The sequence below is a fragment of the Mustelus asterias genome, unplaced genomic scaffold (assembly GCF_964213995.1).
Source record: "Mustelus asterias unplaced genomic scaffold, sMusAst1.hap1.1 HAP1_SCAFFOLD_50, whole genome shotgun sequence".
NCBI classification, from domain to species: Eukaryota; Metazoa; Chordata; class Chondrichthyes; order Carcharhiniformes; family Triakidae; genus Mustelus; species Mustelus asterias.
The window spans coordinates 2,337,493-2,481,671 of NW_027590123.1; the positions used below are offsets into that span (position 1 = coordinate 2,337,493).

At 42.2% G+C, this 144,179-nt stretch overlaps 1 protein-coding gene, 5 non-coding genes and 2 gene segments (V, D, J or C); 5 read left to right on the forward strand and 3 right to left on the reverse strand.

Moving 5' to 3' along the window:
* The first annotated feature begins 12,094 nt into the window (after positions 1-12,094).
* trnad-auc (transfer RNA aspartic acid (anticodon AUC)) lies at positions 12,095-12,167 on the forward strand. The gene has a single exon. It is a non-coding gene; the product is annotated as a tRNA-Asp (tRNA).
* A 1,140-nt stretch (positions 12,168-13,307) lies between these two features.
* Positions 13,308-13,380, forward strand: trnad-guc (transfer RNA aspartic acid (anticodon GUC)). Its single transcript has one exon. It is a non-coding gene; the product is annotated as a tRNA-Asp (tRNA).
* Positions 13,381-14,519: 1,139 nt separating this feature from the next.
* On the forward strand, positions 14,520-14,592 carry trnav-aac (transfer RNA valine (anticodon AAC)). The gene has a single exon. It is a non-coding gene; the product is annotated as a tRNA-Val (tRNA).
* Positions 14,593-18,161: 3,569 nt separating this feature from the next.
* trnav-aac (transfer RNA valine (anticodon AAC)) lies at positions 18,162-18,234 on the forward strand. Its single transcript has one exon. It is a non-coding gene; the product is annotated as a tRNA-Val (tRNA).
* A 9,933-nt stretch (positions 18,235-28,167) lies between these two features.
* Positions 28,168-28,257, reverse strand: trnap-agg (transfer RNA proline (anticodon AGG)). The gene is given in 2 exon segments: positions 28,168-28,203; positions 28,222-28,257. It is a non-coding gene; the product is annotated as a tRNA-Pro (tRNA).
* Positions 28,258-70,948: 42,691 nt separating this feature from the next.
* Positions 70,949-72,504, forward strand: LOC144483248 (Ig heavy chain V region-like). The segment is given in 3 exon segments: positions 70,949-71,043; positions 71,178-71,489; positions 71,885-72,504. Coding segments are annotated over 3 exon segments (435 nt in total).
* A 1,174-nt stretch (positions 72,505-73,678) lies between these two features.
* LOC144483227 (uncharacterized) lies at positions 73,679-92,240 on the reverse strand. Its single transcript, XM_078201998.1, has 7 exons — positions 92,162-92,240; positions 90,564-91,049; positions 90,197-90,395; positions 83,337-83,465; positions 79,475-79,887; positions 79,118-79,402; positions 73,679-73,767 (listed from the first exon to the last, which is right to left on the reverse strand). Exons 2-7 carry the CDS (start codon positions 90,940-90,942, stop codon positions 73,679-73,681), a joined length of 1,494 nt encoding a protein of 497 aa, XP_078058124.1. The 5' UTR covers positions 90,943-91,049; positions 92,162-92,240.
* An 11,558-nt stretch (positions 92,241-103,798) lies between these two features.
* LOC144483246 (Ig heavy chain C region, membrane-bound form-like) lies at positions 103,799-120,673 on the reverse strand. The segment is given in 8 exon segments: positions 103,799-104,282; positions 104,423-104,550; positions 107,739-108,068; positions 108,570-108,878; positions 109,796-110,085; positions 111,062-111,377; positions 119,847-119,938; positions 120,659-120,673. Coding segments are annotated over 7 exon segments (1,461 nt in total).
* Between the last annotated feature and the right edge of the window lie 23,506 nt (positions 120,674-144,179).

A 144,179-nucleotide genomic window follows, 5' to 3' on the forward strand; every position in this document is an offset into this window, starting at 1 on the left:
ACCAGCTCAATGTTGCCTTGTCCATCATTCCTTGTATCAAATAATACATCCTCCTTTGTTTTCTGTGCCGATCCTTACCGTCTGTCCTTTTTAAGGAGTGACCCCTGACTTCACAATGAGAAAATGCAAGGAAAACCCATCAGACTAATTAAAATGTGCAAATATATAAATAAAATAACTTTTCCCTCAGTCTGCAATGAAAATGATTTGGAAAACAAAATCTGCCCAGTTTCATACCGTGGGAGGCGGACGCGATAAGTGTGGAATTATTCTTGTAATTGGCTGAACACTACTCTGGTGTTGAAACACAAGGTGCCATTTTGCAGGAGAAGTTTGTGGTGCAAGTGGTCTGGCGTGGAAATTAAAATAACAAAAGGATCGTGGGCAGAGCAAATTGTAAAACACGCTGTAATCTGTTGGTCTGGTGGTTAGAGTTGAAACTGTCACCGTTGTTTTGATTGCAGGTCAGGAAATGAAGATTTATTGCTCTCCTCCAATCCGTGAAAACAAATATCAGTTATTTCCCGGCAGAACGCACAAATCTCAGTCTCGCCTTGTGTCCTGTCCTTTCTCAAGTGAAGACCCTGAGCAAATTCAACAGGAAGCCATATTGTCCTTTCTGGGAGCCAGACGAAGTTAAAGACAGTTTAAATGGAGCCGGCCCTTCGCTGCAGCTCATTGTGTTTCTGACTGGAGATGATTTTTGTTTGCTGTACATTTCAGGATCATCTGATTCGGTTACGATTTCGTCATGGCCTATTCCAACTCCACGGATTTTGATATATTTCAGTATTAATGCAATGGAACGACATGATTAGCACGCCTTTCTGTGTGGTAGCGTGGCCGAGCGGTCTAAGGCGCTGGATTTAGGCTCCAGTCTCTCTCGAGGCGTGGGTTCGAATCCCAGAGTTGGCGCAAGTTTTTGTCCTTGGAGCTGAAGTCCAACAGCTCGGGTTGAACGTAGGAATCTGTGCGGTGTCGTTTTTGACAGACCCCCTTGTGAGAACAGGATATTGCGCTTGACTCATGGATGGACAGTTCCGACACGCCACAGCAAAAACACGCACCGACCTCCTCAGAAGACAAGTACGGGACACGGCCCTCAGAGTGCCCTTCCTCCTCCATTACGTCCCCAGAGTGCAGAAGCCAAGACATCTTCGGAGTAGAGAAGCACTGATATCTTCTTCGGAGCGTTCGGCGTACAATCGATGAAGACGAATATCACGCGAAGGCCATCTCCACGCCCCCACTACTTGCCTTCAAAAAACAGCGCAACCTCAAACAGACCATTGTTCGCAGAAAACTCCCCGGCCTTCAAGAGAACAGCGACCACGACACCACGCAACCCTGCCAGGGCAACCTCTGTAAGATGTGTTGGATCATCGACACGGATGCCATCATCACACGTGGGATCAGAATCCACCAGGTAGACGATACATACACATGCAACTCGGCCAACGTTGTCTACCTCATACGCTGCAGGAAAGGATATCCCGAAGCATGGTACATCGCCGAGACTATGCAGACGCTACGACAACAGAAGAATGGCAACCGCTCGACAATCACCCGGCAAGAGTATTCCCTTCCTGTCGGGGAACGCTTAAGCAGTCAAGGGCATTCAACCACCGATCTTCGGGTAAGCGTTCTTCAAGGCGGCCTGCAAGACGCACGACAACGCAGAATCGCTGAGCAGAAACTGACAGCCAAATTCCATACACGAGAACGGCCTCAACCGGGACCTTGGGTCCATGTCACACGACTTGTCACCCTCACCATTTGTCCTGGGCTTGCAAAATCCTACTAACTGGCTTGGCTTGAGACAATTCACACTGCTTTAACGTGTCATTGTCCCCCTCTCCACTCGCATTGTCTGTACCTGTAAAGACTTGATTCGCTGTTAAGACACGCATTCCAACCATTATCTTGCAATTGAGTCTGTGTCTTTCTATGCCCTGTTTCTAAACCCAACTCTCCACTCACCTGATGAAGGAGCAGTATTCCCAAAGCTCGTGCGACCAAGTAAACTGATTGGACTTTAACCTAGTGTTGCGAGACTTCTTACTGTGATGGAGATCAACAATGATTTTACTGAATGGCGGAACAGGCCCTAATGAAGGAGCAAATGGTCCATTTCAACAGCTCTTCCCTATTCTCTGATGTTCTTCTGTGCAGCTCGTTGTTCTGAGAACAGATTCAAATTGTTCCTGCTCCTCTCTCTGACGTCATGAATTGGAGAATGAAGACACTCGGAGCTGATTGGATGAAATGTAGGATAAAGGAGCTGTGAGCTGATTGGGTGTTTCCTGCTGGAAAGGAATGAACCTGTCACCATTGGGGCCGGATATTACTCAACATCGTCTGAACTCTGAACTGAAACAATTGCGCTTCAACTCATTGAGTTCCCTCAGACATTTGCTGGAGGAACGCTTTTTAATTTGGAATTACAAGATACGTTGATGCAACAGGTTGAAAGTAACGAGTGTGTTCTTGTATTAAGTGGCATGGGTTCTCAATCTAACCGTGCGAACCTGCAGCAACACAGTGGAGTTGAGCATTGTAGTCAGGCCGATTCAGGGCGATATGCTGTCATTTGTTTCTGTAGTGCAGTGCTTGTAAAGGATCCCGGTCCGAAACCGGGCAGAAGAATACATTAAGATTTTTCATGTCGGGTGAGAGAAATCTGAATGATTTCAGTTTGTTGCTGAACATTATCCGAATCTCGATTCATGTTATCTTTGCTTGACGTCGGCTTCAAATGCTTCCTGTAAAATAAATGCTGAATATTTTGGCGCATTGACAGGAAAGAAATGTTTCTGTTTTGACAACATGCGCACATTAGCATTTCGTTCAGTCCACAACAGAATTTAATGGGTTAATAGGTGCAGACTAACATAGTTAATCACTATCTGAAACATGTCTAATGGTAGTGTGTGCTCAAAAAGACAGACACAAGTGAAACTGCACGTGGGCATCGTCAGCTGAAGTGTAGTTATTCTCACATTCGCCTCACACGCGAAAAGTCCCCGGTTCGAAACCAGGCAGAAACACTGTTGGATCGTTGTCATTAAGCATGAGCGAAGTCTGCATGATGTAAGTTCATAGCTCAACCTCATGCGAATCCCATGTCACGGTCATGTTATATTGGCTTTGATCTCGGCCTCAAAAGCATTTCGGAAAGTCAGAAATGCTGTCTTTGAGGACGCAGGGAATAAAGAACTCCATCGTTCGTACACATATTCGCAACTCGTGCAGTCCACAAATGAATTTAATGCGTTTAGAGGTGCAGACTGGCGTAGTTAATCACCATCTGAAATATATCGAATAGTATTGTGTGCTCATAAAGACAGACACAATTGAAAGCCAAACTGAACTGGAGGAAATAGGCGCATTTCACAGAAGCACCTTTTTTAAAATTGCTCTTCACATTAAATAAATAGTTAAAACCACTCAGACAAATGTGGAAATCGAGATTCAGTGCGGACCTCCTGGACTTCCGATAGATGGACGAGATTTAGGCGCCAGAATACTTCACGCACAGAATAAAGAGGATTCAAGTACATTTTATTTTCTTTAAAGGATGAATGTGGTCAATCTCAAATAAACATCATGGCATTGGCATTACCCAGTGACTCTATTTCTTTTGTTGGTCAGACATGTTTGCAAGACAATGTTGTATATACAGAAATATTCAATTCAGAATGAGGACATCTGTGTTAAATAAACGTATTGAAATTAAATGTTGAATTACAAATATTTGATATAACGGTTTGAAATTATTTGACGGAAGATGAGAATGATGTATTAATGATTGAACAGAAGTCATTGCCGCCTGAGACATTTGCCAGACGAACGCTTTTTAATTTTGAAGTTCAAGACAAGTTGAGATATCAGGTTGAAACTAACGGATTTGTTCTTCTATTAAGTGACATGGACCCTCAATGTGACCATGAGAACCTGCAGCAACACAATGTAGTTCAACATTGTAGTCAGGCCAATTGGCGGCGTGGCGCATTCTCTTGTTTCTGTCGTGTTGTGGTTATCACATTGGCCCAACACGTGAAAGATCACCGCTTCAGAACCGGGCAGAACATTCATCAGCTTTCCCATGTAGGGTGAGGGAAATCTGTATGATTTCAGATCGTTGCTGAACATCAACCAAATCTCGATGTTACAGCCATCTTATCTTTGCTCTGAACTCTGCCTCAAATGATTTCTGTAAAATAAGAAATGCTGATTCCTTTGACGCACTGACAGGAAATTTTCGATTTTGACAGTGTGCACACATCAGCATCTCTTTCAGCCTACAACAGAATGTAATGGGTTTAAAGGTGCAGACGAACATAGTTAATCACCATCTGTAATATGTATAATTGCAGTGTGTGCTCAAAAATACAGACACAAGTGGTAGTGTAAGCGATGAGAGGAAATGGCGCATATTTCCTACGACATTTTCTTTTGGAAATCGTTCTTCATAACAAAGAAATAGGAAACAGCACCCAGTCAGATGAGGAATTCGAGACTCAGTGCGGATCTATTGGACTTTCCTAAAGATGGCCGAAATTTATGCCCATAATTAAAAGGCTTAAGTGCAACGAACAGATGTCTTTTCAATTTCTTCCATTTAAATGGAGTTGATTTTGTTTAACAGCAGACTATGATCAATGTCAAAATTGTGATCTGCATTACCCGGTGACTCGCTTCCTTCTGTTGGTCAGTTATGTTTGCAATTCAGTGAAATTCAATTTCAGGGATATTCAATTCATAATGAAGACATGTGTGTTAAATAATGCATTGATACTAAATATTGAAACAAATACTGAGTACAATTGTAAAATGAGTTTCACGAATGCTATCTGAACACGAAACGTCAGCCCTTTTCACTCCTTACAGATGCTGCCAGACCTTGTGAGATTTCCCAGCACTTTCTCTGTTGGTTTCAGATTCCAGCATCCACGGTAAATTGTTTTTATTACTGAGTACAATTGGTTGAGATTATTCGAAGGAAGATGAGAATGATGCATTAATGAATGAGCAGAAATCATTGCTCCCTCAGATATTTGCCAGGCGAACGCTTCTAAGTTTTGAAGTTCAAGATAAGTTGAGCAATCAGATTGAAAGCAGCGGTTATCTTCTTGAAACAAGTCACATGGGTGGGGGGCGGGTGGGGGTGGGGGGGTTGCGAGGGTGGGGGAGGCGAGGAGAGGGGGCTCTCAGTCTAACCATTTGAATGTGCGGCGTCACAGCGCAGTTGAACATTGCAGGCAGGCCGATTTGCGACCGGCGGCGAGACTCAGCGCGGATCTATTGGAATTTCCTATTAATGGCCGGAATTTCTGCGCCTGAATGTTTCACGCCCAGAATAAAGAAGGTTCAAGTGTCACAACAAATAATTCTTGATTCACCTCCATTTAAATGGAGTTGACTTTGTTTAAAAGCTGACGATAGTCAATCTCAAATTTGCGATCTGTATTACCCCGTGACTCGCTTCATTCTGTTGGTCAGTTATGTTTGCAATTCAGTGATGTTCAATTCCAGAGATATTCAATTCATAATGAAGACATATGTGTTAAATAATGCATTGAGACTAAATAGTGAAACAAATACTGAGTACAATGAGCTTTGATAAAGTGTCATCTGGACTCGAAACGTCTGCCCTTTTCACTCCTTGCAGGAATCATAGAAACCCGACAGCACAGAAAGAGGCCATTCGGCCCATCGAGTCTGCACCGACCACAACCCTACCCAGGCCCGACCCCCATACATTTTACCCACTAATCCCTCTAACCTATGCATCTCAGGACACTAAGGGCAATTTTAGCATGGCCAATCAACCGAACCCGCACACCTTTGGACTGTGGGGGGAAACCGGGCCACCCGGAGGAAACCCACACAGACACGAGGAGAATGTGCAAACTCTACACAGACAGTGACCCAAGCCGGGATTCGAACCCAGGTCCCTGGATCAGTGAAGTAGCAGTGCAACCACTGTGCTACCGTGCCGCCCTAAAGGTGCTTTCAGACACTATGAGATTTTGCAGCATTTTCTCTTTTCTCATCCGCAGTAATTTGCTTTTATTACTGAGTACAATTGATTGAGATTGTTCGAAAAAAGATGAAAATTATGCATTAATGAATGGGCAGAAATAATTTCCTCCTTAGATATTTGCGAGACGAACGATTTTAAATTTTGATGTTCGGGATAAGTCGTACAATCAGATTGAAAGTAACGGTTACCTTCCTGAATTCAGTGACATCGGCTCTCAGTCTCACCATCGGAACTTGCAGCAACACAGCGTAGTTGAACATTGCAGACAGGCAGATTTGCTTTCCTGTGCTTACAGCTGTTTCTGTAATGTAGTGGTTATCACGTTCGCCTAACACGCCGAAAATCCTCGGTTCAAAGCCAGGCAGAAACTTTCATTCAGCTTTCTCAGATTGGGTACGGGAAAGTTGCTTGATTTCAGTTTGTTCCTCAAACTTCGATGTGAAAGGCATGTTATCATTGCTCTGGCATCACCCTCAAATGCTTTCTGTGAAATAACGAACGGTTTTTCTTTGACGCACTGACAAGAAAGTTCGGTGTTGACACCGAGCACATATTCGCATCTCGCTCAGTCGACAACCGAATTTAATGGGTTTCGAGGTGCACCCTAATATGGTTCATCATCATCTGAAATATCTGATAGTCGTGTGTGCTCAAAGAGACAGATACATGTGATACTGTCAGTGAACGAGAGGAAATGGCGCACATTTCACAAAAGAATATTTTTTTAAAAATCTTTTTTCATCACTAAGAAACAGGAAAAACCACTCAGACAGATAAGGGAATCGAGACTCAGTGTGGATCGAAAAGACTTTCTTGTAAAGGGCCGGAATTTATGCGCCTGAATGTTTCACGCCCATAATAAAAAAGGCTCAAGTGTCACGAACAGATAATTCTTGATTCTCCTCCATTTAAATGTAGTTGACTTTGTTTAAAAGCTGACGATAGTCAATCTCAAAATTGCGATCTGTATTAGCCGGTGATTCGCTTCGTTCTGTTGGTCAGTTATGTTTGCAATTCAGTGATGTTCAATTTCAGAGATATTCAATTCATAATGAAGACCTATGTGTTAAATAATGCATTGACACTAAATATTGAAACAAATACTGAGTACAATTGCACAATGAGCTTTGATAAAGTGTCATCTGGATTCGAAACGTCCGCCCTTTTCACTCCTTACAGGTGCTGCCAGACATTGTGAGATTTTGCACCATTTTCTCTTTTCTCATCCGCAGTAATTTGCTTTTATTACTGAGTACATTTGATTGAGACTATTGGAACAAAGCTGAAAATGATGCATTAACGAGTGGGCAGAAATCATTGCTCCCTTAGATATTTGCGAGACGATCGATTTTGAATTTTGATGTTCGGGATAAGTCGCAGAATCAGATTGAAAGTGACGGTTATCTTCCTGAATTCAGTGACATGGGCTCTCAGTCTCACCATCGGAACCTGCAGCAACACAGCGTAGTTGAACATTGCAGACAGGCCGATTTGCTCCAGTGCGGTTCAAGCTTTTTCTGCAGTGTAGTACTTACAACGTTCACCTAAAACGCGAAGGCTCCCCGTTTCAAAACCAAGCAGAAACATTCGTTAAGCTTCCTCATGTCGTGTAAGGGAAAATTATTTGATTTCAGTTGGTTGGTCATCATGAGACGAGCCTGGATGTTAAACGCATGTTATCATTGCTCTGACATCACCCTCAAATGCTTTCGGTGAAATAAGAAACGCTTTTTTTATGACGCACTGATAGGAAATTTCGATTTTGACACCGAGCACTTATTCGCATCTCGTTCAGTCTACAACAGAATTTAATGGGTTTATAGGTGCAGACTAATATGGTTATTCACCATCTGAAATATCTGATAATAGTGTGTGCTCAAAAAGACAGATACAATTGATACTGTAAGTGAACGAGAGGAAATGGCGCACATTTCACAGAAGATCTATTTTTAAATCGTTTTTCATCACTGAGAAACAGGAAAAGCCATTCAGACAGATGAGGGAATCGGGACTCAGTGCGGATCTACTGGACTTTCCGGTAAACGTCCTGAAGTTATGCGCATGAATGATTCACGGCCATAATAAAAAAGGCGCAAGTGTCACGAACAGATAATTCTTGATTCTCCTCCATTTAAATGCAGCTGACTTTGTTTAAAAGCTGACGATAGTCAATCTCAAAATTGCGATCTGTATTACCCGGTGATTCGCTTCGTTCTGTTGGGCAGTTATGTTTGCAATTCAGTGATGTTCAATTTCAGAGATATTCAATTCATAATCAAGACATATGTGTTAAATAATGCATTGATACTAAATATTAAAACAAATACTGAGTACAATTGTACAATGAGCTTTGATAAATTGTCATCTGGACTCGAAACGTCCGCCCTTTTCACTCCTTACAGGTGCTGCCAGACATTGCGAGATTTTGCAGCATTTTCTCTTTTCTCATGTGCAGTAATTTGCTTTTATTACTGAGGGCAATTGATTGAGATTGTTCGAAGAAAGATGAAAATTATGCATTAATGAATGGGCAAAAATAATTGCTCCCTTAGATATTTGCGAGACGAACGCTTTTAAATTTTGATTTACGGGAGAAGTCGTACAATCAGATTGAAAATAATGGTTATCTTCCTGAATTCAGTGACATGGGCTCTCAGTCTCACCATCGGAACCTGCAGCATCACAGCGTAATTCAACGTTGCAGACAGGCAGATTTGCTGCGGTTGCGTTCAAGCTGTTATCAGGTTCGCTTAACACGCAAAAAGTCCCCCGTTCAAAACCAAGCAGAAGCATTCATTAAGCTTCCTCATGTCGTGTAAGGGAAAACTACTCGATTCCAGTTTGATGCTCATCATTGTCCGAGCCTCGATGTTAAAGACATCTTGTCATTGCTCTGACATCACCCTCAAATGCTTTCTGTGAAATAAGAAACTTTTTGTTTTGACGCACTTACAGGAAATTGCGATTTTGACACCGAGCACTTATTCGCATCTCGTTCAGTCTACAACAGAATTTAATGGGTTTATAGGTGCAGACTAATATGTTTAATCACCATCTGAAATATCTGACAGCAGTGTGTGCTCAGAAAGACAGATACAAGTGATACTGTAAGTGAATTAGAGGAAATGGCGCACATTTCACAGAATATCTATTTTAAAGTCGTTTTTCATCACTGAGAAACAGGAAAAGCCACTCAGACAGATGAGGGAATCGAGAGTCAGCGCGGATCGACTGGACTTTCCGGTAAAGGTCTGGAAGTTATGCGCATGAATGTTTCACGCCCATAGTAAAAAAGGCTCAAGTGTCACGAACAGATAATGCTTGATTTTCCTCCTTTTAAATGGAGTTGACTTTGTTTAAAAGTTGACGATAGTCAATCTCAAATTTGCGATCTGTATTACCCGGTGAATCGATTCGTTCTGTTGGTCAGTTATGTTTGCAATTCAGTGATGTTCAATTTCAGAGATATTCAATTCATAATCAAGACATATGTGTTAAATAATGCATTGATACTAAATAGTGAAACAGATACTGAGTACAATTGTACAATGAGCTTTCATAAAGTTTCATCTGGACTCGAAACGACCGCCCTTTTCACTCCTTACAGGTGCTGCCAGACATTGGGAGATTTTGCAGCATTTTCTCTTTTCTCATTCACGGTAATTTGCTTTTATTAGAAACATAGAAAAACTACAGCACAAACAGGCCCTTCGGCCCACAAGTTGTGCCGAACACATCCCTACCTTCTAGACCATAGAAACATAGAAAAACTACTACTGAGGACAATTGATTGAGATTGGTTTCTTTATATAGAACAGTACAGCACAGAACAAGCTCTTCGGCCCACGATGTTGTGCCGAGCTTTATCTGAAACCAAGATCAAGCTATCCCACTCCCTATCATCCTGGTGTGCTCCATGTGCCTATCCAATAACCGCTTAAATGTTCCTAAAGTGTCTGACTTCACCATCACTGCAGGCAGTCCATTCCACACCCCAACCACTCTCTGCGTAAAGAACCTACCTCTGATATCCTTCCTATATCTCCCACCATGAACCCTATAGTTATGCCCCCTTGTAATAGCTCCATCCACGCGAGGAAATAGTCTTTGAACGTTCACTCTATCTACCCCCTTCATCATTTTATAAACCTCTATTAAGTCTCCCCTCAGCCTCCTCCGCTCCAGAGAGAACAGCCCTAGCTCCCTCACACTTTCCTCATAAGATCTACCCTCCAAACCAGGCAGCATCCTGGTAAATATCCTCTGCATTCTTTCCAGCGCTTCCACATCCTTCTTATAGTGAGGTGACCAGAACTGCACTCAATATTCCAAATCTGGTCTCACCAAGGTCCTGTACAGTTGCAGCATCCCCCCACGGCTCTTTAACTTCAACCCCCTGTTAATAAAAGCTAACACACTACAGATCTTCTTCACAGCTCTATCAACTTGAGTGGCAAGCTTCAGAGATCTGTGGATATGGACCCCAAGATCTCTCTGTTCCTCCACAGTCTTCAGAACCCTACCTTTGACCCTGTAATCCACATTTAAATTAGTCCCACCAAAATAAATCACCTCACATTTATCAGGGTTAAACTCGATTTGCCATGAGTCAAAGATTGTTCGAAGAAAGATGAAAATTATGCACTAATGAATGAGCAGAAATCATTGCTCCCTCAGATATTTGCGAGACGAACGCTTTTAAATATTGATGTATGGGATAAGTCTACAATCAGATTGAAAGTGACGGTCATCTTCCTGAATTCAGTAACATGGGCTCTCAGTCTCACCATTGGAACCTGCAGCAACACAGCGTAGTTGAACATTGCAGACAGGCAGATTTGCTGCGGATGCGTTCCAGCTGTTTCTGTAGTGTAGCGGTTGTCACGTTCGCTTAACACGCGGAAGGTCCCCGGTTCGAAACCAGGCCAAAGCATTTTTAAGCTTCCTCATGTCGTGTAAGGGAAGGTTGCTTGATTCCAGTTTCATGTTCATCGTTATCCGAGCCTCGATGTGAAAGGCATGTTGTCATTGCTCTGACATCGCCCTCAAATGCTTTCTGTGAAATAAAAACTTTTTGTTTTGACGCACTGACAGGAAATTTCGATTTTGACACCGAGCACTTATTCGCATCTCGTTCAGTCTACAACAGAATTTAATGGCTTTATAGGTGCAGACTAATATGGTTAATCACCATCTGAAATATCCGATCGGAGTGTGTGCTCAAAAAGACAGATACATGCGATTTTGTTAGTGAACGAGAAGATCTATTTTTAAATCGTTTTTCATCACTGAGAAATAGGAAAAGCCACTCAGACAGATGAGGGAATCGAGACTCAGTGCGGATCGAATGCACTTTCCGGTAACGTTCCGGATTTATGCTCATGAATGTTTCACGCCCATAATAAACAAAAGCTCAAGCGTCACGTACAGATAATTTTTGATTTTTCTCCATTTACATGGAGTTGACTTTATTTACAAGCTGACGATAGTCAATCTCAAATTTGCGATCTGTATTACCCGGTGATTCACTTCGTTCTGTTGGTCAGTTATGTTTGCAATTCAGTGATGTTCAATTTCAGAGACATTCAATTCATAATCAAGACATATGTGTTAAATAATGCATTGATACTAAATAGTGAAACAAATACAGAGTACAATTATACAATGAGCTTTAATAAAGTTTCATCTGGACTCGAAACGTCCGCCCTTTTCACTCCTGACAGGTGCTGTCAGACATTGTGAGATTTTGCAGCATTTTCTCTTTTCTCATCCGCAGTAATTTGCTTTTATTACTGAGGGCAATTGATTGAGACTGTTCGAAAAAAGATGAAAATTATGCATTAATGAATGGGCAGAAATCATTGCTCCCTCAGCTATTTGCGAGACGAGCGCTTTTAAATGTTAATGTTCGGGATAACTCGGACAATCAGATTGAAAGTAACGGTTATTTTCCTGAATTCAGTGACATGGGCTCTCAGTCTCACCATCGGGACCTGCAGCAACACAGCGTAATTCAACATTGCAGACAGGCAGATTTGCGACCAAGCTGTTTCTGTAGTGTAGTGGTTATCACGTTCGCCTATCACGCGAAAAGTCACCGGTTCGAAACCAGGCAGAAACTTTCGCTAAGCTTCCTCATGCCGTGTAAGGAAAAATTGCTTCATTCCAGTTTGATGCCCATCATTGTCCGAGCCTCGATGTTAAAGGCATGTTATCATTGCTCTGACATCACCCTCAAATCCTTTCTGTGAAATAAGCAACTTTTTGTTTTGACGCACTGAAAGGAAGTTTCGATTTTGACACCGAGCACTTATTCGCATCTCGTTCAGTCTACAACAGAATTTAATGGGTTTATAGATGCAGACTAATATGGTTATTCACCATCTGAAATATCTGACAGTAGTGTGTGCTCAAAAAGACAGATACAAGTGATACTGTAAGTGAACGAGAGGGAATGGCGCACATTTCACAGAAGATCTATTTTTAAATCGTTTTTCATTACTGAGAAACAGGAAACGCCACTCAGACAGATGAGGGAATCGAGTCTCAGCGCGGATCGACTGGACTTTCCGGTAAAGGTCCGGAAGTTATGCGCATGAATGTTTCACGCCCATAGTAAAAAAGGCTCAAGTGTCAGGAACAGATAATTCTTGATTTTTGACCACTTCAATGTAGTTGACTTTGTTTAAAAGTTGACCTTAGTCAATCTCAAAATTGCGATCTGTATTACCCGGTGATTCGCTTCGTTCTGTTGGGCAGTTATGTTTGCAATTCAGTGATGTTCAATTTCAGAGACATTCAATTCATAATGAAGATATATGTGTTCAATAATGCATTGATACTAAATAGCGAAACAGATTCTGAGCACAATTGTACAATGAGCTTTAATAAAGTTTCATCTGGACTCGAAACGTCCGCCTTTCTCTCTCCTGACAGGTGCTGTCAGACATTGTGAGATTTTGCAGCATTTTCTCTTTTCTCATCCGCGGTAATTTGCTTTTATTACTGAGTACAATTGATTGAGATTGTTCGAAAAAATAGGAAAATTATGCATTAATGAATGGGCAGAAATCATTGCTCCCTCAGCTATTTGCGAGACGAGCGCTTTTAAATGTTAATGTTCGGGATAACTCGTACAATCAGATTGAAAGTAACGGTTATCTTCCTGAATTCAGTGACATGGGCTCGCAGTCTCACCATCGGAACCAACGTCAACACAGCGTAATTCAACATTGCAGATAGGCAGCCTGTCGGCCAAGCTGTTTCTGTAGTGTAGTGGTTATCACGTTCGCCTGTCACGCGAAAGGTTACCGGTTCGAAACCAGGCTGAAACTTTCGTTAAGCTTCCTCATGTCGTGTAAGGGAAAATTGCTTGATTGCTGTTTGATGCTCATCGTTGTCCGAGCCTCGATGTTAAAGGCATGTTATCATTGCTCTGACATCACCCTCAAATCCTTTCTGTGAAATAAGCAACTTTTTGTTTTGACGCACTGACAGGAAATGTCGATTTCGACACCGGGCACGTATTCGCATCTCGTTCAGTCTACAACAGAATTTAATGGGTTTATAGGTGCAGACTAATATGGTTAATCACCATCTGAAATATCTGATCGGAGTGTGTGCTCAAAAAGACAGATACAAGTGATACTGTAAGTGAACGAGAGGAAATGGCGCACATTTCACGGAAGATCTATTTTAAATCGTTTTTCATCACTGAGAAACAGGAAAAGCCTCTCAGACAGATGAGGGAATCGAGACTCAGCGCGGATCTCCTGGGCTTCCCTGGAAAGGGCCGGAATTTATGCGCATGACTGTTTCACGCAAATAATTAGAAAGGCTCAAGTGTCACGAACAGATAATTCTTGATTCTCCTCCATTTAAATGTAGTTGACTTTGTTTAAAAGCTGACGATAGTTAATCTCAAAATTGCGATCTGTATTACCCGGTGATTCGCTTCGTTCTGTTGGGCAGTTATGTTTGCAATTCAGTGATGTTCAATTTCAGAGACATTCAATTCATAATCAAGACATATATGTTAAATAATGCATTGATACTAAATAGTGAAACAGATCCTGAGTACAATTGTACAATGAGCTTTGACAAAATGTCATCTCGACTCCAAACAGCAGCCCTTTTCACTCCTTACAGGTGCTGTCAGACATTGTGAGATTTTGCAGCATTTTCTCTTTTCTCATCCGCAGTAATTTGCTTTTATTACTGAGTACAATTGATTGAGACTGTTCGAAAAAAGATGAAAATTATGCATTAATGAATGGGCAGAAATCATTGCTCCCTCAGCTATTTGCGAGACGAGCGCTTTTAAATGTTAATGTTCGGGATAACTCGGACAATCAGATTGAAAGTGACGGTTATCTTCCTCAATTCAGTGACATGGTCTCTCAGTCTCACCATCGGAACCAACATCAACACAGCGTAATTCAACGTTGCAGACAGGCAGACTTGCGGCCAAGCTGTTTCTGTAGTGTAGTGGTTATCACGTTCGCCTAACGCGCGAAAAGGCCCTGGTTCGAAACCAGGCAGAAACTTTCGCTAAGCTTCCTCATGTCGTGTAAGGGAAAATTGCTTGATTCCAGTTTGATGCCAATCATTGTCTGAGCCTCGATGTTAAAGGCATGTTATCATTGCTCTGACATCACCCTCAAATCCTTTCTGTGAAATAAGCAACTTTTTGTTTTGACGCACTGACAGGAAATGTCGATTTTGACACGAGCACTTATTCGCATCTCGTTCAGTCTACAACAGAATTTAATGGGTTTATAGGTGCAGACTAATATGGTTAATCACCATCTGAAATATCTGATCGGAGTTTGTGCTCAAAAAGACAGATACAAGTCATACTGTAAGTGAACGAGAGGAAATGGCGCACATTTCACGGAAGATCTATTTTAAATCGTTTTTCATCACTGAGAAACAGGAAAAGCCACTCAGACAGATGAGGGAATCGAGACTCAGCGGGGATCTCCTGGGCTTCCCTGGAAAGGGCCGGAATTTATGCGCATGACTGTTTCGCGCAAATAATTAGAAAGGCTCAAGTGTCACGAACAGATAATTCTTGATTCTCCTCCATTTAAATGTAGTTGACTTTGTTTAAAAGCTGACGATAGTTAATCTCAAAATTGCGATCTGTATTACCCGGTGATTCGCTTCGTTCTGTTGGGCAGTTATGTTTGCAATTCAGTGATGTTCAATTTCAGAGACATTCAATTCATAATCAAGACATATGTGTTAAATAATGCATTGATACTAAATAGTGAAACAAATACAGAGTACAATTGTACAATGAGCTTTGATAAAGTTTCATCTGGACTCGAAACGTCCGCCCTTTTCACTCCTGACAGGTGCTGTCAGACATTGTGAGATTTTGCAGCATTTTCTCTTTTCTCATCCGCAGTAATTTGCTTTTATTACTGAGTACAATTGATTGAGATTGTTCGAAGAAAGATGAAAATGATGCACTAATGAATGAGCAGAAATCATTGCTCCCTTAGATATTTGCGAGACGAACGCTTTTAAATTTTGATGTACGGGATAAGTCTACAATCAGATTGAAAGTAACGGTTATCTTCCTGAATTAAGTGCCATGGGCTCTCAGTCTCACCATCGGAACCTGCAGCAACACAGCGTAATTCAACATTGCAGAGAGGCAGATTTGCTGTAGTCATGTTCAAGCTGTTTCTGTCGTGTAGTGGTTCTCACGATCGCCTAACACGCGAAAGGTCCCTGGTTCAAAACCAGGCAGAAACCTTCATTAAGCTTCCTCATGTCATGCAAGGGAAAATTGCTGGATTCTAGTTTGATGCTCATCATTATCCGAGCCTCGATGTGAAAGGCATGTTGTCATTGCTCGGACATCACCCTCAAATGCTTTCTGTGAAATTAAAAAACTTTTGTTTTGACGCACTGACAGGAAATTTCGATTTTGACACCGAGGACTTATTCGCATCTCGTTCAGTTTAAAGCAGAATTTAGTGGGTTGATAGGTGCAGACTAATATGGTTAATCACCATCTGAAATATCTGACAGTAGTGTGTGCTCAAAAAGACAGATACAATTGATACTGTAAGTGAACGAGAGGAAATGGCGCACATTTCACAGAAGATCTATTTTTAAATCGTTTTTCATCACTGAGAAACAGGAAAAGCCACTCAGACAGATGAGGGAATCGAGACTCAGTGCGGATCGACTGGACTTTCCGGTAAAGGTCAGGAAGTTATGCGCATGAATGTTTCACGCCCATAATAAAAAAGGCTCAAGTGTCACGAACAGATAATTCTTGATTCTTCTCCATTTAAATGGAGTTGACTTTGTTTAAAAGCTGATCATAGTCTATCTCAAAATTGCGATCTGTATTACCCGGTGATTCGATTCGTTCTGTTGGGCAGTTATGTTTGCAATTCAGTGATGTTCAATTTCAGAGATATTCAATTCATAATCAAGACATATGTGTTAAATAATGCATTGATACTAAATAGTGAGACAAATACTGAGTACAATTGTACAATGAGCTTTGATAAAGTGTCATCTGGACTCGAAACGTCCGCCCTTTTCACTCCTTACAGGTGCTGTCAGACATTGTGAGATTTTGCAGCATTTTCTCTTTTCTCATCCGCAGTAATTTGCTTTTCTTACTGAGTACAATTGATTGAGATTGTTCGAAGAAAGATGAAAAATTATGCATTAATGAATGGGCAGAAATCATTGCGCCCTCAGATATTTGCCAGACGAACGTTTTTAAATTTTGATGTACGGGAGAAGTCGTGCAATCAGATTGAAAGTGACGGTTATCTTCCTGAATTCAGTGACATGGGCTCTCAGTCTCACCATCGGAACCTGCAGCAACACAGCGTAATTCAACATTGCAGACAGGCAGATTTGCTGCTATTGCGTTAAAGCTGTTTCTGTAGTATCGTGGTTATAACGTTCGCCTCCCACGCGAAAAGTCCCCGGTTCGAAACCAGGCAGAAGCATTTATTAAGCTTCCACATTTCGTGTAAGGGAAGGTTGCTTGATTCCAGTTTGATGCTCATCATTATCCGAGCCTCGATGTTGAAGGCATGTTGTCATTGCTCTGACATCACCCTCAAATCCTTTCTGTGAAATAAGAAACTTTTTGTTTTGACGCACTGACAGGAAATGTCGATTTTGACACCGAGCACTTATTAGCATCTCGTTCAGTCTTCAACAGAATTTAATGGGTTTATAGGTGCAGACTAATATGGTTAATCACCATCTGAAATATCTGATCGGAGTGTGTGCTCAAAAAGACAGATACATGTGATTTTGTTAGTGAACGAGAAGATCTATTTTTAAATCGTTTTTCATCACTGAGAAACAGGAAAAGCCACTCAGACAGATGAGGGAATCGAGACTCAGTGCGGATCGACTGGACTTTCCGGTAAAGTTCCGGAATTTATGCTCATGAATGTTTCACGCCCATAATAAACAAAAGCTCAAGCGTCACGAACAGATAATTTTTGATTTTTTTCCATTTAAATGGAGTTGACTTTGTTTAAAAGCTGACGATAGTCAATCTCAAAATTGCGGTCTGTATTACCCGGTGATTCGATTCGTTCTGTTGGTCAGTTATGTTTGCAATTCAGTGATGTTCAATTTCAGAGATATTCAATTAATGATGAAGACATATATGTTAAATAATGCATTGATACTAAATAGTGAAACAAATACTGAGTACAATTGTACAATGAGCTTTGATAAAGTGTCATCCGGACTCGAAACGTCCGCCCTTTTCACTCCTTACAGGTGCTGCCAGACATTGGGAGATTTTGCAGCATTTTCTCTTTTCTCATCCGCAGTAATTTGCTTTTATTACTGAGTACAATTGATTGAGATTGTTCGAAGAAAGATGAAAATTATGCATCAATGAATGGGCAGAAATCATTGCTCCCTCAGATATTTGCGAGACGAACGCTTTTAACTTTTGATGTTCGGGATACGTCGTGCAATCGGATTGAAAGTAACGGTTATCTTCCTGAATTCGGTGACATGGGCTCTCAGTCTCACTATCGGAACCTGCAGCAATACAGCGTTATTCAACATTGCAGACAGACAGATTTGCTAAACTGCCCTGCAAGCTGTTTCTGTAGTGTAGTGGTTATCACGTTGGCTTAACACGCGAAAGGTCCCCGGTTCGAAACCGGGCGGAAATACCCATTAAGCTTTCCCATGTCGTGTAAGGGACAATTGCTTGATTCCAGTTCATTGTTCATCATTATACGAGCCTCGATGTTAAAGGCATGTTTTGATTGCGCTGACTTCACCCACAAATGCTTTCTGTGAATTAAGAAACGTCTTTTTTGACGCACTGACAGGTACGTTCGATTTTGACACCGAGCCCTTATTCCCATCTCGTTCAGTCTACAACAGAACTTTATGGATTTATAGTGCAGACTAATATGGTTAATCACCATCTGAAATATCTGACAGTAATGTGTGCTCAAAAAGAAAGTTACAACTGATAATGTAAGTGAACTAAAGGAAATGGCGCACATTTCACAGAAGATTCTTTTTAAAAAATGTTTATGCGCCTGAATGTTTCACGCCCCTCAGACCGATGAGGGAATCGATACTCAGTGCGGATCTTCTGGACTTCCCTGTAAAGGGCCGGAATTTATGCCCCTGAATGTTTCACGTCCATAATAAAAAGGCTCAAGTGTCGCGAGCAGATAATTCTGGACTCTTCTCCGTTTAAATGTAGTTGACTTTATTTAAATGCTGACGATAATCAATCCCAAATTTGCGATCTGTATTACCCGGTGATTCGATTCGTTCTGTTGGTCAGTTATGTTTGCAATTCAGTGATGTTCAATTTCAGAGATATTCAATTAATAATGAAGACATATGTGTTAAATAATGCATCGATACTAAATAGTGAAACAAATACTGAGTACAATTGTACAATGAGCTTTGATAAAGTGTCATCGGGACTCGAAGCGTCCACCCGTTTCACTCCTTACAGGTGCTGTCAGACATTGGGAGATTTTGGAGCATTTGGTCTTTTCTCATCCGCAATAATTTGCTTCAATTACTGAGTACAATTGATTGAGACTATTCGATGAAAGATGAGAATGATGCATTAATGAAGGGGCAGAAATTATTGCTCCCTTAGATATTTGCGAGACGAACTCTTTTATTTTTTGATCTTCTCGATAAGTCGTACAATCAGATTGAAAGTAACGGTTATCTTCCTCAATTAAGTCATACGGGCTCTCAGTCGAACCATCGGAAACTGCAGCAACACAGCGTAGTTGAACATTGCAGACAGGCAGATTTGCTTCAGTGCCTTTTAAGCTGTTGTTTTCGTGCAGTGGTTATCAGGTTCGCATAACACTCCAAAAATCCCCAGATCGAAACCAGGCAGAAACGTTCATTAAGCTTTCTCAGAAGAACATAAACAATAGGAGCAGTAGGCCATCTGGCCCCTCGAGCCTGCCCCGCCATTCAATAAGATCATGGCTGACGTGAAGTGGATCAATTCCACTTAACACCTGATCCCCATAATCCCTAATTCTCTTACCGATCAGGAACCCATCTATCCGTGATTTAAACATATTCAACGATGTAGCCTCCACCACTTCAGTGGGCAGAGAATTCCAGAGATTCACCACCCTCTGAGAGAAAAAGTTCCTCCTCAACTCTGTCCTAAACTGACCCCCCTTTATTTTGAGGCTGTGCCCTCTAGTTCTCGCTTCCTTTCTAAGTGGAAAGAATCTCTCCACCTCTACCCTGTCCAGCCCCTTCATTATCTTATAGGCCTCTATAAGATCCCCCCTCAGCCTTCTAAATTCCAACGAGTACAAACCCAATCTGCTCAATCTCTCCTCATAATCAACACCCCTCATCTGGTGTCAACCTTGTGAACCTTCTCTGCACTCCCTCCAAGGCCAATATATCCTTCCGCAAATAAGGGGACCAATACTGCACACAGTATTCCAGCTGCGGCCTCACCAATGCCCTGTACAGACGCAGCAAGACATCTCTGCTTTTATATTCTATCCCCCTTGCGATATAGGGCAACATCCCACTTGCCTTCTTGATCACTTGTTGCACCTGCAGACTGAGTTTTTGCGTCTCAGGCACAAGGACCCCCAGGTCCCTCGGCACAGTAGCATGTTGTAATATTTTCCATTTAGATAATAATCCAATTTGCTATTATTTCCTCCAAAGTGAATAACCTCGCATTTGTCAACGTTATACTCCATCTGCCAGATCCTCGCCCACTCACTCAGCCTGTCCAAATCTCTCTGCAGACCTTCTACGCCCTCCACACGATTCACTTTTCCACTTACCTTTGTGACGTCTGCAAACTTTGTTACCCTACACTCAGTCCCCTCCTCCAGAGCGTCTATATAAATGGCAAATAGTTGAGGCCCCAGTAACGATCCCTGCAGCACGCCACTAGTTACCATCCGCCAACCAGAAAAGCACCCATTTATTCCGACTCCCTGCTTCCTGTCGGATAGCCAATCCCCGATCCACGCTAACACCCTATCCCCAACTCCGTGTGACCCAATCTTCTTCAGCAACCTTTTGTGAGGCACGTTATCAAACGCCTTTTGGAAATCCAAAAACACCGCATCCACCGGTTCCCCTCCGTCAACCGCACGAGTCACATCTTCATAAAAATCCAACAAGTTCTTCAAGCACGACATTCCCCTCATGAATCCATGCTGCGTCTGCTTAATCGAACCATTCTTATCCAGATGGCCTGCTATTTCTTCTTTAATGATGGATTCATATCGGGTAAGGGAAAATTGCTTGATTTCAGTTGGTTGTTCAACGTTAGTCGAACCCCGGTGTTAAAGGCATGTTATCATTGATCTGGCATCACCCTCAAATGCTTTTTCTGAAATAAGAAACCCTTTGTTTTTGACGCACTGACAGGACAGTTCGATTTTGACACCGAGCCCATATTCGCATCTCGTTCAGACTCCAACAAAATTTAAAAGGTTAAAAATTGCCCCTTAGAGTCCTGAGATGCGTAGGTTAGCGGGATTTGGTGGGGGTAGGGCCTGGGTGGGATTGTGGTCGGTGCAGACTCGATGGGCCGAATGGCCTCCTTCTGCACTGTAGGGTTTCTGTGTTTCAAACATCTCAACAGTGGGTGGGGGCGGGGCCGGGGAGGGGTGGCCTGCTACAGGTTGATCTTCAGATTCAATGTTACCGAGGAGATCCATCTATCTGACTTAGAATGTTCCTGGAGACGCATCTCCTTTCTCAGGAGGTACATGTCCACCTCAACCTCAGAATTTCTATTACCTAAATTGACCGCATCCAACACTCTCGGAGGCAATGAGTTCCAGGTCCTGAGCACTCGCTGTGGAAAAAATGTTGCTTCCAAATCTTCTTCGCCCCCGGCTTGCCCAATATCTTAAAACTTGCCCCTCCCCCTCTAAGCTTGCCCTAATCTACTCCACCTCGATTAAGTCGCTCCTCAATCTCCTTCGCTCCATTAGACAACAATCCCAGCATCACAAACCAGAAAATTCTGGCTAATTTGAACTTTTAAAAACTAAACTTACTCCAAAGAAATTCCTCCATCTGATTGAACTGAAATTTGTCAACTTTTAAAAAACATTTCTGTGTATTTTGCTTCTTAAAATTAAACATGTTTAAAAGAAATTCTTCCGCAGAGTTCATCAATCTTTTAGAAAATGTTTTCACCATTTTGAAAAATGTAATGTTTCCACGTATTTTTCGAGAAATTTCCAACTTTTTAAAAGGTAGCTTAAACTTGCTAACATATTTTTCCCAAATACTTTAACGAGAATTCGTCATTTAAAGAAACTATTTTTTTTTAAAATTAATTGAAGTTTATCAGTAATTTCTTTCTTAAAATTGTCAACATTGTTTTGAAAAATAATTAGCTAAGATAAATTTCTTCAGAGAAGCTGACTGCATTTGGTCAACATTTCTCTGAACTGGTCCAAAATTTGTGAAAACACATTTTTCATCCACACGAATATGGAGTTTTCGAACTACTGTTAAACTATCACAGTGAACCTGAAATCTTCGGATCCGTCGTCAGACGCGTAATCCATTGCGCCACTGGCCCACAACCAAACGCCGTGCAGCAATGTTTTACATATCGGTTCGAGACTTCAAAATCGGCAGAGCCATGGTCAAAACATATTCGTTTTAGTGAGGAAATGTTGCATCATTAAATTTTTCTCGACTCACTTACAGTAATTGTACTTTGCCTTGAATTGAGTTAACTTGCTGTGTTGGAATTCGAACCCTGGTTCCCAAAGCGTCAAATCCAGCGTCAACAACATGACTCGAAACCGTACCCCTCCCGCCAGTGATTCCACTATTGAATATTACCTGAATATAGTATCTTACAATCATATGACATTGGCTCTTACTTGAGCCTCAAAATACATTCAGGAAAAGACAAAAGTGCTGAAAATTCACGACAAACTGAGCAGGAAAGAAGACACGCCTATTTTGACTCAGCACACATGTTATCAGTTTATTCAGTGGCTAAAAGAGCAGGGCAGAGGATGGGAATCCAGCGGGAGTAACTCACCTCCTGACTCCTAAAAAACAGTCCACGATCGGCATAACTATAGGCATCATGGTGGGAGATATAGGAAGGATATCAGAGGTAGGTTCTTTACGCAGAGAGTGGTTGGGGTGTGGACTGGACTGCCTGCAGTGATAGTGGAGGTAGACACTTTAGGAACATTTAAGCGGTTATTGGATGGGCACATGGAGCACACCAGGATGATAGGGAGTGGGATAGTTTGATCTTGGTTTCACTTAAAGCTCGGCACAACATCGTGAGCCGAAGGGCCTGTTCTGTGCTGTACTGTTCTATATTCTATGTTCCATGATCGACGTGGCACAAGTCAGGAATGCGATAGAATATTCACCACTTGTCTGCATGATGCAGGAATCCACCAAAGGCACTTCAGACAGCATCTTCCAAACCCATGACCGCTTCCACCTGGCAGCTCCCCCGCCCCCCCCCCCCCCGCCCCCCTCCAACGCCTACAGCCAACACCAGCCTCAAGTCCCTCAGCATTCTGATTTGGAAATATATCGCCGTTCCTTCACTGTCATTGGGACAAATTCGTGGAATTCCCTCCCTAACAGCACTGTAAGTGTACCTGTACAAATGGATGCAACGTTTCAAGAAGGCAGCTCAGCACTACTTTCTCAAGGCTAAATACTGATGGGCAGTGCATGCTGATCTAGCCAGCGACACCCACATGAACAAAAAGAAACATCCAGGCAGCTCTCTGAACCCATAATCATGCGGCCAGCTGAAGAGGTGAATGGAGATAAAATGAATGTCAAGTTACATAGCCAACCCTGTTGATCATATATTTATTTTCGAGCGAGTGTGTTGTGCTGTTAGATTCCTCACGGTTTGTGCTCAGGTTCTCAAACGAAACCCCATGTGAACCAATCCCAAAGTCTGCAATGCAAAGAAAAAAAACAAAATCTGCAGCTCATAAAATCTGATGAAATCTTCGTGGGAGAGGGCGGCACAGTGGTTAGTTCTGCTGGCTCACAATGCCAGGGACCTGGTTTCGATTATGGGGTTAGTCACAGTCTATGTGGATGGAGATAGAGAGCTTTTTAAAGCTGCAGCAGTAGCTCACCTATAGTTCCAGTGACCTAATGCGTAAGGCACTGGCTACCTAAACCAGGGAGAGTGTGTTCGCGTCCCTTCTGGGATGCGGCTTATTTTAACACTTAGGTGTCCAACATTGGCAAATGCATTTCTTGCCAACTAATCCTGGCTATTTCTGGGCAGATATGTTTTGGGTGGCACACTGGTGAGCATTGCTGCCTCAAAACGCCAGGGTCCGAGGTTCAAATCTGGCATCGGGTCACTGTCTGTGTGGAGTTTGCACATTCTCCCCGTATCTGCATGGGTTTCCTCCGGGTGTTCCGGTTTCCTCCCATTGTCCAAAGATGTGCGGCTAATGTTGATTGGCCGTGTTATATTGGCCCTCGTGTCAGGGGGATTAGCACGGTGAATGCATGGAGTTACAGGAGAGGGGCCTGTATGGGACTGTGGTCCGTACAGATTTGATGGGCCGAATTGGCCTCGTTCTGTACTGCAGGGATTCTATGATTCTAATGGAACCTTATAACATTCTGAACGGATGAAACAGGGTAGATTCAGAAAGAATGTTCTCGTTAGTGGGAGTCCAGAACTAGGGATTATAGTTTGAGGATAATGGCTGAGACGAAGAGACTTCCTTCAGCCAGAGAGTGGTGAATCTGCAGAGTTCACTCCCACAGAAAGTAGTTGAGGCCAAACACTATGATTTCAAGAGAAGTTTAATATAGCTCTTGGGGCTAAATGGCGGGTCAGGGTATTGAATTTGATTATCAGGCATGACAACAATGAATGGTAGATGATGTTCCAATGACCTACTCCTGCTTTCGATGTTTTGATGTAACAGGGATAAGAAGAAACAGTAGGGCGAGTCTCGGATTTCAACTCGGGATCTCGGTGGTTAAGGCATACCAAAATGCGATTCATACCCCTACACCAATAAGCCTCTAAGCAGCCACTGATTGAAAGAAAAGAACAAAGAACAAAGAACAGTACAGCACAGGAAACAGGCGCTTCGGCCCTCCAAGCCTGTGCCGCTCCTTGGTCCAACTAGACCAATCGTTTGTATCCCTCCATTCCCAGGCTGCTCATGTGACTATCCAGGTAAGTCTTAAACGATGTCAGCGTGCCTGCCTCCACCACCCTATTTGGCAGCGCATTCCAGGCCCCCACCACCCTCTGTGTAAAAAACGTCCCTCTGATATCTGAGTTATACTTCGCCCCTCTCACCTTGAGCCCGTGACCCCTCGTGATCGTCACCTCCGACCTGGGAAAAAGCTTCCCACTGTTCACCCTATCTATACCCTTCATAATCTTGTACACCTCTATTAGATCTCCCCTCATTCTCCGTCTTTCCAGGGAGAACAACCCCAGTCTACCCAATCTCTCCTCATTGCTAAGACCCTCCATACCAGGCAACATCCTGGTAAACCTTCTCTACACTCTCTCTAACGCCTCCACGTCCTTCTGGTAGTGCGGCGACCAGAACTGGACGCAGTACTCCAAATGTGGCCTAACCAGCGTTCTATACAGCTGCATCATCAGACTCCAGCTTTTATACTCTATACCCCGTCCTATAAAGGCAAGCATACCATATGCCTTCTTCACCACCTTCTCCACCTGTGTTGCCACCTTCAAGGATTTGTGGACTTGCATACCTAGGTCCCTCTGTGTTTCTATACTCCTGATGACTCTGCCATTTATTGTATAACTCCTCCCTACATTATTTCTTCCAAAATGCATCACTTCAGATTCATCCGGATTAAACTCCATCTGCCACCTCTCCGCCCAATTTTGCAGCCTATCTATGTCCTGCTGTATTGCCCGACAATGCTCTTCGCTATCCGCAAGTCCAGCCATCTTCGTGTCATCCGCAAACTTGCTGATTACACCAGTTACACCTTCTTCCAAATCATTTATATATATCACAAATAGCAGAGGTCCCAGTACAGAGCCCTGCGGAACACCACTGGTCACAGACCTCCAGCCGGAAAAAGACCCTTCGACCACTACCCTCTGTCTCCTATGGCCAAGCCAGTTCTCCACCCATCTAGCCACTTCTCCTTGTATCCCATGAGCCTTAACCTTCTTAACCAACCTGCCATGTGGGACTTTGTCAAATGCCTTACTGAAATCCATATAGACGACATCCACGGCCCTTCCTTCATCAACCATTTTTGTCACTTCCTCAAAAAACTCCACCAAATTTGTAAGACACGACCTCCCTCTTACAAAACGATGCTGTCTGTCACTAATGAGATTGTTCCGTTCTAAATGCACATACATCCTGTCTCTAAGAATCCTGTCCAAAAACCTCCCTACCACGGACGTCAAGCTCACCGTCCTATAATTTCCTGGGTTATCCCTGCTACCCTTCTTAAACAACGGGACCACATTCGCTATCCTCAAATCCTCAGGGACCTCACCCGTGTCCAAAGAAGCGACAAAGATTTCCGTCAGAGGCCCAGCAAAAGATGCTCTCTTGGCCATTCAAAGCCGATCAGATAACTGCAGCGAAGGCGGAAGATGCTGCAGAAACTTAGGAATTCAGGCAGAATTTGTGGACAGGGAAACAAAGCTCATCTTTTACGTCCATGGCCTTTCATTACAACAGGAAAAGGTGAAAAATGTAGGAATTTGAAACGACTGAATCTCAGGAGGGAGAAAATGTAACAACTGGAATAGTCTGGAAGTCAGGAGAAATGCAACGATTTGATTTGGTTTTATTTATTATTGTCAAATCTATTAGTATACAGTGAAAAGCATTTTATCTTGCGCGCTATACAGACAAAGCGTACTGTTCATAGAGAAGGAAACGGGAGAGTGCAGAATGTGGTATTACGTTCACTGTTAGGGTGTAGAGAAAGATCAACTTAATGCAAGGTAATGTCCATTCAAAAGTATGATGGCAGCAGGGAAAAAGCTGTTCTTGAGTCGGCTAGTACGTGACCTCAGACTTCTGTATCTTTCTCTCGAAGGAAGAAGGTGGAAGAGAGAATGTCCGCGGTGCGTGGGATCCTTAAGTATGCTGGCTGCTTTGCCGATGCAGCAGGAAGCGTCGACAGAATCAATGGATGGGAGGCTGGTTTGAGTGACGGATTGGGCTACATTCACAGCCCTTTGTAGTTTATTGCGGTCTTGGGCAGAGCAGGAGCCATATCAAGCTGTGATACAACTAGAAATAATGTTTTCTATGGTGCACCTGTAAACCTTGGTGACAGTCGTAGCTGACCTGCCAAATTTCCTAAGTCTTCTGAGAAAGTAGAGGCGTTGATGGGCTTTCTTCACTATAGTGTCGGCATGGGAGGCCAGGACAGGTTGGTGGTGATCTGGAGACCTAAAAACCTGAAGCTCTCGACCCTTTCTACTTCGTCCCCTTTGATGGAGACAGGGGCATGTTCTCCTCTACGCTTTCTGAAGTCAATGACAATCTCCGTTTTGTTGACATTGAGGAAGAGATGACAGAAATGAGAAATGAGAAAATACTTTGCGGTTCACGGCCTCAGGGTGAGGTACGCACTAAATCAGAAAATGAGTACACCACAGAATAAGGCCATGCTAAGGAATGGCAATATAATTCCAAGTCAGGATGGTGAGTGACTTGTAGGAGAACTTGCAGGTGGTGATGTTCCCATGTGTCTACTACCCTTTTCCTTCTGGATGGAAGTGGTCGTGGGTTTCGGAGGTGCTGTCTAAGGATCTTTGGTGAATTGCTACTGTGTATCTTTTAGATACACATCGCTGCTACTGAGCATCGGCTGTGGTGGGATTGAATGCTTGTGGATGTGGTGCCAATCAAGCGGGCTGCTTTGTCCTGGATAATGTCAATCTTCTTGAGTGTTGTTGGAGCTGCACCCATCCAGGCGAGGTGGGAATGTTCCATCACGCTCCTGACCTGTGCCTTGTAGATGGTGGACAGGCTCTGGGGAGTCAGGAGGTGAGTTTTTCGCCGCAGTATTCCTGGCCTCTGATCTGCTCTTGTAGCCATTGTGCTTATGTGCCGAGTCCAATTGAGTATCTGGTCAATGGTAACCGTAAGGATGTTAACAATGGGGGATTCAGTGATGGAACAACCATTGACTGTCAAGAGGCGATGGTTAGATTTTCTCTTATTGGTGATGGACATTGTCTTGCATTTGTGTGGCGCGAATGTTACTTGCCACTTGTCAGCCCAAAGTCTAATATAATGCAGCACACTGCGGACTTTCAAAATCGGAAATAAAAACAGAAAATACTGGGTTATGTCAGTACTTCTGGAAGTATCTGTGGAGCGAGAATCAGAACGAACGCTTCCCGCCCAGCTGTCACGTGGCAGGCGCAGACATGATGGGTGTCCGCGCCTGCCATGTGGGTGACCAAGTGGGCACTATCCGTGCTGTAAAATTCTGTGCCTTTCTGACTCTTTTTCGGAGCCAGTCAGCAGAAAGCCATCCCGCCGTTTGCACCTGAAACAAATCACAATATCGCCTTTTGAACACAATATTTTGGTCAAAACGGAACAAATGAGGGGCTCATCCGGGATTTGAACCCGGGACCTCTCGCATGCTAATGGGGTGAGATACCCTAAGCGAGAATCATACCCCTAGACCAACGAGCCTGCACGTTAGTACAGAGCAAAATAAAAATTGTTTAACTTTCTGCAAAGCAGTTCTGACACCTCGAGTGAAAGCCGAAGTTGTTTAAATAACTCAACGCATCAGCATTTGTGGACTTTAAGCACCAGCAAAATATCCGTCCAATGTTGTTACCTCGACTGTTTGCAACTAGGGGCTTTTGTTTGTAAAGTACACATGTTACAGTCAACAAATATAACCCAGCGACTTCAACATGTGTCAACTCTGAACCTGCCTTTGATATTTGATCAGAGAACAAAGAACAAAGAACAATACAGCACAGGAACAGGCCCTTCGGCCCTCCAAGCCCGCGCCGCTCCCCGGTCCAGGATTGAATCCTGAATCCAGGATCCCCGCCCAATTTTCCAGCCTATCTACATACTAATATCCTATCCCCGAGCTGTCCCTCACAGCTATGATGCTTTGTTCATCACAACCTATTAACTCACCCCTACCCCCCCATTCCAGACCATGTGATCTCCTGGGAGAGGCGAAAACCTAGAGTGAAAACCCCAGGGCCAATTTTGAAAGGTGTGGTCTGTCACACAGTTAACTGCTCTGGAACATTTAAAGTACAGATTGATGACATCGTTCACCTGGGAGATCTGCGGGTTTGTGTGAATGGAATCGGGGAACGATTGGACTTGATCTGATAGTAATATGAGTAAACATATGTCAGATTTCCCAACAGTGACAATCATTAACTTCAGTGAGGGAAAACCCTCAGACGTCGCTGTCTTGTCACGCTCACTATGAGTAATTATTCTCTGATCTTTAACCCCACGTGTTGTCCTGACAATGAATCATTGATTATCGACCTGTGCCAGATGTTGTATGAGGCCCGCGGGAGCCTCCTTTACTTTAGCTCTCAGTGCACAGTAATACACGGCGCTGTCTGTCACCTTCAAATCTTTCATGGGCAAGTGAAAAGAACTTTGTTTCAGGTTGAGATTCCCGTTGAAGTGTTCAAAACTTGGAGCCGTATCGGTAAATTAGCGGCTCTGAGCAATTAATGAGGAGTTCGGTGTGTATACCGGCGATACCAGAACAGGTAATGTTGTATAGTTGAACTCGGTACCGAGTAACTGCAGGGTATTGCTGAATCTTCACCCTGTGATGCTTCAGCTGCTGGTTCTGACTGGGACACTGAGTCACCGTTACTCATGTCTGAAAATAGACAACAGACGCGCAGCGGGTTAGGAGTAACAACAACGGAATAATCGCCTCGAGATGGAAATGGGGAATGAATATGGTGACTGGCGGATTTCAAGCAGAAGTTCAAAATGACAGACCAAAATCAGGAAAATAACCAGAGTGAGACAGAGTTTCACCCCCATGAGTTTGAACACCAGGAACAGAGCGACTGATCACTGTTTGCATCAGATCTGCAATTGGCGAAGTTGAAACAGTCAGGGGGATGTTATGAGATCGAAGGTGACTCCATCTCTCCGCCCATTTTTTCATCTTCAAACAGGCGCTTCCATTCGAAGGTGATCGTGATCTTTCATAAGTGATCAGAGATCGCCCTCCCGTGGACAGCACAGCCGCATATTGGAAACAGGTACACACACGGCAACCTGCAAAGACTGATACATCTGGAGATCATAGAATCATAGAACTCCTACAGTAGAGAAGGAGGCCATTCGGCCCAGAGAGTCTGTACCGACCACAATTCCACCGAGGCCCTATTCCCGTAACCGCACACAGAATCTCCCTGACACTAAGGGTCAATTTATCATGGCCAATCCACCTAATCCGCACATCTTTGGACTGTTGGAGGAAACCACAGCACCCGATTTAGGACTGAGTTGAGGAGGAACTTCTTCATACAAAGGGTTGTGAATCTGTAGAACTCCCTGCCCAGTGAAGCAGTTGAGGCTACCTCATTGATGGTTTGTACGGCAAGGATAGATCAATTTTTGAACAGTAAAAGAATTAAGGATTATGGTGAGCGGGCGGGTAAGTGGAGCTGAGTCCACGAAAATATCTTATTGAATGGCGGAGCAGGCTCGAGGGGACAGATGACCTACTCCTGCTCCTAGTTCTTATGTTCTTATTATGTTCTGATTGAGGCATTCAAAATCCTGAGTTGTCTGGAGAGAGTCGATAGAGAGGAACCGTTAACTGGTAGAAGGATCTTGTACAGAGGGTGTGGGTCGAAGTTAATTGGCAAAAGAAGCATAGAGACATAACAGAAAACATTTCAAACAGTGAGTGACTCAGATTTGGAATGTGCTGTTTGAGAGTCTGGTGCAGGCAGCGCCAATTGATGGTTTCTAAATGGGATTGAATTATTGTCTGAAAATGAACAAAATGCTGGACTGTGGGGTAGAGAGTGTTATTGGTTGAATTGCTCCTTTAGAGGGCAAACAGATACACGATGGGTCAAAAGGCCTTCTTCACTGTTGTAAGTGCTCTATGAATCTTGAAAGGGGAGACAGTGGCATAGTGGTAATATCACTGGGCTAGTAATTCGGAGTGGAGGCAATTCAAATACAACTACAACAGAACGTGAGATTTAAAATGCAATTGCAATTTTGAATTTAAAGTTCGTTTCCTTAATTGTGGCTGTTACAGAAAACACATCAGATTCGCTAATGCCCTGTAGAAAAGGAAAGCTTCCATCCTTCCCCAGTTTGACCCATGGGTGACTCCAGGCCTCCAAGTGGTTGGCGCTACCTGCCTTCTGTGGTGGTCTAGAAGACCAATAAATTCAGAGAATTAGCGATTACCAACAATTGCTGGCCTTGCCAGCTGATTATACAGCCAATGAAAGAATAAGAAACAGCAACTAAAATCAGCTTTTCACAACATCTGCAATAGCAAAGGTTGTCCAGTAGATGGCAGTGAAACCGTGACTTTTGGCACGACACAAAACTGAGATTGTCTCAATTATTGCTGCCATGGACTTTGCCCATCGTAAACTCGACCCAGTTTATATGACACGAAACCCTATTTCTGATAATACGACAATAATTCTGAGTTGATCCGTCCTCATCAAAATCCCAGTTGTTATTATACTGAACAAAGCCTTAGCTGATATCACACCGTGCATTCTGGCAGTTGCGGCAGCACGGAATTAATTCTCGGCTGATGTCATGATTCTCCATGTCTCTGTTGTTACGTCACTTGACCCTCTCTCTTCTGACGCTGCACCAGAACACGTTACTGTTTTTATTACACGAGGCTCTGTCTCAGTTATTGCATTGCTGGAACCTGCATAAAAACCTATATAAAAAATCGACAATGTCTCAATCACTCCTGCACCAGTTCACCCCCCTGTTTATAGCGAACAGCATCCTGTCTCTGTAATTCTTGTTTTATTTCAAGTTTCATTTATTGATGCACTTGCCCCGTCAAAGCTTATATCAATCTAAGGCCTTGGTCTGAAATTACACAAGCTTTCGAGGCTCTGAGCCCCTTCTTCAGGTGAGTGATACGTCCACTCACCTGAAGAAGGGGCTCAGAGCCTCGAAAGCTTGTGTGGCTTTTGCTACCAAATAAACCTGTTGGACTTTAACCTGGTATTGTTAAACTTCTTACTGTGTTTACCCCAGTCCAACGCCGGCATCTCCACATCCTGAAATTACTGTGTCAGGCTTTGTCTCATTTTATGTTATACAATGCCCAGAATCAGACAAAATTATTCTCGGCCCGGTGTCAGTTTTATTACGTTTGATGTTCTGTCCTTTATTATGCGCTAAACCATACCGCTGGTCATTTTGCACATCACCCTCTCTCAATTATTACTTTACTCTGCATTGCCTCACTTTTTATTCCACTGGGCCACATCTCTGTTTATATCACGCGAGATCATGTCCCTATATTCTGATAGCACCTATACGAGTTTACATTACACTAGAACCTGCCTCAGTTGAAATTATTGTGCACATTGTCTCCGCCTATAATAGAATAAATCCTGTCGTTATTACAGCTGCATGTCTCTGTTTATATTAGAAAGCACCACGCTAGTTACTAATACACGAGATCCTCCCTCAGTAATTACTGAACTGAACCCAGCCTCCATTCATATTAGTGCAGGTACTGCATAAATAATTTTTGCACTCGGAAATTGCCCCTTAGTGTCCAAAGATGTGTAGGTTACGTGGATCAGCCATGGTAAATGTGCGGGGCTATCGGGGATAGGGTAGAAGGAAGGGTAGAATGGGATAGGGTAGAAGGAAATTTGGGCCGAATGACTTGATTCTCCTTCTATATCTCATGAACTGAGGAAGGCCTGGGTGGGATGCAGACTCGATGGACCAGGTGACCTTTTTCTGCACAATAGGGATCATATGGCTCTATGTCTAAGAAATACCACATCATTTCCCTCCTTAAATATTTGTCTGCTTATTTAAAATAATCTATTTTCTAAAAACCCCCTTTGGAGAAATGAACTTTCATTTAGCAAATTCCCTTCAATTTTCCCAGTGATAACCTTCAATCTATTTCCGCCTTCCATGAGTGTATGAAAACCCTAAACAGTTCATGTATTTCAATTGAAGAATAGTTAATACTGTAATTATTTATTGGCAACCATTCTGTTTTGTGCTCTTGTTTACAAAATGATTTCAGACTGACTATTTTGTTCCCAGCGTTGACTTATTTGTCTTTAGAGATCAGTTGGAAAATGAATAACTCACATGTCAAATGGCGAGGAGATTACTGGAAAATGATCTTCTCATTGTCTCACTGAAATTCCTGATATAAGACTCGAATATGTGCTGATTTGTGAAAATGATGCCGAAGATGAACCAGGATATATAGCCGACAGGAGATAATTATAACTGCAATTCTCAGACCTCTTATTCCTATTGATGCAAAGGATTGAAACATCTGCTCCTCTCCAGAGAAGTTTCAATATTTGTGTTTAAAAGTTACATTCACCAATTCCATGGTAACAACCTTAAACATGTTCTACTGTCTATAAGTTGTATAGTCGAGATAATAAGATGAATCAGGGTCAGGTGTATCAGAAGGGTGGCCAGACCTTGCGTGGTATAAACAGTGATACGGGCTGGTGAACATGGAGTGCAGCGGTTCAACATGGCAGCTCATCACCACTTTGTCGGGACAATTACAGAAGGGCACCGGATGCCAGTAATGCCCACATCCCATTAATGATTAAAAATTAATAACAGAAAGAATCTAATCTAATATAGACAGATATGCCAGCGCAATGACAACATAAACTGGCCGGGATATTCATATAATCCAATGTATGAGACATATAGAATACGAGACAGAACTTGATATAACACTTAAGTAAACATTTTTTGTGCGTGTGATCATTCGAGAAAAAATAATTTGTCCAAAAATAACTGGCGGATGTCAAATGTAACAAAACTAGATATAGGTTCTAATTCACAACTGATTGGGTAAAGGTTTTCAAAAATAATGATCGAGAATTAGAACATTATAATTTGAATGACTGGCTCGAGGATATCACAATCCGATTCAGCTGGGCCTTGAGTCAGACTGGGACCTGATATGTGGAAAGAATCATTTCTAGAGCCTCAGCGCAGGTTTCTTTGCAATGGTGAGTGATGCAGGGATGTGTGTGGTAAACACGGATTGGAAACCTGATGACAAACGCAGGGATGACTGACTTCACCTGACTAAGAGCTGGTATTCCGAAGGGGGGACAATCATGGCGGACTCCATAAATTTCTGTAATCTGAGGTAACAATAGTGCACTTGTCAGAGGAACAAAAAATAATCCGTTTCTTCGCATTCTTACCAACAGTTCCACAGTTACAGCAGAATTAGGACATGTGATGACCGAAAAGACTAAATATGAAAACCTCATCGGAGGAAAAAAGCAGTGCAACAAATGTTAAGGGTAAATGTACTGGTCCGAGACAAGTGCGATCCAATGCCAATTTGCTCAAAGTGATGGTTTGTAAATAGCAATGAATTTTGGAATGGTTCCCGGCAATCATGGATCCAGATACACAAACCGAAGTGTTGTCAAAAGATAAGATTAGCACAATACAACACATGTATAAATATTGCATTTTATTCAGTTTCAATCAAGGACAGGAATAGATACAAAAGGAATGCCAGGGCAATGATATAGGTGAACCATTCAAATGGTCTCATTCTCAAAAATCCTTCAAATTTTAACCGCATCAAGGATTTATCTAATTTGTTTTCCAACGTTACTGTGAAATCTGATTCCATCACATTTTCCAGCTGTTCATTCCTGCTCATGCAAACTCCCGCGTAAAAATAAACAATCATATTTCTGTCTCCCCGTTCAATTAAATAACTCTGTGCCCCCTGGTTACCGACCCTTCTCCCAGTTGAAATATTCTCTCTTAATTACCCCACTCACAACCTCATGATTTTGAACACTAATAAAAGTGTTGAAAAGACTCACAAAGAAATGGAGCGAGATGTCGGGAGAATTAGGAGAAAGAAAAATGGGGGGCTGACAGATAAAAGCTGAGGAACAAAAAAGAGATAAGGCATTGAGAGAAAATGATAAAATAATGAAAGATAACAGCTATCATTTCCTTCCTTCATAGAACCTGGGAGACTCAGTGACTGATCCACGGACCATCCGGTTATGTCCGGGAATGGAAACTCTAAACAGATCACAACAGACTCATTTGTAAATGTCACCGCAATGTGATCTGTGTGACTCTGCCGCGACTCTGTGGACAGATATAGGCCACACTGACAGATGTTCTCAACAGATTGTGGCTCCTGGATTTATTTTCTGCTCAGAAGTGAGATGTGCGGTTTGGAACCGGCAGCAGAGAAACAGGAAGTTGTGTTACCTGAGAATGAAACAACTGGGGCCACTTTGGTGTTATCATCGAGAACAGTCTTCCTGCCTGTGAGGGTGAATTCATTGTGAAAGCATCAAGAGCAACCAAACAGATTGCTGCCCGTCTCAAAGTTACATTCACCTCCATTCCCATTTTAATGAATCAATAAATTAGGGAATCAGATCTTACATCAACTCAAACGCTTTTGGGGTGGCACGGTGATACAGTTGTTAACATTGCTGCCTCACAGCGCCTGGGACCTGCGTTCGATTCCCGCTTCCTTGGGTCACGGTCTGTGTGGAGTTTGCACATTCTCCCTGTGTTTGCGTGGGTTTCCTCCGGGCGCTCCAGTTTCCTGCCACACTCCAAAGATGTGCGGTTTAGTTGGATTGGCCATGCTAAATTGCCCCTTAGTGTCAGGGGGACTAGATAGGGGAAACGCATGGGGTTATGCGGATAAGGTCTGGATGGGATTGTGGTCGGTTCAGACTCGATGGGCCAAATGGCCTCCTTCTGCACTGTAGGTTTCTATAAACAAATGATTATGTTTGTGGTTTGAACAGATTAATTAACGAGCAGATGGACAGAGGGCTATTATTGATGGAAAATTAAAGCAACATTTTCCCCCCAGAGGTCTTCTAAAATAGAAAGTTTAAATGTATTACGTGTTATGTGAGAGAAATCGAGGAGAGAGGTTATGTGAGTGAACTGGGCTGTTCCGAATTTTCCTCTGATGAGATTTTATGCTGCATCTTTTCAGTCACAAGGTGCATTAAGCAAAAAAAAACATTTTTTTAAACTGGCAGCCAGACGCGGCTCCTGAGTACCTGAGTAATATGAGTTAAAGGAGACTGAGAGAGAGAAGGTAGGTTATCTGATTTAGGTGCAGTCTGAGACAGAGAAAGAGAGGAGAGAAGTTCAGTGAATCATTTGAAAGATGCATTGCCTTGGCAGCGGAATGGCCAGCTGTACATCACATTCAAGAGCGTCCAGGATAATTCATTAACTTTAGGTATTGACTGAGGCATAGAATACGCAAGTAAATACTGAATAAATTACCATAAGATGTTTAAAGGTAATTGCAATTATTTATACAGTGGTTAGGACTGTTACCTGAGTATTACGGACACGGGTTCCATTTCGGCCTTGGGTAACTGTTTGTGTGGAGTTTGCACATTCACTCCATGTGTGCCTGCGTTTCCTCCAGGTTCAACGCTTTCTTACCATAGTCCAAAGATGTAGAGGTTCGGTGGAGTGGCCTTGCTAAGTTGCGCCTCAGTGCCCATTTGCAGTGCAATGTGGCATTCGTTTATTATGTTCCTCAATCTCTTTTCAACAAGAGGATGTTGCAAGATTCATCCCATGCTTTCAACAAAGTATTACACACAACGAGAGCAATTAGATATTATACGCAACGCCGGATAGTTATTAACAGGGCGAAACGCATTCTTCCAACCCCTTTCATCCACACAAATATAATACATTTTTAAAGGTAGTATCTACCTATTCGTTTAAAGTTGAATTATCAGTCACAGCGGCTTGCATTAACACTGTAATGAAGTTACCGTGAAAATCCCCAAGTCGCCACACTCCGGCGCCTGTTCGAGTACACTGATGGAGAATTTAGCATGTACAATGCACCTAACCAGCACATCCTTGGACTGTGGGAGGAAACTGGAGCACCCGGAGGAAGATGACACAAATACAGGGAGAACGTGCAAAGTTCACATGGGACAGTGACCCAAGACGGGAATTGAACTCAGATCACTGGTGCCGTGAAGCAGCAGTGCTAACGACTGTGCCACAGTGCGGCCCTGCTAACTCGTTCTTTATCCCTTTCTCCCTTTCTATCTATCAGAGGCATTTTATAGAAAAGTAATAACTGAGAGAGTGTCTGCTTTATTATTAGAATCCAATGTAACACAAAGTAAGGCACGGATGCTTTCAGTATTGCATGACATAGAACCTAACACAATAACATCTGAGATGGAGCCGATTTTAACATCAGTGGGCTCTTTCCTAAGCAACAGCTGCTCAAAAATGATGATTTGTAGCATATATCAAGGTATGTCTTCGTGCATTAATAAGGGAAGTGGTATATAATATAATGTAAACAGATACAAAGTCTATTGCAATAATAATTCAAATGAGTCAAATGCAGATAGAGTGAACGTTCAAAGACTATTTCCTCGGGTGGATGGAGCATAGGGGGCATAACTATAGGGTTCATGGTGGGAGATATAGGAAGGATATCAGAGGTAGGTTCTTTACGCAGAGAGTGGTTGGGGTGTGGAATGGACTGCCTGCAGTGATAGTGGAGTCAGACACTTTAGGGACATTTAAGCGGTTATTGGATAGGCACATGGAGCACACCAGGATGATAGGGAGTGGGATAGCTTGATCTTGGTTTCAGATAAAGCTCGGCACAACATCGTGGGCCGAAGGGCCTGTTCTGTGCTGTACTGTTCTATGTTCTATATTAAGCGGCATGGCCTACTGCATTACTGTACAAGAGTGTGTTATTGCAGTGAACACTGTCAAGTACAGTAATAACTGAGACAGGGTTAATTGTAGCCCTTATAGAAGCAAGATCCAGTGCATTAATAAATTAAACTTCAGATTGCGTTATATACACAGATACAGTGCTGAAAGAAAGACAAAATGAGACATGGTCTAGAAGAGCCATAACTGAGACAACTCCTGTGCAGCAAAAATATTACATTGCTCAATGCAGTAATAACTGAAGGAGGGACAGCGTAATGAAATTAAACTGAATATAAAGTGAAATATAAGCATATACATGGTCGTACTATAGTGAGAAAAAAATGGTCAACCGTAGGTTCTACGGAATCATAGCCTAATTCAGTAATAACGATATCTGATCTAATGTTACGAATCCGATAGGATGAACTGCAATGTTGACTGATTTGACTTGATTTGATTTACTATTGTCACATGTATTAACATACAGTGAAATATATTGTTTCTTGCGCGCTATACAGACAAAACATACAGTTCAAAGAGAAGGCCACGAGAGAGTGCCGAATGTAGTGATACAGTTAGAGCTAGGGTGTAGAGAAAAATCAACTTAATGCAAGATAAATCCATTCATAAGTCTGACAGCAGCAGGGAAGAAGCTGTTCTTGAGTCGGTTCATACGTGACTTCAGACATTTGTATCATTTTCCCGAAGGAAGAAGGTGGAAGAGAGAAAGACAGGTGTGCGTGGGGTCCTTAATTATGCTGGCTACATTGCCGAGACAGCGGGAAGTGTAGACAGAGTCAAAGGATGGGAGGCTGGTTTGCGAGATGTATTGGGCTACATTCACGACCTTTTGTAGTTCCTTGCGGTCTTGGGCAGAGCAGGAGTCATTAATCTGTGATACAACCAGAAAGAATGCTTCCTGTGGCGCATCTGTAAAAAGTTGGTGAGAGTCGTAGCTGACATGCCAAATTTCCTTCGTCTGCTGAGAAATTTGGTGGGCGTTCTTATCTATAGTGTCGGCACGGGGGGACCAGGACATGTTGTTGGTGATCTGGACACTGAGAAACTTGAAGCTCTCGGCCCTTTCTACTTCGTCCCCGTTAATGTAGACACGGGCATGTTCTCCTTTATGCTTCCTGAAGTCGATGACAATCTCGTTTGTTTTGTTGACATTGAGGGAGAGATTATTGTTGCCGCGCCAGTTCACCAGATTCTCTATCTCATTCCTGTACTCTGTCTCGTCATTACTTGAGATCCGACCAATTACCATGGTGTCGTCAGCAAACTTGAAAATCGAATTGGAGGGGAATTTGCCCGCACAAACACATGTGTATAAGGAGCATAGTAGGGGGCCGAGAACACAGCCTTGTGGGCCACCGGATTTGAGGATGATCGTGGAGGAGGTGTTGTTGCCTATCCTTACTGCTTGAGGAAGGAGAGAGAGAGAGAGATGGACAAGTACACTGAGACCACGCCCCTTAAGATGAATGATCTGTTGAGTGTTTCTGGCATTTCTTTTTTTCAGGTCCCATGCATCCGCAGTATCTTGTTTTTGTGCAACGAAATATTTGAACAGATTACTAAAAGGATGGTCAATAAAGAGACAGTTTTATGGATTGATTAAGATGAGGAAATTGAGATAAGGAGATTTAGTGAGGGAATGCCAGAGCTTAGGGACTAGGCAGATGAACACATTCCAAACTGAAAAATAATTTTGAAGATCACAATACAAATTGAAGAATATATATATATTTTAAATTCTATTCAAACATAACGTAACTGTCAACACTTGTCTGTGGCCATTTCGTTTTTTTCTCTCCCTGAAACAGATGAGCAATTAATTATTGGATAGATATTTAGACTGTGGGAGCCCATCTGGCGGTACTGCGAGTACATAATTCTGTGTCACACTGTCAGTGTATCATAGAGTCATAGAATCATAGAGTCATAGAGGTTTACAGCATGGAAACAATGCCCTTCGGCCCAACTTGTCCATGCCGCCCTCTTTTTTAAAACTCCGAAGCTAGTCCCAATTGCGAGCATTTGGGCGGTGTCCCTCTATACCTATGTTACCCATGAAACTGTCTAAATGCTTTTTAAAAGACAAAATTGTACCCGCATCGACTACTACCTCTAGCAGCTTGTTCCAGACACTCACCCACCGTCTGTGTGAAAAATTGCCCCTCCAGACCCTTTGTATCTCTCCCCTCTCAGATTAAACCTATGCCCTCTAGTTTTAGACACCCCTGCCTTTGGGTAAAGATATTGATTTTCTAGCTGACCTATGCCCCTCATTATTTTATAGACCTCTATAAGATCGCCCCTCAGTCTTCTACGCTCCAGAGAAAAAAAGTCCCAGTCTATCCAGCCTCTCCTTATAACTCAAACCATCAAATCCCGGCAGCATCCTGGTAAATATTTTCTGCACTCTTTCTAGTATAATGATATCCTTTCTATAATAAGGTGACCAGAACTGTACACGGTATTCCAAGTGTGGCCTTACCGATGCCTTGTAAAACTTCAACAAGACGTCCCAACGTCTGTATTCAATGTTCTGACCAATGAAACCAAGCATGCTGAATACCTTCTTCCAAACTTTCCACTTTCAAGGAGCTATGAACATGCACCGCCAGACCTCTTTGTTCTGTAACTTTCCCCAACGCCCTGACAGTTGAATGCTTTTAATGAAATGAAACAGGTGAAAATCTTCTTCGCTAAAATCTGTGGCAAATTGACACAGTACAACACAATATCCAATTTATAAATTGTATCAGAACAGAGGTTACCTGAAGGTATTGCAAAGAGCACTGCACCATTGTTCAGATATTGACCTGTCCCTCAATGCCAGTTCGTCACTGAGAAATTGTTATAACGTTCACGCTAAATATTATCCACACAATAACAGAACAATTAGACGTTTCTCACAGCTACTTATAGATATTATCAAAACATAAAACTACTTTTTCAAACAAGTATACTTGGTGTTGGACAGCCATGCCCATGTATATCGTGATTGATAATATCTCAGCAGACAAACACATTCATGGTCGTATGTTGGATTAACAGAAACAGACTTTGATGTAACGTAAAGAGACAAATCCTATGTAACAGAAAAAATTGATGGGATCCGATGTAATATAATCAGATCCGTGGTCTACTCTAGTACTAATTGAGAGGACCTAATGTAGCATACATAGGGAAATGGCCTAGAAGAAATCATAGAAACCCTACAGTGCAGAAGGAGGCCATTCGGCCCATCGAGTCTGCACCGACCACAATCCCACCCAGGCCCTACCCCCACATATTTACCCGCTAAACCCTCTAACATACACATCCCAGGACACTAAGGGGCAATTTTTAACCTAGCCAATCAACCTAACCCGCACATCTTTGGACTGTGGGAGGAAACCGGAGCACCCGGAGGAAACCCACGCAGACACGAGGAGAATGTGCAAACTCCACACAGACAGTGACCCGAGCCGGGAATCGAAACCGGGACCCTGGAGCTGTGAAGCAGCAGTGCGAACCACTGTGCTACCGTGCCGCCCGGAGTGTAGCATAACGAGAAAAACAACTGGATGCAGTATACAGAGAGACAGGGTCCACTGTCGTATCATTAAAAACTGGGTCCGGTACAATATTAATAGAAGTATTGACTGGTGTAATGTAATCAGAGGGATGATTCAGTTAATTAATAACTAATAAAGTAGTGTCTTCTATATACTGACCCTCTTGCCATTGGATAACAATTTCTTCCTAATGAGTAAAACATTTCCATTCATAACTTTGACCTTCTATACTAAGTTTCCCATAAACTGCTCAGCTCTAAGAGAAACAAACTCAGCGTTCAGCTGTTCTGATAATGCAGCTCATACAGGATGAACGTCAAGCTCCATACGACCTTCTGCCTCGCGTGTTTCCCGATGTCATTTTAGGAATTGATGGAACTTTTACATGGATTCCCATTAATCAATGTCATCGTGTCAGAATAAGATTCAAGGCTAGGAGAAGACTTTATCTGACAATTAAATGCATTAGTGTAATATTGGACATAGATCTCAGAGTTTAGACACACTGAGCTGAATGTCATAATGTGAAAACACAATCAGTGATCTGTTAACAGTCTTATCTCAGTGGAATCAACATCATTTTTGAGTCAAATTGTAGTGTATTCAATTCCCACAACATGTACCTGAGCTCATGACCAACCTGTGATGAAGTGCTGAGTGTACACTTGTTCCATTATTAGATGTGATGCTATTTCAGTCGAAGGGGTAGTATAGCAATATTGTTATTAAGCTAGTATTCCAGAAGATAGAAATAATGTTCTGGGGACAGGAGTTCAAATTCCAACCCGGCAGCTGGGGTATTTCAATTCAATTCATTTGTTTTAGTTGAAACAAACATCGTTGTGTAATTAATAACAATCATATTTCATCAAAGCTCATCTTCTGTCGTGGTCTTCAGGAGAGGAAATTTTACTTCTTACTTATAAGGTATAGAAAATTGCCAGAAGAAGCAACAAGCCTGAGGATTTGGGAATTCAACAAAAGAAGGCAAAATGACTGAGGGGGGAAATAGAGTATGAGAGTAAAATTGAAAGGAACGTAGAAATATAATGGCGGCACGGTAGCACAGTGGTTAGCACTGCTGCTTCACGGGGCCCGGGTTTGATTCCCGGCTTGGGTGACTCTCTAGGTGGAGCTTGCACGTTCTCCCCGTGTCTGCATGGGTTTCCTCCGGGTGCTCCGATTTCCTCCCACATTCGTGCTGATTCGATGCATTGTACCAAACAGGTGACGACGGACTGTGGCCGCTTGGGGGATTTTACAGCAACTTCATTGCAGTGTTAATGTAAGCCTTACCTGTGACGAATTAATAAATATTTTTTAATAAACTAATTGTAAAAGCTTCTATGAATATGTGAAGAGACAAAGATTAGGAAAGACAAAAGTAGGTAAATTGCAGTCAGAATCCAGGGAAATTATAATGGGGAACAAAGAAATGTTGGAAAAATAGAACACAAAGTTTGACTCCATCTTCACAAAAGAGGACACAAATATCCTTAAGAAATGTTAGGGAACCAAGGGGATAGCTGGAAGACGGCATTGAAGAATACTAGTATTAGTAGGAAAGTCATGCTGGGGAAATTAATTGGGTTAAATGTTGAAAAATCACTAGGGCTTGATAATCTACATCCCGGAGTATGAAAGGAAATGGCCCTGGAAATATTGGATGCATTGGTGAACATCTTCTAAAATTCTATGCACTCTGCAGCAGTTCCTACAGATTGGAGGATGACAAATGAAACACCAATGTATACAAAGAAAGGGAGAGCAACGATGATGACTTACAACCTGACTTTAGCATCAGCGAAGATGACTGTTATCAAAGATATGATAGCAAAATATTTGAAAAGCATTTACGGAGTTGCATGAAGCCAGCATGGTCTCAAGACAGACATGTCATTTTTAACAAACCTACTTGCGTTTTTAGTGTCTGTAAATGATAGAATAGGCAAGGGACGCGGGGGGGGGGGGGGGGGGCGGGGGGGGGGGGGACCAGAGTACGTGGTGTGTTTTCACTTTCAGGAGATATTTGAGAAGGTTCCTCATAAAATATTTGTAGGCCAAATTAAAGCATTTGGGATAGGGAGTAAGTACAGGCATAGGTATAGAATTTGTTGTCATATAAAAAAGAGAGTGGAAATAAATGGGGATTTCTTCTCAGTGACAGTGAGCGACTCGTGGGGTGCCACAGGGTCGCAACTTATTTTATTTATTCGTCACATTTGGGCTTACTGTAACACTGGGTGGAATTGTGAGTTCTGAGAAGGATGCAGGGTGGCTTTAATGTGATCTGGACAAGTTGAGTAAATATGAACACGTGGCAGGTGTCACGTGTCTAAGTGTGCAGTTAAATCCTGGTGTGTAAAGCAGAAAGCAATATATATTAGGAATTATGTTGTGCAAATGGATCTGGGTGTCTTGTACACCAGTCAATGAAATTGGAGAGGCATGCACAGAAAGTAGTTAGGACGGCCTTCATTGCAAGAAGATTTGAGTTCGGAATTAGGGAAGCTTTACTGCAGGAATGCCAGGCCTTCATATCAGCGCACCTGGTGTAGTGCGTGTTGTTTTGGGCACCCTATCTAAGAAAGGATCTATGGAGAGTGCAGCTGATACAGGGATTGGTGGGACAGTCTTATTTACTTGACTCACCTAATGAAGGACAGCGCTCTGAAAGCTCGTGATTCCAGATAGACCAGACTTTAACCTAGTGTTTTGAGACTTCTTACTGTGCCTATCCCTGTTCAATGCTGACATCTCCACCTCGTGTATTCACTTGAGTTGAGAAGGATGACATGAGAATTGATTGAAACATATAAAATTATGATTGAAACATATAAAACATATGAAATGAGGACGGCATGGTGGCAAAGTGGTTAGCACTACTGCCTTACAGCGCTAGGGACTCGGGTTCGATTCACAGCTTGGGTCACTGTGCAGAGTCTGAACTTTCTCCCTGTGCCTGCGTGGGTTTACTTCGGGTGCTCCGCTTTCCTCCCACAGTCTGAAATACATGCTGGTTAGTTGCATTAGCCATGCTAAATTTTCCCTCAGTGTACCTGAACAGGCGCAGAATTGTGGCGATAGGGCATTTTCACGTCAACATCATTGCCGTGTTAATGGAAGCCTCCTTGCGACGCTAATAATAAATAAACGTATAAATAATTAAATAAATTCTAACAGGGCTGGACAGGCCAGATGGAGGAATATATTTTCGCTGGTTAGGGAGTCTCAAACGAGGGATGCAGTTTCAAGACACAGGACAGCCAATATAGGACAGAAATGAGGAAAGGTTTCTTCACTTCAGAGGCTAGTGAACCTGCGGAGTGATCTCGCACAGATGACTGTGGATGCCATGTCACTGCATATATTCAAGAAATAAATAGATTTGTGATTAGATTTTAATGCTATCAAGGAGTGTGGACAGAATGCAACAATTTGGCCTGGAGATAGGAAACTATCCAATATCATGATGAATGACGGATCAGGCTCGAATAGCCTACTCCGAATCCTAGTTTCCATGTATCTAATGTTCAGCTAATATTCTGAGGACTTGGGTTCAAATGCCGCCACGGCAGATTGTGGAATTTGAATTCAATAAGAACATAAGAACATAAGAAATAGGAGCAGGAGTAGGCCATCTAGCCCCTCGAGCCTGCCCCGCCATTCAATAAGATCATGGCTGATCTGACGTGGATCAGTACCACTTACCCGCCTGATCCCCATAACCCTTAATTCCCTTACCGATCAGGAATCCATCCATCCGCGCTTTAAACATATTCAGCGAGGTAGCCTCCACCACCTCAGTGGGCAGAGAATTCCAGAGATTCACCACCCTCTGGGAGAAGAAGTTCCTCCTCAACTCTGTCTTAAACCGACCCCCCTTTATTTTGAGGCTGTGTCCTCTAGTTTTAACTTCCTTACTAAGTGGAAAGAATCTCTCCGCCTCCACCCTATCCAGCCCCCGCATTATCTTATAAGTCTCCATAAGATCCCCCCTCATCCTTCTAAACTCCAACGAGTACAAACCCAATCTCCTCAGCCTCTCCTCATAATCCAAACCCCTCATCTCCGGTATCAACCTGGTGAACCTTCTCTGCACTCCCTCCAATGCCAATATATCCTTCCTCATATAAGGGGACCAATACTGCACACAGTATTCCAGCTGCGGCCTCACCAATGCCCTGTACAGGCGCATCAAGACATCCCTGCTTTTATATTCTATTCCCTTCGCAATATAGGCCAACATCCCATTTGCCTTCTTGATCACCTGTTGTACCTGCAGACTGGGCTTCTGCGTCTCATGCACAAGGAGCCCAGGTCCCTTTGCACGGTAGCATGTTTTAATTTGTTTCCATTGAGATAATAATCCCATTTGTTATTATTTCCTCCAAAGTGTATAACCTCGCATTTCTCAACGTTATACTCCATTTGCCATATCCTCGCCCACTCACTCAGCCTGTCCAAATCTCTCTGCAGATCTTCTCCGTCCTCCACACGATTCACTTTTCCACTTATCTTTGTGTCGTCTGCAAACTTCGTTACCCTACACTCCGTCCCCTCCTCCAGATCATCTATATAAATGGTAAACAGTTGCGGCCCGAGTACCGATCCCTGCGGCACGCCACTAGTTACCTTCCTCCAACCGGAAAAACACCCATTTATTCCGACTCTTTGCTTCCTTTCGGATAGCCAGTCCCCAATCCACTTTAACACACTACCCACAACTCTGTGTGCCCTAATCTTCTTCAGCAGCCTTTTATGGGGCACCTTATCAAACGCCTTTTGGAAATCCAAAAACACCGCATCCACCGGTTCTCCTCCATCAACCGCCCTAGTCACATCTTCATAAAAATCCAACATGTTCGTCAAGCACGACTTTCCCCTCATGAATCCATGCTGCGTCTGATTGATCGAACCATTTCTATCCAGATGCCCTGCTATCTCCTCTTTAATAATGGATTCCAGCATTTTCCCTACTACAGACGTTAAGCTGACCGGCCTATCGTTACCCGACTTTTGTCTCCTTCCTTTTTTAAACAGCGGCGTAACATTAGCCGTTTTCCAATCAACCGGCACTACCCCAGAATGCAACGAGTTTTGATAAATAATCACTAACGCATCCACTATTACCTCTGACATTTCTTTCAATACCCTGGGATGCATTCCATCCGGACCCGGGGACTTGTCCACCTTCAGTCCCATTAGTCTACCCAGCACTGCCTCTCTGGTAACATTAATTGTATTAAGTATTTCTCCTGCTGCCAACCCTCTATCGTTAATATTTGGCAAACTATTTGTGTCCTCCACCGTGAAGACCGACACAAAAAACTTATTTAAAGACTCAGCCATATCCTCATTTCCCACTATTAACTCCCCCCTCTCGTCCTCCAAGGGTCCAACATTCACTCTAGCCACTCTATTCCTTTTTATATATTTATAAAAACTTTTACTATCATTTTTTATATTAATTGCTAGCCTAGCTTCATAGTCTATCCTTCCTTTCTTTATCGCTTTCTTAGTCTCTCTTTGTTGTTTCTTAAATTTTTCCCAATCACTTGTTTCTCCACTATTTTTGGCCACTCTGTACGCAGCTGTTTTTATTTTAATACTCTCCTTTATTTCCTTCGTTATCCACGGCTGGTTCTCCCTTTTCTTACAATCCTTGTTTTTTGCTGGAGTATATTTTTGCTGAGAACTGAAAAGGATCTCCTTAAAAATCCTCCACTGTTCCTCAGCTATCCTACCTGCCAGCCTGCTCTCCCAGTCTACCTTAGCCAATTCATCCCTCATCCTATCATATTTCCCTCTGTTCAAACAGAGGACACTGGTTTGGGACCAAACTTTCTCCTCTTCCATCTGAATCAGAAATTCGACCATATTGTGGTCACTAGACCCAAGAGGGTCCTTCACAATAAGATCCTTAATTCTACCTACCTCGTTACACAATACCAGATCCAAAATAGCTCGTTCCCTCGTCGGTTCCGTAACATGCTGTTCAAGGAAACTATCCCGACAGCATTCTAAGAACTCTTCCTCCATTCCACCCTTACCGACTTGTGTCTGCCAGTCAATGTGCATGTTGAAGTCCCCCATGATTATTGCCGTTCCGTTTTTACACGCATCCCTTATCTGCTTGTTTATAGCCCTCCCTACCTCAACATTATTATTTGGGGGCCTATATACCACACCTACTAGTGTCGTTCTCCCTCTACTATTCCTCATCTCTACCCATAATGATTCCACGTTTTGTTCCTCAGAGCCTATGTCATCCCTCAGTACTACCCTGATATTATCTCTTATTAATAGCGCGACCCCACCACCTTTTCCTTCCTGTCTATTCTTCCTAAACGCCTGATACCCCTGGATATTCATCTCCCAGTCCTGGTCACCTTTCAGCCACGTTTCTGGAATGGCCACCAGATCGTACCCACTTGTGCTGATTTGCACCATCAACTCATTTACCTTGTTCCGAATGCTTCGTGCATTCAGGCAAAGTGTCCTTATTCCAGCTTTTATCTGGACCCGCTTTGATGAGTCGCGAACACCCTCTCCCTCTACTCCCTTATCTAAATTACCGCCTTCATTCACTTGCACCCTCTCCTCTACCATTAATTTTGTAATTCCCCTTACCCCTGCATCCTCCCCCCCATCAATTAGTTCCTTGATCCTAGTCAACTCTTCTAGCTCCCCTCCCCCCAACCTATCTAGTTTAAATTCTCCCCAGTAGCCTTAGCCAACCTACCGGCCAGGATATTGGTCCCCGTGTGATTCAAGTTCCACCCGTTTTTTGTATACAGATCACCCCTGCCCCTAAAGAGGTCCCAATGGTCCAGGAACCTGAATCCCTGCCCCCTGCACCAGTCCCTCAGCCACACATTCATCCTCAATAAAATATATCTGGAACTAAGAATCTATTGATGACTGAGACCATTGTTAATTGTTGTAATAAAAACACATCTGGTTCGCTAATGTCCCTTTAGGGAAAGAGATCTACTGTCCTTAGCTTGTCTAACCTACATGTGACTCCAGAGGCACAGCAATGGGGCTGACTCTCAACTGTCCTCCAAGGGCAACTATGGATGGGCAATGAATGCTGGCCAGCCAGTGACGCCCCAAGTCCCACGAATGAATAAAAAAACCATGTTTACCCTGTCTGTCCTACATGTGACTCCAATTCTACAGTGATGAAGTTGACACTTAAGAGCCTCTGATTGCCGAAACAGCCATTCAGGTGTTTCAAAGCTGCTCAGAAAGTCAAACAAAAATAAAACCGACCAGAGGGCAATTATTTTCACAAAGGTGGCTCACAGGATGTCAGAGTCCTTCTCAGCCTTCTCAGGATTAATGCTGACTATGCTAGTGATGCCCATATCTAGAGAATGAATACAACAGTGCAAACTACTGCGGATTCCGGAAATCTAACAGAAAAGCAACAAAACCGATTGGTCAGTGGGCATCAGCAGAGAGTGAAACAGATTCTCATTTCAGGTCGATAACAGGATGCAAAACCTCGATGATATAATTCTGTAGAATTACAGTAATTCTGTTCTCCCCAGTATCCTGGGCCATTCATTCTTCAACTAAAATTTTAAAAATTCTGTTCATTTATCACGTCAGTTTGTGGGAGCCTGCTGTGCACAAAATACTTGCTGTATTCCCAATATTACAGCAGTGAATTAATTAAGCGAAAATACATCAGTGAGTTTTAAATGCTTTGGCGCGACCTGAGGTCGGGGAAAGCGTTATAAAAATGTAGGCGTCATGGTAGCACAGTGAGGTGGCACGGTGGCACAGTGGTTAGCACTGCTGCCTTACAACCCCAGAGCCCTGGGTTCGATTCCCGGGTGGTGTCACTGTCTGTGTGGAGTTCGCACATTCTCCACATGTCTGCGTGAGTTTCCTCTGGGTGCTTTGGTGTCCTCCCACAGTCAAAGATGTACGGGTTAGGTTGATTGGCCATGCTACATTGCCCCTTAGTGCCCCGGAATGCGTAGGTAGAGAGATTAACAGCGTAAATATGTTGGGTTACGGGGATAGGGCCTGGGTGGGATTATTGTCGGTGCATACCCGACGGGCTGAATGGCTTCCTTCTGCACTGTAGGGCTTCTATGACTAAGTGCAAGTTCTTTCCAAATGTTAACATTAGAAAATGCAGGATTTGATGTGTTGAAAGCTCTGAGATTAATGTGATTGTATTAATTCCGCTGCCTGATGTCTTAACTTGTCCAGTTTAAGTAGATTAAATCATCAATCAAATTGACATTCAGTGGAATACCAACCTGTTGAAATACGTTTTATTTATTGCGACATCAGAATACTCTGAACAAATTTTTGATCAGAATGTATCTCTTTATTTGAATTAAATGGCAAGTGCTCTAATGGGTATTCACAAAGCTTCTATTCACTTCGAACCAACTGTCAATATACTTAAATTAAACCGTTATTTTAAGTTGAAACGAATCAGTAAGTGACTGTTTATCTGGTTTTGCTGCCGTGATACTTCATTCTAACCAATGAGGTGTTTGTGTATATAAACAGAAAAATAGAAATCCCAGATCAGATTCATTGATTGCGAAAAACAGAACAAAAATTTCCCCATCAACGCAGCACAGAAATAGACACAAGCATGCATCCAGTCGTGATTGTTTTTTGGACATTTTTCTTCATCGGTTATTTGCGCAAAACAGGCTATGATCATCTGTGTGGTCAAAAGTAGGAACGATTCCCTCTAACCTCGAAATATAATGCCAAGGGCAAATATATCTGTGGAGATTTCCTGTGCTTTATCTCTCTGTGTTTTCCTCCTCTCTGATTCTGTGTCTTGTCTTGTCTCTCCACGATAGGTCATTGTCAACAACATCAAGTCAAACTCCAGCTAATGTATTCTCTCAGCCATATTAATAGGGTTCTAACTAAATGGATCTAATTCAATTAATTGGAATATATCGAGAGAGCTTTTCACCAAAATGTATATTGGTCATTCCCTGGATCTAACTCGTCCTGTCCCAGCCACCCAATTGTTTGAATGGACATTGCAGAGAGAGTTTTACTGTTTCTAAACAGCCTACATTTTCTGGGAATGTATGATTGGGACAGTGGAGATGGAGATTCACTTCGTATCTATCCCGTGCTACACCTGCCTTAGGAGTGTTTAATGTTGCACTGTGGAGAGAGCTCAACATTCGGTACCTAAACACATGCTGCACCTGCCATTGGAATGTTTGATGGGACACTAGGCCCTGTCTCTATATTGCACTCGTCTGTGACCCTGTCTCTGCTGTTGTTAAATTAACTAATCTACGTGTCAGGTTATATTAAAGAAGATTCTGTCTCTGTTCATATTACACTAGACGTGCTCTCTCTTTATACTAAACTAGATGCTGTCTCTGTTTATATTACACATCACCATGTCTCTGTTTATATTACGCTCAGTAAGAAGTCTAACAACACCAGGTTAATGTCCAACAGGTTTATTTGGTAGCAAAAGCCACTAGCTTTCGGAACAGGCTTATATTGCACTCGACAGTGACTCTGCTTTTATTAATGTAGACCTATCTCTGTACTAAACTGAATGTGGTCTTAGTTCTGCACTTGACGATGTCCATGTTCAGTTTATATTGGGCACAGACTCAGCTTTTGCTGCACTGGACAAGGCGCAATAATGTGAAAAGTGGCTGGGGGAACACATTTCTCTTGCAACCTTCTGCAGACACAACTCTCTCGGATGGAGACTGGTTTTGGGCACTGGAAGAAGTGATATCTGAAATCCCATTCTGCTGACAGTGGATATCAAACCCTGCGGTGGATGCACTGTCGATCCAATAGTTTCTGTTTCAGGATCCTGCTGATGTTTTTATTACAGCATATTTATGTATTGTGTTATCTCTGATGCTGACGGAACCGGAGAGCAATGTGGCCATAATTCAAAGAGAGGCATAAGCCGGTGCATTAATAACAGTGACCAGGTCACATGAAATATAGGCAGAGTCAGGATCAAATAAACACATACATGGACTGGTGCAGCATTAAGACCATACCATAAGACAGAGTAGCAGAATTAGCTACTCGGCCCATCGTGTCTACTCCGCCCATTCAATCATGGCTGATATTTTTCTCATCCTCATTCTCCTGCCTTTTTCCCATAACACCTGATCCCTTTATTAATCAAGAACCTATCTATCTCTATCTTAAAGGCACTCAATGACCCGACCTCCACAGCCTTCTGCAGCAAAGAGTTCCACACATTCCCCACTCTCTGGCTGAAGAAATTCCTCCTCATCTCTATTTTAAAGGATCGCCCCTTTAGTGTGAGGTTGTGCCCTCTGGTTCTAGCTTTTCCTACGAGAGGAAACGTCCTCTCCATTTCCACTCGAGCCAGGCCTCGCAGTATCCTGTAAGTTTCAATAAGATCCCCCCTCATCCTTCAAAACTCCAACGAGTACAGACCCAGAGTCCTCAACTGTTCCTCATACGGCAAGCTCTAATTAAAACAAGATCAAGTTCATTTGATCTAATGAACTATTCAAGCAAATACTGTGACAGAAACACCTGTAATGCAAGAATGTTGTTTCAGTTTCGTATACACAGATTAAATGTTCTGATACAGTAGGAATTGAGACACATAAAGATTAAAGTTTTAAAGCGTACTTATTAGTGTCACAAGTAGGCTTACATTAACACTGCAATTAAGTTACTGTGAAAATCCCCTAGTCGCCTGTTCGGGTAGAATTTAGGGAAGAATTTAGCATGGCCAAAATGCATCGAAACAGTACGTCCATCGGACTGTGGGAGGAAACCGGAGGACCCAGATGAAACCCACCCAGACACAATGAGAACATGCAGACTCCACACAGACAGTCTTCAAAGCTGGGAATTGAGGCCGGGTCCCTGGTGCTATCAGGCAGCAATGATAAGCATTGTGCAACCGTGCCGCCCATATTAACTGAAACAGAGTTCAGCACAATCATAACTCAGAAAGTATCGTCTAAGTAGGGCCTTGGGCTCATGTAGGAACAACTGATAATGAGCCAAGTAGAGAAATAACGAAGATAGGACATGTTGTAAAGTGATCGAGACATGGCCTATTGCAATACAAACAGAGATGGGGCCTAGTTGAATAGAAGCAGAGATATGACATGTTCAAAATTATTTAATGAGATTTTGGTGTCACTGGTAAAGTGGCATTTGTTGCTACTTCATTTTTCCCTTTCAGAATGTGGTGGTGAGCTCTCTTCACGAACCATAGAATTCCACACTGAGTAAATACACGCACAGTGCTGACAGGAAGGGAGTTACAAGATTTTCAAGCATGGACACTGAAATATACAGTCAAGATGGCGTGTGGGTTTTATGGGCACTTGCCGGTAATTGTGTTCTCGTGCATCTGCTGCCCTTGTCATTTTAAGTGCCAGAGCTAATGTGTTTGGGAGGTGCTATCGAAGGATGATTTTGCTGCTATACGAGTTGTGTATAGGACATGTCTGCCAATTTTCCATACTGTTGGGTATGTGACCGTGATGTAGCTATACTTGAACAGGTTGGCTGGGGCGCAGCGAGCTCCAGAGCACAAATCGTCATTATAATTGCTGAAATATTGTCAGGACCAATAATCCTTGCAGTGTCCAATGCCTTCAGCACAGGATCAATCAGGATCATATTGCAAGTTGGAGCGGGCTCCCGGGCTTGAATGGCCTACTCCTGTCCCAATGTTATCCTGTGAAATGAATTGTACTGCTTGGAAACTGGCATCTGTGATGCTGGGGGCCTCAGGAGTAGGCCGAGATGGAACATCCTGTCGGCACTTCTGGAGAAACATTGCAGCAATTGTTTCAATTTTGTTCTTCTCCATTTGCTGAGTTCTCACATCATGAAGAATAGGGGTTTTATGTGAGGCTCCTGCTGCAGTTAATTACTTAAATGTCCACCACCATTCAGGACTGCATGTGGCAGAATTGCAAAGTTAGATGCTACCTGTAAAAAGTCGGATCAGAATGATTGTGTGACTTGTACTGGTGCAATACTAGTTTAAACAGGGTGCCATATGATATAATATGTTATAATCATAGACAGGGCCCATTCTAACATATATACATATGGAGGCCAATTCAAAGTGAACAGATACAGGGTCCAGTGTAGTACTTATTGCGACAGTCCTTGCTTCATGTAATGTAACCCATCAAGATTTCATTTCCATCTGCTGGCAAAACTTTGTAATTGCAGTTGCTGTGAAAATATCGCTGTCAGGTATGATCTATGATATTAATGTAGCAAGAATTCACATCCATTTATGTAATATCACATCCCCTTCTGCGCGGTGGCCAAAATTGCAGGTGCAACGAATTGTACACGTACGTTGCTGAATCATGCAGGTTAAGTGGTGTCCCGCAGGAATCTGTCTGGGGCCTCAATTATTTACAATATTCATTAAGGACTGAGATAATAGCATAAAAATTCAAATATCGAAATGATAGGTCAAAATATTCTTTTAGATGGCACAAAGTTAAATTTAGTGGATGCCAAACAAGATTTGGGGTTAGGCGCATAGTTTCTTAAAGTGTCACGATCTGATACAGAAAATAGTCATTAAGGCCAACGGAATGTTGACCTTCATATCCAAAGGACGAGAATATAGGGATGCAGATGTCGTACTGCAATTGTGCAAAATCCTTGTTAGACCCCAATTAGCGTACAGTGAGCAAGTATGGGCAACACACCTTTGGAAAGATGTTGACTCTGGAGGGAGATCAACGCAAGTTGGGAGGAGAGATCAGATAAATTGAGACTTTTTCTCTCGAATTCGGAAGGTTGAGGGCTGCTCTGATAGAAATCTATGAAATATTTACAAGGAAGGACAGTGTCGATAAAGATAAAATGTTTCCACCAGTTGAAGGTTCGAGAATAAACGGTCATAGTTTAAAAAATAGGGACAGGCCATTCCGAAGAGGTGATAGAAAGCATTTCTACACGCAGAGAGAGATGGATGTTTGGAACTCTCTTCCGCAAACGCCGGTGGATGTTGGTTCAATTGTTAGATTTAAGTCTGAGATCGATTTTTTTTTTATTGAACAAGGGGATCAAGGGATATGGGCCTCGGGAAGGTACATGCATTCGGTCACAGATCAGCCATGATCTTATTGAATGGCGGTGCGAGTTCGAGGAGCTGAATGGCCTACTCCTGCGGCTATGTTCCGATGTTGCCAGATCAGTATCAGATCAAAATGGCTCAATCCATGGTGATGCATTTTAGTTCATTTTGGTTAGAAGGAGGGATGTTGACCAGGGCGCTGTTGGAGACCAAGGGACCTTTAATGGCCCGCTCAGCAAACATGGCGTTGGGGAAAGTTTAGTTGTTTATCATTCCATCTGAAAGATAGTTGGGATCATTATTTCTGAAGACTCCCAGAAAGACAAGATGCAGTCTAAATTTGAAGGAAAATGTGTGTGTGTGTGTCTGTGAGCGTTGTCTGAAAAACGTCATATTGTTTACAAATCAACGTCACAATGATAACCGGCATCCTTCTGTTTACAATAGAAGTTAGAAACACAGTAAACACATTCATTTCATTTTGGTTTCTTTTTCATATGTCACATTTGTTGATGACTGAGGAGAACAATCTTTGAGAGGTTGATTCAACGGCAAGTGTTGCCCATGAAGCTATTAGTTGTGGTTGTATATTGTCGTTTTCTGTGTCATGAATGAGACCGAGGAATTTTTGGTGGAGAGCCTAGTTCCCCCAAATCTTGTAGTCTCTGCTCTGATGCTAGTGTCGAATGTCTTATTTAGGTTCAGGAAAGTATGGTTATGATACGTATATCTCCCAACACAAGCACAACACTGTGCTTCAGGTTAATCCCGGTCTTCAAGCAGATGAGTAACAAAATTGTCATCCTATCAAAGGCCTTTCCCGTGATGCTATGATTGAGATACACCGACAAATGTTGCCGGCTCCTCTGTCGGCCTTGTCTTCGGATAGTGTGATGTTTTTGAATCATGAATCTCCTGTGGAACGGAACCTATCTTCTGGCAGAGAAAGAGAAGGTCATAAATGTTCAGAACGTTGGTATTTATTTTCACCAATTGCCATCCATTCACAAAATTGCACAATTTTGTTCACAAGTTATCATCCATTCATAAACATTAATGCATTTACGTTTTAATTTAAGGGATATGGGCATTGTTGGCTAAGTCAGCATTTGTTGTCTATACCTAATTGCCCCTAGTGAGCTGGTGGTGAGCAGCCATCTTGAATTGCTGCAGAACCTGTGGTGTGGGTACCCATAGAGTGCAGTTGCAGGTGGAGTTTTAGGATTTCGATCCATCGACAGTGAAGGAAGGACGATATATTTCCAAGTCAGGTATATGACTGACTTGGAGGGGAATTTATCGGTGATATTCCCTGGTAACTGTTACCCCTGTCCTTCCAGCTGGTAACTGTCGTGTGGTTGGAAGGTTGCCTAAGGAGTCTTGGTAAGTTTCGGAGGTGAGACTCGTCGATGGTACATAATGCTGCTCTCTGTGGTGGAGGGAGTGAACATTTGCAAATGCTATGCCAGTCAAGCCGGCTGCTTTGTCCTGAATGGTATGAAGACTCTTGAATGTTGTTTGAGCTGCACTTACTCAAGCCAGTGGAGAGAACCCTTTCACTCTCCTGACTTGTCTTGTGTAGGTGGTGCACAGGTTTGGGGAGTCAGGACGTGGGTTACCCACAGCAGGCTGACCCGATATTTCAGCCGGAGCATTTATATAACTATTTAATACAGCGATGAGCCAATGGTAACCGACGACTTTTATAGTGGGTGATTCAGTATCGTAAGATCATTGAGTGACAAGGGACAATGGGTAGATTCTCCCTTTTTGCAGATGGTAATCGCCTGGCGCCAATAGTACCAATAATCTTCAATTCACAAAAATTAATTAATATTTCACCAATTATTGTCAGTATTTTACTTGATGCAAAGATAATTGCAGTTTATTTGATATAATTTATTGAGATTCAAATATATTGAGATCACATTGGCCTTTCTGTCACCAAAGAATCAAATCTGCCCCAGAATTCAGCGGGAAATTGAATTAGATCACACCAAATAGTAGCAGCTACCCAGTAGCCTCTGCGCTTTATTGACAAATAATCACCTCATCATCACACCGAAACTCCTGATATATATATATATATATATATATATATATATATATATATATATATATATATATATATAATATATATATATATGTACTCCTGAAACTCCTGGAGTCTGAGACCATTTTTAAAATGACTGTGTAACTGAAAGTATCTGTATCTAATGTGAATTTATAGAAGCTTAAAATCCCGATTCATTTTTACACAGTTCCGACAAGTAATTTGCAACTTCATGCTGTCCAGTGACTTTCACAATATTTTAGATGCCACATTGTTTATTTTTTAGCCTATTATTTTCATTAATTTGGGTGATGATTTGTTGAGTGATTTTGTTGCACTAGAAAAGCCACATGTTCCAAATATTACAATCCTCCCTCATCAACCCAATCATGTTCTCTCTTTCCATCTTGGATTTAAAGATTCATCATCGGCATGGGGAAAAATCAGACTACTCTTAGTGAGGTCCAATTCATTTGTTCCCGATATCCCGGGGATGGAATTCACGCAGAAAATCTGGAAGGATTAAAGGTTGTAGACTGACACAGTTCTATTAAAGGACCAGCTTCGATTTTTGAAATAGTAAAACACAAGTAGGCGAATGTAGAAGAACAAATTTCAGGACCAGCTATCGTCACATCCATCAGTCCATTCACTGATTCCTCAATGAAAGCATTCAGTGAGCCAACTATCGTTCACCCCTGCATCAACACAAGCAATTCTTTTTTGTGTGTAGATGGTGGCGCAATATTAATGCCAGTGTACCGGTAATCCGAAGCCCAGGCCAATGAAGTGGCAACACGAGATTAAATCCGACCATGGCAGCTGCTGGAATTTGAAATCAATCAATGAATCTTGATTCATACTGACAGCGACCAGATGAGGTTCTCTGATTCCCCAATGAAGGAAATTTGCCATCCCTACTTGGTCTCACCAGGGTGTAACTCAAGATGGACAGCAATATGTGTAACTGGGCAATGCCTTCTGAGATGCCCCAGCACTCCACTCAGTTGCAAAGAAATTCGGCAGACTAAACAAATGTTGGTCTTTCCAGAGACCCTCACGTCCCATGGAAGAATAAAGTGAAATAAAAAACAAGCATACATGTTTATGTCGTATACAATATATCACCTCTCTGAATCAACTCTCGGAATCTGCCTGTATTTATTTCTATCCATCGATCACAGTGCCTTGTGTTGGATAAATCATAATCGTTGCTAACGAGGTGCCAGAGAAACTGGATAGCTTTCTTTTCCGAAGAAATGGGAAACATTCATGTTGGTTTACAACTTTAAAATAATTAAGTTGCCGCCAGGACTGTTGCTGGGCAGATTTGTTTATAAATAGGCCCCATTGACAATGCTAAGAATTTGAAGCTGGCTTGCAGCCAAGCACTCAGTACTGAGGAAACAGATATTTGATTTAATGAACAAACACCCTCAGATGCTTCCTGTAAACGTCTTCGGGTATTTGGCAGCAGGTTGGACTGCTGCCAAATACTGCGTGGGACAAATTAGCGTGAATCTGTAAGGATAAAATGGAACTTAGCCGGTTATACAATAAATGTTTGATTCCCACAAGAAAGACACGTTTTAAGTGGTATTCCTTCTCAGCAAATATTTTTAATGAATGCACTGTTCACTATGTGATTAAACAGGATCGGAAACTAGTAAATTGGCTAGGTGTTATTTCATTTGTCTACTTCCAAATAAATGTCCTTCCAACAATTAAAGCCGCGTTGTGAGCAACTGCACGAAGTGCAAGAAAGAGATTTTGATGTCCCCAATCCCTCAGTCCAATGAGATCAGTGTAATGGCCCAAAAATTAAAATAATTAAAAATAGAAGAAAGTCATATAACGGCCTTGAACAGCGCGGATTCGTGGAATATTCTGTGTTCTGCCCCTCAGTAAAAAGGCAACGTCTCTTACATCTGATTACTACCATGTTCTGTTGTGCAGCATAATCTATTTCGATTATTTACCAGGCCCGTTCATAGCTGACAATGAGTGAAGAAATGACCAGTTCATAACCTGGTTCAGTGGAAGATAAAACATTTATTTTTGTGATATTGTGTAATATGCCGCAAAGTCCTGATGTCCTGTACTCCACTACCAGTGAATGTCAGACAGCCGGGGGCAAATAAAATGAGCTGCAATGATTGGGATGCTGATCACGAACTTTCCTGATCGCTGTGTCCATTCTGATTCATTAAATTCTATGTCAAAAGTCGATTTCAATTTCATGTTTCTCTGTCAACTCAAATAATTATAAGAACACCGTTAATTTTCACAGGGTTAAGGAGCTGTTGGGGAAATCTAAGGTGTAACATTGCATCATATGAGGATTTCTTTTTAATTCATTCGTGGGAGGCACGGTGGCATGCTTGTTAGTACTTCTGCCTCAACGCGCCAGGGACCTGCGTTCAATTCCCGGTTTGGGTCTGTGTGGAGTCACTGTCTGTATGGAGTCCGCACATTCTCCAATTGTTTGCATATCTACTCACACTGTCCAAGAATATGCCGTTTAGGCTGATTGGCGATGATAAAATGTCCCATAGTATCAAGGAAATTAGCAGGGAATATACCTGGGGTGATGGGGATAGGGCCTCGGTGGGAATGTTTTCGGTGCGGGCCCGATAGGCCAAATGACCTTCTTCTGCTCTGTAGGGATTCTATGGAAACGGGTGCCGCTGGCTGATCAGACTTTATTGCCTACCTCTTGTCCGAGGGCAGTGAGAGCCAACCACATTGCTGTGGCTCTTGGATCACACGTAGGCCAGACCAGGGTAGGACTGCAGGTTCCCTTCTCTAAAATACATTTGTGAACCAGATAGGTTTTTACACAATCGAAAATGATATCATGATCATAAGTGAATTTTTATTTCCAGATGTTAATACTGAATTTAAATTCTACCATCTGTCGTGGCGGGATTCGAAGTCGGGTCCTGAGAACATTAGTTGAATTTGTGTATTAATTGCCTCGCGATAATAACACTAGGCCATTGCTTCCTTTCTTCTTATATCCAGTCCCAAATTACAATGATAGCTATCCACACCTGAAACACAATCATCCCAGCATGTAGTTACATAAATGGTTACTAATTCTTCTTATGAATTATATTTTTGCTGCAATGTGTTAGAGACACAAAATTATTGCAAATCAGACTGACGTCTTTACCCTGATAAGGTAATGTCATCGTCGTCATGTCTATTCTCTTGTGAAGGGGTGCAGAAAATAAGGGACTTAACTTACAATGTAATTTTTTTTTTCTATAACAGATGCTCAAATGCAATTTCACCTCTTGGACTAGCAGAGACGTTATAATGGATTTCACTCTTACTGCCTTAGTGTTAGTCTGTCTCTTCAATGTTTCAGTGCCAGCAATCAATTCACTGGGAATAATCTTCGGTGTTTTTGATACATTTTATTTGGTTTCATTTGATTTATTATTATCACACATATCAGTACACAGCGAAAATTATTGTTTCTTGTGAACAATGCAGGCAGAGCATACCGTACATAGGGGAGAAAGGGAGAGAGTGAAGAATGTTGTGTTGCCGTCATAGCTAGGGTGCAGAGAAATATCAATTTAATGCGAGGCAGGTCCATTCAAAAATCTGATTGCAGCAGTAAAGAAGTTGTTTTTGAGTCGGTTTGTACGTGTCCTCAGACTTTGTATCTCGTCCCCGATGGAAAAAAAGGTGAGAGAGCATGTCCGGGGTGCGTTGCGTTTTGTTTTCATAGTTTTAAAAATATTTTTAAAAGTATCGAATCGGAGATTATGTTGACTCAGCCAGAGGCAGAAACCGGGCGTCCCCGAGGCTCCCTAAGACTGACTTGTAAAGACAAAGCGTTCAATGTTGGCAGCAACTGGATGGTCTGGGTCCGACAAGTCCCTGGAGTGTGTTTGTAGTGTCTTCAGTGTGATAGTCTTGGATCAACCTACAATTCGTCCGCCCCAGAGATTCAGCAGCAATTTACTCCACCAAAAGACACTTAAAACAACGTAAAGAGAAAATGGTGGACAATCTCAGCAAGTTTGGTAGCATTTGTAAGGAGAGAGAAGAGCTGACTTTTCGAGTCCAGATGACCCTTTGTCCAAGCTTTGTCAAAAGGTCATCTGGGCTTGAAACGTCGGCTTTTTTCTCTCCTTACGGATATTACCAAGTCCGATGAGATTTTTCAGCATTTTCTCTTTTGGTTTGAATTCCAGAATCTGCACTAATTTGCTTTTATACTTCAAACAACATCTTCTCTTTGGAAATAACATGGAAACCGAAGATTCCTTTCTTTACTCGGTCTGTCCGACATAGACTCCAGCTCAACTGTGATGAAAATGACTCTTCACCACCACTGAAATTGCTGAGCAAGCCATCCAGTTGTATCAAAGCTGCTATGGAAAGTCAAACAATAAAACCATCCAGAGGGCAGGTTTCAGCAAGGTGGCTCACAACCTCATTCTCAGCATGGACAATTAATATTGGCTTTGTCAGTGATGCTCACATGCAGAGGATCAATAAAAACAGTGCAAAGTGCTGCAGATTCCAGAAATCTAAAACTAAAACAACAGACGTGCTACTCAGCATCTCAATGGGCATCAGCAGAGAGAGAACCAGATTCACATTTTAATCGATGCCAGGGTGCAAAATCTCGTGATATAATTATGAAGATCAAGGTTGTTCTGCCCAATATCCTACCCAAATCCTCATTATTCAATAAAATCGCAACTTCACTGGTCATTTACCACATCTCGGTTTGTTGGAGCAAGGTGTACGCAAATTACCTGCTGTATTGCCAACCTTACAGCAGTGACTAAATTAAGCAAAGGTACATTGGTGAGCTTTAAGAACTTTGGAAAGACATGAGGTCGGGTAAAATGTTCTATAAATGCAAGTTCCACAAAATGAAAGTTGTAATTCTTTGGAAGTGCTGAGATTAATGCGAATATAGTCATTCTTCTGCCTGATCATAGCAGCATAAAATCTTAGCATCCCTACAGTTCAAAAGGAGACTATTCGGTCCAACAAGTCTGCAGCGGCTCTCCAGCAGGGCACTCTACCTGGGCCCAACCTTCACCCTATCCCGACAACGACACAATTCACAGGCTAATCCCCCGAACCTACACATCATTGGACACTAACAGGAAATTTAGCATAGACAATCCTCCTTGGGCCTGGGAAGGATGCTTTGCTGGATAGCTGGTGCAGACTTGATGAACCGAATGGTCTCCTTCTGCACTGTCGGGATTCTATGATTCCACGCTGCACATCATTGGACGCTAAGGGGCAATTTATCATCATTGGACTGTGGAGGAAACTGGAGCACTCGGAGGAAACTCACATGGATATGGGCACACAGTCATCCAATGTCGGAATCGAACCCGCTTCCCTGTCGCCTGTGAGGCAGCAAAGCTAATTGTATCTCTTAGTGATAACCACACTGGATTTTTTATTCTTCCCTCGTGTGAGTGTGATCACTATTTGTGACAGGAATACTTCAGACATCAGATCTGTTTTTTTTAATGTAACTTGTCTAGTTTAAACAGATTAAATCCTCAATCGAATTAACATTCAGTGGAATATCTGCCTGTTCACAGATGCTTTATTAATTGTGACATCAGAACTTTCAGAACTAATTCTGAAATGGAATGTATCATTTTATTTTAATTAAATACAACTGGTGTAATGAATGTCAAAAAGTTTCTATTCATTTTGAACCAACTGTTAATATTCTTAAAATAAACCGCTATTTTGAGTTGAAACTGATCAATAAGTGACGGTTTATCTGGTTTTACTGTCATGAACATTTCATTGTAAACAGTGAGCTGTTTATGTAAATAAATACAAAAATAGAAATTCCAAATTAGATTGTTGACTGACCAAAACACAACAAATATTTCCCCACGAACCAAGCACAGAAATAGAGACAACCATGTAAATCAATCAACGGATTGCAGTAATTGTTTTTTTAACATTATTTATTCATCAGTTATGTGAGGAAAAACATCATGATGTTATCTATGTTCAGATTTAGGAAATAATCCCTCTGATCCCGAAATATAATGTCACGGCAAATGTGTTCGTGGAAATTTCCTGTGTTTCATCTCTTTCTCTGTCTTCATCCTGTCTGGTTCTGTATCTTTTCTCTCCATCGATGTGGAGTACCGAAGGATCTTTCCATATGTTTAGCTGGTGCTGTCCCTGTCCTTGGAGTATTTGACTGGACAGTGTCGAGGAATATTTACTCTGCATCTAAACTCACTGTACCTGCCTTTTGAATATTTGATATGACATTGTCAAGGAAGATTTAATCCGTATCTAATCTCTGCTGCACCTGACCTGGGTGTGTTTTATGGAACTGTGTAGACGGTCTTTCACCTGTACATAACACTGATTTAAACCTGCTTCCCGAATCTCTGAAGGAAGAGTGCAGAAGAGATTTTACGTAGAAGAGAGTCCATGGTCGTTCTGCCTTCATGTGGTTTGAGCAGACTTTGTAGAGGGTGTTTCACTCTGTTTCTGGACAGTCTACCTGTTCTAGGAATGTTTGATTTGGATAGTGTAGAGGGAGGTTCACTTTGTATCTAACTGATGCTATTCCTGCCTTGGGGGTGTTTAATTTCGCAATGCAGAGGGAACTTTGCATTCTGCAGCTCTCCCCATGTTACTCCTGTCCTCTAAGTTTTTGATCAGACAGCCAGCCGTCTCTACAAATTTCAATGGGGATTGAGCCAGTCTCTTTATATTACAGTAAATTTACCCTGTGCCAGCTTATATTATGAGGCCATGCCTTTGTTTATTTTTCACTAGACCTTAACTCTTTTTATATTGCACGTAGAATTTTATATTGCCTGTCTCTACTCATGTTAAACTGGATGTTTTATCTGTTTATACTAAATTAGACGCTGTCCCTGTTTATATTATAGGTCACCATGGTTCTGTTTATATTAAGCTGGACGTTGTCTCTGTTTATATTAATTTAGATCTGTCTCTGTTGGCATCAAACTAGATGCAATCTTATTTCTGCAATTGATCGTGTCCACGTTTATATTGTATTGGACATGGTTTCAGTTTTTACTGCACTGGTCAATGCCAGTAATGATTAAAGTGGTTGGGGGAACACAACTCTCTGCATCCTTCTGCAAGTGCAAACTCTATGAGATTTTGGGCACTGGAAAAGAAGAAGCGATATCTGAAATCTATTTCTGCTGACTGCATTGAAAATGGATACCAAGCCCTGTGTAGCATGCACTGTCAACAAAGAACAAAAAACAAAGAAAATTGCAGCATAGGAAAAGGCCCGTCGGCCCTCCAAGACTGCACCAACCAAATACTGTCGATCCAATACTGCCCGTTTCTGGATCCTGCCTGACAGCAATGTTTTTATCCCAACGTATTATCTCTTCTTCTCGCAGAACAGTGGAATAATACAGACATAATTCAAACAGAGGCATAGTTGAGTGCAGGAAAAACACTGACACAGTCTCGTGAAATATATACAGAACCAGAGAGTGTCCAGTGCAATATAAACTGAATTCTGGTCCAGCAGAGTATTAACAGAGACAGGCTGAATTTTAATTTAAACAGGGGCCTGGTTCAACAAAATAGAAATGAGTTTGTGCCGAGTGCTATGTGGGGATGGTCAAATGCCAAATGCTGGTATTTCCAATGACACCCACATCCCATGAAAGAAACTATATATATATATATATATATATATATATATATATATATATATATGACATTCTCTTGGAAAAGAAAACTGAGACAGTGCCTAGTGCAGTTTTACTGGATATAGGAGCTTGTGCGATATGAACTGAGACAACGCCGAGTAATTAATGATATTCGACCAAGACTTATATGAACTGAGACTGAGCTAAGTGCATTTGCAATAATTACTAATACAGGAATGAGACAGGTTTAATTTGCGAGAGTCCAGTGTGTTAATAATAATTACTGATACATTACCAAGACTGATACAAACTGAGACAGAGCCCTGTTTATTTGTAGTAATTGCTGATACAGGATCGAGATTGATATTCACGGAGATTCGGATGCAGCAATTTGGAAGTATTGCAAAATACAATAACACTGAGACATGACATTGTCTTTAATAACCAAATACATGCAGCATTAACTTAAACAGGACCTAGATTATTACAATCTAAGGAACTATTAGCAAAACAGGTGTGACAGAACCTGTGTAATGCATGAATGTAGTTTTTCCAGTTTAGTATACAGCGGTAAATGTTCTGAGGCAGTAAGAATTAAGACATGGCATCTTGTTTGATTAGCAGAGACATGGCTAAGTGCAGCAATAACTTAGAAACTATAATCATGTTCTATAGTGTAGATTAGAGGGGCTTTAGATTGGTACCAGTGGTCGGCGCAACATCGAGAGCCGAAGGGCCTGTACTGCGCTGTAATGTACTATGTTCTATGATATTAACAGGTCCTTTGCCTCGTATATGAACACCTGATAATGAGCCGAGTGCAGGAAAAAAAAATTGAGATCGGACCTCCTGGAATGTGATCCAGTCAGAGCCGAGTGTAATACAGACAGATTCAGAGGCAAGTTGAATATAAGCAGAGAAGGGGTTTGTTTAAAATTATTTCATGGGATTTTGGCATCATTGGTAAAGTCGACTTTTGTTGCCAAACCCTAATTTGCTTTGAGAATGTTGTGGCAAACTTTGGGGAGTTGGTGGGTGGGGTGTTCTTTTTTCCAGAATATTCAATCATCTGTGTCGGCACAGGCTGTGTGGACAGAAGGGTCTGTTCCAGTGTTGTACTGTTCTTTGTTCTTTGTTCATACTCCTGACTTTTGCCTTGTAGATAATGGTTGGGGTTTGGAAATTCAGGAGGTGCGTTGTTCTTGGCCGAACTCCTAGCATCTGACCTGCTCTTGTCGCTACATGATTTAAATGGTTGTTTCACTTCAGGTTTTCACGAATTATAATTCCCAGGAATTTGATAGTGGGCGAATTCAGCGATAGTAATGCTACTTAATGTCAAGGGGAGATGGTTGAAGTCCCCTTTATTGGAGAGGGTCATTGTCTGCCATTTGGGTGGCATTAATGTTACTTGCCACTCATTAGCCCGAGACTGAATATTTTCCAAGTCTTGCTGCATGCGGACACAGACTTTGTCAGTATCTGTGGAGTCGCGACTGGTGTAGAAATGTGTGCAATCATCAGTGAACATCCCACTTCTGAACTTTGATGAAGGCTGCAGCTTGCGGCTCAGTCAGAAACCGAAAGAATCCTTGCAGCAATGGCCTGTGACTAAGATGATTCGCCATCACCAACAACAACCATCTTCCTTTGTGCTCAGTATGACTCTAGCCAGTGGACTGTTTTCCCTCTGATTCCCATTAACTGCAGTTTCGCTCGGGCTCCTTGATGCTACAAAAGGTACAATGCTGCATCGATGTCAAGCGCAGGCACTCCCTCTTCACCTCTTCAATTTAAATTTTCTATCTCTATTTGGACTCATTTTAAATCATATCTGGAATCGTGTGCTCCTGGTGGGACACAATTTGAGCATCTTAGTGTGTGTGTGTTGTGTGAAATACATCATCTTTTACACAAATTAATTGCACAATGATCGCTTGCATCCTTCAATTTTCAGTACATGATGGACACACAATAAACACATCCAATTCAAATTGGCTTCCTTTGCACATGTCACCTTTTCTGATGATTGAGGAGGTCAAGTTTTGAGAGGTTCGTTCTGCCACAAGTGCTGCCCATTAAGCTATCATTTGTCATTGTGTGTTATCGTTTTTGTATCATGAATGGATCTCAGGAGCTTTGGTGGAGAGCCAGTTCTCCCCAAAATCCTGCAGACCTTGCTCAGCTGATGATGTTGAATATCTTAGCGAGGTTGATGGAATTAAGTTAAAAAATATGGACACAAATGGCACATGGAGCAGTTGTTGACTGGAGTAAATCTTCCACAGCAATCACTGCACTGCACATCAGGTACACCCATTCTGCAAGCAGATGATGTATTTCAAGTGTGACCCTAGCAAAGATCTTTCCTTTGCTGCTATGATTGAGATATGTCTGTTGTTTTGCAGTCTCTTCTGACGGTTTCGTTTTCAAATAGTGCGATGTACGTGAATCATGCATCTCTTGTGAAATCCCGGGTTCACCGTGGCACAGTGGTTAGATCTGTTGCCTCACAGCGCCAGGGCCTCCCGTTTGGTTCCCGGCTTGGCTCAGTGTCTGTGCGGAGTCTGCACATTCTCCCCGTGTATGCTTGGATTTCCTCCGGGTGCTCCGGTTTCCTCCCACAGTCCGAAAAGACGTGATGGTTAGGTGCATTGGCCAAGCTAAATTCTCCCTCAATGTAGCCGAACAGGCGCCGGAGTGTGGCAACTGGGGGATTTTCACAATCACTTCATTACACTGTCAATGTAAGCCTACTTGTGACATTAATAAATAAACTAAAAACGTTAAATCATCCACGAGATAAGGAGAATGTCATAAATGTTCAGAAAGATAGTAATTAGTTTCACCAATGACAATTCATTCGCAATTTAATAATTTCTTTCACCAGTTCTCATTCATTCATAAAGATTAGTATCTTTAGAATTACTTTATGGAAAGTGGGCGACACTGCCTAGGCCACCATTTATTCCCCATTGCTAATTGCATTCGGGAAGCTGGTGGTGAACCGTCTTCTTGAACCGCTGCACAATCTGCAGCGTAGGTACATCCACAGTGCTGTTAGGGACGGTGTTCCTGGATTCTGACCCAGCGACAGTAAAGGAACGGTAATATATGTCCAAGTCAGGTTTATGAGTGTCTTGGAGGGAAATTTCCAGTCGGGGTTGTTCCAATTCAACATATATCATCAATTCATACAGATAAACAATTATTTCACCAATTATATTCAACATTTTGAGAAAAGCAAAATACTGCGCATTCTGGAAACTGAAATAAAAACAATAAATGTTGTAAAATCTCAACAGGTCTGATAGCATCTGTGGAGAAATAATAGAGCCAACGTTTCGATCCAGGATGACCCTTTTTAATTTGGAGGAAATTGAAGATGGTGATGAAATTGGAAATGATGAGGCTGGATAGGGATTAGGAAGTTTTGTTTTTTTAGGATATAGTTAGTGATTGAGACGTTGATTAGGTTAGTTAGGATGGAAAATTTGATTCTGATATTTGGGATCGGTATATGAATTGATACAACTTGTGTGTAGCTCGAAGTAGTGTACATAATTAAATAGTGTATATTTGATCTATTCCCATCTCACAGGAAAGTTATGCAGTTTCTCTGACACCTTGTAGGAAACAATGATAATCTCTCCAAGGGATCAGGAATTCTCTGCGGACGCGATATCCAGACTCGAAACGTTGGTTCTATTCTGTCTCCACTGATACTGTCAGACCTGCTGAGATTTTCCAGCATTTTCTGTTTGTTTTCAGTATTTCGTTCTATTCAGCATATAATTGAACTTTTCTTCGTATAACATTGACATTGTTTGACATTGTATTGGCCTTTTTGTCATCAAAGAATGAAATCTGTCACCGAATTTAGGATGAAATGGAATTAATTCAGACCGAGGATAATTAGTAGCTACCCAGCAGCCTCTACGCTTTATTGACAAGTAACCAGCTGATCACCACACAGAAACCCCTGATGCATAACTGGAGTGTGTGATGATTTTCAAAGTGATGAGATAAATGAAACGACCTCTACCTCATGTGAATTCGTTGAATTTTTAAATCCCGATTCATTATTACGCTGTTTTGGGAAATAATGTAACACTTGTATTTGTCCAGTGAGTTTCACAATAATTCTGCTGCCACATTATTTACTTTTCAGACGGTTACCTTCATTAACTTGGGTGAGGGCATGAGTGATTTGTTGCATATGAAAGAGCCACATGTTTCAAATATTACAATTCTCCCTCCTCAGCCTAATCATATTCCCTACTTCTACCTTGGATATGAAGGTTCAGCATCAGCAGTGAAATGAACCATCAGTGCCGGAGGAAAGTCTCATCCTCTTCGTGAGGAACAGCTTGCTAACTCCCGATAAACTCGGGACGAATTTCATCCGGACACTCTGGAAGGATTGAAGGTATTAGACTGACACAAGTGGAACAAAGGAGCTGCTTCAATTTATGAAGTAGTCAAGCACAAATATGGGAATGTAAGACAGCATATTTCAGTACCATCTATCAATGCATCCATCAATCCATTCACTGATTCCTCAATCAAAATATTCAGGCATCCAACTGGGATTCATTCAACTGCCATTCATTCAATTGTCATTCATTCCTGCATTAACACTGTCATACATTTATTGTTTGCGTAGATGGTGACGTGATATTTAATTGGGCCAGTGATCCAGATGCACAGGACAATGATGTGAGGACGGGGATTTAAATCGGGCCGTTGCAGCTGGTGGAATGTGATTCAATTAATAAGACTGACAGAGATACTAACGGCTACCATAGGAACTTCTCTGATTGTTCAATGAAAGAAATCTGCCATCATTACCTGGTCCCACAAGGATGTGACTCCAGCTGGACAGCAAAATTGCTGTATCTTAATATCTTCAGAAGTGGCTTAGAAAACCAGTCAGTTCAAGGGAATTTGACAGGCAAAAATGCTGGTCTTTTCATCAACTAAAACATCCCATGGAAGGATAAAGAGAAATAAACCACAAACATACATGTTCATGCCTTACAATTTTTACTGTCTCTTTCAGTCATCTCTCAGTTTGCCAGTAATTCTTTCTATCCATCCATCACAACATCCTGATGTGTTGGAAAAATCATCATTGTTGCGAACAAGGTGTCAGAGAACCTGCATAGTTTTCGTTCTTGAGAGATGAGGAAAAAGTCATCTAAATTTATAACTTTAAAAAATTCAAGTGCCTCCAGCACTGTTGCTGGGTAGATTTGTTTATGAAAAGCCCTCGTTGACAATGTGAAGAGTTTTAAGTTGGCTTTAAGCCAAGTGGTCAGTCGTGAGGAAACACATCTTTGATTTACTGCACAAACACCCCCAGATGCTTCCTGTCAATAACTTTGAGCATTTGGCAGCAACCTGGATTGCTGCCAAACACTGTGTGGGACAGATTAGCGTGAATCGTAATGGACAAAATGGGATTCAGCCATTTAAACAATAAATGTTTCGTTCCCACAAGAAAGACACATTTTAAATTGTAAACATTCTAATCAAATATTTTCATTCATGCCCTGTTCATTATGTGACTATGTGGTATTGGAAAACAATCAGTTGACCAGATGCCGTTTCATTTGTATAACTTCCAATTAAATGTCATTCCAATAATTAAAGTCTGTTTATTAATTACTTCATGAAATGCAAGAGAGAGATGTTGATGGTCACAATTCCCCAATGAATTAAAATCAGTGCAAGGGTAAAAAATGCAAAGAAATAATATTAAAAGAACATCATAAACTGACTTGAACAGCGGGGATTGCTGAAATATTCTGAAAGTTCTGCATCTCATTTAAACGGCAGCGACTATATACTAATTAGAACTGTGTCCCGTTGTACAGTATCATCTGATTTCGATTATTTAACAGGCCCATTCATAGCTGCCAATGAGTGGATAAATAACCAGTTCATAAGCTGGGTTGAATGGAAGATAAAACATTTATTCCTGTGATGTTGTGTAATATGCAGCAACGTTCTGAAATCCTATGTTCCCAATACCAGTGAATGTTAGACAGCCGGTGGCCAATAAAATGAGCTGCAACGATTTGGATGTTGAAGGAGAAATTTATTGATTGCCGTGTCCGTTCCGACTCATTAAATTCTCTGTCAAAAGACAAATTCAATTTTATGTTTCTCTGTCAACTCACTGTTTAATTATTAGGCAGGTGGGTTCGTTTTACCCCGAATTTTCACAGAACTGTGTGACGCTCAGGGACATTTTGAGAAATGTTAGGAGCCACTGTATAATGTGAAGAATTTCATGTTAGCTCCAAACATATATTGTACAGTGATAGCCATCCACACTGTAAATATAATCACTTTTTTCATCCCCGCATTTAGTTACAGAAATCGATAACAATTCTACTGATCATAGATTCTACAGTGCAGAAGGAGGCTATTTGGCCCATCGAGCCTGCACCGACAGCAATCCCACCCAGGTCCTGTCCTATCCCCGTAACCCCACATATTTATCCTCCTAATTCTCCTGACATTAAGGGGAAGTTTATGATGGCCAATCAATCTAATCCGCATATCTTTGGACTGGTCAATTATGCTTTATTATTGTAACGTGATAGAGATCTGGAATTGTTGCAAAATAGACTGACAGTCTCTTTATTCTCTGAAAATGTAATTTCATCATTTTTGGATTTGTTTTCTTGTTAGGGGCGTGGTAATAAAAGCACTATATTTACAATGAAATTAGTTTTTTTTAAAAATAAAGAAATAATGACCTGCAATATCACCTTTAGAAATAATGGGGACGTTACAGTGAATCCATTCAGCCAAATTATTATCCCGATACAGATAAAATGTCAATTTTAATAATAACCTATTGTAAATCTGGGAGTCCATTCTGTTGGGGTGTGGAAGGTGGGAAGTGGATCCAGTTACCGCCTCCACCAGGGAATCAATAGGTGGGGCCTGGAAAGCCGCCCCCTTCTGCCGGGTATTTAAATGCCGCTCACTGGGACCGGAATCCAACAGTCCGGGAGTTGATTTGTTCACTGAGTTCCTGACACAACCATTTCCCCCAAATCACCAGAAGGATGAGGTCGGCGATTTCTCTCAGTTTGTTGCTGACTTTCTTATCCGGTGAGTAGTTTTTTTTTTTATTGTCTAAGTCTCTCACAGTTACTGTCTCAGTTTTAGTCTATCTCTGTAATATTCCAGAGTCAAAAATTATTCCACCAGGATTAATCCTCGGGTTTTTTGATCTATTTTTACAGGTGTCCGGGCGCAGGTTGTGTTGACTCAGCCAGAGGCAGAGACCGGGCGTCCAGGAGGCTCCCTGAAACTGACCTGTAAAACCAGCGGCTTCGATCTTGGCAGCTACTGGATGGGCTGGATCCGACAGGTTCCCGGGCAGGGGTTGGAGTGGCTGGTTAGCTACGGTAGTTCATCAAACAACAACTACGCTCCAGCAATTAAGGATCGATTTACTGCGTCCAAAGACAATTCAAACAACATCTTCTCTTTGCAAATGACGAGGCTGAAGACCGAAGACACCGCCATCTATTACTGTACAACAGCAGTGGTAACTGGGTGGCACAACAGTTACTGTCAATACAAAAACCCTCAGCACTAATTGACCGAGACTGGGTCAGTGCTCTGTTTTACCATCCAACATTATTTGCAGTGCTGTATTATTTATGTCCAGCTCTGTACAAACAGCGAGAATCAAATGGAAAATTTATGATAACTATTCAATTATCATTTGGTGTTTTCAATAACATGTTCATGTTATACCCGGTGAAATACAAAACATAAGGGTTATTTATGTAGAGCGAACGGTATCCACAAATACAATAATAATTTCATGAATATTAATTGACTTTGCTTTTCCTCAGGTTTGTGAATATTTAAAATAATCGTGGCTTTTCTGTCTATTTTTTGCAGGGCCAGTTACTGTATGACCCAGCCAAGGGAATGTGACACTGTGACTACTTTGACTACTGGGGACAAGGGACCATGGTGACGGTGACTGCAGGTAAGAACCATGCAATTATTTAGTAACTGTTTTCTTTGAGCTTTTGTTTTATATTTTTTATCGATTTTATTAATTCATTCGTTCACTGAAATGTGGTTTGGTGGATTCTGTACTAAAAGTCTTAACAAAGTTTCATGTGATTCTGCTTAAAATGGGGGTTATAAAATTCTACTGTTAATTGACAAGGCGATGCTGAGGGATTCAATCCTTGGTTGTTGTATTTTGGTGTTTATCTGCTGAGGACATTGTGTGGCTGGGTTACTTTAAAAGTTACTGTCTAACTTCTGTTAAACAGTTCGACGTTTCTGCAGTGTATAAACTCGGTGACATCTAGTGGCTGCGGGTTGTACCATCTGCTGCACACGCATTTGAAATCTAACCCAATATTTTAAAAATGTGTTAAAGATTCTGTATTAATTGAGTGATCATATTCCGCTTACTCGCAATGCCGGTGTGGTTCTGACATATTTCTGTTAATTTAATTATTGATTAGTTTGGTGATAAGCGGATTGGCTGGATTTAAATTTGAGATTTGCTACCAATGTTACATTTGATTCTGTTGAAAGTGTTTGTAGAATTGAGCATTATGCGGGGCTCAGTGATGTATATTTTTTCTGTTGAGGAGATTGTGGGTCTGGGTGACTTTGAATAAGTAAAATTTTTGAAATGGTTTGGCGATTCTGCATTATTTAAACTCGGTGACACTGAGCTGTTACACACTTTGTGATTGAATACAAACAGTCTTCGCGTCTGAAACTGCTTGACGCATGATTATATGCTGAAATCAGGCAGGCTTTATTCCATTGGTATTTTTGAAAATCATAATTGATAATTGCAGGTTAAACTAAATCACAGTTTACGCTTTTGTTCAGAATATAGTTTGCCACTGCATTCACTATTTGGTTAACCTGCAATGTTAAATCTCAGTGATTGCTGCAGCTTTTACCATCCAAATATTTAAATATGTTTGAAATATGATCCAATATGAATAAAATGTGGTAAAGTTTCCATATTAATGTGTTGGATATATTCTATCTCTTCACAATGCTATTGCTATTATTCCAGATTTCTGTTTTGTTTAATAATTCATACATTTGGTGACGAGCTGTTTTGCTGGATTCGATATTGAGATTTTCTTGCAATGTTACATTTGATTATGTTGAATGAATAATTGAGCTGCTTCTTCATGAAGCGGAATAATTCCTTCAGTGATGTGCTTTGGAGTGGTTATGTTCAGGAGATTCTGTGGTTCGGCCACTATAATAGTTTAAAATTTGCGAAGTGATTTGGTGTTTCCGCATTGTTTCTGCATTGTTTAAACTCGGCAGCACTGAGCGGTTACACGTTTTCTGGTTGAATGCAAAGAATCTCTGAGGTCCAAAGTCCTTGTAGTAGAAAACAGGCAGGTTTTGGAAAAAAATGAAATTAAGATATCACAACATTTTTATAAATTTTAACTAATGTTTACAAATTAAAATAAATCATGACTTACAACGTTCATTTGGACACTAAGTCATTGCTGCAATCACAAACTTCTCATTAACTGATTTGATCATAAAATTAAGATAAATCAAACAATTATTGATCGGTAATATAACTCCATATTCACCAAAGATTTTTTTATGTTAATATCATTATTCATTAATCACCTCTAATAGTTCTGTTGTGCTTTGCACACAATTAAAATGACCAGAAAAGTTTCTGGGCTGGAAATATTTTGTGATAATTCCAGAAACTATTTCAATGATAACGTGCTGTTTCCATAGCAGCGCTCAATTCAACAAGATACTGTGCATTAGTCGTTATATCCCAGATTAAGTTCGCATTCACTGGAATACGAGTTTTGCAGAATAAGACGTTGCTTTTTGGCAATTTTTGTATCCGATTATTACATTTATTTCTGTGCAATCAGATTATTCCTTCCAAGTAATTTGTAATTGTAGACCGAGATAATTAATTACTTATCTCATCTCAAAATTTGTGAAATGGTTTGGTGTTTCTCAATTGTTTCCGTATTGTTTCAACTCAGTGATACTGAGCGGTTACACGTTTTCTGGCTAAATGAAAATAAAACTGCGTTTGAAAATTCTTGCAGGGATAAAGGAAAAAGGTTTCGGAAAGATAAAATAATTAGATGTTTAGGCTTTTATTCATGTTAACTGATGCTTACATATTAAAATAAATCATGAATTACAATTCTTACAGAGACACTGTATCTCTGTTAGGGACATTACACTACCCTGAATCTGTTATATTTGAGGTGCTCATTTTCAGAAAAAATACATTTTTGCCCAGTTTTCATGATTTGAGACAGACAGGAGAGATAGTTAAAAGGCGAAGGGAGTTTTGAAATTAACATCAGGTTAATTTAAATTTTTTATTGACTTTTTTGCAGTTGTAATTTGACCTTAGATCAATTAGAATCAAACAGTTTGAATAAATTTGACAGAGCGAACAGAGTTTTCTGACAGGTGGAATTCGCTGACACTCAAGCAATTGTTAACATAATTGTGTTTGAATTGGAGTAAAGTGTCAACAGAAACTCGCTAGAGATGGGCAAGTTAATGCTTGAAATTCAAAAAGATTAATTTAAATAAAAATATTATACTATTATAAATACTACAAAAATATTCTTATCTCTGCACTTGATAATAACATCATGTCTCCCATTACTGCTGAACACAGGATAGAATTATGGGAAGAATAAATGACACAGTTGAAGAATTGATTCTATCTGAACCTTATGTTTAATTCTTATTAAATATTATAATGAAGAAAAAGTCTGGACTTACATTCTGCATCATGTTTTAGTGTTACAGAGGATTTGAATCAATTGTCCTCTTTGTGTTTGCACGGTTTAATTCAGATCTTCTTTAATTAAACAATGTGCTCAGTAATTAAGTTATATGGATGTTCTAAATTACTAAATCGAGGAAGCAGTATTATTGATTTCAAACTGCCAGGCCGTTACAGTCTATACATATTCAGCAGTATGCAATTTTAACACGTTTGCAGGTTATAATAAGACATTTGTAGTAAAAGTGAAAAAGTAAAATATTACAATGTGATTAGGTTTAAGTAAATGAATGACAGATGTCTGAATGTTTCTGTTCAGTAATTTGAAATTATATTTAACATTGTCTAAGATTTAATTGTAACCTAATTATTTAACAATGTTGGAGGCAGAAGCACATTTTGAATGATTGAAAACTCACTTTATTACAGAGTACAAATGAGCTGACAGGAGAACTAACTAGTAATTAACAATAACTTAAAATATAATATTGCTGCTGATTAATTCAAAACAAACTACCTTGAATATTGTACAGGCGTGCAAAATACAATCCGTTTTAGAGAATATTCAATTGTATCGGAAATGAATTCAGAAACAAAACATTACTTTACTCAGCTGTGCTCACTCGATAAAGTGTTTTGCTTTGATTAATTTGTTGAGTACATTTAATTAAGAAATTAGATCTAATCAGGTAATGATTTTCAATCTAAATGTTTCTTGATTTGGTTACTTCTTGCTGTGTCACTGCATCTCTGTTAGGGACATTGAACTGTCCTGAATCTGTTATTTTTGATTGCTCATTTTCGGCGAAATTACATTTTTACATAGTTTTCGAGAAGTGAGACAGAGGAATAATTAACAGTCGAAAGGAGTTTTGAAATGAAATGAATATCAGTTTAATTTAAAATAGGTTATTAATTTTCTGTTGTTGTAAGTTGGCCATTGATCAATTAGAATCCAACAGTTTGAATGAAATTGACAGATTGAACAGATCTATCTGCTGGGCACTCGATTGTTGCACCGTTTATGTCTGTTCTGTTTCTGTGCGCGTGGTCACAGTGTTGGGGCCAGGAAACACACACACACACACACACACACACATGCACTATCCCTCCCACATTCCCGTACTCTCACTTCGCTAAGTTTCTCTGTTTGTGTATGGATGATATTTGTGGGTTGAAAGCTTTAAGCTTTGAGGTTTTCTGTCTGTGATTTAAATCAAACAGATTTTTAAAAAGGAAGTGTCATTAATAAAGCTTTTTTTTTCAGAAGTTATGAACCTGGAGCCATATTTACTGGCCAGAGACAGGATTCCAGGATATTTCACTAAACATGTGGGAATTTTAATCCGGATACAATTCACTCATGAGAATGAGAGTTTTAATTTGTAATGGTTATTTAAAATTTGACACATGTGAAATGATTCTGACCAATCCTGTGTTGGATTGATCTTGGGTTAAACTTCCTGTCAGGTCCAAAGATTTATTCCTGACACAATTAACACAATGAAAAGGAAAATTCTGGAATTGGATACTGAAGAAAAGAGTTTAAAAGGAGAGATTATTAAATAGAAATGATTCCCAGACCGTGTGGTCATTAGATTAAAACAAAGGAAGGGTGCTGACGTCCATTTGAGAACTTTTAATCCACCCCTTTTCAAACTAAGGGAGTCTATGTACAAAGAAAACGCCAAGGATGGTAGATAAGGGGGTCTGGAAAACATCATGATGGGGGCACCTATCTGTTCACGAGATGATCACAAAGCCCCATGATGTCCAAATACTAATTTCATTGCACCTTTCGGTAATGTATGTAATCTATCACCATTCTGATTGGATTGTGTCCAGCCGGGATGGGCTGAGTAACTGTACAAGAATTGATGATTTTCTTTGTTGGGTGGAGTTACACATGGTCAGCCCCTGTGGCTTCTCCCCGCTGGCCTAGCTCAATAAACTGTTTGTTGAATCAGGTTTAAGTGTTGAATGATTCTTCTGAGTTCATTCACCCCAACACACTGGGTACATTACCACTTCATCCATGGGAGTGGTCTGATAGGCCGTGGTCCAGACTAAATGTGGCCTTTGGGGGGCCTTTCATGAATCACATGTTTGCTTGTTGTAGATGCACATTCAAAATGCTTGGAAGCACAGATCATGAGTAATATTACAGGGCAATTAGGACTAGCTTAGTGGTAAAAACTGGGCGGCATGGACAAGTTGGGCCGAAGGGCCTGTTTCCATGCTGTAAACCTCTATGACTCTAACTACCTTTTTTGTGGCCTGAAGTTCCCACAATTGGAAAGCAGCCAGATTAGTTAAATAGACAGCATTAATTGTGAGACAATTAAATAATAAATGATTCATTAATATATATGTTATGAAGGCTGGAAATGTAAATTTGAACACAAGTTTATAACTTTTAGAATTATAAACACATTAAGAATGGTTAAAATGCTGTGGGAATTATCAGATGTTCCCTTCTCATGCTGACAGAATAAAGAAAGATGAAAGGACTTGTTAACCTTGACTGGAGGGAATGAATCGGCTCCTGTTCAAGATGTCTCAACATTGAATGACTGATGTGAACCAATTATTGGTTGACACTCAGGCTACCCCAAGCTAAGAGATATCGTTTGAGAGAAAGAATTGTCTTAAAATTAAGACAATGTGCGCAATTAGCTAAAAACCAAACCAATGTCATTATTGACAAGTTATAGACCAATTGGCTCATTCCCAACAATTAGCTGAGGATGGCTTTCTACATTTTGAAAGTATAAAAAGGGGGATTCGAGAAACCAATTTGGTAGAAGTTTTTAAAAGTTAACTTTGTTTATATAGTTTGTTTATTAGTGTCACACATAGACTTACATTAACATTGCAATGAAGTTACTCTGAAAATCCCCCAGTCGCCACACTCTGGCGCCTGTTCGGGTAAACTGAGGGAGAATTTAGCATGGCCAATGTACCCAACCAGCACGTCTTTTGGACTGTGGGAGGAAACTGGAGCACCCGGAGGAAACCTGCACTTTACTGTTCAAAAATCTATCTATCCTTGCCTTAAAAACATTCAATGAGGCAGCCTCAACTGCTTCACTGGGCAGGGAATTCCACAGATTCACAACCCTTTCTGTGAAGAAGTTCCTCCTCAACTCAGTCCTAAAGCTGCTTCCCTTATTTTGAGGCTGTGTCTCCTAGTTGTAGGTTAGGGGGATGAGCAGGGTAAATACTTGGGGTTATGGGACAGGTCTGGATGGGATTGCCCTGTGTGTCAGGGGGATTATATGAGGTTACAAGGATAAGGCCTGTGTGGGATTGTTATCAGTGCAGACCTGATGGGCCAAATGGCCTCCTTCTGCACTGAAAGGATTCTATGATTTCAGAGAATTGTGAAATTGGAGATTACTGAGATAGGGAGGGATAAGGTCATGGAGGAATTTGAAAATAAGGATGTGAATTTTAAAATTGAAACATGACTTGACTTAAAGCCGATGTAGGCTTTATGGATGAATAGGATTTGGATGAATAGGATTTGGTGTGAGAAAGCAGATGGGCGGCAGAGTTTTGGATGATCTCACATTTCTATGTGGGGAGTGGGGTGAATGTGAGAGGCTGCTCAGAAATGTATTGGAATCATCAAGACTAAAGATAACAGATGGAGTGGAGACTGTGGACATTATGGAGATTGAAATATTTGGTATTAGTGATGGGATGGATATGTGGTCAGAAACTCATCCTGTTGTTAAATCTGACACCAAGGCCTGAATTTTTCATCCGTTGGGCACACTCACACGGGAGTGCCTGGAAACGGGTGTAATCAGCCCTGGAAATCGGCCCCAGAAAGTGATCTCATGCTGGCTGGCTGATTAACGGGCAGTCAGTGTGAAACGTGCACTGGGAAAGGCTCAGTGCTGCCGGGGAGGGAGGGAAGGGGACGGGGAGGGAGGGAAGGGGACGGGCACTGAGGAAAGCGAGGGTGCTGTTGGTATTTCCAATACACTCCCTCAGGGGGACAGCTGCTGCGGAGCCTGTCTCTCAGCTACTGACCTGTAAAAAATAAACTGCGATGGAGCTCCTCACACTTGTTGGAGGTGAGGATGGAGGAGATGGGGAGAGGGAGAACCCTTCAAAAGGAATTAACTTCTGTTAGCAGTATTTAAAAGACGCAAGACACTGTGTTTAACACAAAGCTGATTTATTTGACTCTTATCCAGAATATTTACACCTATAACCGGCCTGGTGTTCATTAACATCAGCAGGACCAGACTCCAGTGAATAATCTTCAATCCTGCAGGTGATTCACAGCAAAACCCAATCACTATAGTTACTTGTGGCCTCGCTGGTGTCTCAGCAGATGGGATGACTGAGTGAATCCCCTCCCACACACACAGCAGGAGAACGGTTTCTCCCTGGTGTGAATGCGCCGGTGTTTCAGCAGATTGGATGAGTGATTGAATCCCTTCCCACACACAGAGCAGGTGAGCGGCCTCTCCCCAGTGTGAATTCTCTGGTGTACAGTGAGCTGAGATGATTTCCTGAATCCAGTCCCACAGTGAGAGCATCTGAACGGTCTCTCGTCAGTGTGAATACGTTGATGGGTCACCAGTTCCCCAGAACTTTTAAAGCACTTCCCACAATCCAGGCATTTAAATGGTCTCGCGTCAGAGTGAACCCGTTGATCGGATGTCAGTTCCACAGAACTTTTAAAGCACTTCTCACAGTTCAGGCATTTAAAAGGTCTCTCATCAGTGTGAACTCGCTGATGTTTCAGTCGGTGAGATGACTGAGTGAATCCCTTCCCACACACAGAGCAGGAAAATGGTTTCTCCCCAGTGTGGATTCGCTGGTGTTTCAGCAGATCAGATAACTGAATGAATCCATTCCCACAATCGGAGCAGGTAAATGATCTCTCTCCAGTGTGAATTCGCTGATGTGTCATCAGGTGGGATGACTGAGTGAATCCCTTCCAACACACAGAGCAGGTGAATGGCCTTTCCCCAGTGTGACCACGTTGGTGTCCTAACAGATTGGATAACTGAGTGAATCCCTTCCCACACTCAGAACATGTGAATGGTCTCTCCCCATTGTGATCTCGCTGGTGTTTTAGCAGACTGGATGACTGAGTGAATCCCTTCCCACACTGAGGGCAGGTGAATGGTCTCTCCCCAGTGTGACTGCGTCGATGAGTTTCCAGGTCAGATGGATAACTAAACGCTTTCCCACAATCCCCACATTTCCACAGCTTCTCCCCAGTGTGACTGTGCTTGTGTCTCGACAGGCCAGATGATCGACTGAAGCCTCGTCCACACACACAACACGTGTATGGTTTCTCCTCACTGTGAACAGTGCTTTTTCCTTCCATGTTTAATATTCAATGATATTCAAGTTACGATAAATGATACACCTCTGTCAGCTCCTGGTGTGATGTTTGGTTTCAGTTTCCCGACTGTAAATCCTCCTCGTCTAAAACCCTGTGAAATTGATTTAAAACAAAAAAACAGGAGTGAGAGAGAACCCACAAAAACACAAAGGCAGCTTGGGAAATTGAGCTGAATGAATGTGGTCATTTGTCTGATACTAATGAACAGGCTGGATTATCATAAAAACCCAACTGATTCACTGTCCATCAGGGAAAGGAACCTATCACCCAGTCTGGGTCTGTACAGACTCAGGCCTCTACTTAAGGAGAGTACAAGACAGTGGGAGAGAATGGGGAGTAATGCAAGAGGTGAGGTTGTGGGGGGATGGGGGAGGTGCTGGTGATGGCAGGAGGAGAGGGATTTTACACATCTATAACTCAGCTGGAGCTTTGACAGAATCTCCCAAACCCTCAACTTCCACCACCTGGAAGGACCAGGATCACAAGTGTGAATGAACACCTCGAAATTCACCTTCAAGTCTCACACACCAGGGGATTTTCACAGTAACTTCATCGCAGTGTTAATATAAACCTACTCGTGACATGATAAACTTTTAAAAAAAACTTTAAACACACTGTCCTGACTTGTCTGCCATCCAGTACTGGATGAACAGATATTTTATATATTGGGAAGACTGAAGTCACTGGTTTCAGTCTTTGCTACAAACTTCACTCCCCAGCCACCGACTCCATCTCTCTCCCTGATAATTGTCCGAGGCTGAACATGATTGTTCACAACCATGGTGACATGTTCCACCTCAGGAATTAGGAGTCGGCCATTCGGTCCATCAGGTCTTTCACCTCTGTCAATGTTTCAAGTCTGGATGACCCTTCTCCAAACAGTCATTCAGACTCGAAACGTTGGCTCTATTCTCTCTCCAAAGATGCTGTCAGACATGCTGAGATTTTCCAGCACTTTGTTTTTGTTAAACATTCACTTGATTGCAGTTTGCTGTGGGTAAATCCTCCCCTTCTAACCCATGCAAAATAAGTTTCCAAAACCCATCACTCTCAGTCCAGGATAGAAATTCACAACATTGTGTCTGCCTGCTTTCCGGCTCAGGATTACTTAAGCTGGGACACATTTTCATTGGAAGCAGATGAGAAAATGTTCACTAGGCTGACTCCTGTGATGAGGGGGTTTGGCTTCTGAGGAAAGGTGGAACAGGTTGGGCCTTGACCCATTGGAATTCAGAAGAATGAGAGGTGATCTTGGTGAAGCATATTAGATCCTGGGGGAGCTTGACCGGGTAGATTCTGAGAGGATGTTTCCCCTCATGGGGTAATATCGAATTATGGAACAGTTAAAAAATAAGAGGTCTCTCAGTTTACACCATGAGGAGAAACGTATTCTCTATGAAGATCATTAGTCTTTGGAAATCCCTTCTCCAGTAAGTAGGAGGCTTGGTCATTGAATACATTTAAGGCTGTGTTAAGTTCATAAGATATTGGAGCAGAATTAGGGCATTTGGCCCATCGAGTCTGCTCCGCCATTCGACCATGGCTGATATGCTCCTCATTCCCATTTTCCTGCCTTCTCCCCATAACCTGTTAAAAATCTGTCTAACTCCTCCTTAAACGTACTCACTGTCTCAGGATCCACCACACTTCGGGGTAGCGAATTCCAGATTCACAATCCTTTGGGAGAAGTAATTTCTCCTCAACTCTGTTTTAAATTTGCTGCCCCTTATCCTAAGACTATGAGCTCTCATCCAAGAATACCCCACAAGAGGAAGCATCCACTCCACGTCTACTTTATCCATACCTTTTATCATCTTGTGTACCTCAATTTGATCTCCCCTCATTCTTCTAAATTCCAGAGAGTATAGGCCTATCTCTCTTCATACGACAAACCCCTCATCTCTGGAATCAATCTAGTGAACCTCCTCTGAACTGCCTCCAATGCCACGACATCTTTCCTCAAATAAAGGGACCAAAACTATGCACAATACTCCAGGTGCGGCCTCACCAATGCCTTGTATAGTTCCTTACATTTATATTCTAATCCTTTCGCTATAAATGCCAACATTCCATTCACTTTCTTTATAATCTGCTGTTCCTGCATGCTGGTTTCCTGTGACGGGTGAATGAGGACACCCAGATCCTTCTGCACTGGAGCACCCCGAAGTCGCTCCCCATTTAGATAATAAGTCGCCTTCCCAACACTCCAGCCCAGGCAACATGCTGGTGACTCTCCTCTGCACTCTTTCTCGTGCAATCACATCCTTCCTATAGTGTTCCTCAGTGTTACGTTCTGTCTGATTCTGTCAGTTGATGTTTCTGAGATTCACCTTGGGACACTCTCCTACATTAAAGGTCTGATATAAATCAAAGTTATTTTTAAATCACATTGTAACAGACTGGGGAAGTCAGGATTAAAACAATATCTGGGTAAATGAAGTTTGGTCACAGATCAGCCGTGACCCCAGTCAATAAGAGAACAGGCTCAAGGGGGATAAATGATTTCCTCCTGTTCCCAATAAACTTGGGCTCAAACACCAGCTGATGAATGGAAAGTGATGGGTGAACTGGGGGGGAAGACACTTCACCAGAAACCAGCACTGGAGCAGAGTTAGAGAGTGGGAGAGGCCCGGGGGGGAAACAACACAGGAAATGGAGTAGCTCATTCAGCCTTTTGAGTCTGCTCTGTCATTCAGTTAGACTCTGGCTGATCAATTAGTCTTTCTGAACTTGAAGAACAAATAGCTGAACAGTTAACTCCAGCTGGTTATAGGGTTATTAACAGCAGCAGAAACACCAGCTGATAAATGGAAAGCCTGTTCCTGTGCTGTACTTTTCTTTGTTCTTAAGTGGGGAGAAGACACTTCACCAGGAACCAGCGATGGAGCAGAGTTAAAGAGTAGGACAGTCCTGTGGAGAGACTACTCAGGAAATGGAATAGGTTGTTCACCCCTTCAAGTCTGCTCTGTTATTCAATTAGACCCGGGTTGATCCATTAGTCCATCTGAACTTGAACAAATACCTGAATTGTTAACTCAAGCTGGTTACAGCAGTTATTAACAGCAGCAGAAACACACCATAGCTATCAGAATGAACATGGGTCAGTGCAGGATGTGATTACCTGTTCAATAACTGGGGAATCTGCCTCCAGACTTGTGAACTCGCTGGTGTCTCATTAGGTTTTGTGACTGAGTGAATCTGTTCCCACATATGGAGCAGGTGAACGGCCTCTCCCCGGTGTGAACTCGCTGGTGTGTCAGGAGATCAGATGAGTTAGTGAATCCCTTCCCACACACGGAGCAGGTGAAAGGCCTTTCCCCAGTGTGAGCACGCTTGTGTTTCAGCAGGTGAGATGAACTGCTGAATCCCTTCATACACACAGAGCAGGTGAATGGCCGCTCCCCAGTGTGAAGTCGCTGGTGAGTGCGAAGGTTGAACATTCGACTAAAACTCTTCCCACACACGGTGCAGATGAACAGACTCTTCCCAGTGTGACTGCGCTGATGAGCTTCCAGCTGGGATGGAGAACTGAATTCCTTCCCACAGTCCTCACATTCCCATGGGTTCTCTATGGTGTAGATGTCCTCGTGTTTCTCCAGGTTGGATGATTTAATGTGTGTATATTTCAAATATCCTGTAAAAGGAGTTTAGAAACATCATCACTGTCAGTACGGGATCGAAATTCAGAACAGACATTTCTACTTTCTGTGGAACATCGTTTCCTCACTTGATCCTGTAAAGCAGTAAATCCTCATCCTGAACACTTTCCCACCTCCCTGTCCTGCAACCAACTCCCACATTGAACAACCATCTCATATTTCAATGATTGTCCCGTGTTTGAGTCCAGTGTGCCAGGCTGCATGGCGTATGGGTGCTGTTTCACCCATAAGATGGAACTGTGCAGCACCCTCTTCCAACTGTTCTGGCTGCCAACCAGCCCATGCCCACCCTCGCAGTTCCAGCAGCACCGCACACAATACTGCTCACCTGCTCTAACAGACTCGTGAAGGATGTCCTTTCATTTTCTCAGAGAGAGTTGGTCAGCCTGGCAAACCCAGTGTGAAATATCTTCACAAATCTTTTCTCCCACCCTCTATTCTGGCTGGGTTCAGTTCTTTTGTACAGAGTGAAAATAAAATCAATCAATTATTTTCTCTCCTGGTCACTGCTGGGAGCTGCAGCTTTTTACTGGGGGTGTTGGGGACTCCAGCGGGTGTTTGTGAATCCTCCCCGCCCACCTCCCAGGGTTTCCTTCCTTCCCAGAGATCAGAGTCCTCATTGATTTGAGGCCAAAGTGTAACCTCTTATTTATTGTCCCCCTCCCCCATCCTCTGATGTGAACCATCCTCCAGTGGCTGAGCCAGGATGGGGCCGTTAACCTGGGCCTGTTCCCGGGAGGGAGGGAGGGAGAAGCCCCGCAGCTGCAAACCAGGGAGCTGACAATGATTCTGAAGGGTTTGCGGATCCTCGCAGCCACCGCCTAACGCTGACTCCGCTTCTCCGGGACAAAGGACTCTCGCTCCCGAGGCGAACAAAGGAATTGCGCATGCTCCACATTCAGACAGAGTGTCCCGCATGATCAGCCAGACCGGACTGCGCATGTGCCAGATCGTGATGCCCCGGGGAGGGTGATTGACAGCGGCTCCGGACCAATAGGAGGGGCGGGTCTGGATGACGCGGTGGGGGTGGTGGGTGGGGTGGTTCGTCCTCCAACCAATCAGGGTGAAAAAGGGGCTCCAACTGAAGCATGCGCATTGCGGGTAATGGCGACGGCAAAGGCTTACTGCTTCGGATCCGTAATTTGTCAGCGGAAAATCGCCGATCGGTGGGTACGATGGAACCGGCGAGTGGACGGGAAGGCTTCAGAAACCGGTTGTGCGATCTGTAAACTCCCCCCAAAATTCTCCAATTACCCCATTTGCATCGAGCGGGTCAAAGATCCCTGAGATCGGCCCACGCGTTAACGACCTCCATCTTTATTGGGGGCAATGTGCGGCAGTGCGCATGGGTGATCGCCATCTTTGTAGGGGGCAATATTGTCAATGACTGGGAGGAGCGGGTTCCCCATTGTTCAGAATGGAGACAACTTGTCCATCAAACTGCATCAACCCTCTGAGTCCCAATGTCTTATTGATGAGGCAGAGCGGTGGCAGAGAAGGAAAGAAATCACAAGATGCTTTATAAATATTTTAAGGGCAAGAGGGTAATCAGGGAAAGAGTGGTTGGTAGATTAGGAATCAATTGCCCATTCGGCAACCTGGGTGTGGAGCCGGAAGATGTATTTGAAGCATTAAAGGAGTATTTTGCATCTGTGTTCACTGTGTGGAAGGACAATGTAGGTACAGAAAGCAGGGATGGGTGTGTGATAGAATTGAACAGATTGTCATTGGTGGTGTGGTAAATAGCGAGGAGGACAACCTTGGATTGCAGGGTGATACAGACAGGCTGGTCAGACGGGCAGAACAGTGGCAAATGGAACTTAACCCTGAAAAGTATGAAGTGATGAATTTTGGGAGGACAAGGCCAGGGAATATAAAGGACCAGAGGGACATTGGGGAGCATTCCCAATTATCCCTGAAGCCAGCAGGACAGGTAGATAAGGTGGTTATGTTGGAGCTGTATAAACACTTGTTACTCATAACTCGAGTCCTGTGTGCTGTTCTGTTTGGAACACTATAGGAAGGATGTGATTGCATCAGAAAGGGAGCAGAGGAGATTCACCAGGATGTTGCCTGGGCTGGACCATTTCAACTATGAAGAGTGGCTGGTTAGGCTGAGGTTGTTTTCCTTAGAGCAGAGAAGGCTGAGGGGTGACCTGACTGAGGTGTACAAGATTATGAGGAATATAAATCAGGTAAATTGAAAGGAACTTTTCCCCTTTAGTAGAGGGGTCAATAACCAGGGAGATAGATTTAAGTTCAGGGGCAGGAGGTTTAGAGTGGAGTGGAGGAATAACCTTTCACTCAGAGGGTGGTGGGAATCTGGAACTCACTGTCTGAAAGGGTTGTAGAGGCAAGAACCCTCACAATATTTAAGAAGCATTTAGATGAGCAGGTGAAACACCATAGCATTCAAGGTTATGAACCAATTACTGGAAATGGGATTAGAATAGATAGGTGCTTGCTGGCCGGCACAGACATGATGGGCCAAAGGGCCTCTTTCTATGCTGTAAAACTCTATGCTGCTAAATGGAGGGAATTTCTGTTCATCCAGGACAAGATGTCAGATAAGTCAGGGTGATGTGTGACTTGAAGGGAATTTTGGAGGGATGATGTTCACATACACCTACTACCCTGGTCCTCCTCGGTGCTGGAGGTTGGTTTATTTGTAAATAAGTAAAATTCCCTCCCGTCACCCCATGTCGCTCCACTTCTCACCCTCTCCCTCCCCTCCCATAGAGAAGAGCCTGGTGTCAGTCCAGAAAAGGTGGTAGGTTCCCGTACCAGTGAACCAGTTAAGTTTTTCACAACAATGTCAGTTTTCATGGTCACATTTTTCTCGTATCTGCCCAACAAATTACCAAATTTGTTCAGCTCGATTTCACAGCCTGCTTTTGCGGCTTGTCTCTCATTCCCTTTTCTCGGTTTTGAAATAATTTCACAGGGCAATTGGAAGGAAGGATTTGCAGTTGGAAAACTCAAACTAAACATCGCATCAGAATCTGATGGAGTCACTCAATTTATCCAAACCTGAAATCATTGTGTTGTAAACATGGAAGGAGAAAGTACCATTCACAGTGGGGAGAAAGCGTCCGTGTGTTGTGTGTGTGTGGATGAGGCTTCATCTGATTATAGAACCTGGAGAGACACAGGACACCCACAGCATGGAGAAACTGTGGAAATGTGAGGACTGTGGGAAGGGATTCAGTTACTCAGTTATACTGGAAACTCATCAGTGTGTTCACACTGGGGAGAGGCCATTTACCTGCACCGAGTGTGGGAAGAGCTTCGTGAATTCAACCAACCTGCTGAGACACCAGCTCGTTCACACTGGGGAGAGGCCGTTCACCTGCACTGAATGTGGGAAGGGATTCACTCATTCATCACATCTGTTGAGACACCAACCAGTTCACACTGCAGAGAGACCTTTTAAATACACAGACTGTGTGAAGTGCTGCAAAACTTCTGGGAACTGAAGCACCATCAACATGTTCACACTGACATGAGACCATTCAGGTGCTCTCATTGTGGGACTGGGTTCACACAATCATCTGACCTCACTGTCCACCAGTGGATTCACACTGGGGAGAGGCCACTCACCTGCAAAGAGTGTGGGAAGGGATTTGCTCAGATGTCCACTCTGCTGACACACCAGTGGATTCACACTGGGAAGAGACCATTCACCTGCCCTGAGTGTGGAAAGGGATTCATTAATTCATCCCACCTGCTAACCCACCAGCAGATCCACACTGATGAGACTGAACTGCGGAAAGTGCAACAAAAGTTCCAGGGAACTGCTGTCCCATCAACAAATCCACACTGACTAGAGACAATTCAAGTGTTGTCATTTTTGGTCTGAGTTCAGGTAACCTCATCTCACTGTACACCAGTGCATTGACACTGAGGAGAGAATGTTCACTCCCTCTGAATGTGGGAAGAGAGTCACTCATTCGTCCCATCCACTGAGATCCAGTGATTTCAGAAATAACTACATTGATTGTATTTTACTTTTAATCACAGCCAGGACTGAATCCCATTCTTTGGGGTCTGTTTCTACTGCTGATGATAAACTCCAGGCCAGTTGTATGTTTTTAATCTTCTGGTTAAAAGTTAAATAAATCAGCTTTATGTTAAGCTGAGTGTCAATCTTTTTGATATCTCCAATATGTTAGGAGTTTTTGAGATGCCCTGCCCATTCCCTCTTTCCTCCATCCTCACTTCCAATAACAAGTGTAAGCAGCTCATAGAGCTTCTTTAAGATTGAGAACATCTGATGAATTACCTCTACTACTTCCAACAGCCCACCAGAAAAATACTGCTTCTAAAGTTCCTCATTGTCTGAGCTCTGAACCTGCATCTTCCTCTGGGTTCTGTCACCATTTAATTGGGACCATCAGTGGTGGTGTTTTTAACCCAGCATTCCCCATGGTTGAGAGTATCCCCTTTCCACAGCACAGGAGAGCAGTGGGCAGGCCTGGTTCTGCCCTGTGTTTGGAGCATCCGCAGTGTCAGCCATGACTATGAACAGACATTTCTCTCTCGGATCCACGATGGGTAAAAGGTGGGATGGCGGGAGGAATGGATTTGGTGGGTGGATAGAGATTCTCTGGAAATCTGTTGTGTAAACTGCAAATCCCAAATGAGAAGTTACTGAGTGGACACAAGGGGAATTATCCCGGTGACAAACCTGGAGCAGGAGGAGAGAATGTTGTGAATTTCTATCCTGGATGGATTTCGGAAACTCCTTTTACAGGGGGTTAGAAGAGGAGGATTTACACACGGCAATCTCAAACTAAAGAAAGGTTCATCTCTACAGGGTGGTACAGTGGTTAGCACTGCTGCCTCACTGTCTGTGTGGAGTTTGCACATTCCACCTGTGACTTCAGGGGTTTTCTCCAGGTGCTCTGCTTTCGTCCCACAGTCAAAAGATGTGCAGGTTAGAGGATTAGTGGGGTAAACGTGTGGAGTTGCTGGCGGTGGGCCTGGGTAAGATGCCCTATTGCAGAGTCAGCACAGACTCGATGGGCTGAATGGCCTCCTTCTACACTGTAGGGATTCTATGATTCTTCGGATACAGGTCTTCAAATGGGATGGACAGGTAGATATGGACAAAATGTTTCCACTGAGACATGAATACACAGTAAATAGTAGTAAATCCAAACACTTAAACCCAGACACCAAATCCAGAGACCACTTAAACCCAGACACCAAATCCAAGTAATCCAGAAACCCAAAGTCATGTTCTGGGGACCTGGGTTCAATTCCCACCATGGCAGACGGTGGAATTTGAATTCAATAACAAAAAAATCCGGAAATAAACTTTTAATGAAACCATTGCCGATTGTTATAAAAAACTCATGTCCTTTCGGGAAGGAAATCTGCCACCCTTTCCCGGTATGTTCCACATGTGACTCCAGATCTATAGCAATGTGGGTCTTTAAATGGTCCAGCAAGCCATTCAGTTCAAGGGCAATTAGGGTTGAGCAATGAGTATGGACAGAGTAAATAGTCAGAAACTGTTCCCACTCAAGAGAGCACCAAGAACTAGGGCACAGATTCAAAGTATTTAGCCAAGGAGTAAGAGTGATGTGAGTAAAAATGTTTCACTCAGAGGTTGGTTGGAGTCTGGAACAAATTCACTGAGGAGGTCGTGGAGGCAGGTTCTATTGAGGTATTGAAAAGAAAATTAGGTTGCTATCTGAAAAGAAAGAATGTGCAATGTTACAGGAATAAGGCAGGGAAGTAGGACTGGGTATAATGCCTTTTCAGAGACCCAGGACAGACTCAATGGGCTGAATGGTGTCTTTCTGCACTGTGAGGATTCTGTGTTTCTGTCAGCACAGACCCCACATCATCAGCATTGGAACTGAAACTCCCATCATTACATCAACACCAGAACCACGATGGAATTTCAGAAAACTGGGAAATCTTCCAAAAGGCAATTGATACCAACAGGTGGTTTCACCAAGCACCCAATGTCTTCAATAGATTGATAGGATTGATGAAAGTTCAGAGTTTAATCCGGAGAAGATGAATCAGAGAACAGAAATAACCTTGAGCAAGAAAAGGCCCAAATAATGGCACTGTCAAAAACAGGAGATCAATCATTCTCCTCTTATTATTGGAGAAATCCAAAACACTGTGTTTGAATCAAAGCTGATTTAATCAACATTTACAAACAACATCACTGCACACACCAGCTTTCATGCTTATTAATATCAGCAGCAACAAACTCCAACTGTCAGAATGAACATGGTTCAGTCCTGGATGTCATTAACAGCAGATTCTAAATCCAATCCCTTCAGTTACTTGTGAACTCGCTGGTGCCTCAGCTGTGTGGATGAACGACTGAATCTCTTTCCACACACTGAGCACGGAAATGGCCTCTCCCCGGTGTGAACTCGCTGGTGTGTCAGCAGGGTGGATGACTGAGTGAATCCCTTCCCACACACTGAGCAGATGAACGGCCTCTCCCCAGTGTGAACTCGCTGGTGATTAAGTAGGTTGGACATCCAAGTGAAGCCTTTCCCACAGAAAAAGCAGGTGAAGGGTCTCTCCCTGGTGTGAGTGAGTTGGTGCATCAGCAGATCCGTCTGGCTTTTAAAGCACTTCTCACAGTCAGGACATTTAAACAGTCTCTTATCAGTATGAACAAGTTGGTGTGTCAGTAGGTCGAATCAACGGGTAAATCCCTTCCCACACACGGAGCAGGGGAACAGTCTCTCCCCAGTGTGAGTGCGTTTATGATTCAACAGATCATTTTTCCTTTTATAGTTTTTCTCACAGTCAGAACATTGGAAAGGTCTCTCCTCACTGTGGATTCGATGGTGTGACAGGAGGTGGGATGAGTTTGTGAAGTCTTTCCCACAGACGGAGCAGGTGAATGGTCTCTCCCCAGTGTGAACACGCCGGTGTCTTAGAAGGTGGGATGATTTAGTGAATCCTTTCTGACACACAGAGCAAGTGAATGGCCTCTCCCCAGTGTGACTGCGGTGATGAATATGTAACTCAGATGGGTAATCAAATCCCTTCCCACAGTCTCCACATTTCCACGGTTTCTCCCCAGTGGGACAACACTTGTGTTTTGACAGGTTTGATGAGCGACTGAAACCTCGTCCATACACAGAACATGTAAACACCTTCTCCCCATTGTGAACGGTGCTTTTTGATTCCATGTTCAAAGGTCGATGATGTTCAGGCCCTGATGATTTGGGTGTCTGTCAGATCCTGATGTGATGTTTGATCTGAGTTTCCCACCTACAAATCATCCTCTTCTAATATGCTGTAAAATTAATTCAAAAAGGAGAAAAAAACAGTGATAAACACAAAGGTAGGTTGTGAAATTGAGCTGAATGAATCCGGTAATTTGTGGAGCCGGCACAAGGAAAAAGTGACCACGAAAGCTGCTGGATTGTGATTAAAAACTCAAATGGTTTGCTAATGTCCTTCAATTCAGGAAACCTGCCACCCAGTCCAGATCTACACAAGAATTCAACCTTAATGGGAGGAGAAAGATAGAGATGAAACAGGGAGGGAATGAACGGTAAGGACTTTATACATCTACAACTGGACAAGAACTTTGACAGAACCTGCCAAACCACAACCTTCACCAACTCAAAGGATGCAGGAAAACTATCACCTCCAAATGTCGCTTTCAATCTCAAAACAACTTGTAATCCTGAGGTAACCTATAACCTCCTGCATTTAAGGGGCAATTTAGCCTGGTCAATCCACCTAACCTGCACACCTTTGGGGTGTGGGAGGAAACCAGAGCACCTAAAGGAAACTCATGCAGTCACAGAGAGAATGTGCAAACTCCACACAGCCACCCAAAGCTGGAATTGAACCCGGGTCCCTGGTGCTGTGAAACAGCAGTGTTGACCACTGTGCCACCGTACTATTGTTGCTCAGAAATAAGTTTTAGGATTTTGGCCGAGTGATTGTGAAGGCAAAGCAGTAAACTACCAAGTCAGAATAGTGTGTGATTCAAAAGAGTAAATGCAGGTAGTGGGGTTTCCATGCACAAACTGCCCTAATCCATGTTGTAGTTTTGGAAGGTGCTGTCAAAGGAGGTTTAGGCAATTGCTGGTAATTCTAGTAATGTCCATGTTCCAGTTACTAATTTGAAAATTTTCTAAATGTAAATTTAATGAAAATCCCCGACAGAACTACTTTTTCCTTACTTGAAACACAGCTTTAAATGGTCCGTTTGTTTCTAGACTCGGTTCTGTGAGCAATGCCTTCAACTAAACAAAATCAAAACACTGCAGCTGCTGGAAATCGGAAATGAAAAGAGAAAACGTTGTAAATACTCATCAGGTTAGACAGCATTTTTGGAGACAGAAGCAGAGTTAATGTTTGCAGTCACTGATGCTCCTCTAATAAAACACATACCAATAGCTGCTGTTTAATGGGGCCGTTGATCCCACAATCCCCTGTGCCCCAGAAACAGCTCTATACCACACACATTTCCCATTATGACAGTTCTGTGTCAAGAGGGCGAGCTGTTTAAAAGTCATTAAGTTCCATTTTTGCGTGTTGATGTTCATTAAAGATACGGATCGACTTCCCCCTCATTATGTATCAATTTCAGATACTTCGGTCGAGAATTTCCATTCCCCTACTTTCTGGTGGATAATGAATGCCTTGAGTACTTATGTTACAGTATAATTTGATTCCTAATTTTATTGACTGCACCCCTATCCCTAATTTTCACATCACAGCAGAAAAAGTTCACTGTTCACAAATGAGGAGTTTCGATGGCGTGCGCTTTACCCACCATTCCTTGCGGTGGGGAATGTCCCCGATCCACAGCACGGGAGAGAGTTGCGTATGCGCAGTCAGGCAGTGTGTGTGTGTGCGCAGCGTGGATGATGGCAATGGGGAGAGACGTTCCTCTGTCTCATCAACAACCGGTAAGGATGCGGATACATGGAGGGAGGATTGGAACCAGCAGATGGACGGAGGGGGTTTCTAAATATCTGGTGAAGGTCTCAAACCTCTAATAGTAATCCGCAGGTCCCGAGTTCGCAGCTTTGGGTCTTTTTCGCAGGACGAGGCTCAGGTTAACAGCCGCCATCTTGATTCAGCAGGCGCTGGTGTTGGTGACGCAACAGTGAGTGGGTGGGGCTTCAGCGTTTTTTGCTCCCAACCGGGTCCTAGTGACCGGATCGCACAGCAATCTGAGCAACAGGTTTTAAACAGCTTCATCCACTCCCAGGCTGCAGCTAATGTTTGCAGCCTCGAGGAGTCCATGGGCCATGTATATACTCCAGAAGTTGTTTATTCCTGTTTGGCGCAAGAATGGTAAGGGAATTGTGGCCAAGCCATGGCTTACAAGGGAAATTAGAGATAGTATCAGATTCAAGGAAGAAGCATTCAAATTGGCAAGAAAAAGCAATAGGCCCGAGGATTGGGAGCAGTTTAAAATTCAGCAAAGGAGCTCCAAGGGATTGATTAAGAAGGGAAAAATGGAGTATGGAAGTAAGCTAGCAGGGAACATAAAAACTGACTGTAAAAGTTTCTATAGATATGTAAAGAGAAGATTGACAAAAACAAATGTTAGAAATGGGAGAATTCATAACGGGGAATAAAGAAATGGCTGAGGGATTAAATTGGTACTTTGCCTCAGTCTTCACAAAGGAAGACATGAATAATGTACCAGATGTGCTGAGAGAAACATGTTTTAGTCAGGGGCTGAAGGAAATCAGCATCAGTTGAGAAGTTTTTGGGGAAATTGATGGGATTGAAGGTGGATAAATCTCCAGGTCCAGATAATCTTCATCCCAGAGTATTTCAGGAAGTGGTCCTGGAAATAGTAGATACATTGGTGGTTATTTTCCAAAATTCTTTGGAATCGGTAATAGTTCCTACAGATTGGAGGGTAGCTAATGTACGCCCACTGTTCAAAAAGGGAGGGAGAGAGAAAACAGGGAACTATAGACCAGTGAGCCTAACATTGGTACTGGGGAAGTTGCTGGTGTCTATTATCAAGGATTTCACAACTCGGCATTTGGAAGGCAGTGGTATAATCAGACAAAGACAGCATGGATTTACAAAAGGGAAATCATGCTTGACGAATCCATTGGAATTTTGTAAGGATGTAAGTAGTAGAGTTGACCGAGGAGAACCAGTTGATGTGGTTTATTTAGACTTTCAGAAGGCTTTCGACAAGGTCTCACATAACAGACTGCTATGTAACGTAAAAGGACATGGTATTGCAGGGAATTCTTGAGATGGATAGAAAGCTGGTTCGCAGATAAGAAGCGAAGCGTTGGCATAAATGAGTCTTTTTCTGATTGGCAGTCAGTGACTAGTGGGGTTTGGCAGGGATCTGTGCTAGGACCCCAACTCTTCACATTATATATTAATGATTTGGAAGAGGGAACTGAATGTATTATCTCCAAGTTTGCAGATAATACAAAGTTGGGTGGGAGGGTGAGCTGTGAGGAGGCTGCAGAGATGCTTTAGCGTGATTTGGACTGGCTGAGTGTGTAGGCATCTGCATTGCAGATGCAGTACAATGTGGATAAATGTGAGATTATCCACTTTGGTAGCAATAATAGGAAGACAGATTATTACTTGAATAGGTAGGTGTAAATTGAGGGAGGTATTTACTCAACAAGATGTTGGATTCCTCGTGGATCAGTCGCTGAAAGTAAGCACGCAGGTACAATAGGCAGTAAAGAAGGCAAATGATATGTAGGCCTTCATAGCAAGAGGATTTGAGTATAGGGATAGGGATGTTTTGCTGCAGTTGTATAGGGCGTTGGTGAGGCCACACCTGGAGTATTGTGTACAGTTTTGGTGTCCTTATCTGAGGAAGGATGTCCTTGTTATAGAGGGAGTGCAGCAAACGTTTACCAGGCTGATTCCTGGGATGGCAAGTCTGTCATATGAGGAGAAACTAAATCGGTTAAGATTATATTCACTGGAGTTTGGAAGAGTGGGATCTCATAGAAACTTATAAAATTGTAACAGGGTTAGACAGGGTAGATTCAGAAAGAATGTTCCCAGTGGTGGGGGGAGTCCAGAACCCGGGGCATAGCTTGAGGATAAGAGGTAAACCTTTTAGAACTGAGGTGAGGAGAAATTTCTTCACCCAGAGGGTGATGAATGTGTGGAATTCACTGCCACAGAATATAGATCAAGGGATATGGAGGAACAGGAGTGGGGTGGGGGGGGGATTAGGATATTGAATTTGATGATCAACCATGACCATAATGAATGGCGGAGCAAGCTCGAAGGCTGAATGACCTACCCCCACTTCTAGATTCTATGTTTCAGTGAGAGAAGTTGCCTGAAGCGGTGGCAAAGAATTTGGTTACACTTCAGCCCCAGGCTCCTCATGTTTACATAGAAACATACTAGAAAATATAAGTAGGGAGGAGGCTATTCGGCCCTTCGAGCTTGCTCCGCTGTTCATTCTGGTCACGGCTGATCATCAAATTCAATATCGTAATCCCGCCTCCCCCCCCCCCCCCCCCCCCCCCCCCGTATCCCTTGATCCCCAAGAAATGTATCTAATTCCTTATTGAAATCAGACTCTACTACTTTTGAGGAAGGGACTTCCGAAGATTCAAGACTCTGAATGAAATAAAACCTTCTCAGCTCTGTCTTCAATGGGCAGCACTGTTTTTTAAACAGTGACCCCCAGATTCTCCCATAAGAGTAAACATCCTCTCCACATCCAAGACCTTTCAGAATCTCGAAGGTTTAAATTAAGTTGCCACTTACTCTTTTAAAGTCGAGCAGAAGCTAAACTTGAGCAGAGAATGTCTCTGGTGTTATTATGTGGTCATGATGTGGAGATGCCAGCGTTGGACTGGGGTAAACACAGTAAGAGTTTTAACAACACCAGGTTAAAGTCCAACAGGTTTATTTGGTAGCAAATACCATTAGCTTTCGGAGTGCTGCTCCTTCGTCAGATGGAGTGGAAATCAGATTTTCCAGTCATAGAGTCATTCCAGCACAGAAGGAATCCATTGGATAACTCGAGTCCATACCGACTCTCACAGTAACTTCATAGTTTTTCACAGTTTTTTTGTGATTTTCACAGTGAGTTCATTGCAGAGTTAATGTAAGCATCCTTGTGACACGAACTAATAAATTATCAAAAGTAAACTATAAATCCTCTGTCGCGCAATTCTGTCCGTCTGGAGTGGGTCCCATTCTGTAACCCTGCAGCACCCATCCAATCTCATTTATAAATTATTGATCATCTCTGCTTGACTACCCCCACGGCACAAGTTCAAGATCATAATTAATCACAACCCCCTGTATCTTAACCAACTGGAGCCATCCTATCCATTAAATATATTTTTAGTTCAGTCATAGCAGAGATATTTGTATCATCGATAGTCACAGGTGAGGTGCCTGAAGACTGGAGGGTGGCAAATGTTGTGCTTTTGTTTAAAAAGGGCTGCAGGGAAAAGCCTGGGAACTGCAGGCCGGTGAGCCTCACATCTGTGGTGGGTAAGTTGTTGGAAGGTATTTTGAGAGACAGGATCTACAGGCATTTAGAGATGCAATATCTGATTAGGGACAGTCAGCATGGCTTTGTGAGTGGTGAAGAAGGCATTCAGCGTGCTTGGTATCATTGGTCAGAACATTGAATACAGGAGTTGGGATGTCTTGTTGAAGTTGTACAAAACATTGGTAAGGCCACACTTGGAATGCTGTGTACAGTTCTGGTCACCCTATTATAGAAAGGATATTATTAAACTAGAAAGAGTGCAGAAAATAATTATTAGGATGCTACTGGGACTTGATGGTTTGAGTTATAAGGAGAGGCTGGATAGACTGGAACTTTTTTGTCTGGAGTGTCGGAGGCTTAGGGGTGATCTTATAGAGGTCTATAAAATAATGAGGGGCATAGATCAGCTAGATAGTCAATATCTTTTCCCAAAGTAGGGGAGTCTAAAACTAGAGGGCATAGGTTTAAGGTGAGAGGGGCAATTTTTTCATACAGAGAATGGTGAGTGTCTTGAACAAGCTGCCAGAGGTAGTAGTAGAGGCGGGTACAATTTTGATTTTTAAAAAGCATTTAGACAGTTACATGGGTAAGATGGGTATAGAAGGATATGGGCCAAATGCGGGCAATTGGGACTAGCTTAGGGGTTAAAAAAAAAGGCGGCATGGACAAATTGGGGCGAAGGGCCTGTTTCCATGCTGTAAACCTCTATGACTCTCGAGACTGTCTGGCAGTCTGCATGGAGATTTTCAGCTCTCTGTGTCCAGGACAGGAAGCAGAGAGCATGGATCTGTCAATCAGCCTCAATCAGCACCTTCAGGAGAATTGGGAGGGTGAATATTAGATACAGCAGAGTGAGAATGGAGGGAGAGTGTGTGGGATGGAGATTTACAGCTTTTGGGGAATGAGAGAGGAAAGAATATTCCATAGAAACGAGAATTGTCTGTTCTGAATTTCGATCCTGTACTGACTGTGATGACTTTTGTAAATTCCTTTTACAGGCTATCAGAAGGTGAGGATTTACAGACAGAATTCTTAAACCAAACGTCACATCAACATCTGACAGAGTCACTCAATTCAACGGGACCTGAATATCATCGGCCTTTGAATCTAGAAGGAGAAATGTTTTTCTGTTCTGTCTGCTTCAGGAGATTTTAAACATCAGTGTGACTGGAAAAGCACCGAGGCACACACACACCAGAGTGAGAGTGTTCCAGTGCACTGCGTGTGGAAAACGCTTCAGTTGCACAGCCTGAAAGAACATCGCAGCATTCACAGCGGGGAGAGACTGTACCCGTGTTCTGTGTATGGATGAGGTTTCAACTGATTGTCCGACCTGGAGAGTCACAAGGACACCTGCACCATGGAGAAACGGTGGAAATGTGGGGACTGTGGGAAGGGATTTAGATACCCTTCTCACCTGGAAACCCATCGACGCAGCCACACTGGGGAGAGACCGTTCACCTGTTCTCAGTGTGGGAATGGATTCAGTCGATTATCCACCCTGCAGACACACCAGAGAGTTCACAATGAGGAAAGGCCATTCATCTGCTTTCATTGTGGGAAGAGATTCACTCAGTCATCCGCCCTGCAGACACACCAGCGAGTTCACAATGAGGAGAGACCATTCATCTGCTCTCAGTGTGGGAAGGGATTCAGTCAGTTATCCAGCCTGCAGACACACCAGTGAGTTCATACTAGGGAGAAGCCGTTCACCTGCTCTCAGTGTGGGAATGGGTTCACTCAGTTATCCCATCTGAAGACACACCAACGGTTTCACACTGGGGAGAGGCCGTTCACCTGCCCTCAGTGTGAGAAGGGATTTGCTCAGTTATCCACTCTTCAGACACACCAGCGAGTTCACACCAAGGAGAGACCGTTCACCTGCTCTCAGTGTGGGAAAGGATTCACTCAGTTATCCAACCTGCGGAGACACCAGCGAGTTCACGAGTGATTCCAGGGGTTGGATTCTGCTGTTATTGTTTCTGCTCTCAATTACATCCAGGACTGCATTTTGTTCATTCTCACAGTTGGTCACTGGGGAGAATTGGAGGCTCTCTTTCTGCTGGACTGGCCGGTCTCACCACTTTGCCTCCAGTGGCTGATAATCTTTTAACCTTGTTTCGAATATCTGGCTTTGCATTTCTCAAGGATCACAGAGTGAAAGGGTGTTGGGAAGTTTAAAGATATTTTGTTCGCAATTATGTTTGGAAGCCTCGCAAAGCACGCAGAGGGAGTAGTGAGCATGAGGAACTGAAAGAGATTAGTATCAGTGAAAAAGTAGCACTGGAGAAATTAATGGGGTTGGAAGTGAATAAATCCCCAAAAAGCTGCTGATCTACATCCCAGAGTGTTGGAAGAGGTGGCTGTGGAGATAGTGGATACATTGGTGGTCATCTTTCCAAATTCTATAGATTGTGGAATGGTTGCTGCAGATTGGAAGGTGGTAAATGAAACCCCACTGTTTAAGGAGGGAGAGAGAAAACGGGGAACCACAGACCCATCAGCCTGACATCAGCCGGAGGGAAAATGCTACAATCTATTGTACAGGATGTGATAACAGATGAATATGCACATTCAGAACAGGGGTACGTCCCTCGAGCCTGCTCCACCATTCAATACATACACAGCTGATCTGATTGTAACCTCAACTTCACATTCCCACCGACCCCCCAATGAGCTTCAGACTAAAACTCCCTCCTCTGGGCAACATCTGGAAGAAATCAATGTTTCCCCCTTTCCATTTCTTTTCTCATTCTGGGGGAAATTGGGGACTTGCAGCAACTGAAGGGAAAGGAAGTGAATCCAGGGAGGGTGAAGACTCTGGAAAGGTTGGCCCAGGTCTCTCTCTCTTAAAGACATTAACATTCTTTGCTCCCTCAGCTAGACACATTTATTTGTCTGGCTAAAAGGATGGTCTCTTTCTGAATGTTAACAATGAAAGGGTTGTTTCCCCAGGAAATGGCTGACATTTCAGGGAACAGTGTAGTCAGGTAGGTGATGTCTCTGTTATGACTCGTGTTACATTTACATTCTCTATATTTATGATTTTCTGGTCCAGTAGGTTTATTATATTTCTAATCTTGCAGTATACTACTCGTCCTGCACCTGAATGCAGGGCTGCCAGATGAGGGAGTGGTGGATGGAACTTTGCAAAATGTATTCTGTTTATTTTCTTACAAGTCAATACATTTTAATTTTTAACATCACAGGTTTTGTTTTTATCTTCACACAGGCCAAAACCTCCTCCTGTCTCCAACACCTGTGAGTAAAACACCTTATTTTTCTCCCCCTTTCCATTTCTTTTCTCATTCTGGAGGAAATTGGGGACTTGCAGCAACTGAAGGGAAAGGAAGTGAATCCAGGGAGGCTGCAGACTCTGGAAAGGTTGGCCCAGGTCTCTCTCTCTCTTAAAGACATTGACATAATTTCCTCTCTCAACTTGACACATGTATTTGTCAGGCTAAAAGGATGGTCTCTTTTCTAATGTTCACGGGCTGGTTTCCCCAGGAGATAGAAACCTGCTCGACCATCCATTATGATCATGGCCGATCATCAAATTCAATATTCTGATCCCTCCCGCCCTCCCAATATCCCTTCAGCGCTGAGAACTCTATCTAATTTCTTCTTGAAATCACACAATGTCTTGGCTTCAGCTACTTTCTGTGGGAGTGAATTCCACACATTCACCATTCTCTGGGTGAAGAAATTTCTCACTTCAGTCCTGAAAGGTTGACCCCTTATCCTCAACTCCCCCACCATCAGGAACATCGAGAGATGGCTGACATTTAAGGGGACAGTAAATATAGGACAGACATCTGTCTAATGTTGTTACATGGTGCATAATTGGTTCTGTAACAAAATACATTTATTATTTCTAGTTTTGTAATATAGTACTTCAGCGACATTATATATTTCCATTATACATTCACAGCACAGGTGTCCATTCAGTAACTCGAGTCCATGCCGACTTTCTGTCGGACAATACAGTCAGTCCCACTACCCCTCTATAGCCCTGTTCCCCTGCAAGTTTATTTCCTTCAGATGCACAACCCAATTTATTTTAAATTATTCTTCTCCACTTCCACACTGGTGTGATTTTCTGATTATGCCCACTCGCTGTCTAAATAAAGTTCTTCCTCACACATCCCCTACTCTATCTCAAATTAAAAGATACAGTACTCTCGATCAAACATTTTCTGGACAGCTAATTGTGCATCTGGCGCGATATATGTACATTTACTGAATTAAAATGTTTGGGTATCTGACTCCAGGACCTTGTATCGATAGATCAACATGACTCACTGATTCAGGAGAATTGGGAGGGTGAATATTAGACACATCAGAGTGAGAATGGAGGGACAGTGTGTGGGACGGAGATTTACAGCTTTTGGGATTTTTAAAAATGTATTAGTGTCACAAGTAGGCTAACATTAACACTGCAATGAAGTTACTGCGAAAATCCCCAAGTCGCCACACTGTTTGGGTACACCAAGGGAGAATTTAGCATGGCCAATCCACCTAACCCGTGGATTGTGGGAGGAAACTGGAGCACCTGAAGGAAACCCATGCAGTCACGGGGAGAATGTGCAGACTCCACACATCACATCAACATCTGACAGAGTCACTCAATTCACCAGGACCTGAATATCATCAGCCTTTGAATGTAGGAGAAATGTTTCTCTATTTTGTCTGCAACAGAAAATTTTAAACTGGAAAAGCACCTGGACGCACAGAGATCTGAGTGAGAATGTTTCAGCTTTAACTAGTTACACAGTTTTCAAAACATTACCCTTTGGAGTCGGGAAAGACGCTCTCCGTGTTCTGTGTTTGTGGACACCTCAGTTGGTTCTTGAACGTGGAGAGTCACAAGGACACCTGCACCATGGAGAAACCTTGGGAATGTGGGAAGGGATTCGTTACCCCATCAAGACTGGAAAGTCACCAACGCGTCCACACTGGGGAAAGGCCATTTACTTGCCCTGATTGTGGGAAGGGAGTCACTCAGTTATCCCACCTGTGGACACATCAGTGAATTCACACAGAGGAGAGGCCTTTTATCTGCACTGAATGTGGGAAGGGATTCATTCAGTCATTCAACCTGCTCGGACACCAGCGAGTTCACACTGGAGAGAGGCTGTTCATCTGCACTGAGTGTGGAAAGGGATTCAGAGATTCATCCACTCTGCAGAAGCACCAGAGAGTTCACACTGGGGAAAGACCATTCACTTGCTTTGATTATGGGAAGCAATTCCGAGATTCCCCCACCCAGGTGAGACACCATCAATTTTATACGGGGAGAGACTGTTCACCTGCTCTGACTGTGGGAAGGGATTCACTCAGTTATCCACCCTGCAGACACACCAGCGAGTTCACACCGGGGAGACGCCATTCACCTGCTCTCAGTGTGGGAAGGGATTCACTCGGTCAACTTCCCTGCTGAGACTCCAGCAAGTTCACATTTGCTTACATGAGGTGGATTCTGCTGTTAATCACATCCAGGACTGAACCATGTTCATTCTGACAGTTGGTAAAGTGGGAGAGTCGGAGGGTTCCTTTGAGCCTGGGAGAGCACATTTCCACTGAAATGATCCACAACAACTGATGAAGGACATTTATTTACTCCAGGAGAGTAAATAGTGTTTTCCCCCTACTACATGCAGCTCTAAAATGAACACAAAGAACTGGAAAAATGCAGCAGGTCTGGCAGCATCTGTGGAGAAGAATTTTGCAGAACAGAAGCAAAAGGCGAGGTAATGGTTGTCGTAAAGAAGTGAGTGTTCAGGACAGAATAATGAACATCGCTGTCTGAAACAAAAAACCATGAAAACAAGTTCAGGGGGTGAAGTTGTTGAACTCAATGTTGAGTCCAGAAGGCTGTAAAGTGCCTCATCGGAAGATGAGGGGCTGTTTGTCCAGCTTGTGTTGGGCTTCTCCGGAACATTGCAGCAGGTCGAGGACAGAAATGTGAGCGTGAGAGCAAGGTGGTGAACTCTGATGACAAGCAAGCGGAAGGTCAGGGTCATGCTTGTGGACTGAGCGGAGGTGTTCCACAAAGAGGGCAGGGAACAGGCGACAGAGGGGCTGAAGAGAAACCATTTGTGTCCAGAACATTGTGAACATCCTTTTACTCTGGTTGTCTTTGATCCTCAGGTCATTTTCTGTTTGTTTTAACCATGTTCTGTTTCATTAATAAACTTTTATCAGTAAAAATATTTGATTTTTCTGGACTTTTCCTGATTGTGAAGCTGAAATATCTGTATCAGAAGGCCCCAGCCTCGGAGAATAAGTAGTTAATTGTAACAAATGGGCCCCAGCTTTTTGAAACTTCTGTGTTTTTTTTTCCCTCTGGTCAATCGCAAAGATCTCAATCTAGTCATAATTTGAAAATTTGTATTCGATGATGTGCTTATCTTAAATACGACTGAAGGGGAAAATTATTAACCAATTTAGAGGGTTTTTGACAGAATACATAAGACACTACAAACAAAGAGTTAAATGATTCTTGAAACAAGGATAATATGGGAATGAAACAAATATTTTACAAATATGTGGATGCAATAAGAGAATTAAATAAATAACTATGATTATAAAACATATATGCTCATATTTTAAATGTAATTTATGTATTGAATGAATTGTTCATTTCAACCAAAAGCAAGTCACTGTAAGGTATGATGACAAATCGAAGAGTTGAGAGCCAATGGCCTGGGAACCTTAGTAGTTGCAGAATTAATATCTAAAAGTTCCTGGCGAGGGAACGCATTTTGCAACTTTATGAATGGGGACATTCAATGTTTAGACATAGAATAGATCGTACTGGGACTCAGGATCACGTGTCTATCCAGTTTTGGAAATGAGCCGGTAGGAATGTTCATTTTGACCTCCTCACACAGAGATACCTGCCTCGTGAGTTTTATATTGTCTGTAGTTAACGACAGTATTGGTCATCTCAAATTATCCCACAACACGAGTCATAATTTGGAAATTTGCAATCGATGATGTGCTTATGTGAAATACACCTTATTCTCTTGGTTTCACCCCATGGTTTGCACATCTGTTCTGTATGTGTTCTCTATCTAGCTTGTGGTTTGCCTGCCTGGGAAGTATTTCATCGGACAATATATAGAGAGATACACTCTGTTAACCCACGCTGCAGCTACACTGATAGTGTTTTTAAGGGACAGTGTATAGGAAACTATCTTCTGCCACACACTGTCCTGCATCGGCCTCTAATGAATGAGCCTTTTGCTGTTTAGAATTACCTGAAACTCGTCAGTGACAGACCAGTTTATGCGTGAAATCACCGCGGTTCTCCTCATTATTCATTCATTCTGTATCTGGATTTTATCATAAAAAGGCAGAGATGGAGGTGTATTTACACGGATGGGTCACTGGGTGGCGCAGTGACTCTCACTAAAGGGCATTGAGTTCAACCACATCCCACATATGACTGGGAAAAATCCCTGTCTGGGAAAGAGGGGAAACCGTATAATAGGGAAAATGGGGCGGAGTTGATGTGTTTTGGAGAACGGAATTAAGCCAAGCCAGAGATGGTTAAAATTTCATTCAATATTTATTTTAAAAATTCAGAGAATATTTTACAGCAACATTATTTTTTTAAAGTTAGAAAAGTGAACATAACGATCGAGCTTCACATTGAGAACAGAACAGATGCACAGGGAATCCGTCAGTATCTGTACATCTGTTACATACACCAGAAAGAGAAAACAGGACCTTAATAGAAAGAGGAATTATCAAATGTGAATAAGGAATGAGAAAAGTTTCTTATTTATACATGATCTTTAAACTACGGGGAAACTATTAACCACAATTACATTATAACAAAAAATGCCTCGTACATTTCACACTGAAAACTGAATGAACGTCTATAATTGCCTCAGTTACAGATTCAGAATGATAAACTGAGAGAATTTTACTGATAGAGTCACCGAGAGCAGATATTGTATTTGATCCACACAGAGATCTTGATAATCAGCTGCGGGAAATCTGCAGCTTCCAAAATTCAACCCATCATTTGATCTGTAAAATAAAGATACAATAATGAAGCAGATGTTGATGATGCGGGACATTAATGTTAGAGTTTTTAATCAGCGAAACATTGAGAATTTTTTCAAATCCATTCTGCCAGTTTGAAATGTGAGTGAATTGAATCATCTCACCTTCACCAGAGTGACTGCAGTGCTGTAGAAAATGCTCAGGAAGAACAGCACGATGAATGTAGAAGCGGTTGTCCAGATGTTGCTGTTATCATCCTCATTGTCGTCAATCCAGACGCGGTCGGTGGAGTCTAGGGGACGGAGACCAGGAACTAAAATTAGATTACTTTATTTATCCAAGTGATCTTATTGTTATTTTTATGTTCCCCGTTCTCCTTTTTAGGCTGTTCATTTAATCTCGAATTCAATTTTCAATGTATAACTACTGTTAAATTCAGGACATTCAGTAACCGATCTCCGTAACTATTTTCACACCTGATCTTTATTGACATTCCTTGGACAGTCCATGTCAGAAAACACTGAAGATGTTTAATTGAGTATCAGTTCATTTTTGAACTATTTGCCACTATCCCTTATTGAACAATGTTATGACTGATATCGTTCACTGATCAATGATTGTTTTCACAGATGGTTACTGATCTATAAACTGTAAATGTTGTTGTTTAAGAGTTGGGATGTAATTTCCGATCTGTGCTTCTTTATGGTGGAAATAGATCATGAGCTTAATTCAGCTTCTCAACGTGTTTGTCTGTTCATTGTACATTTGGATAGTTAATCTGTGGATATGTGCATTAAAAAATCACCTTTAAATGTTACATTCATCATTTGCCTCCCGTTTGTATTTAAGATCTTGCGTTTGTGTGCGTGTGCATTAATCTTTGGCTTTGAGTTAATATGTGTGCAACAGTGTTAATGTACGTGTTCATTTGCCTATGGTTGTTGATTTGTGTAGTTGTGTGTCTGCATCTGTGTGTGTATTTTATTCTTGTGTCATTGTGTATGTATGACTCTATTATTGTATGAAGTCTATGAATATTTATTAATGCCATTCTTAATGGGTGTACATGTGTTTATGCCTATTGCTATGTGTTAATTTCTGTCACTCTAGTAATGTTTGTTTCCCTTTCTGTGTGCGTCTGTTTCTCCGTGTGTCTGTGTGCATGTCTGTTAGCAGGTCAGTATATGTATATACATGTTGATAGTTCTTTATAACGGTGTGTTGATGTATGTTTGTGTTTCGATGTGTAGTAATGTGTGCTATGGTGTTCTGTTCTGTATGAGCATGTTAATGTTTGCGTCTACATGTTTGCGTGTAAATGTTTTGCAGTCTGTTCATCTATATGTAGTCTGCTAATTTGTTTATATATATTTCCATGTGTGTTTGTTAATGTGTATAACATTGTGCGTCTTTATATCTATATTCCTGTCAGCGTGAATGTGTGCTGATATATATATGTACTTATTTGAGTCTATGTATTTGCTTGTGTATTTATGTAGCTCTGCATGCGTGTGTATCTGTCTGTATTGTGTCTCTGCATGTATGTGTTTGTGTTTGGGTCTGTGTACCTACTCACATATGTGTCTGTGTATGTACCTGTGTGGTTTATGTGTATATGTGTACGTTAATACATATTTGATTATCTACATATGTTGTTGTTTTAGTGCCTGTTTGTACAAGCGCGAGTCTATGTATCCGTGTGTGTGTGTGTGTGTGTGTGTGTGGAAGGGGGGGGGGAGAGAGAGAGAGAGAATGTGTGTGTGTGCCTATGTATATTTGTGTACGGATGTATTTATGTATGGGTATATTTTTGTGTGGGTGTATTTGTGTGTGTATTTTTGTTTGTGCCTGTGTTGTCCATGAGTGCATTTGTGTGCGCATTCTTGTTTCTCTGCATGTGTGTTCGTTTGTGCAAGTATTGCATGTACCTATGGTGTGTGAAAGTGTATCTGTGTGTATGCATGTATCTGTGTGTTTTTGTGCATGTGTATGTGCTGTGTATGTGTGCTTCTGTCTGTATTTGAATGCGCCTGTTCGTATTTCTGTATATGTGCATGCATTTGTGTGTGTATTTACATGTGTCTTTCTGCATTTGTGTGCATTTTGTGAGTATGTGTATTTGTGCATTTGTGTCGATGTGTCTGTGTGTGCGTGTTTGTGTGTGTGTGTGTGTGTGTATATATATGTACGCCTATGTGTGTATTTATAATTGTGACAGTTTTGTGCGGTATTGTCAGTGTGTGTATTTTTTAACCGTTGCTGCAAGTTTAACCGGCAATCATTAACTGAACGTGATCCAAACAATATGAATAATGGAGCATATTTTCAGTGTTTGATGTAGAAATTTCTTTTATGTGAGTGGCACGGTGATATCAGGAGAGCGAATGAAATAATTCATTGATGCATCTCAGAAACCTCAGTGACAGAACAGTGAAAACCGGGGAGGATTCTATTATTTGTTTAAATTTGTATCATGGGAAATCAATGCCAGCACATGATTAACAGGAACAAGAGTGTTGAAACATTTTTAAACTATGTTGCATAAGTATATATGTATATAAGTATACATTCATATATATATATATATATATAAGTATATATATATAAGTATATGTGTATTATATACTTCAATGACACTTTGATAATGATACTTCAAAATCTGCAGCAAGTAAACGGAAGCTAATTTGTACTGTTGACAACTGAGTCCTTATAGTAGAGAGCCGTTCCCTTCCAAACACGCTACTTGGGGAGAGGGAGGAGAGTGAGCTCATAATTTCCCTCTCTCTACCTGGTGAAGCAATGTCCCTGATGGTTCTAACCACTGAGGAGGTGGAGGTGAATGGATTAAATAATGCCATTCCTCCTGCTTTCATTGAGGAAGTGGTGGTACATGGGTTAGCTACTGCTCCTCCCCTCTCTTTGTTGGGTGAGTAGGAATCCGGTATGTTCACAATTTCACTCTCCCTCTCTCTGATGGGGGGATTGTTGCTCCATGTTTCTGTGTGACCCTCACTCCAGTTCCCAGTGAGTGTGGTGCAGCAGCTTAAATATGACATCAATGCGTAAAGGCATGGACAACGAGAGAAGCAGGAACACCGAGATCTAAATGTTGTGTTTGTTTGTCAGAAATGTTGAAATTGTCGGAGTTTTCCTCAGGAAGGAAAGTCGGTGAAGATATTTTGCAGAATCCTGTAATGAATGCGCTCCACTCTGTCTCTAACACAGGGTGTGTCTGAGCTGGGCGCACTGGTTCAACAAGACTTGAACCTGAGACCTGAAAATATCTGGGTCAAACCAAAGATAGCTAATGGAAGTAAAACTGAAAAACAATCAATTAAGCGTTTGGCTATTCCATTTGTTGTTAGAGGAAAAATATTTTATTATTTTTATTGAAGTTTTTAATGTTCGCGAATGATTCTCATTGACATGAATTAACGGTGTCCATCAGAGCAAGGGAAATGTTCACAAAACTGGGTTTACCGCTGGATTTGTCAACTGTTCTGTTGATGATCTTCAAGGGGATGGCTTCATGTCCCACCACACAGGAGTAAGAAGCGCCGCTGGACCATTCCTCTGCAGCAATGGATAACAGGCTGTACATGAAGAAGGAGCTATTCCCGCTCTCCGCGACCACCTCGGTGTTCTTATAGTTCCCAGGATTCACCGGCTTGTCGTTGACGGTCCACTTGACGAAGATCTCTCGAGGGGAGAAACGTCTCACTAAGCAGCTGAGGGAGACGAATCTCTGAGCGGAGACTTCTTCTGCCGAGGGCAGGAGGACAGAGACGAACGGTTCCCGCGGATTTGGATCTGCAGAAAATGTACAATAAATGTCAATAAACTGGAGAATTCTGGGGATAATGAAACTGCTGGCTAGATATCAGAAAAATGTGCTTCGTTTCGATTTTAAATGTTTCCATTTTTGACTTCCAGCTTGGAGCAGAGGTGAACACAATTATTTTCTCAAATAACTCAGGGGGCTGGACTGGGAAGTTTCAGAAATTTTACAGCACAGAATCAGGCTATTCGGCCCAACTGATCGACTTTATTTTTGGTTTTCTGGATTTTATGCTCCACATCAGGCTCCTCCCTCGTTATTCGATCTAAACCCAATAACATCGCCTTCAGTTCACTTTTCATTCATCAACACATCAAATTTCCCCGTAAAAATATCTACAACCCCCAGTTTTTAGTTAGTAGAGTTTCCACTCAGGGAACACCATTAATGCACTGAATACTGAATATTGACCAGTCCACTGACACTGGAAATAGACATAGTGACGCATTTATTGCTTCAATCTCTCAGCTCACCTGTTTCCTTGTGGATGGATTTTCTTAAAGGAGTCGGTAGATCCTGATGGCTCACCACGCAGTCAAACACAGCCGCACTCAGCCAGGCTTGTGTCGAGATGTTTAAGTTGCTGACCACGCTGTCAGGATCCGCTCCAGGCTTTTCAGCAATCTCTGATTTCAAATACTTCCTGTCTCGGATCCAGGACACGTTGACTCCATAAGGAGCATGAGAAATGATGCAGGTTAAGGTCACGGTCGCCTCCAGTAAGACCTGTTCTATTGGTGGTGGCTGTATCGTCACTGTGGTATCAGGGCACTGGGGAGGATCTGTGAATGAAAAATGAAAATCAACCCTAGTTCCCTCTTCAGAAGCAGGACAGCAGTCTTCAGCCTGAAGGAGACGAAGTTGCCTTCGATATATCAACCTCTAACTATCACCTTTCAACCTCTCTGGAGGATGGAAAACCAGCCTGCTCTGTGAAATTATTCTCTTTTTGTTCAAGTATTTTAGCAGCGGTATCATTCTCATGAATCAACATTGCAGTATTCCCCAACAAATATACCATTCCTGAACTCAGGAACCAAGTACTGGCAGTTAGTTTATAAGTAGGGTGGATGCACTTCCCAATATTTTACCCCTATGCTGTGACCGGTGAAACAGTCCGACACCGACTGTCTCTCCAAATCTTACCAGCTGTCTCAGGAAAAAGCTGACATCAAAACCACCTCGCTCACTATGTTACTTCAAAATGGAAGGGAACACTATTTCAAGGGGAGGCAGTGGCATGGTGGTGTTGCCAATGGGCTTGTAACCCAGGGCACGACTCTGGGGACACAGATTCGAATCTCACCACTGCAGATGGTGAAATTTGAATTTAGTAAAAATCTATGATTAAAAGTCAAATGATCATCATGAAGCCATTGTTGCAAAAGCCCACCTGGTTCACGAATGCCGTTTAGAAAAGTAAATCTGCTGTCTTTATCTGGCCTGGCATGCATGTGACTCCAGATCCACAGGAACGTGGTTGACACTTAAGTGGCCTCAGGGATGGGCCACAAATGCACATCTCATGAAGGAATAACAAAAATTGATGTTGTGATGAAGTTCTGAATGGGGCACTGTCCTAATGCAGCAAACCACAGGACAATAACTTAGAAGTTATTCTATGCTTTGTACTAACTTTAATAGATCCCTAATTTCCAGTAACAGCGGAATAATTTTTTTCTCGGTTTGAGTCTCTTACCCAGAGATCCGCTGATGTTCTGACTCTGAGTGAATCCTTGATGAGTGACCTGGCAGGTATAGACTACTTTGCTGAACCATTCCTGAGCGGAGACTGTCAACCGACTGCTGGCCGAGAATTTCCCGTTCACTTCACAGGCGGGAGAGGTGACAATTCCTGAATCCATGGGTTGTCCATTCTTCAGCCACTTCACCGTCATTGACTTTGGCTGGAAATCGATGATTGAACAGACGATGGTTGCAAATTTTCTGCTGGTGATTTCTTCACTGGAACTCACGGTGAGGATAACGGTTGCCGGGGGAACGGGTGAGCCTTCAACAAACAAATGTTCAGACGTTACTTGAAGATTCAATTGACACCAATTAAAATTAGTTCTTTTATTTTAGCACCATAGCTGCCGATTTGAGAATTATATCCATGGTTTGGTTGAATTGGCAGGGAAATAGCGAATGGAATTCAACCGTCAAAAGTGCCATACAATGCATTTGGGGAGGGAAAACAAAGCAAGGCAATAAACTGGAATGTTCAGAGGGATTGAGGAAATGCAAGACCTTGAGTGCATGTCCACAGGTCCTGGTAGATGGTAGGGCAGCTGGAAAAGTTGATCAAGAAAGCATATCGGATTAGTTCCTCTATTATGTGAGATATTGAATACAAAAACAGTGATGCAATGATGGAGCTGCTTAAAACAGAGTTAGGCCACGTTTGGAGTTTGCTGTACAGTTCTGGTCACCACGTTGCAGGAATAACGTAATGACTCTGGAGAGAGATGAGGTTTACAAGAATGTTGCCAGGGACTGAAAATTCCCGCCATGAGGCGAGATTGGATAGACAGGGTTTGTTGTCTTTAGGAAAAGAGGAGGCTGAGGCGTGACATAATTGTGGTTCACAAAATAATAAGGGACGTAGGCAGAAATAATTCATTCCCCAAGTGGAGGGCTCAATTACCAGGGAGCATGGTCATTTAAAAGGCATCTGGGTCTACATCTCAAGTGCTTTAAGCTGCAATGCTACGGAGCAAGGGCTGGAAAATAGGCTTACTTTGTCAGGCTAGTTTATTTGTTCTCCCTTTTGGCCAGCACAGACATGATGGACTAAATGGCCTCATTCTGCACAGTAACATTTCTGTTGTTCTTTGGTTCTGAGCAACTTTTCAGTCAGTAGGCACTTACCTGGATTTTGCATAATTCAATTTTTCAGAGTGCTACAGATCAGTTATAACTAAAGCCTTATACAGTTCAATCAGAGCGTTCCTGTCTTGCCCAGGTTCCACAACACTTACATTGCATTTCAATGCTCTTGACTGAGTCGCTGTGTCGAACCTCACACTTGATTTTGCTGCACTCTCCCTCTGACTGGGTGATGGTTAACTGGCTGCTCAAGGTGTAAGTTCCCTTTGCGTTTCTCACTGATGGATAAGTCTTAAATCCAGTGGCGATCAGCTGCCCATTTTTCTTCCAGGTCAGTTTGGAGACATCTGGAGAGTAGTCCATCGCCAAACAGCCGTAGGTGATGGAGCCAGCGGAGTTGTGTTGCTGACAGGAAGAGACGAGGCTGTAGAGAGTGGGCGGAGACGGTGTCGCTGGGAAAGAACAGTCGATTCAACAAGTTAGACTCTTACCTGCGTTTATTAATTAATCAAACATATTTATACAAGTAAGTTTCTATATTAGGTATAACTCTTGGGGCTAAAGGGATCAGTGGATATGGGTAGTAGGCGGGGTCAGGATATTATTGAGCCATGATCAAAATGAATGGTGGAGCAGGGTCAAAGGGCCGAATGGCCTCCTCCTGCTTCTATTTTCTATGTTTCAACGTCACGATTTGACTAGAATTATGAACTTAAGTTAATATTTCCCGATTAAAACCTACGCACACCTTTGAGCTGCTGTTACTCCTATCAGTTGGGAATCGCCATTTTTGTAGAAACTCACATCACTGTCACCACCTCTATCAGATTGGAAAGACAAAAACATTTTGAGGTCATCGTAATGACATACCATTCATTGGATTAACAGAGAAGAGTAAAGACTTTCTCCATTATTTCAGGCACTACCTATTTCTCAAACAACAGCACGTTGTGATGAAGAAGTTGTCTCTTCATTCATATCAGCCACTCACCTGATGAAAGAGCTCCAAAAGTTCGCAATTCCAAATAATCCTGTTGTACTTTAACCTGGTGTTGTGAGACTCCTTACTGTGCCCACCCCAACCTAACGTCGGCATCTCCACATTGTAATTTTTGGATATTGCCTGTGTTCAAACTGACTGAAGCCCCTTCCTCTCTCCAACTCTCACTCCACAAAACGAAGATTAGTGACTTTCGTTCAGAAATACCTTCGGAATGAATACTTACTGAATGACCAGGAAACTGGAAATGTGATTTCAAATTCAAATAATTGCAACATTGACTAATTTAAGGGTCGTACATTAATAGCAAGAGTTGGCCATTCGGGCCCTGAAGTCTCCTCCATAGTTCACTGAGATTACAGATGATCTGGTTGTGGTGATAGCTCTATTTTGCACCTCCTCACTCCGCCCGTCGATCACCCACTCTCTGCCCATTTTCCCTGGCTCTCTGCCCTTTCCCCTGGCTCTCTGCCATTCCCTGTGGCTCCTTTCCCCTTTCACCCGGCTCTCTACACTTCCACCTGGCTCTCGACACTTCCCTCCAGCTCTGTACCCTCTCCCCCGGCTCTCTGCCCTTTCCCTCAGCACCCTACCCTTTCCCCCGGCTCTCTGCCCTCTGTCCCTGCTCACTATTCTCTTTCCCCTTTCCCCTGGCTCTCTGTCCTTTCCCCCGGCTCTCTGCCCTTCCCCCCTGACTCTCTGTCTTTCCCCCTGACTCTCTGCCCTTTCCCCAGGGCTCTTTTGCACTTTTCGTCGGCTCTCTGTCCTTTCCCCGGCCTCCCTGCCCTTTATCCTGGCTCTCTCCTCTTTCCCTGATCTCCCTGCCATTTCCTCCATCTCGCTGCCTTTTCTCCTGTTTCTCTGCCCTTTCACCTGGCTCCCTGCCCTTTCCATTGGCGCTCTTTCCCATTTCTCCTGGCTCTCTGCCCTTTCTCCTGGCTCTCTGCCCTTTCCCCCGGCTCTCGGCCCTTTCCCCAGACTCTGTGCCCTCCCCCCCCCCCCCCCCGCCCGCCCCAGCTCTCTGCCCTTTACCACGCCTCCTGTTCTCCCCGGCTCTTTCCCATTGTCTTTGGCCCTGAGCCCCCAAGGATTCCCCCCAGCTCTCCACATTCGCAGGGCAGCTCCCACATTTGAACACCAAACTGCCACTTGAGATCTTTCTTCTCTCTCATTACAGACCTCCACACACAGGTTTAGCGAGTGTGAGTGAGAGAATGTGAGTGCGTGAGGGTGCGTGATTGAAGGAGTGAAAGTGGATGAGTGATGGTGTGTGAGTGATGGAAGGTGGGTAAGTGAGGGTGAGTGATTGAGTGTGAGTGAGTAAGTGTGGGTGAGGGTGAGAGAACGTGAGTAAATGAGGGTGTGTGAGAGAGGGTGGGTGAGTGAAGGTGGCTGAATGTGTGAGTGAAGGTGGGTGAGTGAGTATCGGTAAGAGAGAATGAATGAATGAGGGTGAGCGAGTGAGGATGCGTGAAGGTTAGTGAAGGTGGGTGAGTGAGAGCGAGTGAATGAGGGTGAGGAGTGAATGTGACTTAGTAAGTGAGGGTGAGAGAGTGAGTGAGTCAGGATGTGTTATTGAGGGTGGTGTGAGAGTGTGTGAGGGAGAATAAATGCGGATGGGTGGATGAGTGAAGGTGAGTGAGTGAAGGTGTTTGAGTGAGGATGAGTGATTGAGGATCTGTGAGTTAGGGTGGGTGACCTTGAGTGATGGTGAATATGTGAGGGTGTGTGAGTGAATGTAGGTGCGTGAGTCTCAGTGAGTTTGAATGGGTCAGGTGGCATACGTGAGAGAGAGAGGGTGATTGAGCTTGAGTGTGTGGGGGTGAGTCTGGGTAAGCGAGGGTGGGTAAGTGGGGAGAGTGAGTGAGGGCGAGTGAGAGGGAGTGAGACTGGATAAGTGAGAGAGGGTAAATGCGGTGAGTGAGTGAGAGTGATTGAGACAGGATGAGTGAAGGTGGGTAAGTGGGGTGAGTGAGGGTGAGTGAGAGTGAGTGAGACTGGATAAGTGAGGGTGGGTCTGTAGCGTGAGTGAGTGAGAGTGAGTGAGACTGGGTAAGTGAGGGTGGGTAAGTAGGGTGAGTGAGTGAGAGTGAGTGAGACTGGGTGAGTGAGGGTGGGTTAGTGGGATGAGTGAATGAAGGTGACTATGAGTGTTGGTGAGTGACTGAGGCTCTGAGTGAGTGACTGAGGGTTAGTGAGTGAGGTTGAGTGAGTGATGGCGCGTGAGTGTGGGTGACTGAGTGACAGTGAGTGAATGGGGATGAGTGAGTGAGGATGTGTGAGGGTGAGTGGGTGTGAGTGAGTGAGTGCTGGTGAGTGAATGAGGGTGTGAGTGTGAGTGAATGAGGGTGAGTGAGTGAATGCGAGTGAGTAAGTGGGGGGGCGGGGGGATGGTGGCACGGTGGCACAGTGATTAGCGCTGCTGCCTCAGAGTTGGATTCCCGACTTGGGTCACTGTCTGTGTGGAGTTTGCAAGTTCCCCCCATGTCTATTTGGATTTCATTCGGGTGCTCCTGTTTCCTCCCACAGTCCAAAGATGTGTGGGTTCGGTGGATTAGCCGTGCTAAATTGCCCCTTAGTGTCAGGGTGACTAGTTAGGGTCAATACATGTGGTTATGGGGATCGGGATTGCTGTTGGTGCAGACTCGATGGGCTGAATGGCCTCCTTCTGCACTGTCGGATCCTATGATTCTATTCTATGATGTCAAGGACAGACACTCTGACGTATGTGAGATGGAAAGTGTGTGAGAGGGTGTTTGGGTGTGTGTGTGAGAGAGAGAGAGAGAGTGAATGTGTGGGAGGGTGCCTGTGTGTGATAGACTACGTTTGCACGTGTGTAAGACAGTGGGCTGTGCGTGCAAGAGGGGAGAGTGTGTGTGCGAGAAAGTGTGTGTGAGATAATGTGTGTGTGTGAGAGAGCATGTGTTTGAAGAGTTATTCTTTGTGTGTGATAGTGTGTCTCACCTTGAAAGTGTGTGTGTGGAGGAGCGGGGAGAATGTGTGTGGGGAGTCTGTATGAGAGAGTACTTCTGTGTGTGATTGAGTGTGTGTTTATGTGAAAAGAAGTGTGTCTATATGAGATACAGGGTGTCTGTGAAAGAGAGTGCGTGTGCTTGAGAAGGAGGGTCTGTGTGTGTGGGAGAGAGTGTTGTGTTCATGTGAAAGACAGTGTGTGCGAGAGGGAGTGCCTATTTGAAAGCAAAATAGTAGGTTCATGAGTGTGTGAAAGTGTGCATGGGATTGCGTGTGAGTGAGAAAGATGTGTACAATGTGTGTGGGCGATAGAAGCAATATTTTTGAGTGTGTGTGTGTGTGTGTGTGAGCGTGTGTGTCTGTGACAGAGAGAAAGAGTTTTTGTGTGTGAGAGAGAGACGTTGTGTGTGGTTTATGTGGGTGAGAGTGTGTCAGACACATGAGTGCTTTTGCACGTGTGTGAGACAGTGGTCTGTGTGTGCAAGAGGAGAGAGTGTGCGTGAGAGAGAGGATATGTGATATCGCGAATGTGTGTGTGTGAGAGAGAGAGTGTGTGTTTGAAGAGATATTCTTTATGTGTGTGAGAGTGTCTCTGTTCTTCAAAGTGTGTGTGTGTGTGTGTGTGTGTGTGTGCGTGTGTGGAGGGGCGGGGAGAGTGTGAGCGAGAAAAAGTGTGAAAATTAGACAGAGTGGATGTGTGAGTGTGTGTGAGTGAAATAACGATTGAGAGAAAACGTGTCTGTGATAGGTGGAGTGTTTCAGAGAGATACATTGTGTATACATGTGTGTTCGTGTGTGAGAGACGGAGAGACTGTGGGCGTGTGAGAGAGAGTCTTTGTGAGAGACAGGGTTTGAGAGCAAGATTGTGCGTATGTGAGATAATGTGTAAGGGAGTAAGCGTGTGAAAGAGAGAGAAATATGTGCCTGCGTGAGAGAATGCGTGTGGAAGTGTTCGTATGAGAGAGGGAGCATGTGAATGAGTATGAGACGAAGTGAGAGTACGGGAATGTGGGAGGGATAGTGCATGTGTGTGTGTGTGTGTGTGTGCGTGTGTGTGTGTGTGTGTGTTTCCTGGCCCCAACACTGTGACCACGCGCACAGAAACAGAACAGACATAAACGGTGCAACAATCGAGTGCCCAGCAGATAGATCTGTTCAATCTGTCAATTTCATTCAAACTGTTGGATTCTAATTGATCAATGGCCAACTTACAACAACAGAAAATTAATAACCTATTTTAAATTAAACTGAGATTCATTTCAAAACTCCTTTCGACTGTTAATTATTCCTCTGTCTCACTTCTCGAAAACTATGTAAAAATGTAATTTCGCCGAAAATGAGCAATCAAAAATAACAGATTCAGGACAGTTCAATGTCCCTAACAGAGATGCAGTGACACAGCAAGAAGTAACCAAATCAAGAAACATTTAGATTGAAAATCATTACCTGATTAGATCTAATTTCTTAATTAAATGTACTCAACAAATTAATCAAAGCAAAACACTTTATCGAGTGAGCACAGCTGAGTAAAGTAATGTTTTGTTTCTGAATTCATTTCCGATACAATTGAATATTCTCTAAAACGGATTGTATTTTGCACGCCTGTACAATATTCAAGGTAGTTTGTTTTGAATTAATCAGCAGCAATATTATATTTTAAGTTATTGTTAATTACTAGTTAGTTCTCCTGTCAGCTCATTTGTACTCTGTAATAAAGTGAGTTTTCAATCATTCAAAATGTGCTTCTGCCTCCAACATTGTTAAATAATTAGGTTACAATTAAATCTTAGACAATGTTAAATATAATTTCAAATTACTGAACAGAAACATTCAGACATCTGTCATTCATTTACTTAAACCTAATCACATTGTAATATTTTACTTTTTCACTTTTACTACAAATGTCTTATTATAACCTGCAAACGTGTTAAAATTGCATACTGCTGAATATGTATAGACTGTAACGGCCTGGCAGTTTGAAATCAATAATACTGCTTCCTCGATTTAGTAATTTAGAACATCCATATAACTTAATTACTGAGCACATTGTTTAATTAAAGAAGATCTGAATTAAACCGTGCAAACACAAAGAGGACAATTGATTCAAATCCTCTGTAACACTAAAACATGATGCAGAATGTAAGTCCAGACTTTTTCTTCATTATAATATTTAATAAGAATTTAACATAAGGTTCAGATAGAATCAATTCTTCTACTGTGTCATTTATTCTTCCCATAATTCTATCCTGTGTTCAGTAGTAATGGGAGACATGATGTTATTATCAAGTGCAGAGATAAGAATATTTTTATAGTATTTATAATAGTATAATATTTTTATTTAAATTAATCTTTTTGAATTTCAAGCATTAACTTGCCTATCTCTAGCGAGTTTCTGTTGACACTTTACTCCAATTCAAACACAATTATGTGAACAATTGCTTGAGTGTCAGCGAATTCCACCTGTCAGAAAACTCTGTTCGCTCTGTCAAATTTATTCAAACTGTTTGATTCTAATTGATCTAAGGTCAAATTACAACTGCAAAAAAGTCAATAAAAAATTTAAATTAACCTGATGTTAATTTCAAAACTCCCTTCGCCTTTTAACTATCTCTCCTGTCTGTCTCAAATCATGAAAACTGGGCAAAAATGTATTTTTTCTGAAAATGAGCACCTCAAATATAACAGATTCAGGGTAGTGTAATGTCCCTAACAGAGATACAGTGTCTCTGTAAGAATTGTAATTCATGATTTATTTTAATATGTAAGCATCAGTTAACATGAATAAAAGCCTAAACATCTAATTATTTTATCTTTCCGAAACCTTTTTCCTTTATCCCTGCAAGAATTTTCAAACGCAGTTTTATTTTCATTGAGCCAGAAAACGTGTAACCGCTCAGTATCACAGAGTTGAAACAATACGGAAACAATTGAGAAACACCAAACCATTTCACAAATTTTGAGATGAGATAAGTAATTAATTATCTCGGTATACAATTACAAATTACTTGGAAGGAATAATCTGATTGCGACTGCACAGAAAAAAAATGTAATAATCGGATACAGAAATTGCCAAAAAACAACGTCTTATTCTGCAAAACTCGTATTCCAGTGAGTGCGAACTTAATCTGGGATATAACGACTAATGCAAAGTATCTTGTTGAATTGGGCGCTGCTTTGGAAACAGCACGTTATCATTGAAATAGTTTCTGGAATTATCACAAAATATTTCCAGCCCAGAAACTTTTCTGGTCATTTTAATTGTGTGCAAAGCACAACAGAACTATTAGAGGTGATTAATGAATAATGATATTAACATTTAAAAAATCTTTGGTGAATATGGAGTTATATTACCGATCAATAATTGTTTGATTTATCTTAATTTTATGATCAAATCTGTTAATGAGAAGTTTGTGATTGCAGCAATGACTTAGTGTCCAAATGAACTTTGTAAGTCATGATTTATTTTAATTTGTAAACATTAGTTAAAATTTATAAAAATGTTGTGATATCTTTATTTCATTTTTTTCCAAAACCTGCCTGTTTTCTACTACAAGGACTTTCAAACTCATAGATTCTTTGCATTCAACCAGAAAACGTGTAACCGCTCAGTGCTGCCGAGTTTAAACAATGCAGAAACAATGCGGAAACACCAAATCACTTGCAAATTTTAAACTATCATAGTGGCCGAACCACAGATCCTCCTGAACATAAACACTCCAAAGCACATCACTGAGGGAATTATTCCGCTTCATGAAGAAGCAGCTCAATTATTCCTTCAACATAATCAAATGTAACATTGCAAGAAAATCTCAATATCGAATCCAGCAAAACAGCTCGTCACCAAATGTGTGAATTATTAAACAAAACAGAAATCTGGAATAATAGCAGTAGCATTGTGAAGAGATAGAATATATCCAACACATTAATATGGAAACTTTACCACATTTTATTCATATTGGATCATATTTCAAACATATTTAAATATTTGGATGGTAAAAGCTGCAGCAATCACTGAGATTTAACATTGCAGGTTAACCAAATAGTGAATGCAGTGGCAAACTATATTCTGAACAAACAGCGTAAACTGTGATTTAGTTTAACCTGCAATTATCAATTATGATTTTCAAAAATACCAATGGAATAAAGCCTGCCTGATTTCAGCATATAATCATGCGTCAAGCAGTTTCAGACGCGAAGACTGTTTGTATTCAATCACAAAGTGTGTAACAGCTCAGTGTCACCGAGTTTAAATAATGCAGAACCGCCAAACCATTTCAAAATTTTTACTTATTCAAAGTCACCCAGACCCACAATCTCCTCAACAGAAAAAATATACATCACTGAGCCCCGCATAATGCAGAAGCAGCTCAATTCTACAAACACTTTCAACAGAATCAAATGTAACTTTGGTCGCAAATCTCAAATTTAAATCCAGCCAATCCGCTCATCACCAAACTAATCAATAATTAAATGAACAGAAATATGTCAGAACCACACCAGCATTGCGAGTAAGCGGAATATGATCACTCAATTAATACAGAATCTTTAACACACTTTTAAAATATTGGGTTTGATTTCAAATGCGTGTGCAGCAGATGGTACAACCCGCAGCCACTAGATGTCACCGAGTTTATACACTGCAGAAACGTCTAACTGTTTAACAGAAGTTAGACAGTAACTTTTAAAGTAACCCAGCCACACAATGTCCTCCGCAGATAAACACCAAAATGCCACAACCAAGGATTGAATCCCTCAGCATCGCCTTGTCAATTAACAGTAGAATTTTATAACCCCCATTTTAAGCAGAGTCACATGAAACATTGTTAAGATTTTTAGTACAGAATCCACCAAACCACATTTCAGTGAACGAATGAATTAATAAAATCGATAAAAAATATAAAATAAAAGCTCAAGTAAAACAGTTACTAAATAATTGCATGGTTCTTACCTGCAGTCACCGTCACCATGGTCCCTTGTCCCCAAGTAGTCAAAGTAGTCACAGTGTCACATTCGCTTGGCTGGGTCATACAATAACTGGCCCTGCAAAAAATAGACAGAAAAGCCGCCATTATTTTAAATATTCACAAACCTGAGGAAAAGCAAAGTCAATTAATATTCATGAGATTATTATTGTATTTGTGGATACCGTTCGCTCTACATAAATAACCCTTATGTTTTGTATTTCACCGGGTATCACATGAACATGTTATTGAAAACACCAAATGATAATTGAATAGTTATCATAAATTTTCCATTTGATTCTCGCTGTTTGTACAGAGCTGGACATAAATAATACAGCACTGCAAATAATGTTGGATGGTAAAACAGAGCACTGACCCAGTCTCGGTCAATTAGTGCTGAGGGTTTTTGTATTGACAGTAACTGATGTGCCACCCCTATCACAGTGACACACACTCGCACAAAAACTGCACTTACTCTCTGTTCAGTATTGCCGCTCAATATTCACTTCAAATAGACCATTATTCGTGATGTAAATTACACTTCATGCAACAGTTTACAAAACACAATCTAAAAACATCTCCTCCAAGTATCAGAAATATTAAAACGAGCGTTATATCCAGGTGTGTAATTGCTGAAACTGTTAACAGTAAATATAAACAGAGTGAAAAGCTCAGCCCATTATGTCTGTGTGTTTTCTTGGTTTAATGTTTAATTTTCACTAAGTTGGGTTTGTCAGAAGCAGTTGGTGTTTTGCTTCTGATCACTGTCGTTAGTGTTATATTTAAAACAGATACTGACCTTCAGGTTATGATGAAAGTTGCAGAATTCCCTCTCGAGCTGTTCTTGTTCGGGTCCATCCCTGGTTCCTCTCGCTGTGATCTCCTGCACAGTAATAGATGGCGGTGTCTTCGGTCTTCAGCCTTGTCATGTCCAAAGAGAAGATGTTGGTTGAAGTGTCTTTGGACGCAGTAAATCGATCCTTAATTGCTGGGGCGTAGTTGTTGCTGGATGAAGTATAGTACCACACCAGCCACTCCAACCCCTGTCCTGGAACCTGCCGGATCCAACCCATGCCATAGCTGCTAAGATCGAAGCCGCTGGTTTTACAGGTCAGTTTCAGGGAGCCTCCTGGACGCCCGGTCTCTGCCTCTGGCTGAGTCAACACAACCTCCGACTGGACACCTGTAAAAATCGATCAAAAAACCCGAGGATTAATCCTGGTGTAATGATTTTTGACTCTGGAATATTACAGAGATGGACTAAAACTGAGACAGTAACTGTGGGAGACTTAGACAATGAAAAATAACTACTCACCGGATAAGAAAGTCAGCAACAAACTGAGAGAAATCGCCGACCTCATCCTTCTGGTAAATTGGGGGAAATGGTTGTGTCAGGAACTCAGTGAACAAACCAACTCCCGGACTGTTGGATTCCGGTCCCAGTGAGCGGTATTTAAATACCCGGCAGAAGGGGGCGGCTTTCCAAGCGCCGCCTGTTGATTCCCTGCTGGAGGCGGTAACTGGATCCAGGTCCCACCTTCCACACCCCAACAGAATGGACTCCCAGATTTACAATAGGTTAATATTAAAATGGACATTTTGTCTGTGTCGGGATATTTGTTTGGCTGAATATGTCCATTGTATTGTCTCCATTATTGCTGATGGTGATATTGCAGTTCATCATTTCTTTATTTAAAATAACTAATTCCATTGTAAATATGGTGATTTTATTACCACGCCCCCAAGAAGAACACATCTAAAAATGATGAAATAACATTTCGGAAAATAAAGAGACCGTCAGTCTGACAATTCCGGGTCTCTGTCACATTACAAAAATAAAGCATAATTTATCAGAAGAATTTTTACCGATTTCTGTAACTAAATGAGGAGTATAAACAAAGTGATTGCATTTACAGTGCGGATGGCTATCACTGTACAATTTGGGTTTGGAGATGAGAAGAAACTCTCACACAATACATTGTTTCTCCTTATATTTGTCAAACTGCCCCAATCTCGAAGACAGCCCTTTGAAAATAATAAGAATCGCGCCCTCCTGATAATTAAATAGTGAGTTGACAGAGAAACATAAAATTAACATCGACTTTTGACAGAGAAGTTAATGAATGGAACGGACACGGAGATCACTAAAGTTTTCCTTCAGCATCCAGATCATTGCAGGTCACTCTATCGGCCACCGGCTGTCTAACATTCGCTGGTATTGCGAACACAAGATATCAGGGCTTTGCGGCACATTGCACAATATCACAAGAATAAATGTTTTATCTTCCATTGAATCAGGTTATGAACTGATCATTTCTCCACTCATTGGCAGCTATGATTGAAACTCTTCAATAACAGGAATCAGATTATACTGTACAATAGAATAGGGTGTTAATCAGGTATAAGAGACGCTGCTGTTTAAGTGTGATACAGAACGCTCAGAATATTCCAGGAGTTCCCGCTGTTCATGTCAGTTTTATGATGTTCCCTTAATATTATTTCGATGCATTTTATGCCATTGCACTGATTTCAATTGACTGGGGAATTGGGACCATCAGCATCTCTCTCTCGCATTTCATGAAGTGGTTAATAAACTGACTTTAATTTGTGGAATGGCATTTACTTGGAAGTTATACAAATGAAAAAGCATCTGGTCACTTTATTGTTTTGCGATACTATTTACTCACATAATGAAGAGGCCATTGAATGAAAATATTTGATTAGAATGATTACGATTTAAAATGTGTCTTTCTTGTGGGAATGAAACAATTATTGTTTAAATGCTGAATCGCATTTTGTCCATTTAGGTTCACGCTAATCTGTCCCACACAGTATTTGGCAGCAATCCAGCCTTCTGCCAAATGCTCAAAGTTATTGACAGGAAGCATCTGGGGGTGTTGCGCAGCAGAACAAAGATCTGTTTCCTCAGTACTGACCGCTTGGCTGCAAGCCAACTTAAAACCCTTCACATTGTCAATGAGGCCTATTTATAAACAAATCTACCCAGCAACAGTACTGGAGGCACTTTAATTTTTAAAAGTTGTAAATCTAGATGAATTTTTCCCATCTCTAATGAAAGGAAAGTTATGCAGCTTCTCGGGCACCCTGTTAGCAACAATGATGATTTTTCCAACACATCAGGATATGGTGTTAGATGGATAGAAAGAATTACAGGCAAACTGAGAGATGTCTCAGAGAGACGATACATGAACATGTTTGTTTGTATTTTCTTTCCCTTTATCTTTCCATGGGATGTTTGGTTGCAAAGACCGGCACTTTTTGTCTGTCCCAAATTCCCTTGAACTGACTGGTTTTCTAGGCCACTTCTGAAGATATTAAAGAGTCAGCTATTTTGCTGTCCATCTGGAGTCACATCCTTGTGAGACCAGGTAGCGATGGCAGATTTCACTCATTGGGGAATCAGAGAGGGTCCGATGGTCGCCATTAGCATCTGTTCCATATTTATTAATTGAATTCATATTCCACCAGCTGCAATGCTCCGATTTAAATCCCTGTCCCCACATCATTGTCCTGGGTCTCTGGATCACTGGGCCACTTCAATTAATATTACGTCACCATCTGTGCAAACAATAAATGAATGACTGTGTTGATGAAGGAATGAATGACCGTTGAATGAATGATATGAATATCAGTTGGATGGCTGAATATTTTGATTGAGGAATCAGTGAACGGATTGATGGATGCATTGTTAAATGGTACTGAAAGATGCTGTTCCACATTCCCAGATTTGTACTTGACTGGTTCATAAATTGAAACAGTTCCTTGATTCCATTTCTGTCAGTCTAATAACTTCAATAACTTCCAGAGGGTCTGGGTGAAATCAAACCCGATTTTCTCGGGAGTTAGCAAGCTGATCCTCATGAAAAGAAGAGGGGATTTTCCTGCGGCACGGATGGTTCATTTCTCTGCTGATGCTGAATATTCATATCCAAGATCGAAAGAGGGAACATGATTTGGCTGAGGAGGGAGGATTGTAATATTTGAAACATGTGCAGCAAATCACTCAACATGCCCTCACCCAAATTAGTGAAGGTAACAAGCTGTAAAATAAATAATGTGGCAACAGATATATTGTGAAACTCACTGGACAACTACAAGGTTTACAATGTTTCCCAAAACAGTGTAATAATGAATCGGGATTTAAAAATTCAGTAAAATAAGGTGCAAGGTAGTTTAATTTATATAATCACTTTGGAAATCATCACACCAGTTATGTATCAGGAGTTTAAAGCGCAGAGACTGCTGGGTAGCGACTCATGATCCTCAGTCTGAATTCATTCAATTTCCCACTGCATTCTGGGACAGGTTTCTATCCTTGGTGACAAAAAGGCCAATACAATGTCAAGAAATGTTAATATCAATAAATTATTCAAAGCAAAATTGTATAGAACGAAATACTGAAAACAAACAGAAAATGCAGGAAAATCTCAGCAGATCTGACAGCATCTGTGCAGATAGAGTGGACCCAACGTTTCGAGTCTGGATGACGCTTCGGCAGAGTGTTCCTAATGCGTTGGAGAGATTATCATTGTATCCAACAAGGTGTCAGACAAGCTGCATAACTTTCTTGTGAGATGTGAATAGTTCAAATAGGCACTGTTTAATTATATGCACTATTTCGAGCCACACACAAGCTGCATCAACTTACATACGGATCCCAAATATCATAATCAACTGATCCATGCTAACTGACCTAATCAACGTCTCAATCACGAACTATATCCTAAAGAAACTTCCTAATCCCTTTCCACCCTCATCATTTCCCAATGCCATCGCCCTCTTCAATTTTCTCGAAATAAAAAAGGGTCATCCTGATTCGAAACTTTGACTCTATTCTCTCACCACAGATGCTGTCAGACCTGTTGAGATTTTCAGAATTTATTATTTTTGTTTCAGTTTCCAGAATCCGCAATGTTTTTCATTTATTAAAATGCTGAATATAATTGGTGAAATAATTGTTTATCTGTATTAATTGATGTTAATTGGTGAATTGGAATTACCCCGCCTGGATATTTCCCTCCAGACGCTCATAAACCTGACTTGGACATATATTACCGCTCCTTTACTGTCGCTGGGTCGGAATCCAGGAGAACCCTTCCTAACAGCACTGTGGGTGTACCTACACTGCAGGTTGTGCAGCGGTTCAAGAAGGCGGCTAACCACCAGCTGACCGAATGCACTTAGCAATGTGAAATAAATTATAGCTTAGACAGTCACCCACCTTCCATAAAGTAATTTTAAATAGACTAACCTTTGTGAATGAATGAGAATTGGTGAATGCATTTATTAAATTGTGAATGGACGGTCATTAGTGAAAATAATTACTATCTTTCTGAACATTTATGACATTCTCCTTATTTGCTGGAAGATTTAAGGTTTGTAGTTCATTTATTAATATCACAAGTAGGCTTACATTAACAGTGCTTTGAAGTCACTGTGAAAATCCCCGAGTCGCCACACTGTAGCGTCTGTTCGGGTACACTGAGGGAGAATTTAGCCTGGCCAGCGCACATTACCAGCATGCCTTTTCGGACTTGTGCAAGAAACTGGACCACCCAGAAGAAATCCACGCATAAACGGGGAGAATGTACAGACTCCGCACAGACACTGACCCACGCCGGGAACCAAACCAGTGGCCCTGGCACTGTGAGGCAACAGAGCTAACCACTGTGCCACCATGGCACCCACAATTCCATAAGGCATGCATGATTCAAATTTATCACACATTTTTGCAAACTAAACCGATGGAAGAGACTGTTACAACTACAGGCATATCTCAGTCATAACATCACGGGAAAGATCTTTGCTGGGGTCACACTTGAAATACATCATCTGCTTGCAGACCGGGTATATCTGATGTGCAGTTTAGTGATTGTATAGGAAGATTTACTCCACCCAACAACTTCTCCATGTTCCATATATGTCCATATCTTTAACGTACTTCGGTCAATCTCGCTAAGACATTCATCACCGTCAGCAGGGCAAGGAATACAGGATTTTGGTGATAACTGGTTCTACACCAAAGCTCCTAATATCCATTCATGATACAAAAACAATAACACACAATGACGAATGGTAGCTTAATGTGGCCGAACTAACTTTTCAAAAATTGGCTTCCTCAATCATCAGAAAAGGTGACATATGTAAAGGAAGCCAATCTGAATTGGATGTGTTTATTGTGTGTCCGTCGTGTAGTGTAAATGGAAGGATGCACGTGATCATTGTGGAATTAATTTGTATCAAACACGATGTATTTCACACAACACACACACACACCAAGATGCTCAATTTGGGTCCCGCAAGGAGCACTCGATTCCAGAAATGATTTGGAAAGAGCCCAAATATGGATTTTTAAAAATAAATTAAAAAGGTGAATAGAGAGTGCCTGCCCTTGACATGGACACAGCGTCTGACCGTTTGTGGCATCAAGGAGCCCGAGCGAAACTGCAGTCAATGGGAATCAGGGGGAACAGAGTCCACTGCCTGAGTCATACTGAGCACAAAGGAAGATGATTGTTGATGGCCAATCTTGCCAGTCACACGCATTGCTGCAGGAATTCTTCAGGTTAGTGACCTAGCCCCAAGCTTCAGCCTTCATCAAATTTCAGAAGTGGGATTTTCACTGATGATTGGACATAGTTCAGCACCAGTCGCGGCTCCTCAGATACTGAAACAGTCTGTGCCCATATGCAGTAAGACTTCGAAACATTTAGTGTTTGGCTAATGAATGACAAGGAACATTAATGCACAACAAGTGGCAAGCAATGACAGTCTCCAATGAGGGAGATTCCAAACCACTCCCCATGACATTAAATGGCATTGCCCATCGCTGAATTCGCCCACTATCAACATCCTATGAATTGTAATTCGTGAAAATCTGAACGGAGACAGACGTTTAAATCATGTGGCCACAGGAGCAGGTCAGACGCTCGGAGTTCTGCAGTGAACAACGCACCTCCTGAATTCCAAACTCCTATCCATCATCTACAAGGCAAAAGGCTGGAGTATGAACAGATATCACAGAACAGTAAAGCACAGGAACAGGCCCTTCGGCCCACCAAGTCTGTGCCGACACAAATGATTGAATATTCTCTACTTGCCTGACTTGTGCCACTCAAAAGCTCAATGCCATTCTAGATAAAGTAGCTGCCTCGAAGAACACCCCACCCACCAGCTTCCCAAAGCTTGCCACCACATTCTCAAAGGAATTCATGGTTTGACAACAAAAGCTGACTTTCCCAGTGACATCAAAATCACATGAAACGATTTTAAACATACCATATCTCTGCCTATATTCAGCTAGCCTCTGCCTCTGTCTGTATTACAGTAGGCTGTGCCTGGATCATATTCCAGGAGGTCATGTCTAAGCTATTTCCTGCACTTGGCTCAATATCAGGTGTTCGTATATGAGACACAGGCCCTGCTTATATTATAATTTCTAAGTTATGGCGGTACTGAGCCATGCTTCTGCTGATCTGACAAGAGGCCGTGTCTCGATTCTTACTGCCTCAGAACATTTGCCACTGCATACTAAACTGGAGCAACTGCTTCATGCATGACACATGGTTCTGTCACAGTTATTATGCGAATAGTTCATTAGATTTTGATAAACTAGATCTTGTTTACGTGAATGCTGCACTAGTCCATGTATTTATTTTTTTAAGACTATGTCACGTCTCAGCTATAATTGCATTTTGCAATACCTCCTAATTGCTGCATTGTCCGTATCTCAGTGTGTATCAGTCTAGGCCCTGTACCAGTAATTATTACAAATAAACTGGGCTCTGTCTCAGTTTACATCAGTCTGGGTACTGTATCAGTAATCATTACTAATACACTGGACTCTGTCTCAGTTTACACCTGTCACTGTCCGGTATCTATTAGTAATTATTATTAATGCTCTTGACTCCATCTCAGTCGAAAGAAATTTAGGTCCTGTATCATTAATTACTGGGCTCTGTCTCAGTTTATATGCAGAAGCTCCTATGTCCAGTAAAACTGCACTAGACACTGTCTCAGTTTTATTTTCCTCGACATTGTCATATATATTTGTAATGTTTGTTTCATGGGATGTGGGTGTCACTGAAAAGATCAGCATTTGGCCTTTGACCATCCCTACATGGCACTCGGAACGAACCCATTTCTATTTTGCTGGATCAGGACCCCGTTTATGTTAAATTAGAGTCTATCTCTGTTAATACACTGCTAGACTAGAAATCAGTTTATATTGCACGAGCCACACTCTCTGGTTCAGTCATATTTGATCCTGACCCTGTGCATATTTCACTCGACTGTGTTAATGTTATGCCTGCACTTAACTTTGCCTCTATTTGAATGATGTCTGCATTTCCCCGCGGTTCTACGAGAAGAAGAGATATTATGTTGGATGAAAAACAGTGGTCTCTGGCAGGATTCTGAAACAGGCAGTATTGGATCGACAGTATTTGGTCGGTGCGGGCTTCCAGTGCCGAAGGGCCTGTTCCTCTGCAGTAAATTTCCTTGTTCTTTGTTCTGTGTTGACAGTGCATGCTATAGAGGTCTTAGTATCCATTTTCAATGCAGTCAGCAGAAGTAGATTTCAGATAACACAGCTTCTTTTCCTTGTTTAAGAGGATGTTCCTTGTTTAAGAAGATGGTCCTCGGGTTGAAGTTCTGAACTGGAAAAAGGCCAAATTTGATGAAATGAGAAGGGATCTGGGAAGTGTGGATTGGCACAGGCTGTTCTCTGGTAAGGATGTAAATGGAAAGTGGGAGGCCTTCAAAGGAGAAATTTTGAGAGTGCAGAGTTTGTATGTTCCTGTCAGGATTAAAGGCAAAGTAAATAGGAACAAGGAACCTTGGTTCTCGAGGGAGATTGTAACACTGATTAAGAGGAAGAGAGAGTTGTATGAAATGTACAGGCAGCAAGGAACACATCAGATGCACGAGGAGTATAAAAAGTGCAAGAAGCTCCTTAAGAGGGAAATCAGGAGGGCTAAAAGAAGACATGAGGTTGCTTTGGCAGACAGAGTGAAGGAAAATCCAAAGAGCTTCTATAGGTATGTTAGGAGCAAAAGGATAGTGAGAGATAAAATTGGTCCTCTTGAAGACCAGAGTGGTAGACTGTGTATGGAACCAAAAGAGATGGGGGAGATACTAATTGGTTTTTTTGCATCCGTATTTACTGAGGAAACGGGCATGGAGTCTACGGAAATAGGGCAAACTGGTAGGGAGGCCATGGAACCGTTACAGATTAAAGGGGAGGAGGTGCTTGCTGTCTTGAGGCAAATCAGAGTGGATAAAACCCCAGGACCGGACAGGGTATTCCCACGGACCTTGAGGGAAGTGTTGAACTTGCAGGGGCCCTGGCAGACATATTTAAAATGTCAGTATTCACGGGGGAGGTGCCGGATGATTGGAGGGTGGCTCATGTTGTTTCGTTGTTTAAAAAAGGTTCCAAAAGAAATCCAGGAAATTATCAGCCAGTAAGTTTGACGTCGGTGGTGGGCAAGTTATTGGAAGGTGTGATACGGGATAGGATCTACAAATATTTGGATAGACAGGGACTTATTAGGTAGAGTCAACATGGCTTTGTGCGTGGTAGGTCATGTTTGACCAATCTATTAGAGTCTTTCGAGGAGGTTACCAGGAAAGTGGATGAAGGGAAGGCGGTGGAAGTTGTCTACCTGGATTTCAGCAAGGCCTTTGACAAGGTCCCTCATGGGAGGTTAGTTAGGAAGGTTCAGTCGCTAGGTATACATGGGGAGGTAGTAAATTGGATTAGACACTGGCTCAATGGAAGAAGCCAGAGAGTGGTTGTGGAGGATTGCTTCTCTGAGTGGAGGCCTGTGACTAGTGGTGTGCCGCAGGGATCGGTGTTGGGTCCATTGTTGTTTGTCATCTATATCAATGATCTGGATGATAATGTGGTCAATTGGATCAGCAAGTTTGCTGATGATACAAAGATTGGAGGTGTAGTGGACAGTGAGGAAGGTTTTCAAAGCTTGCAGAGGGATTTGGACCAACTAGAAAAATGGGCTGAAAAATGGCAAATGGAATTTAACGCAGACAAGTGTGAGATATTGCACTTTGGAAGGACAAATCAAAGTAGAACGTACAGGGTAAATGGTAGGACTCTGAAGAGTGCAGTTGAACAGAGGGATCTGGGAATACAGGTACAGAATTCCCTAAAAGTGACGTCACAGGTGGATAGGGTCGTAAAGAGTGCCTTTGGTACATTGGCCTTTATAAATCGGAGTATCGAGTATAAAAGTTGGAGTGTTATGGTAAGGTTACATAAGGCATTGGTGAGGCCGAATTTGGAGTATTGTGTACAGTTTTGGTCACCTAGTTACAGGAAGGATGTAAATAAGATTGAAAGAGTGCAGAGAAGGTTCACAAGGATGTTGCCGGGACTTGAGAAGCTGAGTTACAGAGAGAGCTTGAATAGGTTGGGACTTTATTCCCTGGAGCGTAGAAGATTGAGGGGAGATTTGATCGAGGTGTATAAGATTTTGATGGGTATAGATCGAGTGAATGCAAGCAGGCTTTTTCCGCTGAGGCTAGGGGAGAAAAAAAACCAGAGGGCATGGGTTAAGGGTGAAAGGAGGAAAGTTTAAAGGGTATTAGGGGGGGCTTCTTCACGCAGAGAGTGGTGGGAGTGTGGAATGAGCTGCCGGATAAAGTGGTAAATGCGGGGACACTTTTAACATTTAAGAAAAACTTGGACGGGTTCATGGATGAGAGGGGTGTGGAGGGATATGGTCCAAGTGCAGGTCAGTGGGACTAGGCATAAAATGGTTCGGCACAGACAAGAAGGGCCAAGAGGCCTGTTTCTGAGCTGTAATTTTCTATGGTTCTATGGTTCAGAGAATTGTGTCCCCCTAAACACTTTCCTCATTACTGGCATTGTCCAGTGCAGTAAAAACTGAGACCATGTTCAATGCAATATAAACGTGGATAGGGTCAAATGCAGAAATAAGACTCCATCTAGTTTAATACAAACAGACAGGTCTAAATTAATACAAACCGATGCAGCGTCTAGTGGTATGAACTGAAACATGTTGATGCATAATATAAACAGGGAGACGGTCTAATTTAGTATAATCAGAGAAAGCATCTCGTTTATTATGTGTAGAGATAGGGTTGAGTGCAACATGAACCGAGGCACGACCTTATATAATAGAAGCTGACACAGGGTAAATTTACTGTCTAATAAAGAGACTGGTTCAATCCCCATGAAATCTGGAGAGACGGCCTACTGCCCCATCAAAAATTCACAGGACAGGAGTAACATGGGGTTAGCTGTAAAGTTCCCCCATGCATTGCCAAATTTAACACTCCCAAGTCAGGAATAGCATGATTTCGATACAAAGTGAACCTTCATCACACTATCAAAATAAAACATTCCTGGAAAAGGGAGACTGTCTAGAAACAGAGTGAAACTCCCTCTACAAAGTCTGCTCAAACACAATGAAGGCATACAGACCAGAGGCTCTCTTCGAGGTAAAACCACTTCTGCATTTTTCCTTCAGAGAATCGGGAGGCAAGTTTGAATTGGTGTTCGGTAGAGGGGGAAGATCCCTCGACACAGTCCCATAAAATACACCCAGGTCAGGTACAGCAGAGATTAGATACGGATTAAATATCCCTCTACAAGTAATATCAAACATTCAAAGGGCAGGTATGTGAGTTTAGATGCAGACTAAATATTCCTCTCCACTGTCCAGTCAAACAGTCCAAGGGCAGGGATAAATACAGGGAAAATTTCTTTGGTACTGCCACATCGAATCCTTGTTACGAGGTACAACACAGGTTCGATACAGAGGGAAATGTATAAAATATCCCAAGATCATAGAATGCTCAAGAGATCTTTTAGAGTAAATCTCTCTCATGGATTCCAATTCATTGCGTTGCATTCCTTACTACTCTGGCAGAGAGAATACATTGGGCAACATTGAATTCAGATTGTGGAGGGAAGACGATGAACTATCGTGAAGAGACAAGACACAGAACCAGAAGGAGAAAGACAGAGAGAGAGAGATGAAACACAGGGAATTTCCACGAACACATTTGCCGTGTTACGACATTTCGGGATCAGAGGGATTATTTGCTAATTCTTAACATAGATATTGTCATGATATTTTTTCTTCATATAATTGATGAATAACTAATGTATAAAAACAATCATTTCTGGAATCCGTTGATCAATTTGCATGTTTGTCTATTTTTCTGTGCTGTGTTGGTGGGGAAATATTTGTTGTCTCTTTGTCAGTCAACAATCTAATCTGGGATTTCTATTTCTGTGTTTATTTACATAAGCACCTCACTGTTTACAATGAAATGTTCATGGCAGCAAAAACAGATAAACCGTCACTTATTCATTCGTTTCAACTCAAAATAGCGGTTATTTTAAGAATATTAACAGTTGGTTCAAAATGAATAGAAACCTTTTTAACATACATTACACCAGATGCTATTTAATTAAATGAATAAATACATTCTATTTCAGAATTTGTTCTGAAAGTTCTGATGTCACAATAAATAAAGTATCTGTGAGCAGGCTGGTATTCCACTGAATGTTAATTTGAGTGATGATCTAAATTGCTTCAACTAGACAAGTTAAAACAAAGAGAACTGATGTGTGAAATATTCCTGTCATAATTAGTGATCAGACTCACACGAGGGAAGAATAAAAAATCCAGTGTGGTTATCACTAAGTGATACAAGTAGCATTGCTGCGTCACAGTGACAGGGAAGCGGGTTCGATTCCAACCTTGGGTGACTGTGTGTGGTTTTTCACATTCGACCATGTCCATGTGAGTTTCCTCCGGTGCTCCGGTTTCCTTCCACAGTCCAAGGATGTACGGGTTAGGTGGATTGGTACGATAAATTGCTCCTTTGAGTCCAAGGATGAGCAACGTAGAATCACAAAATCCCTACAGTGCAGAAGGAGACCATCGATTTATCAAGTCTGAACCAGCTGTCCAGCAGAGCATCATTCCCAGGCCCAAGGTGGATTGGCGATTCTAAATTGCCCCTTAGTGTGCAACGATGTGTAGGTTAGAGACATTAGCCTCTGAATATGTGAGGTTGTCGGGATAGGGTGAAGGCTGGGCCTGGATAGGATGCTCTGCTGGAGAGCAGCTGCAGACTTGATGGACCGAATGGCCTCCTACTGCACTGCACTGGATTCTATGATTCTATGCTGCTATGATCAGCAGAGGAATGAATATATTCGCATTAATCTCTCAGCACTTCCAACGTATTACAACTTTCATTTTGGTAGAGCTTACATTTATAGAACCCTTTACCCGACTTCATGTAGTCCCAAAGTTCTTAAAACTCACTGATGTACCTTTGCTGAATTTAGTCACTGCTATCATGTTGCAAATACAACAGGTAATGTACGTACAACAAACTCCCACAAACCGAGATGTGATAAATTGCCAGTAAATTTGTGATTTTGTTTGAAGAATCAGTATTAAGGTAGGATATTGGGGAGAGCAGCCTTGCTCTTTAGAACTATATCAATGAGATTTTGCATCCTGGCATCGATTTTAAATGTGAATCTGGTTCTCTATCTGCTGATGTACACTGACCTGCTGAGTAGCATTTGTGTTACTTTAGTTTTAGATTTCCAGAATCGGCAGCACTTTACACTGTTGTTATTGATCCTCTGGATGTGAGCATCACTGACAAAGCCAACAGTTAGTTGTCCCTGCTGAGAAGGCTGTTGTGAACCAGCTTGTTGAAACCTGCCCTCTGGATGATTTTATTATTTGTTTTTCCATAGCAGCTTTGATACAACAGGATGGCCTGCCCGGCAATTTCAGTAGTGGCTAAGAGTCATTTTCATCATAGTGGAATTGGTGTCTAGGCAGAACAGACAGGGTAAAGATAGGAATCTTCGGTTTTCAGTTATTTCCAAAGAGACGATTTCGTTTGAAGTATAAAAGCAAATTACTACGGATTCTGGAATTGAAACAAAAAGAGAAAATGTTGGAAAATCTCAGCAGGCCTGGCAATATCTGTGAGGAGAGAAAATAGCTGACATTTCGAATCCAGATGACCTTTTGACAAAGTTTTGACAAAGGGTCATCTTTAATCGAAAAGTAAGCTCTTCTCTCTCCTTCCAGGTGCTGCCAGACTTGCTGAGATTTTCCAGCATTTTCTCTTTACTTTGTTTGAAGTGTCTTCGGGTGGAGTAAATTGATTCTGTATCCTGGGGCGGAGGAATTGTAGGCTGACTCAAGACTATCGTCCTGAAGAAGAGACTTTAAACACTGTTCAGGGACCTGTCGGACCCAGACCATCCAGTTACTGCCAACATTGAACGCGTTGGCTTTGCAGGTCAGTCTCAAAGAGTTTCAGGGACACCCAGTTTCTGCCTCTCGCTGAGTCAACACAACCTCCGATTCGACACTTGTAAAAATATCTAAAATCCTATGAAAATAAAACGCCACGCACTCCGGACATACTCGCTCACCTTTTTCCATCGGGAACAAGATACAAAAGTCTGAGGATACGTATAAACCGACTCAAAAACAATTTCTCGCCTGCTGCAATCGGACGTTTGAATGGACCTACGTCGCATTAAGTTCATCTTTCTCTACACCCCACCTATGACTGCAAAATTACATTATTCACTCTCTCCCTTCCTTCCCTATATACGTTATGCTCTGACTGTATCGTGAGCAAGAAACAATATTTTGCACTGTGCACTAATATGTGCGATAATAATAAGTCAAATGAAATCAAATGAAATATATCAAAAACACCAAGGATTATTCCCGGTGAATTGATTGCTGGCAATGGAACATTCCAGAGACAGACTAACACCGAGGGAGTAACAGTGAAATCCATTGTCATGTCTCTGCTAGTCCAAGAGGTGAAATTGCATTTGAGCATCTGTTAGAGAAAAGAAACAATTTCATTGTAAATTAAGTGCCTTTATTTCGTCACCCCTTCACAAGGGAATGGACATAAACAGATGACATTACATTATCAGGGTAAAGATGTCAGTCTGATTTGCAATAATTCTGTGTCTCTAACACATTACAGCGAAATATAATTCATTAGAAGAATTATTATCGATTTATGTAACTTAATGCTGGGATGATTGTGTTTCAGGTGTGGATAGCTATCATTGTAATTTGGGACTGGATATAAGAAGAAGGGAAGCAGTGGCCTCGCGTTATTATCGCTAGACAATTAATCCACAAACTCAACTAATGTTCTCAGGACCCGGCTTCGAGTCCCGCCACGGCAGATGGTGGAATTTAAATTCAGTAAAAACGTCTGGAATTAAGAATCTACTTATGACCATGATATCATTGTCGATTGTGTAAAAACCTATCTGGTTCATTAATGTCCTTTCAAGCAGGAAATATTCCGTCCTTACCTCATCTAGCCGACATGTGATTACAGAGCCACAGCAATGTGTTTAGCTCTCAACTGCCCTCGACAATGAGTGGGCAATAAATATTTATCAGCCAGAGGCACCCATATCCATAGAATCCCTGCAGTGCATTAGGAGCATCTCGGGCCCACACCGACAACGCTCCCACCCAGGCCCTGTTCCCATCCCTGCTAATTAACTTGATTCTATGGGACAATTCATCATCGCCAATCAACCTAATTGGCATATCTTTGGACAATGGGAATAAACAGGCAGACAATTGGAGAATGTGCAGACTACACACAGACAGTGATCCATTCCGGGAATTGAAGCACGGTCCCTGATGCTGTGAAGCAGCAATGGTAACCACTATGCCACCGTGCCGCCCACTAATAAATTAACAAAATAAACTCCTTATCTGATACAATGTTACACCATATATTTTCCCAACAGCTCCTTAACCCTGTGAAAATTAACGGTGAAAGAAAACTTCTTGACTTACAATTAAGCATTGAGTTGACAGAGAAACACAAATTTGACATTGACTTTTAACAAAGAAGCTAATGAATTAGAACGGACACGGCAATCAGGAAAGTTCTCCTTCAGCATCCAAATCATGACAGTTCATTTTATTGGCGAGCAGCTGGTATTGGGAACACAAGATATCAGGACTTTGCGGCATAATGCACAATATCACAAGAATAAATATTTTATCTTTCACTGAACCAGGTTATGAACTGGTCATTTCTTCGCTCATTGGCAGTTATGAGAGGGACTGTTAAATAATCGAAATCAGATTATGCTGGACAAAAGAACACGTTATACATCAGGTATAAGTTTTTAATTAGGTTCAGAACATTGAGAATATTCCAGAAATTCCCGCAGTTCAAGGCAGATATATGATTTTCTTTTACTTTTAATTATTTTCATTTTTGTGCCTTTACACTGATCTCATGGGACTGAGGGATTGGGGACATCAGCATATTTTTCTTGCACTTCATGAAGTTGTTCATAAAGAGGCTTTAATTGTTGGAAGGACATTTCTTTGGAAGCTATACAAATGAAATAGCATCAAGTCAATTGACTAGTTTCCGATACATTTTAATCACATAATGAAAAGTGCATTCATTTAAAATATTTGTTTCGAAGGAAAAACATTTAAAATGTGCCTTCCTTTTGGGAATAAAACATTTATTGTATAACTGACGAAGTCCCATGTTATCCTTACAGATTCACGTTAATCTGTCCTACGCAGTATTTGGCAACTGTCCAGGCTGCTGCCAAATACCCAAAAATATTTACAGGAAGCATCTGAGGGTGTTTGTTCAGTAAATCAAAAACCTGTTTCCTCAGTACTGAACACTTGGCTGCAAGCCAACTTCAAACTCTCAGCATTGTCAATGGGGCCTATTTATAAACAAATCTACCCAGCAACAGTACTGGAGGCAATTTAATTATTTTTAAGTTGCAAACATCTATGAATGTTTCCCATTTCTTCGGAAAAGAAAGTATTCAGCTTCTCTGGCACCTTGTTAGCAACAATAATGATCTCTCCAACACAAGAAAACATTGATGGATGGATATTAAAAAAATACCGGCAGATTATGAGAGGTGATTCAGAGAGGTGATATATTTTATACTAGATAAACATCTATGCTTGTGTTTTCTTTCACTTCATTCTTCCATGGGACGTGAGAATCTCTGGAAAGGCCAACATTTATTCCCTTTGCCTAATTTCTTTTGAACTGAGTGGTATGCTAGTGCATCTCAGAAGGCATTGCCCAGTTAGTTATATTGCTGTCCGTCTGCAGTCACATCCTGATCAGACCAGGTAGGGATGGCAGATTTCCTTCATTGGGGAATCAGAGAGGTTTATCTGGTCGCTGTCAGGACGTATTCCAGATTTATTGATTGAATTCAAATTCCAACAGCTGCCAGGGTCGGATTTAATCTCGTGTCTCCACATCATTGGCCTGGGCTTCTGGATTACTGGTACACTGGCATTAATATTACGCCACCATCTACTCAGCAATAAAGGAATACTTGCGTTGATGCAGGGATGAACGATAGTTGGATGCCTGAATGTTTTGCTTGAGAAATCAGAGAGTGGAGGGATGGATGGGACGATAGCTGGTCCAAATATTTGCTGTTCTACATTCGCATATTTGTGATTTACTACTTCAAAAATCGAAGCAGGTCCTTTATTCCAAGTGTGTCAGTATATAAGACCATAAGTCCATAAGACATAAGAAATAGGAGCAGAATGAGGCCACTCGGTCCATCGAGTCTGCTCCCGCCATTCAATGATGGCTGATATTTTTCTCATCTATATTCTCTTGCCTTTTCCCCATAACCACTGATCCTCTTATTAATCACGAACCCATCTATCTCTGTCTTAAAAACACCCAATGACCTGGCCTCCAACCTTATACGGCAAGAGATCCACAGATCCACCACACTCTGGCCGAAGAAATTCCTCCTCAGCTCTGTTTTAAACGATCGTCCCTTTAGTCTGAGGTTGTGCCCTCTGGTTCTAGTTGTTCCTACGAGTGGAAACATCCTCCCCACGCCCACTCTATCCAGGCCTTGCAGTATCCTGAAAGATTCAATAAGATCTCCCCTCATCTTTCAAAACTCCAACGAGTACAGATCCAGAGGACTCAACCGTTCCTCATACAGCAAGCCCTTCATTCCAGGCATCATTCTTGTGAAACTCCACTGGACCCTTTCCATGGCCAGCACATCCTTCCGAAGATATGGGGCCCAAAACTGCTCACAATACTCCAATTGGGTCTGACCAGAGCCTTGTACAGCCTCAGAGGTATATCCCTGCTCTTGCATTCTAGCCCTCTCGACATGAATGCTAACATTGCATTTGCCTTCCTGAACCTGCACTTTAACCTTAAGAGAATCTTGAACAATGACTCCCACGTCCCTTCGTATTTTTGATTTCCTCAGCATTTTCCCATTTAGAAAATAGTCTATGCCTCCATTCCTCCTTCCAAGAGCATAACCTCACATTTTTCCAAATTGTATTCGAGCTGCCACATCTTTGCCGACTCTGCTAACCTGTCCAAGCCCTTCTGCAGCCCCCCTGCTTCCTCAATACTACCTGTCCCTCTACATATCTTTGTATCATCTGCAACCTTAGCAACAGTGCCTTCAGTTCCTTCCTCCAAATCGTTAATGCATACTGTGAAAAGTTGTGGTCCCAGCACTGACCCCTGAGGCACACCACTAGTCACCGGCTGCCATCCTGAGAAAGACCCCTTTATTCCCACTCTCTGCCTTCTGCTAATCAACCAATCCTCTATCCATGACAGGATCTTACCCTTAACACCATGTGCACTTAACTTATTTAACAGTCTCTTTTTCGGCACCATGTCAAAGGCCTTCTGGAAATCTAAATAAATCATGTCCACTGGCTCTCATTTATCTAACTTCCTTGTTACCTCCTCAAATAACTCTAACAGATTTGTCAGATATTACCTCCCCTTCAGAAAACTGTGCTGACTCAGTCCTTCTTTATCATGCACTTCCATGGACTCTGCGATCTCATCTTTAATAATGGAATTTAAAGTCTTGCCAATGACCGAAGCCAGGCTAACCGGCCTATAAATTCTCGTCTGCTGCCTGCCTCCCATCTTAAACAGTGGTGTTGCATTCGCTACTTTCCAGTCCTCTGGTACAGTCCCTGCCTCCAGTGATTTCTGAAAGACCACCACCAATGCTTCCACAATTTCCTCAGTTATCTCTTTTAGAAACCTGTGGTGTAGTCCTTCCGGTCCAGGTGAATTATCCACCTTCAGACCTTTCATTTTCCCCAGAACCTTCTCCTTAGTGATGGCCACTGCAGTTACCTGTGCCCCCGGACTCTCCTGGAGCTCTGGAATTCCACTGGTGTCTTCCACCGTGAAGACTGATGCAAAGTAACTATTCAGTTCCTCTGCCATTGCTTTGTTTCCTATTATTACTTCTCCAGTCTAATTTTCCAGTGGTCCAATGTCAATGTTTGCGTCTTTCTTACCTTTTTTTAGATTGAAAAGAACTCTCCCTGTCTTATTTGATATTACTAGCTCGCTTACACTCATATTGCATCTTCTCCCCCCTTATTGCTTTTTTAGTTGTCCTCTGCTCGCTTATAAATACGTCCCAATCCTCTGGCTTCCCACTAATCTTTGCCGCTTTGTATGCTTTAACTTTTGCTTTAATGCTGTGCTTGACCTTTATGCTGTGCGACAACCTTTAGTCCTTCCAGATTTTCTCGGTGAATTCAATCCCCGAGATATCGGGAACAAATGAACTAAGAGCAGTCTGATTTTTTTTCCATCTGCTGATGGTGACTCGAGTCATAGAGTCATAGAGGTTGAGAGCATGGACACAAGCATTTCGGCCCTACTTGTCCATACCGCCCTTTTTATTAACCGTTAAGCTTGTCCCAATTTCCCGCGTTTGGCCCATAACCCTCTGTACCCATCCTACCCATGTAACTGTCTAAACCCTTTTTAAAAGACAAAATTGTACCCGCCTCTACCACTACCCCTGGCAGCCTGTTCCAGACACTTGCCACACTCTGTGTGAAACAATATCCCCTCTGAACCATTTTGTATCTCTCCACTCTCATCTTAAACCTATGCCCTCTCGTTTTAGACTCCTCTACCATTGGGAAAACATATTGACTATCGAGCTGATCTATGCACCTCATTATTTTATAGACTTCTATAAGATTCCCCCCAAGCCTCCTACGCTCCGGAGAAAAAGTCCCAGTCTATCCAGCCTCTCCCTACAACTCAAACCATCAAGGCCTCGTAGCATTCTAGTAAAACTTTTCTGCATTCTTTCTAGTTTAATAATATCCGTTCTATAATAGGGTAACCAGAACTGTACACAGCATTCCAAGTGTAGCCTCACTGATGTCTTCAAAATCTTCAAATCCAAGATGGAAAGAGGGATTAGGTTGAGGGGGAGGATTGTAATGTTTGTAACATATGGCCCTTTCTAGCGCAATAAATCACTCAACATATCATCACCTAAATTAGCGAAGGTAACAGGCTAAAAAACTAATGAGGCAATTGAAATGTTGTGAAACTCACTGGACAGATCCAAGTGGTAAATGACTTTCCAGTACTGTGTAAGTGTGCAAGGGCGGCACGGTGTCATATTGGCTAGCCCTGCTGCCTCACAACGCCAGGGACCCGGGTTCAATTCCGTCCTCAGGTCACTGTCTTTGTGGAGTTTGCAGTTTCTCTCCTTGTCTGTGTGGATTTCCTCCGGGTACTCTAGTATCCTCCTGCAGCCCGAACATGTGCAGCTCAGGTTGATTGGCCATGCTGAATTAACCCTTGTGTCAGGGGCATTAGTGGGGTTAATATGAGGGGTCACGGGAATAGGGCCTGGATAGGATTGAGGTCGTTCCAGACTCGATGGGCCCAATGGTCTCACTCTGCACTGTGGATTCTTTGTTCTATGAATAATTAATCTGCATCTTAAGATTCTATACCGTCAGATTAGATATTATAAATTATATATAACATTAGATACAGGTCCTTTCAGTTATACAGTCACTTTAAAAATGGTTACACACTCCAGTTATATATCAGGGGTTTATGTGTGATGATGAGGTGATTACGTGTCAATAAAGCGCAGAGGCTGCTGGGTAGCTGCTCATTATCCTCGGTCTGATTTAATTCAACTTCCCAGTGAATTCTGGGACAGATTTGATTCTTTGGTGACGGAAAGGCCAAAGTGACCTCAATAAATTTGAATCTCAATAAACTACAATAAATAAACTGCAATTATATTTGTACCAAATAAAATGCTGAAAATAATTTGTTGAATATTTATTTATTTTTGTGATTTGCATATTATTAGTAATATTAGCGCCAGGAAATGACCATCTCCAAAAAGAGAGAATCTACCCATTGCTCCTTGTCATTCAATGATATTACGATACTGAATCACCCACTATAAACATCGTCGGGGTTACCATTGGCTAATCGCTGAATTGACTAGATATATAAATGCTCCGGCTGGAATATCAGGTCGCTTGCTGTGAGTAACTCACCTTCTGACTTCCCAACCCTGTCCACCACCTACAAAAAAACAACTCAGGAGTGTAATAGAGTTCTTTCCACTTGCTTGAATGAGTGCAGCTCAAACAACATTCAAGAAGCTTTATAGCATTCAGGAAAACGCAGGCGGCTTGACCAACATAGCATTTGCAAATGCTCACTCCCTCCACCACCGACAAACAACAGCAGCATTATACACCATCTACGGTTTCCTCCGGGTGCTCCCGTTTCCTCCCACAGTCCAAAGATGTGCGGGTTAAGTTGATTGGCCATGCTAAAAATTGCCCTTAGTGTCCCGGGATGCGTAGGTTAGAGGGATTAGTGGGGAAATATGTAGGGATATGGGGGTAGGGCCTGGGTGGGATTGTGGTCGGTGCAGACTCGATGGGCCGAATGGCCTCTTTCTGTGCTGTAGGGTTTCTAAGTTTCTAAGTTTCTAAGTATCTACAAGTTTCACTTCAGGAACTCACCAAGACTCATTAGGCAGCACCTTCCAACCACAGGACTGTTACCATTTGGAAGGACAGGGGTAAAAGTTACCTGGGAATATCACCTGTAAATTCCACTCCAAATCAGTCATACAACTGACTTGGAAAAATATCGCCCTTCCTTCACTGTCGCTCGATTGAAATCCTGGAACACCCTCTGTAACAGCACTGTGTGAGTACATACGCCACAGGCTTCGCATCAATTCACGAGGGTAGCTCACCACCAGCTTACTAAGGGCAATTAGAGATAGGCAGCAAATGTTGACCGAGCCAGCAACGATCACATCACTTAAATTAAAACGTAAATATATTAATGTCTATGAATGGTTGATAACTGGTGAACAAAATTATGCAACTTCGTGAATGGATGGCAATTGGTGAAAATAAATACCAATTCTGTGAGCATTTATGATCTTCTCTTTCTTAATGGAAGATAGGATGCGCTCCACAGGAGATGCATGATTCAAAAGCACAACACGACCGGGGAAAAAAGCCGCCGGAGGACACTGCAACAACTACAGATATATATACATCATTGCCAGTGACACATCTGAAAACATTCATCTGTTTGAAGATCCGGATTATCCTGAAGCACAATGTTGTGTTTTTAATGGAAGATTGACTCTGGAAAATATCTGCTTTATATGCCCTATGTACTTATCTTTACCTTCGTCAATCTCATCAAGACATTCAACACCGGTAGCAGAGCAGGGACTACCATACTTGGGAAAAAGTCGCACTCCATCAAAACTCCTCGGTCTCATTCATGACACAGAAAACGACAACATAAAACCACAATTGTAGCTTCATGGGCAGCATTTGTAACAGAGCCAACCTCTCAAAAATTGTCCTTCTCAGTCATCAACAAAGGTGACATTTGGAAAAGAAACCATTCTGAAATTGATGTGTTTACTCTGCGTCTATTTTTTTATTTTAAATGGAAGGACGCCGGTTATCATTGTGAAATTGATTTGTAAACAATATGACGTTTTTCAGAAAACGCACACACTCACACATACACACACACACACACACACATTTTCCTTCAACTTAAGACTCCATCTTTGCTTCCTGGGGGGCTTAAGAGACAATTACCCCAGCTATCTTTCAGATGGAATGAAGAACAATTACATTTTCCCCAGCACCATGTTTGCTGAGCTGAACATTAAAGGCCCCATTGTCTCCAACAGCGCTCTGGTCAGCATTCCTCCTTCTAACCAAAATGAACAAATATACATTACCATGGATTGAGGCATTATGCTCTGATGCTGACCTGGCATCATAGGAACAGAGGAGCAGAATTTCCCCTCCAAGTCACTCACCATCCTGACTTGGAAATATGTCGCCGTTCCTTCACAATCGCTGAGTCAAAATCCTTAAATTTCCTCCCTAACGGCATTGTGGGTCTGCCCACAGAACATGTGCTGCAGCGATTCAAGAAGGCAACTCACCATAACCTTCTCAAGGGCAACTAGGTATGGGGAATAAATGTTGACCAGCCAGCGAAGCCCATGTCCCAAGCATGAATAAAAAAAGCAGACGCAGGCCATTCAGCTTCTCGAACTCGCCCCCCCCCCCCCCCATTCATAAGATCATCGCTGATCTGTGGCCAAACCCTATGTACCTGCCCTTGGCCCATATCCCTTGATACCCCTGTTCAATAAAAAAATCGATCTCATACATAAATCTAACAATTGAACCAGCACCCACTGGCCTTTGCGGAAGAGAGTTCCAAAAGTCCACCACTCTCTGTGTGTAGAAATACTTTCCATCAACTCTCCTGAACGGCTTGGCCCTGTTTTTTTTTAAAATTATGGCCCTTTATTCTAGAGTCTGCAACTGTTGGAAAAAATTATTGATCCGCCCGATCCTACCCGTAAAAATGTTGTAGATTTCTGTAGGAGCACCCCTCAACCTTCTGAATTCGAGAGAAAAATTCCCAATTTGTCTAATTTCTCCTCGCAACTTAACCCCTGAAGGCCAGGTCTAATTCTTGTGAACCTGCGTTCAACTCCCTCCAGGACCAAAATCTTTGCAAAGGTGTGGTGCCCAAACCTGTGCACAGTACTCCAGGTGGGCTCTAACCAGGATTTTGCATAATTGCAGCATAACATCTGCATCCCTATACTCCAGTCCTTTAGATACAAAGGCCAGAATTCCGTTGACCTGCTTGACTATTTTCTGCATCAGTTCGTGGCATTTTAAGAAGCTATTCACTTGAACACCCAAATCTCGCTGGGCATCCACTAAATTTTACTTTGTGCCTTCTAAAAACTACCTTGATCTATTATTTGGATTATTTGACTTTTTGTGTCATTATCTAAGCCGTTATGAATATTGTAAATAATTGAGACCTCAAGA

Bases quoted from the DNA above. Each gene is read 5' to 3' on its own strand.
- LOC144483227 (XM_078201998.1), bottom strand. From the start codon at position 90,942: ATGGAATCAAAAAGCACCGTTCACAATGGGGAGAAGGTGTTTACATGT. The intron at 83,466-90,196 runs GTCATCCACCCT...GGGATTCAGCAG, and splicing joins TGTGGGAAGGGATTCACTCA to TTCATCTCACCTGCTGAAAC. The intron at 79,888-83,336 runs GCCGTTCACCTG...CACTGGGGAGAG, and splicing joins CGAGTTCACACCGGGGAGAG to ACCATTCACCTGCCCTCAGT.